Below are 127,513 nucleotides of genomic sequence, written 5' to 3'. Positions count from 1 at the left end.
CCATGCTCCTTAAGATGTTTATAAGCTGTATGTGTTGTACTCTGTCGAAGGCCTTCTCGTAATCAACAAAACACACAAAAACGTCCTTGCGTTGGTCACGGCATTTTTGTAGTAGTATATTCAGAGCAAACAGTGCCTCTCTAGTTCCTAAAGCGTTTCTAAATCCAAATTGGGTTTCATCCAAATCTGCCTCACATTTGGCTCTTATCCTCGCGTGGATAATTTTGAGAAAGACCTTCAAGGTGTGGCTCATAAGGCTTATTAGGTTATACTCACTGCATCGTTTTGCCCGTTGTTTTTTCGGAATTGGAATGAATACGGATTTCAGCCAATCCTCCGGTATGTCTCCAGTCGCGTACACCGCATTAAACAGTTTGACCAAGATTCCAATGTTTTCCTCTTTGATCATTTGTAACAGCTCGGTTGGGATGTCATCAGGTCCGGTGGCTTTTTTGGTTTTTGCGGATTTTATTGCAAATAGAACCTCACTTTTGAGGATTTCTGGCCCTCCGTCTATATTTGCGTGGTCATCGAAGTTGGGTTCATTCGGTCTATTATCATCAAACAGCTCATTTATGTATTTGAGCCATGTTCCAAGGATTTCTTTTTCATCTAAGATATTTTTACCTTCAGTGTCTACTAGCATGTTAGTGGTATTTTTATTGTATAAACCTGCTACTTCTCTGACCTTTTTATACATGTTGAAAGTGTCATGTCTATTCTCCAGGTCTTCCATTTCCATACATTTTTCCTTCATCCAGTTTTCTTTGGCGATCCGAATTTTTTGTTTTATTTCTTTTTGTCTCCTTTTATATTCTTCTGGGTTTGTTTTATACTGCCGCCTTTGCTCCATGAGGTGCAATATTTCGGATGTCATCCATTTCTGTTTCTTCGGTGTATCCTGTCTTACCGTATGCTCCGTCATTAGCTTATTTGTTAGTTCCTTGAATGATTTCCAAATTTCATCCACGTTGTCGACGGTTCTGAATTCCTTTATGCAGTTGTTCAGGTCTTTCGCGAATATTTCCTTATTGTTTTCCGCCAGTCTAAATTTAATGTGTTGGGTGCTGTTCTTTAGTCTCTTAAGTTTGACTCTAGTGTCGGCAACCAGCGGGTTATGGTCAGATCCCACGCCCGCTCCAGGATAGGTTGCAACTCTGTTTACGCAGTTCCTAAATCTTTTGTTGATCAATATATAATCAATCTGGTTTCTTATAATGTGTGTTGGGTTATCGCCTGGACCCCTCCAAGTATACAGTCTTCGTTTATGCAGTTTGAACCATGTATTTGTTACCACCATGTTGTGATCCTGGCAAAATTAGAAAAGTCTGTCACCCCGCGCATTACTTTCGCCCAAGCCATGCTCCCCTACCAAGTCCGATCTGCTACCCTGGCCTATCTTCCAGGACATATGTAATTTCATTGTTCTTAAGTGTTTTCATTATTATGTCTAATTGGCTATACAGAGATTCGACTTCGTCGTCGTACCTTTTCTCTGCCGTCGGAGCATATATTTGGAGTACATTAATGTTAAATGGGGTGTAAGGGGTAGGCAGAACAATGTAAAAGCCTAACCAACTGACAACCTCACCTGCACGTGGTGCACCCTGCTAGACAACTAACGAGGCCCTGTCGACCGAGTGATTACCGGTATAAGTAATCCCCTCTTGTCAGCCAACAGCTTCGGGTGGATGAGCCGACAAGAGTAAGGGCACCCTATTGTCCTGGGGTTGAGAAATCGGCCCCAAAGGCGGATGAATTACAATCAAGTAATCAACGACATAAGGATGAGGAAGAATTTTGGACAAACCACCTCATTAAAGATCCAGAATGGATAAGTCCTAGTAAAAATCATCATGGCAAGGCTCACAACAAAACAAGTCCGGAATAGTTCCTCGATCGGATCTCCGGGAGGAAATGTTTTGAGCAGTGTAATGAAAGTGAACAGGGAGATAAGGATTGGTACTTGGAATGTTAAAACGATGGCACAGGCTGGAAATATCAACAACGCAACAAAAGAAATGAGAAGAATGAAAGTAAACATCATGGGAATTAGCGAGATGAGGTGGCCGGGAGTGGGTTCGGTGGATGTGGACGAACACAGAGTGTACTATGCAGGAACACAGGATGGTAAGTTTCTGAATGGGGTGGGCATTGTTGTCACTAAGGAGATAGCGCAGAGTGTCATGAACTTTGTCCCATTCTCAGAAAGAGTCCTTCTAATACAGATTAACGCCCGACCAGTAAATCTAAACATCATCCAGATTTATGCCCCCACTGCAGATAAAGATGAAGGGGAAATTGAAGAATTATACAGGAATGTCGACCAAATACTCGAGAGGCTACCCAAAAAAGAAGTTAACATCATCATGGGGGACTTTAACGCAAAGTTGGGAGCTGGAGAAAAAACCGAGCTCATCGGGTCTTTCGGTTTGGGAGAGAGGAATGAGAGAGGAGATATGCTCGAAAAATTTACAGACGAACACGGCCTTGTAGTCCTCAACACACAGTTCAAACAACCACCGAGGCGTTTATACACATGGAGATCGCCCCTTGATAAACCTGGGAGAATAGTCAGGAATCAAATAGACTACGTACTAGTCAACAAGCGGTACAGAAACAGCTGCTTAAGTATGAGAACCTTCCCGGGAGCAGATTTGCGAACCGACCACGTGCCAGTTATCGGAAGATTCAAAGTGGTTATGAAGAAGATAAAGAAAGCTGCTCCATTAAAAGTTAACCTAAGACAGCTGAAAAACGGGAAGATCAAAGAATGTGTAGAGAAAGAGCTGAATGCAGCAATGGCAGAAACAACAGAAGATAGCTCAGTAGAAGAACACTTGAATCACCTGAAAAGTAAAGTGGAACACATTAAGAACACTATTCTAAGGGAAAACGGACAAAGAGTAAGGAAGAAAACCTGGATGACAGATTACATATTGAACCTAATGGAAGAGAGAAGATTGAACAAGAATAACACCATAAAATACAAAAGGATAAACAACATCATAAGGAACGAAATACGAATGGCTAAAGAAAAGGAACAGAAAGAGAACTGTGAGGAGATAGACACACTGCAGTTGAAATATGACTACTTTAACGTCCACCGGAAGGTGAAAGAAGTCACTGGACAAAGAAGGAATACAAACTTAGGGAAACTAGTTGACGCTAATGGAAACATCATTGTAGACATGGAAGAGAAGAAGAAGATGTGGACTAATTACGTAGAGCACCTCTTTGAGGATAATAGAGAGAGCCCCCCAGATCCCCGGAGTAACGCACAGAGTGGGCCAGAAATAATGGAATCAGAAGTGAGGGCAGCTATAGAGCAGAGCAAGGAGGGAAAAGCAGCAGGACCTGACAACATCCAGACAGAGTTCCTGAAACTTCTAGACGAAAATGGATTAAAGAAGATCACCAAACTTTTCAACAACATCTACAAATCAGGTAAAATACCACAAGAATGGCTAGTCTCAGAGTTCATTGCACTGCCAAAGAAACAAGGCGCAAAACGATGTGAAGAATATCGAACGATAAGTCTGATGAGCCACCTGCTGAAAACCTTTCTCAAAGTCATCCATAAAAGAATATACAATCGATGCGAGAACCTAATCTCTCGAAACCAGTTCGGGTTCGTCAATGCGATGGGAACCAGAGAAGCACTCTTTGCTGTCCAAGTCCTTGTCCAGAGATGCAGAGACGTTAACCTTGACGTTTACTGTTGTTTAATTGACTACGCCAAAGCATTTGACCGGGTTCAACATGGCAAAATGATGAAAATATTAAAGAAGACAGGGATCGATACCAATGACCTGAATATCATAAGTAGCTTGTACTGGGGCCAGTCGGCAACAATAAGAGTCGACGGAGAAACAACTGAGGCCGTCAAAATAATGCGAGGAGTGAGGCAGGGCTGTGTACTCTCACCCCTGCTATTCAACATCTACTCCGAGCAGATTTTTAAAGAGGCGCTCGACGACGAAGAAGAGGAGGGCATCTCAATAAATGGGAAGAAATTGAGTAATATAAGATACGCGGACGACACCATCGTGTTCGCAGATAGCCCACAAGCACTACAACAACTTATCAACAAAATAGCAAGAGTTAGTAAGGAATATGGTTTGGACATAAACATACAAAAGACCAAAATTATGGTCATTAGCAAGAACAAGATTGACAACATCCAGTTATCCATCAACAACCAACCAATAGAGAGAGTACCACACATCACGTACCTGGGAACACGTATAAACGAGAACTGGGACGCAACTCAAGAAATCAAATCACGAATCGCCAAAGCCACAGCCGCCTACAACAAAATGAGCAAACTCTTCAGAAGCCATGATCTTACACTGGAAACAAAAATGAGACTTCTCAGATGTTACATCTTTTCTATCCTCTTATACGGGACGGAATCTTGGACACTCAATGAAAGCACATCCAAGAAAATAGAAGCCTTCGAAATGCGACTCTATCGAAGAATGATGAGGATATCATGGACCGAACATATCACTAATGAAGAGGTACTAAGAAGGATGAATAAACAAAAAGAAATTATGAACACCATCAAGATCCGAAAACTGCAATATCTGGGCCACATCATGAGAAACGACTCCAGGTACTCCTTACTCCAGACAATCATCCAGGGAAAAATCAATGGAAGAAGAGGTCCAGGAAGGAGAAGAATATCTTGGCTGCATAACCTCAGGAAGTGGACCGGAAAAACATCAACCGAACTCTTCCGCATTGCCGTAAACAAGGTTAGGCTCGCCATGCTGATTGCCAACATCCGTAACGGATAGGAACCACAAGAAGAAGAATGTTAAAAGGGCTTGCCCCCAATTGTAGTAGTATTATTCTGTCGTTTATTGGGACAAAGTTTATCACGTATTTCGCTAGTTCTGCAGTCACAAAAATTCCTACTCCATTCCTGTGACCCGGTTCGCCTTCATCTCCCCCAGAGTAATATAAGGTGCCATTTTCGTGTTTGCATGCTCCTGAGCCAGGCCATCTCAATTAGCTTACACCCGTTATTTGCAGTTTCATCCGATTAATCTCTTGAACGAGGTTTTCAAACTTCCCAGCTGCGTACAATGAACGGACATTCCATGTTCCGATTCTTAGTTTGGACCTTGCGATCTTGAGCCGGGAGATCTTCGCACCCCTTGCCCATCTAAGGGCTGCCCGGGACTGGGGGCCGTTGTGTCTGGTTTTCTCGCCATAGCAATTTCCTGGGAAAATTTTAAGCAATGTGGTTTCCCGTTGCCTTCATTGCTTTTACTTCAGCCGCTCCTAACATGGAGTTCAGACGCTGTGTGCAGCCGCCCACTCTGGGTCAGACGCTGCTATGTGCTTTTATACTGATCCTAAAAGCATAGGTTGCCACTTGCGCCAGGTCCGCCGTACCGAAGTCCATCTTCTCCGCCTTTCCTGCCGGTGTGGTCTTCACCCGTATCCCTGGGCAAGGGGATTGCGTTATACCCCGCAATACTGGGTCCCCAGCAGAACTTAGCCACCGGCTCCGAGGAGTCGGGCCCACCCCCGCGACATGGACGCGCCTGCTAAGAATTGCCCTATTCAGAGAAGGGGTCTCTGGTTTCCCATAGGCCAGGTTAATGCTCGTGTATGAGACCACGACCAAAGGCTACGACCAAATACTATACTGAGTGTTATTAATTAAGTGTCGGGTAAGACGGGTTTTAATTTTTTCTTGACTCAAAAGTCGCTATTAATAAATGATTTCCAGTTGATTTAATCTAAAATAATCGGCGTATATATTTTCCAAAAGCTATAAACTGTTTTGTAAGCAGTTTTTTAATTAACGAAAGAAATTCAACACTCTCATATGAAATACTCGACAGTCGTCCAGAAATGTGATAAAGTTCGATATTAAAAATAACTTACAAAAAACAGGAACTAGAAATATTTTTATCATCCTGTAGTTTGATAAATATGGCATTGTAAACCCATGTATATATTGAAAATACCTGAGAAATCGCACTGTGAAATATCCTCGAAAAAAAATCATATTCTTTGATTTGTTTGTGTGGCGTATTTCAAATATATTCAAAGTTCAAACACACACAACAGTTCAAATATTCAGAACAAATTTTACAAAAACATTTTTTCTTCTAAAATTGTGAAACAAAAAAAGAGGTAGAGCGTTTATAATAAGATATTTCTTGTGGATATTCTGCATCTAAAATCACTTCGAATTAAATTGTGTAAGTGCAGCAATCTAAATATTGTAGCTCAACTTCATCTATGAGTAATGCAGCGATACTTTGTCTGGAAGAAGAAGCAAAGAGGAAATTATGACTTCAGCCGAAGGGGAAGCATTATTGGGACAAGAAAATATCTCTTTAATTTATAGTACTGTGGAAAGCAGTCCTGTTAGAAAACGTTAGAAAAAAGTTTATCCTAATAATTGTAATTTTACAAATCCAAAGAAAAACAAGTTTTGTTTTATCTTCCTACTTTACTAAATCGATTTTTATGACGTTAATGTTTATTTTCACCAATCTTAAGTGTTTGTGTTTAGTAAGGCATTTTATTTAAATTTTTGGTTTATTTAATACAGAATAAAAGTTTTAAGACCAACATTTTTTGAGTGTTTATGTTTCTCAATATTCCAATGACATTTCAGATTGAAACTAGAAGAACCATTTTTTGAAATCGCTGGTCCGTCAGGGTAGAGTTATTTTATTTGTAAATAAAACATTGATTCTGTATCCTAAGAATATTAAAATTTTATTAGTCATGGTAAAGACTTTGACAAAGCCTCAGATCTTCATTTAGAACCAATTGCAAGTAGCTCATATGTAACATTAACAGCTTCTGAAAATGAGGAACAAGCCAAAGCGCCACAAAGTACCACCAATAATCCAATTATTAAACAGAAAAGAAAAAAGTATGTGTTTATAATTCCTTTCCTCAGTAAACAATTTAAGTTATAAACATCTTTTTTTAGACTAATTAGATATGCGGGTGATCTCTCAAGTGATGATTTCTCCACACCCCGAAAGGCAAAGACAAATTTTAATTTAATGAGAAAGACTTTAAAAAATCAGCGATTGAAGATAAAATCTCTTCAGACGACAGTGGCGTATTTTAGAAAACGAATAGGGTCAATAAACACCTTGATTGAAAGAACTTTATTAAAGAGTCCAATGAACAAATGGTACAAGTAAGTTGTCGTTAAAAATTAAGGCGTATTTTGAAAGTAATATGATTTTAATTTTTTTTAGGCATCATTATCTGACTCGGCATCAGGATTACTAGACCGCATAGTAAAAGGATCTTCTACCTAAAAGTACGACCCTGCTTTAAGGTCATTTGATCTTACGTTGGCCTTTTACTCAACTAGAGGTTACAACTTTGTAAGGCAGACTTTTAATCGCACGCAACTGCCGCACATTAATACGCTTAGCAAGTGGTACTCTTCCGTTAATGGATCACCTGGATTTATCCAAGAGGCATTAGAGGCTTTGAAAATTAAGCATCAAGAAGCTTTGTCCCGAAATAAGAACTTGATTTGCAACTTGGTACTTGACGAAATGTCCATCCGTCAACAAGTTGAATGGGATGGAAAGAAGTTTTGCGGTTTTGTGGACATTGGCACACAGATCGATTCTGACCAAGTGCCAGAAGCAAAAAAAGTCCTAGTTTTTATGCTTGTAGCTGTAAATAAGTATTGAAAAATTCCTGTTGGGTATTTCCTGCTAGATGGGCTAACGGGAAGTGAAAAAGCTCGGTTGGTAAACAAATGTTTAGAGTTCCTCCAAGAATCAAGAGTTACTATTATTTCCTTAACTTTTGACGGAGCCCCAGTGAACTTTAATATGGCAACAAATTTGGGAGGCGATTTGAAAAATGTTGATATGCTAGTTACTCACTTTCCTTCCACATCCAGATACAATGGAAAAAGAATATATTCTGCCCGATCCGAGCCACATGATTAAGTTAGTAAGAAATGCTTTTGGATCTTTAACAGTAATTAATCATACAAATGGACAAGAAATTAATTGGAATTATTTAATAAAATTAGTTAACAAACAGCAAGTAGAAGGTCTCCATTTAGGTAACATGCTTCGGCTTAGGCGCATAAATAGGGACAAAGAAAAGATGAAGGTAAAGTTGGCTAACCAAACATTTAGTAAAAGCGTAGCTGACACCCTCTTATATTTGGGTGAAGATCTAAAAGACAAGGAGTTTGAAAATGAGCAGGCCACAGCTTATTTTATTCAAATATTTAACGATTTATTTGACATTTTCAATTCTAGGAACCGTTTTGCCAAATATTGTTTTAAAAGACCTTTCTCTCCGGCAACAGCTAAAAAATTTTTTGAAGTTCTAAATAAAACATCTGAGTACCTACATTTTAAATTTAAGAACAAAAAATATTCCTGTCATTCGTTGATCTAGAAAAACAGGTTTTCTCGGTTTTTTAATAGAGATTACAACTTTAAAACAAATATACAGGGTGTCCCTCGAGGTAAGGGTCAAAATTTCACTATGTGTTCTTTAGGTAAATTTGTGTCAAAAATGTCCTATAAACATGGGTCCGCAAATGCTTCCTTACCAAGATATGATTTTTTTTAAATTTAATAGTGTTTGTACCAAAAAGTCCAATGCTGTAATAATAATTATCTCTAGTATATTAACAAGTATATTAAGCACATATAAAGAGTTTAGGGTATGTAGAGAAATTACATACCATGGCTGAACTGCTTCGTGATGTTAATAATATCGCTGACGACCTAAAATAACCACCGTGTTGGGGACGGTATCAGCCACATCATTAAAAAGGCTAAACTATGCTTATAATGTGAAGGTGCACTTTGAACTATTATTGTAAACAGTGTTTTTCACAGTAGTAGTAATTTTTTGTGTTAAATAAAATTATAAATTCGAAATTATTGTAGTTTCTAGCAAAATAACACTATTAAATTTTAAAAAATTATATCTTGGCAAGGAAGCATTTGCGGACCCATGACATTTTCGACTCGAATTCACCTAAAGAACATGTGGTGAATTTTGTCCCTTTCCTCGCGGGATACCCTGTATAATACATATGTAGTAGACAAAAAAAATTTTAAATAGATTTTAACAAATAAATTGTCACAAGATCACCTGGAATTATTTTTTGGTAGTATTCGGTCGAAAGGGGGCTACAATAATAACCCCACTGCTAGACAGTATGAAGCTTCATATAAAAGATTACTTGTTCACACTGAAATAACAGGCCCTAACACCGGCGATGTAGTGAATCGGGAAAACTTAACCATCCTTTCATGCGGTAGTGGCCAAAAAGCCACTATAGATGATAATGGTTATGACATGTTGCAAGAAAATGGCAACGTAAAATTCGAAAATGATATTTTTAATAGCATCACAAATTTTGATGAATCTAGTGAGGCATGGGATTTAACTTTATGTACAGCTGATGTAGCCTATACCTATAGCTGGGTTTGTTATAAAAGTACTACGTAAATGCATCACTTGCCATCAGTGTATATTATTTTTAGAAGGGGAAATTATAATTTCACATTTACAGCAACGGAAACAATACGGTCGGTTAGTAAGTGCCTCCTATCAAACAGTGGAAATATGCAAAACAGCCGAAAAATACTTCAGGTTTTATTTAAATATATCTGTATTGGTACATAATAGCTTTAGATTGTTAGCGTCTGACTTATGCCATAGTTTCGAAGATCACCTGTACGATGATGATCCTATAGAGGGTCATGTCTACATTTTAATAAAACTCATATTAAAAAAATATTTTGTTTTAAGAAAGCACCAACGTAATTAAACTCGACGTCTTACTCGACGAGAAACTCTTTTTAAAAAGAATAATTTTATTAAGAGTACAATTAGAGCGACTTAACTATACGAAGTTACAGTAGAGAGTAATCTAGGAATATAATAAAATACATTTAAGCAACCTAAAATGTAGAATAAGCATAATAGCAATAGCATCTTCCTGGGAACCGTTGTGTCAGCATAGTCCCATGGGATTTACGGAAATATGCATATATAACTCCTCCCTCCTTAAGCTTCGAAAAGCACGGACTGTGTTTTCGAAGGATCGATTGATTGATCGTTTGATTGCTTCTTCGATTTCCTAAGGATCCTGAGTATCTTCTCCTTCTGAGTGATGATCAAAACCATAGCAACTAGAATGCAGAGGACTATCGGTACCCAAAATGTAGGCTGGTCAAAACTGGATGGCTCACTGGCGTGGTCTATTGATTTGAGTTGATTGGCCATTCGTTTTAGATCATTGATTTCATCAAATTGGATTTTTGATAAATGTGGTGTCTCAAAAATCTGTGATGTTCCATCGGAGAAAGTGGGTAACTGCATTGCTGGTAAAATCAACGGTTTACCCTTTTGTACTCTCGCGTCATTGACGAACAATTTGTTATTGATGAGTGCCTCACAGGTTTCTGGTATTGACAACTACGTTGATTGATAGACTTTAAGGTGTTGATCGGTCTGGCATTTCGTTTTAATTCCAACAGGTTTGGTTGGCAGAATAAGAATCAATCCTCGGCTGATTTCCTCGATTATTGGTTCGTCAACGTGTATTTTAGCAATTACGCAGCTATCGATCGGCAGGTTGTCAAGAATGTTCTCCAGGCAGTAGAATGTATCTTCGATTGCTGGACATGGTTTGGCCACGAATTGACGGACGGTGCCTTCTTGTACCATATAAGGGTAATTTGGGAGCAAAATTGATTGATTTTGGACTGTTGGGAACAACTGATAAAAGGGCAAGGTGTTTGGGTATAAAATTGGTGCATGAATTGCAAAAATTATTTTATCCCTATTAGGTGACTTGTATTCCCAAATATTGATAGTAAGATAGAATGTTCTTGAAATTTGGAAGCTTTTCCTTACCATAAAGGCTTGTTAAGTAGCTTAGCATTGATTTGAGTTCCGAATTCGAAACGACACTATTATGTAGGGCATTAACCTTACTAAAAGTGATTGCATCCTCTAAGTTATAAAGAAACATTATCATATTTTGGCAGTCCAAATTTAATTGCAACAAAATGGCTTGAAAGTTAAGGTAGTCATGCATATTATTGATATTTTCACTAATTGCTAATTGTAGTGCTCTTAAACTCTTTTGAAGCGTTTGTTGATTAGCACTTGAAACTGCACGAAATTGTTTTATTGTAATTATCGATTAAGCGTTGGGAAAGAGATATTTGTAATTTCAACTCTGTATCGATATTTTTCCGATTTACCCGTACTTCATTTATTGCTTTGTCATAGCGCTCGCCATCTTCGGCATCTAAAGTTCCAAATAACCACTTGCTGACTTTGCTAACGACGTTAATTAGTCCTCTTTCTTTACGTACATGTAGGTACATGTTTTATAACTTCTGTCTGTTGTTATTTGAATCAAATATTCAGTTCTAGACATAAAGTTATCTTGTAATTCCCGGTATGTAGTAATACCAATACCAGAAGAATTTGTAAAATAATTAACGTGTTTTTTTATAAAGCTAAAATGACGCTCAATAATTTCTAATTGCTTTAGTAAGTATTCTAAATCTATGTAATGTAAAAATGTATGTTTACTGTAAATTAAACGCGATTTTCCTAATTCTAAGGGTAAAATAGGGTTTTCTAATCTATTTATTTTTATGTCTCATTGCTAGAAAGGTGGGAAAGGCCAGGATTTGCCATATCAGCACTAGTTTCGCCGTCATGGTTTGCCTGAAAAGATGATGTTTTATTAGGTTTTCTAGCATGACTTTTATGATACGATGTTTTCTTGGTTTTCAACTTAATATCAGTTTGACCAACTAAACTTACTTTCTTGAACTTTGGTTTGTCTTTTGCACGAACTTTTGTTTTAATAAAGGCAAATTTTTGATTGTCGAAATCGGGCGGATCAGAAGTTGTTTCATTTCGTTTATTAATGACTTTTTCCTTTATTTCTTGATCTTCTCCCTAATCTGATCATACAGTTTATTTGATGTTTCGTTATGTTGTTGCACATATGTAGATAATTGTATTGTCGTTTAAATCAAACGGATTTACTGCCTTTATATGACCACTAACAACTTCAAAAGGCGTATATTTAGTTACACTATGAACCGAATTATTATATCCTAAAACACCTCTTTTCGTTAACTGTTCAGTGGACAGTCCGTTGTTTTCATCCTTCAGACACCTGTAAGCTTCAATAATTGAAGAATGAAATCTTTCAACTGGTGAATTTGAATTACTGTTTTTCGCTGTTGTGTAGTGTAATTCAATTTTGTAAAGTTTACAGAAATCTTCAAGATCTTTATTCTTAAATTCAGTTCCTTGATCAGCCGTAATTTTTAGGGGTAGTCCATGATGAGTAATAAATGTCAGCAAATTTTCCACAACCTCTGTTCCAGTTATACTCTTAAGAGGGTATGCTTGTCCGTAACGAGAGAATGAATCAATTATCGTTACAAATGCATCGTAATTCATCCGAAACGTGTCTACGTGAATGTGCTCAAACGGTCTTGATGCAGTGGGTGTTAGATTAAATTTCACTACCGGTGGATCTCGGTCGTACTTATTTCGTTGGCAGTTTTCGCAAATTATTAACGTAATTTTCCACGTCTTCTATTAGTTTTGGCCAATAAAACCGTTTTAATAATGCTGTTCGCATTTCATTAATTCCTCGATGACAAGTCTTCGTTGTGTGGTACAATGTAAGCCTTTCTCTTTGATCATTTTCGCTTTCAATATCCTCTAAGAATGTAGAGCATTGAACAAACTTATAAGATGAATTTTTAAAATACTTCTGTACGGTTATGGTAAACAATCTTGCGATTTCAGCACTTTTAAAATGAATGGCATATAAAGTGCGCGGGTTTAAATACTCCTTAAGAATTTTAATCACGTGTTGTTCGTAATTTCTGATTGATATTGTTATGTAAAATCGCATATTGTTAAACACATTAGTTTTTTATTTTTGGTACTTCAATGTCTCCGTTTGTCATTATTACTTGATTTTTATACTAGGTTATTGGTCTTTCCGTAAGAGGTATTCCAAAGAGTGGATCTTCGGCTGCTGAGTGAACTGTTTCGAGGTCACTAGGAGGTATTGATTCCACCCTTGGAGGTTTAACTTGCACATTGGAAATTATATTAACTCTAGGATCTTGGTGATTGGAAGTTTCCAACATAATTTCATCAATATCTAAGTTAGGTAAATTGTCGAGTCCTGGAATTATGAAATTATCGATTACCAATATCACCTGGGTTATTACATATGGATTCAGTTTCTAAGGCGTTAAGATCTACTGGATTCCTAGAAAGTGCATCCGCTGCTTGATTTCGTTTGCCGCGTTTGTACTGAATTTGGTAATCAAACTCTTCCAACTTCAGGCGCCACCGAACAAGATGAGAAGTAGGTTCTTTTAAGGAACATAACCACTGTAATGGTTGATGATCTGTCAGGATAGTAAACTTATGACCAAACAAGTAAGGTCGAAATTACTGACAACTCCACACAATAGCTAGAAGTTCCTTTTCTATCGTAGAATAGTGAATTTCCGCTGGATTGAGTGTCCTTGATGCGTAACAAATGGGGTGGTTATCTTGTGAAAGTATTGCTCCTGTTGCATACATGGAAGCATCCGTAGTGAGTTCAAAAGGTTTATTAAAGTCTGGGTAGGTTAAGACAGGTTCTGAACTTAATAGATTCTTACATGTATTAAAACAATCGACAAACTCTTTAGTGTGTTCTACTTTGCAATTTTTCTTGAGACATTCTGTCATGGGCTTTGTAATTTTGGCGAAGTTCTTAATAAATTTACGATAATACCCAAGTAATTCTAGAAAAGATTTAATATCTCTTGGAGTTTTTGGTATCGGGTATTTCTGGATTGCCTCAATCTTTTTCTTATTGGGTTTTATGCCTTCTCTTGTTACGATATGTCCTAAAAATTCTACTTCATGACGTAAAAATTCGCATTTATCAACCTGTATCTTTAAATTTGCGTCACGTAGTTTTTGGAAAATCAATTTTAAATTTTTAATGTGCTCTTCCAAGCCTGAGCTAAAAACAATGATATCATCCATAAACACCATACAAATTTTATTTTGTACATCTTTAAGGACTTCGTCCTTCACTCGTTGGAACGTTGAGGGTGCGTTTTTAAGACCGAAGAGCATTCTAAGGTATTCGTAGTGCACATTTTCTACGTTAAAAGCAGTTTTGCCAATTGATGTTTCCTCCATTTCTATCTGGTGGAATCCGCTAGCTAGATCTAACGTAGAAAAATACTGTGCCCTGCCTAGTTTGTCCAAAATATCATTGATGTTAGGGATATCTGTCAGAAATGGTCTTTTCGTTTATTTTCCGATAATCTACAACAATTCTCCACTTTTGTTTTCCCGAAGCGTCCATTTTCTTAGGGACAATCCATATGGGGGATGACCATGGGCTAGATGATGGTCTAATAATGTTTTTCTCTAGCATTTCATTTATTTGCGAAATTTTTTTTTTTAAAGTGAACTCTGTGTCTCGTCCGGATGCGTACCCCTTGCCGTTCATCAACGCATTACTAGACAAGCTGCGTAGAGCCAGATACATTTCTAGTGTAGACGTGAAACAGGGTTATTGGCAGGTACCGTTGACGGAAGAAAGTAAACCGATTATCGCGTTTACCGTACCGGGTAGAGGCCTGTTCCAGTTCCGAGTAATGCCGTTTGGTCTTCATTCCGCCCCCGCCACGTTTCAGCGCCTAATGGACCGTGTAATCAGGCCGGAGTGAGAGCCGTACTGTTTCGCCTCTTTTGATGACATAATAGTACTGGGCCTGACATTTAACGAACATACCAGGTGTCCAAGAGCACCCTGGACATAGGAGATTAACATGGGAAAATGGTTTTGATTTTTTTGCACCTGTACGGTTCTTTTAATGGAAAAACGCTTTAGATAAAGGTTGTAGAGCACATTTTTGGCTATCAACTCGTAATTTTTTCAATACCGTAGGTTTGACCATTAAGACGAAAAACGGATCTAAAATTCGGAAATTTTAAATCTTGCGCCAAGCGGTCGTTAAGGAAAGTTTATATCCGGCCGTGCTACCAACCTTTCAAAATCATAACAAATCGCTGTCAGTCATTCTGTAATCAAAACATTCAAAACAAGTTTATTTAGTAATAATTTTGAGTTACTATTCACATAATGCGAAGAAAATACAAATAAATCGTGATAAAAATACTTTATCAGTAGCCACAGCCCAAAAATCTGGTAAGTTGAGTTTATAACCTCATTCAATGTCTCTACTCAACTTATTTACTTTGTAGCAAGATTCTTTAAGAAAACACTGGTTTTGATTGCAAATATTGAATTAGAATGACCAAATCACCTATCTCAAACCTCTTCATAACACTACCAAACGATTTAAAGTGATAAAAACAATGGATTAGGAAGGCCTGCACATGTTTGAAGATAAGTTGCTTTACTATACAGGGACCACAAAAGAGAGCAAATACTTCTCTCAAAAGTGATGCAATTTAGTCCTATGTGACTGCTAGTTTTATTGTATCCTTCTGTTTTGTAGTGTTATCAACCCACAATAGTGTTTAAGTGGTTTTATATTGCATCATGTTAATAAAAAAGTATTTTTTATAACTGATTGTCAATGTTTTTTCCCCAGTTCTACAGGGTAAGATAAGTACTGTATTTAATTAGCTCTATTAGTTAACTTGAACATCATTCACCTACAAGGATACTTCTGTCTACTAACCAAAAATAGTTTATTTGCAAGTAATGTGTAACTCGAGTTCACATATGATTAGTAAAGGTATGTCAGTGAAATGGTGTATTGAATTAGAAGCAAGTTGTTTCTCTTTAGAGACTTCCAATCACTACATTTCACCTACCTTTGCTAATTTGGAATTCCACTATTATCCAAACAAACATTAGGTTAGTAAGACAAAGTTGTTTTTAGCATAGCTTGTATGGTGAAAGGTTCACCCACTCACACAATCTGTGGAACAATCACTGTTTATGTGGTAAGACCAGTTTTCTTTGCCACCTATTGTACCTAATCTTTTCACTTGAAGAAAATGTATACTGTACCTTGAACTGTGAATAAATAATTAATACAAACGTTCAGTGTACAAAGTTTTATTTGGAACAATTGAGTGTGTGGAAAAAAGAACACAATTATAATGTTAATACCTAAACCTAGAATAGAACAGCTCATGTAGATAAAGCAATTGAAAAGTTGGTTTTTTGACAATACCTACCCATATACAAAAACTTTTGTCACCTGACTGACAATTTGACTGTGTAAGTCCATATTATGTTCCTAGTAGGGGTTTTTCAGGGGTTTTATAGCCAGTTTAAGATTATTCACATTTCACAGTCCCATCAAATTGTGAGATTTAAGGCAGTTATCAACAATGAATCATTTAAGTTTTAGTTGCAACACTGATGAAGACCCTCGCTGATGATAGTCCATGAAGTTAAGCACATTGAAGCTAAATCACACCACTTTTGAAGGAAGTATTTGGCCCCTTTGTTGTTGTCCCTGTACAGCAGGAAACTTATCTTCAAAGATCTGGCTTCATTGTTCACTGTTTTCATCACTTTAAATCGTTTGGTAGTGTTATGAAGAGGCTTGAGATAGGTGATTCGGTCATCCTCATTAAATATTTGCAAGCAAAACCAATGTTTTCTTAAAGAATTTTGCTACAAAGTAAATAAGTTGAGTAGAGACATTGAATGAGGTTATAAACGACCAGATATATATACCAGATTTTTGGGCTGTGGCTACTGATAAAGTATTTTTATCACGATTTATTTGTATTTTCTTCGCATTATGTGGATAGTAACTCAAAATTATTACTAAATAAACTTGTTTTGAATGTTTTGATAACAGAATGACTGACAGCGATTTGTTATGATTTTGAAAGGTTGGTAGCACGGCCGGATATAAACTTTCCTTAACGACCGCTTGGCGGGAGATTTAAAATTTCCGAATTTTAGATCCGTTATTCGTCTTAATGGTCAAATCTACGGTATTGAAAAAATTACGAGTTGATAGCCGAAAATGTGCTCTACAACTTTTATCTAAAGCGTTTTTCCATTAAATAAACCGTACAGGCGCAGAAAATCAAAACCCTTTTCCCATGTTAATCTCCTATGTCTAGGGTGCTCTTGGACACCTGGTATACATTATTTAAAACAGGTATTTGACCGTCTACGAGCCGCCAACCTGAAATTGAATCCAGAGAAGTGTCAATTCGGGCGCCGATCACTCCGTTATTTGGGTCACCTTGTCACATCCGAGGGAATCCGCAGCAATACTCAGTTTACCGCCGCCGACAAACGTACGAAGATTTCTGGGAGTTAGTATTGTACTGCCGTTTTGTGAAAAATTGTTCAGAGTTAGCCGCCCCGTTGAACCGCCTTTTAAAGAAAAACGTACGCTGGCAATGGCAGGAAGAACAGCAGGCTGCATTTGAGCAGTTAAAAATCCGGCTTACTGAGGCACCCGTGTTATCCGGTCCTGACTTTACCAAGCCGGTTATTTTACAGACTGACGCCTCCGACGCTGGGTTAGGGGCAGCTCTAAAACAGCATGACACCGATGGAGACCACGTCATAGCGTACGCCAGCCGTAGTCTGTCCGCCGCCGAAAAGAAGTACTCTGTGACTGAAAAAGAGTGCTTGGCCATAGTTTGGGGCACCGAAAGGTTTACCGTAGTGACCGATTACCAGTCGCTCCGCTGGTTACACTCCTTAAAGAGCCCGTCCGGCCGTTTAGCTCGATGGAGTGTGTACCTGCAACAGTTCGACTTTGAAATTAAATATCGTAAGGGAATACTTAATAAGGTAGCCGATGCTTTGTCTAGGAGTCCGGTAGGCAAGTCTGAAGACGAGGTGGACCCCGTTTCCGCCCTCGAAGACTTCGTACCTTGTCCTTGGTACAGTTCAAAGAAAACCGCCGTGGAAAAGAACCCCAAGCTTTTCCGGATTTTTGTGTGCGCAATGGCCGTCTCTATCGCCATTTCTGGGACATCACCGACTTGACTGAGAAATAAATGGCCGATCCATGGAAAGTTTGCGTTCCTAAGGATGCTCGAAAGGCTGTATTGGAAGAAAACCACTCTCAACCGACCGCCGGCCATCAGGGCATAGCCAAGACAATAGTCCGAATTGCTCGCCGCTATTATTGACCAGGGATGTTCCGAGATACCGTTCGGTTCGTCCGGAATTACTCTGTATGTCAGCCATTTAAGGGTGATTTACAGAAACCTCCTGGAAAGATGCAACCATCCCGTAACTGTCAACGGTGGGAAACCGATAGCACTGACCTAGTCGGGCCGTTGCCGAGGTCCTCTAAGGGTAACTCTTATATGGTTGTATTTCAGGATAAGTTTACAAAGTGGGTCCAGTGCAAAGCCATCCGCAAAGCTACCACCAAGGCCGTCAGTCAAGCTTTACACGAAACAGACTTAATGCGCTTTGGGGGTCCGAAAACCGTAATTTCCAACAATGGGACCCAGTTTACTGGTAAACTTTTCCGTGGCTTACTGAACGAAATGGGAATAAACCACTGTCTGACTCCGCCGTACACACCGCAAGCAAACCCGGTAGAGCGTACGAATAAGACTTTGAAAACTATGGTGGCCGTCGTGGCGTCGATGTTGTCGGGGCCGTTCGGAGCCGTTCGAAATGGTTCGGTGTGCGCTGGGAGTGGGTACCGCCACTAACAGCCCCCACCGTTGGTTTTGTGTATAAAAGACGGTCGCGCACTGGAAAACGGGGATTCTTCGATCGCTAAAAGGTCGAAACCAACTGCCTAGCCGTTCCGTTGATATCTCTTATCTCCGCGTATCTGTAAGTAAAAAATAGGCACATACCAACCGTCCGGTATTTGTTCTGTTTGCTGTTTTAAAACCGTACCGTTAACTGTAGTTATTTTCTTCTTCTTCTTGTCATGCTATCCGTTAACGGATGTTTGCGACTACATTCTTCATTTCGTCCCTGTTCCCAGCGGTGTGAATCAGTGTCTGTATGTTGTGCATTCCCGTCCAATGTCTAATATTCCGTAGCCAAGACATCTTTTTCCTTCCTACTCCTCTCCGACCCTCTATCTTACCCTCAATTATCAATTGCAAGTATTTATATTTTTCGTTCCTCATGACGTGCCCTAGGTATGCAGTTTTCTTCTTTTTGATGGTGGTGAACAACTCTCGCTCTTTGTTTACAGATGCTAGCACATCTTCATTTGTTATTCTTGCTGTCCAGGGTATTTTGAGGATTCTGCGGTACAACCACATCTCGAACGCTTCTAATTTGTTGATGGTGTTTACTTTGAGGGTCCAACCTTCCATCCCATAAAGAAGCACCGACCAGACGTAGCACTTCAGGAATCTTAGTCTCAAATCAAGATCGAAGTCCGAGCAAGTGAACACTTTTTTAGTTTAAAGAATGCTTCCCGCGCTTGTTCAATGCGGCATTTAATTTCCAAGTCAGATGTCCAGTCCTCAGACAACCACACTCCCAAATACTTAAATTTATTAACCCTTTCTATGCGCATCGTGTTGAACGTTATCTCGGAGTCTTCAAAGGCATTCATATCTTTTGTGATCACTAGAAACTTTGTTTTCTTGGTGTTTATGTTGAGACCCACCGATCTACTGTGTTCCCCTACGATGTTGACTAGTCGTTGTAAGTCCTGCATATTATCAGTGATCAGCACTGTGTCGTCGGCATAGCGGATGTTGTTGATCCACATCCCGTTAACCTTAATACCGATCTCTTTCTCTTCCAAAGCTTCACGAAAAACCGCCTCGGAGTACAGGTTAAACAGTAGCGGGAACAGAACACATCCCTGTCGCACTCCTTTCTGAATCTTGTTATGATGAAACCTCACGTTAATGAGATTTCAACGTTTTGAAATTAGATTACTCAAGGTCGTGGATTAATTGCATGAGTTCCTAATTAGCTAGAGATGAACACACTTGGATATTCCGCAGGAAATCAAACGAACCGTTAGTTGTATATGTACACGTGTATATTACCAATAAAAACAAACAAACTATAATATTTACAATTTACAGAATTCACAAAATTTACAAGAGTTGCCACAAAAAAGGTTGAAAACAAAAAGAGAGTTGAATTTAAAACAAATGAAAAAAAAAAAAAAAAAGTTAAATTTGAAATTTAAAAAACAGGAAAAGTTTTCCCAGTGCCAAACTGTCTCTAACTGCCCTTACCAGTTCTTAAGACGATGTTTGGGTCCTGGAACCTCCAGTATCCTCTTCCCAGTAGTCAGTAGTGGCCACCGCTGATTTCCAGGTAGGAAATGGGGTCCAGAGACTGGTGACAGGTACCTAAGGCAGAAAACAGCAGAACACCAGGGAAAACGAACAAACAGCTTCAACACTTGTTCCGGCAACCAAAAAGGTGACCAGAGGTGATGACAAGTGTTGAAGTTGTTTAGAGCAAACTAATATAACTAAAAAATAAAAATAAAATAAAATTGAATAAAACTAAATCAAGTGAGGAATTGTGGTGGTTCGTTCTCTGACCTTTTGAAATTCTGTGGCCGGTGATCGGCTTTTCCAACACGTGGGTTGGTCCGGAAAACTCTGGACAAAGCAGTCCCGGTCAGACTGATTCAATCCCCGATTGAAATGTTCTTTGCTCGGGAAAACCCTTAGATCTCTGGTCAGGAAACCCTTGGATCTCTGGTCGGAAAGCCCTTGAAATTCCGGTCGGAAAGGTCTTTGAATCTCCCGTTAGAAAAGTCTCTGAATCTCCGGTTGGAAAAGTCCCTGAATCTCCGGTTGGGCCGAACACAATACTGTGTTGGAAAATTGGGCCGATACAAAATAATTCAAAAGAACTAACAACAAAACCAATTTACCTGTAATTCGGCCAGATGATCACGGATCAAAAATTCAAAGTCACACACGCGCCACACCGCTCAGAAAAAAGATCAGATGTCGGCAGTTCGGGTGCTGTAGTGGTTAAGAGACCGATATCACAAAGTGGGGTGATTAAATAGGCCACATGGCACCTGACACAAAGAAACACGACCACAAACCGATGCTTTCCCGACAAAAATCGAAACTAATCACGTGACTACGGCACCTGATAACTTATCAGGTCACGCACCCACATTTACAACAAAATGTGCACAAAGTGCAATTGGAGGATTTAAGCGATCGGAATCGGTCTACTAGTGTAACTAGGCCCACGGACATTAAAAACACAAACCAAACGAGGTACGGACGAAAACTCTATTTCGAACGTAACAATCTGTACGTTGTTAGATAAGTCGCCATCCAATTTAATCTGTGCAGTCTGGTTCCAATATAAATTTTCGATGCATCTGATATCCTTTTGATCTATATCAAGGTTTCTCAGGAGTTGCATTAGTCTATGATGTTCGACTCGATCAAATGCTTTTTCGTAGTCCACAAAGCACAGGCAGATGTCTTTTTTGACGTCACAACAGTTCTGGATAAGCACTTGTGTAGCCACCATCGCCTCTCTTGTGCCCATTCCCTCTCTGAACCCAAACTGTGAATCACTAATATCTCTTTCGCACTTTTTATAAATTCTTTGGTGGATTATTTTTAGAAATATTTTTAGGGCATGGCTCATCAAGCTGATGAGTCGGTGGTCTTCGCATTTTCTTGCGTTGGTTTTTTTGCGCAAGGGTATGAAGGTGGAATTCAGCCATTGTTGTGGGTATTGTCCTGTTTCATAGATGATGTTAAATATCTTGTGTAGAGCTTCAATGCTTGTTTCATCCAAAATTTTCAAAATCTCTGACGGAATCTCATCGGGCCCGGTGGCCTTGTTGTTCTTCGAGCTACGAATTGCTTTCTCTATTTCCGCTTTTAAAATCGGTGGTCCCGTCAACTGCCTATTATTTTCACTCCCAACCGAGGGTCTGTCTTGGTGAAAAAGTTGTTCTACAGGGTGTCCCGCGAGGTAAGGGACAAAATTTCACTACGTGTTCTTTAGGTAAATTCGAGTCGAAAATGTTCTATGAACATGGGTCCGCAAATGCTTCCTTACCAAGATATGATTTTTTTAAGTTTAATAGTTTTATTGTGTTGAAAAGTACAATATCCTCACAAAAATATTTTTTTACAAAAAAAATTAATGCCTCTTGGAAAATACCTGTTTTTAATAATTGTTCAAAGTGCCCATTTTCCCATTGTAAGCATAGTCTAGCCCTTTTAATAATGTGGATGATATCCATTGTAGTTTTTGGTACAAAATCACTATTAAATTTAAAAAATCATATCTCGGTAAGGAAGCATTTGCGGACCCATGTTCATAGAACATTTTTGACTCGAATTCACCTAAAGAACACGTAGTGAAATTTTGTCCCTTACCTCGCGGGTCACCCTGTATATATTTTTCCCAAATTTTGACTTTCTCTTTGATGTCGGTAACTATTTGATTGGTTTCATCGACCAGTATACTAGATTTCTTCCCTCGGTGCATTCCAGCAGTCGCCTTGAGCTTTTTGTGGAGGTTAAACCCATCGTTTTTCTTTTGCAGTTCTTCTATTTCAGTACATTCCTGCTTCAGCCATTCGTTCTTTGCCATTCTTATTTTTGATCTAATTATTTTCTGTATATTCTTGTATTTGATGTCATCCTTGTTTTTATATTTTCGAGGTTCGTCCATCAGTACCAATATTTCGTCATTCATCCATTTTCGTCTTCCAACTGTATTCCTATATCCCAACTTAGTTCTGGTTACATCTGCCACAATGTCCGATATTTTTCCCCAAGACATTGTCAAATCATCTCCGATTTTTGTACTGATGTCATGTATCTGTGTGTTGATTTCGTTGCTAACCTCGTCTCTTGTTATAGGATCCCGCAATTTTTCTAATGCTACCTTTCTATTGGTGTTCAATTTTTTGATCTTCTTTGCTAAGGTGGTTTTTACAACTGCCACCAACAGTACGTGGTCAAAGGGTACATCCGCTCCGGGATATGTGCAGGCTTTTTTGACGGATGACTGGAATCTATCGTTGATGAGGATATAGTCGATCTGATTGCGTACCAGTTTCTGTGGATTATCGACTGGAGATTTCCAGGTATAGAGACGACGTGGGGGAAGCTGAAACCAAGTGTTTGTTATTGTTAAGTGTTCTTCCTGACAGAATTCTAATAGACGGTCGCCTCTCTCATTTCTTGTTCCAAGTCCATATGGTCCGACTAAGTTCTCGAATCTACCTTTTCCTATTTTGGCATTGAAATCGCCCATGATCACATTGACATCATGCTTTCGGGTAAGTTTGAGTAGTTCTTTTATTTCGTCGTAGAACTGTTCCACGTCTTGGTCGGTTGCGTCCATTGTTGGTCCGTACACCTGGACAACATTAAGGTCGGTCGGCTTCGCTCTCAATTTTAACAGTGCAGCTCGGTCGGAGTAGGGAACGAATTCTACAATGGATTTTAATAGTGGTTTCGCTATTACGAATCCTACACCTTTCCTGTGATTTTGATCTTCATTTCCAGAGTAAAGGAATGCTGCATCTTCAATGTCGCATCTCCCTGCACCCGGCCACCATGTCTCAGCAACGCCTAGAATATCTAAACCTAATTGTTTCATCTCGTGTACAGTGTTTGCTAGTTTGCCAGCTTCAAACAAGCTTCGAGTGTTCCAAGTTCCGATCTTAATAGGTTTTCTTAGGTTTGTTCTATCATTTCAAACCGTTCCCTCCGATCGGGGAACTATTTAAGCCTCCGGAAAATTTTGTATTGAATGAAATCATTCCTGTAGTTCTCTTGGGAAATCGATAATGAAGGTGGTATCCCGTTGCCTTCCTTCATGCCAATTCCTCGGCTTTGATTTCGGCCGCCCATTGTGGATCAGACGCCGTTTGCTACCGCCCAATCTGGGTACCGACGTTGCTGTCATGCTAGTTTTGGTCCGCCCCGGGTATTTGATTTCCCCGGTACCACCCATATCTGGGAGGCTTTCCCCTATCCGCCACCTGGGGAGGCGCCCGATGGGGGACTAGCAACCCCTCACGAGGTAGTTATTTTAAAACCTGTAAATTGGGCCATTTTCTTTCCGTGGTTTTCCGTTTGGGGCTATTTCTGGTAAGACGGCGCCGGCTACAATAACTTTCTTTTGAAAACAGTTAGGAAATCTTTCTGGTCCTGTTCCTGTTTGTTTGACACCGGAGAAACGGTGTAGCAAGCAGGAGCGGTGAATCCTGTAGCTCGTTTACTTGGCTCCGGGAAAACAGAGTATTGAACGGGTTTGGGGTACTGGAGGTATTAGCGGCTGTATGACTGGCAACGTCACGAGACTTGAAACCTCTGTTGCATGATTCTGGGGAAACAGTGTGCAACGGAGGCTCTGTATGTCGAACCCCGGGGAATCGGGGCGACATATAGAGATTAGGTTGAGTGACGGGAACACCGCTGGTTACGTAATTGGGCCTCTTTGGGTTTTTGGAGCAAACTCCGGTGCCAAGTAGCCAGTTCTACATAACCGTACAGCACCGCCGTACTTACACCGTGTCTTAGACAGTCTTAACTTTCACTAGTTAGGCTAAACAGTAGTGAAGGGTTCGTAGCTAGCTTTCTTTACCGTTACACGCTTTCCCCGAACCACCGAACAGTGAAGCTTTCATTACATTAGGTAACCGTTACCGTAAGTATATGCTGTAAGTTCAGAGAGCCGCAATACAGTACATTTAGTGAAAACAGTTGTTTTAATTTTGTTTATTTCCCGAACCCTCTGGAACTTTCTCCAGCTAGCTCCAGCAGGCACCGTAAAGTGGACCTTCAGCCACTATAAATAACGAAGGTGGCGCTTATTTTATCTTACTTTAAGGATGATAGAATCCTCAGGTATAGAGTGATCTGTCTAAGATGGCTTCTTGAATCGAGCTCGAGTTAATTGTTCAGATTGCTTAAGTAGAAAATTTAGCTTGTTGTTCTCCTGTACTCCTAAAGTAAACCTTTGTAACCTTTATTCTTGGGTGAAGGTGGTTGATCTTCTCAAGCCGAAACTCGGCTCCCTTCACATCTGTGTCCAGAATTATATAACAGTCGTCTACGTATCGACACCTAAACTGATTCTGCTTGTCAGTATTAGGTTGTCCTCTAAATAATTCATGAATACGTCAGCCAGGAAAGGCGACAGGCAACTTCCCATAGCCAGTCCGTCCTCCTGTTCGTAGTATTTGCAGTTGAATTGAAAGAAATTTTGCTTTAGGCAAACCCGCAGCAACGACAGCACATCTTTCACCCGACCACGATCACCGATCCTGGATTTAAGCAAGCTGCTCGCAAGCAGCACACATTTGTCCACAGGATCGAGGTGAAAGGGACCATGATATTTCCAGACTTAAAACTGTGACTTTGCAGCCTGGAGACCAGATCCAGGAAACTTTTCAGGCTGTATTTAAGTTTGAACTTTGTGAGACCCTTCAGTATGATTAAGAAGATCTGAAAAATGGTTGAAGCAGGGGTGTTGATAAAAGTCACAAGAGTCTATAAACTGGAGGGTTGCCAGAAAGAAACCCGGGTGGCCAGCGGTCTGGATGAACGGGGTTAGAGTTTTTTATGACCCCGTCAAGCTGTTTTTTGTGTTGATTAAGGGGATTCTTAGTTAGTTTTTTAAAGGAATGTTCCTCTAAGAACGTTTCTACTTTGAGAATGTAGTCAGTTTTATTTAAAACGACCAATTGCCTTTATCGGCATTTGTAAATGTTAAATTTTGATCCTTGATTTTCGTTTTAATCAATTTTAACATGTTTTGTGCCTCACCGGTCCGCGGTTTCCTTCTCCCTTGCTCCAGTCCTCGACTAAGCCCATGAAGCTCATTACCAATGTCGTTTCTGATGTTGCTCTTTATCTTCAGGTAACTCGAGACGCTCTCGATAGCCACGTTAATCTCCACCGCAAGCAGTAGAACGTCAGTCCCGGTAAGTTTCGGTTTCAAGCAGTATTTTATGCCCTTGATCAATAGACTCAGTTCTTCCCTCGAGAAAATTACATCTGACAAAGTTTTTTATCCTACCATGCAAGCTAGAGTTTGAATATTTAGTTGAATTGCTATTTTTTTGGTTCTATGAATTGATTCTGGACCTCACAAGGCCCTCCAACTTGTTATAAAGCTTGTTAAATTTTGACGCATTGAAGGAGTCAACTCTATCATGTAAGTCGTTAAGAAAATCAGTAGTTACAAAATGTCCTAACTGGCTATTAATACTGTTACGGTTTTCCCGTGGCTTGTACGCAATTTGCTTCGCAATTTGCATCGAACATCGAAGATGCTTCCCGGTGTATCGCTTTCTAACGGCGGCCTACTATAACACGCGCCAGGTCAGATATTGCGGCGCATCGGATCCATCCCGAATCGAGTGCTCGTTCAGTAAGTATCGAGCATAGTAGGCCAAACTGTAACAATACTTTCACTATAATTAATTATTAAATTACAGTCTAGATTTCTAGATGGTGAAGTTGTTCATAATATTTTCTGATTTGAACAGTTTTAAGCCTGGAAATATCATGGTTTCTTTCATCTCTATCCTGTGGACAAATGTGTGCTGATGGTGAGGAGCTTGCTTAAATCCAGGATCGGTGATCGTGGTCGGGTTGTCAATGTGCTGTCGTTGCTGCGGGTTTGCCTAAAGCAAAATTTCTTTCAATTCAACGGCAAATACTACGAACAGGAGGACGCACTGGCTATGGGAAGTTGCCTGTCGCCTTTCCTGTCTGACGTATTCATGAATTAGATTAGATTATAGAAAACTACCTAATACTGACAAGCACGTAGACTCAGTTTTGGTAATAGTAATTTTGGACACAAATGTGAAGGGAGTTGAGTTTCTGCTTGGGAAGATTAACTACCTACAGCCTAGAATAAAGTTTACCTTAGAAGTACAGGAGAACAACAAGCTAAATGTGCTAGACTTGACTATAAGCAATCTGAGCAATAAACTCGAGTTTGGAATATTCAGGAAGCCATCTCAGACAGATCACACTATACCCGAAGTTCTAATAATCATCCTCAACATAAGATGGCCGCTGATTCGATGTTTATAGACTCTTTGAAGTGCCAGTGTCAGATAAGAATTACAAGCGGGAACTGAACACAATAAAACAAATTAAACTTAACAATGGTTACGATCAAGAGAAAATTGACAAAATGATATTAAAACATCACAGAAATAGTTTAATAAACAGGACTTACGCGCGACCCGTCACGTCGTCTTGAGACCCCATTTTTGTCGTCCCCTTTGTTTCTGTCAGCTAATTCGCAGCATAGGCAGGATGGTGCGGCAGCACATTCCTGAAGCCAGAATAGTAGATAAAAACAATTTCTCATTGAAATCCTTGCTGGTTAATTCCAGAGATAAACTAACTCACCTGAACAAAAGTGGCATTTACAGGCTGACCTGCCATGACTGTCCAGCTTCGTACGTGGGCCGCACGATTAAATTTCTTCAGACAGGAACTCAAGAACATTTATGTAGGGCCTCGACATCGGTTTTCGGGAGGCACCTTCTGGAGGAGGGACATAGTTTTGACGTTAGCGTCGACTTCAAAATACTACATAACCAGAAACTACAACAGATTGGATTTCATGGAGGACCTGGAGATCTCGAAGGAAATGGCGTCCAACAGGCATTGTTTGAACATATAAGTGAACCTCAACAGATGTTATGTCCCTCTTCACCACAGATTTATGAACTAGAAATTTAATTTTTTTTTTATTTTTGGTAGACGGTACCATGTTGGTGGCGGATCGATTGCAACTACCACTCTCGGTCAACTGCGCCTTCTCCTAAACAGATGACGCGGTTATCGCAGTCTATTGATTATTCTCCTTCCCATTCCCTTAATTTTGATATGGTTCTGGATTTTTCAATATACCCTTTAATTGACCCAGACGGTCTTAGGTTGGGTTTAGAACCGGCCAAGGTTGAATGAATGAATGAATGTAGTTTGATGGGCTCCCTACGGAGAAGACACTTAGGCCGCTAGCCGGGCCCATTGTGACCCATCACAAGCTAGTACCCCTCCAATTCGGTGGCCCTGACAAAGCTGCAGAGCCTCCTTGGCCGGGTACCTTGAATATCTAAGGGGTTGATCACACTCTTACCCCAAAGCTCTTTTCTGATCGTCGCAAGTGCCGGGCACTGTGTGAGAACATGTGTCGGAGTTTCCTCGTCTTCCTGACACAAGCGACATATCGGATCCTGTGACAGACCCAGAATGTGCATGTGTCTTCTCATCTGACAGTGACCCGTGAGAAGTCCTGTCACACATCTGAGGTCCTTTCTGGATAATTCCATCAGTGACTTCGACTTGTTCTTTGAAAAGAAGCCCATGAGACATCGCGACTGCCGCATGCCTCCGGCCTCCTCCCAAGCAATATCGGATCTTTGCCAGAAGATACGGTCCACAATGGCGGATCCGACCACACCGGCAAGTCCTACAATAGGTTCGGGCCCTACGGGGCTCTCTTTGGAGCCACATAGGGCCAACCTGTCCGCCTCCTCGTTTCCCCTAACACCGGAGTGCCCCGGGACCCAAGTTAGGCGTACCTTGGCCATCCGCGCGAGCGACAAGAGTGTTTTCTTACAATCCAGCACCAGCGCAGACGTCGTTGAATCAGCTTTTAAGGCAGCCATTGCTGCCTTGCTGTCCGTACAGATAAATATATCCTTCCGGTATAGCGGTGAGTTTAAAATAAACTCCCCGCATCGGATGATCGCAAAGATCTCGGCCTGGAAGATGGTACAGTGGCAGCCTAGAGGGAAGCTAAGCCTCGTCCCCGAAGTTGCACCATACACACCTGCCCCTGCCCCCGTCACGGTTTTGGATCCATCTGTAAACCAGACGTCTCCATGCGACGGGAGGATAGAGTTTTGAGAGAAATTCCAGTCCTCCCTCTCGGGTACTACAAACTTTAGAGGTCCGCTTGACAGAAGCGTCGGAGGCACCCGATCCTGCTTCATCAACAGTTCCGGGCACTCCCTCAACGCCTCCCCCCAGCCCCCGAGATGACCCCACGGTTCAGCTGAGTCTGTAATCAGCATATTGAGACCTGCCAGTCTGTGGGCTGCCCTGGCGGCTTCTTTTTGTATAAACAGGTGCAGCGGCAACGGCCCGAGTTTTCGTCGTCTCGTAAAGATGACGACTTCCACTTTTTCCGGGTTCACAGAAAGCCCCTCCCCCTCACACCAAACCTGTGTTGATTGAAGGGCAGCCTGGATATTCCTCGCCAGGCCCCCGACGGCACGACCACTCGAAAGAATGGCCACATCGTCCGCGTAGGCCTGGGCGTAGACATCTGCGGAGTTGAGTCTCCACAGCAGAGTATCAACAACTAGGCACCAAAGAGTGGGCGAGAGAACGCCCCCTTGGGGGCATCCCCTGGCGACCCACGCCTCCGACGTGACTGCGTTGAGCTCCGCAAAAACCAAACGGTTGGACAACATGGTTTTCACCCACCCGGCAACCACCGGATGGGCCCCACGCCGCTCAAGGGCTTGGCATATCGATGCAAAGGAGGTGTTGTCAAACGCCCCCTCTATATCCACAAACGCCGCCAGGGTGGCGTATCCGGGCGCTCTGCCCTTCTCCAGCCTCTGTACGAGGTGATGAAGGGCGGCCTCCGTAGACCTACCCGCCCTGTAAGCGTATTGCTTCTCGTGTAGAGGGGCCACAGTGAGCAGCTCCTCCTTAATATGACGGTCGACAATGCGCTCAAGAGTCTTCAACATGAAGCTAGCAGCATAGAGTAATCCGCCTTTCCCGGCTTAGGAATGAACACGACTCTCACTCTTCTCCAGGCCTCAGGGATGTACCCCAGAGTGAGTGATCGCCTAAATATCCCCAGCAGGACCAGGGTCATCTCCTCCGGGCTCCTCTGGAGAAGTGCCGGAAAGATACCGTCAGTCCCCGGGGACTTAAACGGGGCAAACGAGCATATAGCCCATTTCACCGTTTCAAAAGTAACGATACGGTCTGCAAACGCACGGTCTGCCCGTACGTCACAATTCCCGCTTTCCGTGAGTATTGGCCCCACCTGACTCGACCCCGGGAAGTGAGTCCCAAGCATGATGCCTAGGGTCTCCTCCGGTGTCTCGGTAAAGCCCCCCTCCGACCGGGCCACAGAGCCCAGGCGCAAGCACGACTCCCTCCTGAGGATCCGCGTTAATCTGGACGCCTCAGTGGTGTCCTCAATGTCCGAGCAGTACCTCCTCCACGTATCTCTACGGGAGTCTCGTATCGCTTTCTTGTAGAGCTTCTGAGCCAACTTGTGGTTGTCCCAGTGTTCCACAGTATTGATCCTTTTTGCTTTGTTAAAAAGCTTACGGACCTTCTTACGGTGTCTCTCTAAGAGAGAGTTCCACCATGGCGTTCCTCCAACTACCCGTTCCTTAGCCGGGCAGTTGTGCTCGTATGACGCTAGTACGGCGGCGTTGAGTTCCTCGACCGAGGCCTCAACGTCCTCTGCCGTGCGCGTCCTTTTATACATGACCCTTATCCTACTGGCCAGCTCCTCGCTGTAGAGGCTCCAGTCAGTAGTCCGGGGGTTCCTGTAAGTGGAAGAGGGGATTGTGCTTATTCCCTCGACATCGAAAAGGATGTGTCGGTGATCGGAGAGGGAATCCTCCTCCGACACGCACCATCGCTTTACTTGTTGTTTTAAGGGCCCACCGCAGATCGTAAGGTCGATGACAGACTGCCGCCCCGGCATGAAGAAGGTCGGCACGGTACCTCTATTGAGGACCCCCAGACCCTCCCTGCAGAGAAATTCCAGCAAGTCCGCCCCTCTCCCGCTGGTCCCGCCGGAGCCCCAGAGCTCGTGATGAGCATTGGAGTCACATCCAATTAATACTGGAGTGTCCTCCTCTGCGCACCTCCTCACGAGAGACTCAAGTTCGACCGGTGGACACACCGAGTCTCCCGGGAAATATGCCGAACAGACGACACAGTCCCTAATTGTGCCATTGATGGACAATGGTACCCTCACTGCGACCAAGTCCCTGGTGCAAGCACCAGTCATTGGCAGCGCCTGTATGCTGCGGGTGACAATGCAGGCACGAGGATTCGGTGATGAGGAACAGTAGTGAACCGTCCCCCCCATCGCCCCGAGCCCTCTGATCTGGCCCCGAAACAGGTAAGGTTCCTGGATCAGTGCCACCTCACAGCTCAGTTCTTTTACTCTTCTACAGAGGAGCGCCGTTGAGGCTCTCCCGTGCTGAAGGTTTATCTGAATAAAGCGTGTTTTATCCATTAGTAAAATATTATTTATCATTGAGAGTAGGCCGCCTGCGCGCCCTACTCTCGTTCGACCACAGTCTTGTTCTGGCCGTCTTCCGAATCAGAAGACTCCTCGTCCGACGAGGCGGTATGTCCCCTGGCTTCCGGTATCGGGGCGCTATCCAGCGCCCCGCCCATGGCCTCGGTTTCTCCCGCCTCCCCTGAACCAGGGGGAAATCCCGCTCCCACGGGCTCTCCCACCGACTCCGGGGTTGTCCCCGAGGTAGCCTCCGAGACGGTGACAGCCGCGACCTGCCCCTGTCCTTCGACAGGAGCGAGGGGCCGATCACTTACCTCCGAGGCACCACCCTCGTTTTCATTTCTCGAGGGCGAGAGAATTAACAGCCTCGCCCTCGTCAGTCCGTAGAAAGGACGGTACCCGACCCCCGCCAGCGCGGCGACCGAGTTTTCCCCGATCCCCACTACCAGCGAGAGGCCTGTGGGCTCCTCCTTCCTACTCCACACCCGCCATCCTGAGCACCCCAGGCTCGGATTCTGGCTAGCCAGCCGAGCCATCGCGATCTCATTCGACGGGTGCTTTTTTCCGGGGATCCAGAGCGTGGCCCTCCGCAGCCGAAACCTTTCGGGATCAGCGGCGACGAGCGACACATCCGGTCCCCATGGTCTAATGAGAGGAAGTGTCTCTAGGAGCCACCTCCTCGATATTTGATTGGCCGCCGTCACCAGAATTTGCCCCCTCCACAATCTTGTGGAGAGGAACTGGACAGCCATGCCTCCTTCTGAGGGGACGGCTTCCCCTGCTGCGTCCAGGAACTCTGCCAGTTGGTCGCCGTTGAAGCCCAAGTCTGGATTTACCTCCCTGGTCACGACGACCTGCAGGTCCCTGTCCTCAGCAACAATTAGGGAATAGCTGGCGCCTTGGGACGTATCCGCCCCTCGACGCCGCTTGCCCAATTTCCCCTCAGGAGGCGTCATGCCAGGCTGCATTTGCCTCTTGAGGGATCCTTTAGAACCCCTCTCTGAGTTCGCAGGTTTTGTCCCGGACCTCTTTGGGGGGTTTATAATTCCACTAGAGGGTCGTGAGGCCCCGGAACCCGTGCCGGACCCCTCAGAGTCCACCCCGGTGTTCCTGGCACTACTCGTCCCTCCAGTGACAGATTGTTTGCTCTTCTTTCGAAGGGCTACTTTGCCTCCCTGGCTCGTTCCAGCACCGCTGTGAGCCACGGGTGCGCCCACGGGGGGCCCCCCAGTGCTCCCAGCCGCCGTCGACGGCCCCGGAATCGCGGCAGTGGATCCCGCAGTTAAAGCGGCAGCCGCCTGTCGGCGTCGTCTCTTCTTCCGCTGAGATCCACTCTCGCGCTTGACAATGACCTTGATTTTGCCAATGTCCTTCGATATACCTTCGATGTCCGAGTTTCCCTTAACGGGCTTCTCCGGCATCGAGGTACTTGTACAGGCCGGACCCCCCGTAGTCCCAATAAGAGGGCCTACGTTGGAGGCGGCCGAATGTGTCGAGGCCGAGGAATTCAAAGACCCCTCGTCCTCCGAAGGAATTTCGTTTATGGTTTCCATATATTGGTCCCACGAGTAATGGGGAAATGTGGTCCGACGCCGTGGAGCCCCACACGGCGCTAAGGCATTTATACAAGGGGGTGCGCCAGGTGCCCCCAGGTTCGTCGCTAGATGTCAGACCGCCTGGCTGACCATCCATCCCGTCAGCGCGCACGATACCTTGGGATTCAGAAGGTTTTTTATAGTGGTGCCTAACATCCACTCGGCCCAGGCAGTAAAGCCAAGGTCCCCGTTCCCCGGGTTGCCCCGGGGGTTACGGTATGTAGCTGGTCCACGTCTGGATTTTACCGGACTCATCCGGGTTTTTATTCCCTTCGGACCCGGCTATGTATCCAGATAACCTTGAGTTCCCCAAAGGTTGCCCTTGGGATAAATAGCCCTATTCCACAGGGTACACTTTGTACACGGGGTGGATTGTGTCAAAAAAAAATTAAAATTGTATATTTTTACTCCATTTAGATCTACCCTATCACACAACTTTTAAATCAATAAGTTTAAAATGTCGCAGCACCGAAGTACGGTGGTGCTCGAGAGTTTGTTGTGCTGCTCATCTGGTGTACGGCCGGAGATTTGACGAGTGAATGCCTGAGAATTATAAAACTGTTCAACCCATTTTTACTTAAAAAACTGAGTCTCTCTCGTCAGATTTTCAGGTAATGAAGTCCACCAAAAGGATTAATACAAGACTTTCACGAAGAATACACCCTCTTTCTGTGAACAACCTATTTTTCACCATGCACACAGCGAAGCAACCCCTTTTTGCTCAACAATAGTTTTTCTAAAATTTAAATTTTTTTAGCAAAATATTACTTTTTAATATTGTCACAGATTCCAACATTTGCATTTACCATATGGTTGTACTTTACACCGAATAATCGTCTATGTAAGCAAGTCTGATGAAAATCTGGGTCAATCGACGAATATTTAATCAGCTTCGCTGGCTATCTAAAATCACTGGTCTTCGGGTCGGTCGGCGAGCAACAGTCTCTAACTTGAAGTGGCGGGACGGCTCGCTACCCTCTTAGGATCCCAGGCTGAAAAGAGAAGGGTTCTCTCGCAACTTGAAGTGACAGTTAGAACCCTTAACCCTATCAGTTGACTACTTGGTCCTTTGGTCACACCGTACAAGAACACCTTGCGTGCCCCCCTTTACGGTGTAGCTGAAGGGCTGAACTAGACTCACCCTTCCCGTACTTTCATGAAGACGTCCGTGATTACGGCATTAGTGGCCCTTCTAATTTGGTGGTAAGATTGACCCCGCTTTATTCTTTATTTACATTATTTTTTATAATAAACGAGACTTACCTGTGACCTGAGTTGTTTCTCTTCCATCCCTCACTACGCACCCTTAAACGTGACAATATGATGGAAAACTGTCTGTATTGCCACTGTCTCTTGATAGTGTAACGGAGTTACCAATTTTTGTTAATTTTATTTTGAGTACGCGTGACCTTCACTGCTGGGTGCTTGGCCGCGGCCGTAGATGCCAGAAATGATAGTTGTTGTGCAACATCTGGTGACATCTGTACTCAACTCTATGAGTTAGAATCAGTTAGTCATCCAGTTGACTATACTGGAATGAACGTTTTGTTCTTTGGTTATCAAGCCCTATAGCCTCTCTGATGAGCTGTAATACTACGAAACCGGATAGAGGATTGGGATTGATAAACAAAAATCAAAACCTCATTATTTTTAGGTTATTATGGTAATTAAAAAAAAAATAAAAACCAAAAAAACACACAAAATTTGATGTTTTTAAAAATATTGGAAAATTTTAGATAGATCTCGAAAAAATAAGATAGTAACATATAAACCGTTTTGCTCTATTTTCAACCGTTTTCCTGCTATAGCCTTCCAAATATTGAAAATTCCAATGTTTTATAGTCAATATCTCAAAAACGGCTACATCTAGAGAAAAATTGATTACAACAAAAACTCTCTAGATTAAGCGACAGAATCAAGAAATCATCAGTTAAAAAAGAAAAGCATCAGTTACTAGAGTTGTCAAACAAAAATCGGTTGTTGCCACTGATTTTATGTAGATGGGGCAACGCTGGAATTATGAAAATATTTTAGATGTATTCTTTATGGCCATACTACTTTTATTTTTGGTTTCCTAGACACAGTACGTAGTAGTTGGCCACCCTGTATGTATGTATGTACATGCTATTAAATAATATTAATAATTAGGTTTATTTTAAGTGGAATGAATATAAATAAATAACGACCTTTTAATTAATAAAGAAACTGTGTTTTTAACATCACGCACGTTACTAATATCAGTGTTCTAATTAAATAGTTTATTACGTTGTGTATTGCTAACATTTAATGATAATCTGCACTTAAATAAATTAATTCAGATCAGAATCTAGAAGTTATAATAAACTAAATTTTACCGGTTTATTCGAAAATTAGTGTAGATGTTTTCTAATCGAAAAAGCACAATGTGGACTGCAAATCTGACAAAAGTGGCACAAAATAATAAAATCAAAATGTTTATCAAAGTGTTCGTAATTGTTATGAATGTAGTTGGGTATGCCTTTGGAGGATATAGAAAGTTTACGTATATGTATCTGAAAATGCAGGCAAATGAAGGCATTTTTCAGTTTTTGGATATGTTAGCTGAGGGAGTTTTGAATTTGTCCAATAGTATTAACGAAATTACTGGAGTAAACAGTTTGAATTTTTTCGTGCGGATGATAAAATACGACCAGCAGTTTGGAAAAAAATCTTTAAACTACAATTCGAAAGTTGCCATTTTCTCCGTTCACTTTTTAGCCGCTATAACTGGAGTATTTAACGTATACTGCATGGTTAATATTGACATAAAAATGGGAACGTATATTTTGTACAGATTAGTAGAATTTTTCTGCTTCAACATTGCAGTGTCAGTATACTTTTGGTGCGCACAAAAAACCAAAAATTACTTGGAAATTTTTAATTCAAACATCGAAAAAGAAGGAAAGCATCCGGAAATTACGATAATCGAGTTCTATCAAGCTAAAACACATCAGAAACTGTACAAAAGTCATGATGTAGCCACCACTTGGAAACTCATGACAAAGAAACATCACAAAATTTGCCAAATTCTTGATGAAATCAATTTAAGGTTTAAAACGGCCGTTACAATGTCCGTGGTGTGTATAACAGTGACTGTGCTGTGGAGCGTCACGATGGTGATCAAATATGGCTTTCAAGATGCTATTGGCGACATTTTTGGTATTAGCAAATGGATGATTATTGTGTCCTTTTCGTTCGTCGGTGTTTCAGTGTTTGTAAGTATATTACATTAATTTATAATGTATGGAGATAATAGTCGGTCGAGGGCAATCAAAAGAAGTCAAATCTTTGGCGAACGCAACGTTTTGCTCGATTTGTTAAACGTTGGCCACAGATTAGACTTTTTTTGATTGCCCTCGACCGACTATTATCTCCAAACACTATTTCTTGAGGGGCAAGATTCATATTTAATTTATCATTTACTCTTTTGCTATGCGTAAATTATATTTCACTAATAATTCGGAAAGATACAAAGTTGTTACGGTCTCAACTTAATCAGCGTAACGTCAGTTCAATTAAACAACTTTATAGGCAGCAATAAACTAATTATATTGATAAATTAGTACAAACAAACATTGTTCAACCTGCTTACTACCTAAGTACCTAACCAAAGACAAAAACTTAACCAACTTATTTTGTAGCGCTTTTGACAGTTAGAGAGTGTGTTCTTCAATTGCACTACACTATAAATTCCTCTAGTCAAATACTGTCGGGAGCCTAATTTTGGGGTGACCGGGGTTTGGTTCAAACGCTCTAAATTGTCGATTCAACACAATGTATTACTGATTTTAAAAGATTAAAAACATAATCAACTTAATGCCAGACTCATAATCAAAACACATGTCGCGCGAAATTTAAAATAGTAAACAGTAAATCCCACTTATCACCTGTTACAAAAAAAAATTGCTTTTATCTTCAAAAAGCTAAAAAATAGTTTATTTCTAAGTTGGCTTTGAGTTTGGCTACCATTTGCAGTAAATAGCAAAACATTGCTCAGTCCAAGAATTCAAAGAAAAAAAATTTGATAATCTTTTTCATTTGGTTAGTTTTTTTTCAGTCCTTATTATATTATAATGTATCATATCTGTTTTTCATAATAACAATAACTTCGTATTTTAGAAAATAAAACATACATCTATTATTTATAGATTTTTTGACAATTGTTTTGAAATTGTTTTTAAGAAATTGGCATTTGTTGACCACTATTTTGCTTTTACAGCAAATGGCCGCCAAAGTCAAAGCCAACTTAGAAAAAAATAAACAAATTTTTGTAACCTGTGATATATAATTTTTTAACTAGATCAAAAACAATATGGTCCATAAGAAAAATAGAAGGATGATGGTATCTAAAAACTGAAACGCCTGAATTGAAAACGAACTACACAGGACAATAGTTCTAAAAAGTTGCTCTATTATCGTTCAAGCCAAATTCGAAAATGTTTAAAATTAGATATAGATTAGATATAATACATCACTTTTCTGAAAATACTCGTGTTTGGTGTTTCGAAAATAACTCAAGAACAAAGCAAAAATGTAATGTTTTTAAAACGGAGTTGGATTGCCCATTAAATTCACTAAAACATTACTCATTTAAGCTTTGCAGTAGCTCTTACAGGAAGCGAGAAGTTGCAAAGCGCCAAAGCACTTCCCCATTTTTGACGGCATCTGCTGGGAAATAAAAAACAAATAGAATATTTTACAGAAGTAGATAGAAAAGGCAGTATCTCAGAATTTCGGGGATCTTATGAAACTTCTTAGTCGCTGTATATCACGCGTTGTCTCGTTCAAGTGTTTAAATGCGCTGCACTTCAGGCAGTACTTAATCTTCATTGCTCATACGCACCTTTTTTTAATACACTCAAATACAGGGGGTAACAGTAACACTCAGTCGTCTCCACAATAAATTTATTAGGTCTTAAAAAATTGCCCAACATGTTTCGAGCGCAGAAGCATCAGCGGCTAGAAGAACATGTTAAATATATATAAGAGATAGATAACAGATAGATAATCTGCAAAAATCAATTTTAGTAAAGATATTCAAAAACAGCGATCGATCAAGGTTACCTTATAATGGATAAAAAAAAAGATTAAAATTAATTGGTTACATAAGTTATTATGACGGTGCAGTACATTGAAGAGAATTTTTTATGGGGCCCCTGAGAAGCAACCCTAAGTGTAGGGGAAAGTCGGCATGCTTTTAATTGCTTTCGAAACTTCCAACTTTCAACTTTTTTTGTGTCTTTTAAACAGCTGTTTAACAGGTACTATGGTACCTTGACTTTGACCTAGTTTTAAGTTCGTTTACCTTGCATTCGCCAATAAACAGGTGACTTGGGTTAAGATTAACATTTTCTGTCCGCTGTCGATCGGGGCTTACTTTTTGACATTCTGTCGTCTCCTTTGTCATTTTATTTCAGTAGGTGATCGGGGGGAACCCCGGTTTCTGTCGTTCTTTCCCATCGTGACCACCAAACAGTGAACAAGTAAACCATCTCGATACGTAAAAAGTTTAAAGTTTCGAAAGCAATTAAAAGCATGCCGACCTTTCCCTACACTTAGGGTTGTTCCTCAGAGGTCCCCTAAAAAAACTCTAATGTAACTAATTAATTTTAATCTCCATTATAAGGTAACCTTGATCGACCGCTGTTTTTGAATATTTTTACTAAAATTGATTTTTGCAGATTATTACATCTGTAGACCTAAAAACGCTTATGGGTTTGTAAAAAGTTTCCCTTCAAACTTTAAACACTTAACCCCAGGTCTGCTGTCCCCTTTTAAGCTTCCTTTTGTTTTATTTTTGTATAATTCTTTAACATTCAACATGTTCTTCTAGTCCCTGATGATGAGTTGCTTCTGCGCTCAAATCATGTTGGGCAATTTTTTAAAAAGGTTTTAAGACCTAATCAATTTATTGTGGAGACGACTGAGTGTTACTGTTACCCTCTGTATCTATACACCTCCACTGAGTGAGAATGGACTACTACTTATATACCTATATAAATGTTATGCATTAACACAATTATAAGATATAAATTATCGAAGAGTTGTTCCTGTAGAAGAAAAGCTTTTTTCATTTTTTGATCTCTAAACAAGTCAAACAATGTCTGCGCAGATGGGAAGCACGTTTTGACACGCACTACTAGCAGCTACGTATTTTATGGTCGACGCCACTCAATTTTGCTTCTTGGAATACTAAGAAATCGGATTTTCAGCATAAAATGCTATACATCTACTCACAGTTTTACGGGTTTGTTTATTTCCCCTCCCCCCAGTCGCAATCTAACATAGTCTCTAGCTCATGTGGTCCTTTTGAAAAATTAATTCCATGTGTAGTTGTAGCATTATAACTATTTACGTACCAAGGTCGTTAGAGAGAACATAATGTCCTGAGGCCGAAACAGCCAGAGGGCCTATGGCCCAAGGGATGGGTTTCGGCCTGACGGACACTATACTCTCCCTAACGCCTGTAGTGCATACAATGTTTTATGTTTCATCTAATTCAGCAAAAATTTACTGTTTTTGGCATTGAAAAGTAAGGTATACCTTTACCTTTACTTGAATGATGTGACTTTGATAGTCCTGTCAGTCAGTGGAAATGGCAAAAGCTGGATGAAATTTTAGAAAATATAAAAGAAAATTCAGCAAAAAGAGTTATTACCTAAAAGTCAAGAGCATCCTATGATAGGAAATACGTAGTTTTTATAGCATCGAAGAGAAAAAATGTCATTGCAAATATTAAAAATGGTTTGAAGGCGTTATAAGCGGGCGTTATGATAACGCCCGCCTAAAATGCCCTCAGGTTGTTATGAACACTATAATCTACACCATCTACACCGTTTCCAAGGTCTTATTTGTTCATAATGTATAAGTGAAACATAAAGATATGTGGCGACTCATTTCGCACACGTCCACACAGATGGCACCATGCATCAAAAACTCTGCTAACATGCAGCCCACATCGTCTGTCACGATTTAACTACATATAGCAGTTACAAGTCATCTTCAATCGTGTGTATAAGGCACGGAGCTGTCAAGCCTTACTGACAAGTCAAACGACAGCTCCCGGGACAAAACACACCTTATCGGTCAATAGGCAACACGCCCCAGGCAAGTCCACATGACATCAATGTCATGCGCCATCCCTGTCATTCTGTCTCACACTTCAACTCTATGGGAACTATACCCCATAGATATTTCAAAACACGTTTTGCTGTTGTTTATGAACCTGTCCAATTGCCTGGACAAACCAACCTGTAGCTCATATGTCTCAGCAGATGTCTGGTCTGCTTACAAGTGAAATGTACACAAAGCTACATATTAATCTTCTATAAAGTACATTTTGAAGTATATCTTCATTAATGAAGTCAAACTTTGCTTCCATCGGTGTTGACACCGTACGAGTTTTCGTCATTTTAAACTCTTTCAATATTCGTTTAATCATCTAGGTTTGGCTGACCTTGAGACTGTTGCCTTTTACTGTAATTTTCATCCCTAAAAATGTCTTCACCTCTCTAAGTTATTTTGGTATCTTTTGTACATCTTGATCTGTTTGTACAGATCTCTTCGACTTGCTGCTTGCTCTGTTCCTGTTATTAAAGTATCATGGAGAAAAAACACTAAAACCAATCTTCCTTAGAGTACAAACAATAATCGTTTTTTTTATACGTTTAAAATTGATGCTTTACATGATTTTATTAAATTTGATATTCCATTTAGGAGCATTTCTGAGTCCGTATAATGTTTTATTTTATTTAAAATGGGACAAATTCTCTTCTAGACTTCTGGTCTTTTAATAAAAGTAATTTTGCTTAGATATCCATTTAAGAACAGTGCAAAAATGAATTCAGCTCCTTCATGGAAAGTTTCCTGAAATCCTCTTACAACCAACCTTGCCTTGTAGGTGCCATCATCTTTAATTTTGAATACCCATTTGGAATCTATTGAAAGATATGATTTTGGTAACGTCGCTGGTGTTCAAGTCTGAAGTTGTTTGTGATCCAACACTCCAACCTCCGTGGCAATTTTCCATTCAGGAATTTTATACGCTTTTACAAATGTTGTTAGTTTTTTACCAGTTAAAGTCAATAAACAATATGCAGTATAAACGACATAATCTGAAGGTAGCTTGGAGTTCTAATTTGTCGTCCTGTTCTTGTCACATGTTATGTATTTTGTTCATCCGGTCCTGAGCTATTTGCAACATGATCTGGTATATCTTCTGTAATCTGAACTGTTACATTTTAAACATTGTTAATGGTCCGGATTCCATGATTACTCGGTTATCGACCCGCCAAATTTGTTCAAGTTCTACTTACAGGCCTGAAGATGATTTATTGGTGGTTTTTATCAACAACATTCATGTTAGAAACCACGCTTGGTTGAAAAACAGCTGGAAATTAAATTTGTATCAAAAAGGATACTGATTTGAGGTTATGGTGCGACGATAATTTTGCAGCTTTATCCCCACTAGCTTCTAATAAAGTATATCAGTTTTCCGTTTCATTTTCTTTGCTTTATGTGGGTAAATAGTTAGAAAAATGATAGTAGCTAGAAAAATGATTACTAAATTAACAAGTTTGGCAAAGAGATAAAATTACATTTCTTTGTTTATTATTCTAAAAGTTTGGCAGCGCACAAATTTATTTACGGGATACAGTTATCGTACGGCGGGACATTCAAATTCTCAAGTTATACTTAGAGGGCTGGTTTCATATGAATTAGTAGTATATATTACAATTGCCTCTTCTGCTGCTTTGGCTGAACCATTGTTCGGGTTTTTGATGTGGATTACCATTATCCCTGTTTCCAGAAGACCTCTTGTAAATCCTTTTTGATAATAGTGTAATCTACCTTCAGCCTTCAATAGACTTCAGCCGCTCTGGAAATGGTTAACTCTAAGTTACCTTGATTTTCATCCTTTGAAGTTTTAGGCCATTGAGCTTGAAACTGATTTAAGCTTCTACACTTATAGCATCTTCGACCAAAGTTGCATTAAACACTGACAATCACGACCACTTTTATTCAATATAGATCCTTTAGATCTCTTATAATGGTATCAAATTTTAGAAAATGATCATCCAGATTATAATGTGGATTTGATTGAAGATCTAGCAACTTTCGCCACAAGGACAACTTTGTAAATGAACTAGTTCTTACAAAAAGATTCTTTAATGCATTGAGCTGTTTCCTGGCTGATTGATAATCTTATTATTCTATTTAATTGTTTATCAGAAAGTCCTTGCACAATAATCGCCTGTGCATTGGCATCATCTTCTCTTTTAAATCTCTCCCTGGCTTCATTGGTAGCTCCAGAAATATCTTCACTTTGAACTTCAGCACACAATTTTCGCTTTAGCAATGTTATTATTCTGATCCTCCAATTATTGAAATTGGTTGCCTCTAATATGGATACATTTATTAACGCTGCCTTTTTTTAAAGGCGATTTTTTTTTTTGGAAAATTGGTCCACACTGTTGGTACTTAAACTATGAAGCAAAGTTAACTTTTTTAACTGTAGGTTTGAACTGGGCCAATAACCTGTTATGGTTTACATTTAATAAGCGTAACCTCAGTTCAATTAAACAATACTTTATAGGCAGCAATGAACTAATTATGTTAATAAAATAGTAAAAATAAACATTGATCCACGTGCTTACTACCTAACCAAAGACAAAAACTTAACTTATTTTGTAGCGCTTTTGACACCTAGATAGTCTGTTCCTCATTTGCACTAAACTATATATATATATATACAATCTTTATTTCGTTTACAACGAAACAGGCTATCGACCAGTTTGGTCTTTCTGCCTATGTGATAAGAAATGCATACTGTAATATGATTACAAAATAAAGTATAACTTAACTAGGTAAAGTATTTACAAAATAACATATTGTTACGGTCTGGGCCTACTATGCTCGATACTTCTTAACGAGCGCTCGCCTCGGGATGAAACCGATGCGCCGCAATATCTGGCCGGGCGCGTATTAAAGTAGGCCACAGTTAGGAAGCGCTACCTGGAAAATTCTTGAATGGTCAAGGCAACCCGCGAAGCGTTTCGCGGTCATTCTAGAACGCGGTTTGCGAATATAAAAGACGCGGTGTCAACCGCGTTTCCAAATTCACTACTACAAAAGTAGTAGTGAATTTGGGAACGCGGTAAAGTTTAAATAGCGAAGTAATCGTGGAATTGTAGTAGTGTTTTAGTAGCTGTGTTAATTATTGTACGGAGTGTTTTGAAGTGTTAATAAATTTATTAATTGTTGAGTTAAATTGACTTTGTGTGAACCCACGGGAGAATCATAACAATTGGTGTCAGAAGTGGGATCAGACTTTAGTGCGACGTGAATTGGAACTAAACTTCGGGTTAGAGACTTGTGTTCAGAACCGGACTAGAGATTTTCGGAACAGTGGTGTGTTAAATTTATTTTATGCCAATAACAAGACGTCAAAGTGCAAACATGGAGGCCCAATTTGCAGCTATTATGGCAATGCTTGAAAAACAAGAAGAGAAACAAGAAAGGATTCGACAACAAGAGAAGGAAGAACAAGAAAGGATTCGACAACAAGACAAGGAAGAACAAGAAAGGATTCGACAACAAGAGAAGGAAGAACAAGAAAGGATTCGACAACAACAAGAAAGAATGCTACAACAAGATATAGAAATGCGTCAAGAAGATAGAGAGCGGCAAGAAAAACGTAACGTAGAAATATTGAACGTTCTAGCACGGAACAAGACAGAAATCCAAGAGTATGTAACCCATAGTCTCAATGATGTTCGGGAGGACATTAATAAAATTCAGAACGATGTTCGGGAGGACATTAATGATGTTCGGGAGGACATTAATAAAATTCAGAACGGTGTTCGGGAGGACATTAATGATGTTCGGGAGGACATGAATAAAATTCAGAATGATGTCGAGATAAAGCTACGCGACTTAGAGCGGAAAATTGACAGCAGAGGAGCCAGCTCTACAGTGATCACCGAAAACAAGATCAAGCCTCCCACATACGATGGTCAAACTTCATGGGCAACGTACCAACTCCAATTTGAGGCCGCTGCAAATGCAAATCGATGGAGTAACGAGGAAATGGCTGTAGCACTGGTGGTGGCATTACGAGGACCTGCATTGGAGCTGTTACAGACTCTGCCTATCGCCCAACAAAGCAACTATGACGCATTAGTAGCTGCATTAGAACGACGTTATGGGGATCAGCATAGGAAAGGAGTGTACCAAACACAATTAAAGGCAAGACTGCAGAAAACTGGTGAAAATTTACAAGAGTTTGAGGCCGAAATTCGTCGCCTTGTGCATCTGGCTTACCCAGCCGTCCCGGATGAAATCCAAGAAGAACTTGTGGCACAGTATTTTGTAGATGGGATTCGAGATCTGGAAGTAAAGAAAATGCTGAAGATGTTCAAAGGAAGCAACAGCAGCGAATTACTAGTTCGAGCGCTGGAAGTTGAAGCTGCGTGCAATGACTTAAAGCCAAGGATCAGGGCCGTGACTATTCAAGAGGAGAGAGAACCGCCAGCCGATCATGCTGCTACACCAATGAATAAAATTGAATCAATGTTCGGCCAAATAGTGCAACAAGTGGCAGCATTAGGAAATGGTCTTTCCACACAGTTAGAACGATCACGCCCGATCACGAGAGTGGAGTGTTATCGATGCGGACGTACGGGACACATGAAACGAGATTGTCGAGTAAGGATACCGTCCCGCTGTCCAACGAGGGACGTACAACCATCCAGAAGGGACCAGGAAAACTCCCACTAGTCAACATTACGGGGCGAATGTTGACTAGCGAAGACAAAGCCCCCAGAATTATCTCCATCAGAAGCCTGGGTAGATCAATGGGAAGCCTGAACGTAGATGGAAAGGTGGATGCGATGAACGTTACTTTTACTTTGGATACCGGTGCGGCAGTATCTTTGATCCGGTCAAACCTTGTGGATAAAAGTCAAGTTAAGCCTTTACGAAGAAGTATTCTCCTGCGCACTGTGACTGGAGAATCGGCTAAAGTTTTAGGAGAAATAACAGTCAAGATTTGCCTTGGAAGGATTACGTTTTACCACACTGTGTTAGTAGCGGATATTGAAGATGAATTTATTCTGGGAATGGACCTGATTCGTCAACATGGATTTTCTTTTGATCCCGAACAAAATATCCTAAGGTTTGGAAGTGAAGAGTTCATCCTGTCAACCAGTCACCGCTGTGAGTCACCCATTAATGTTTTGGCATCTCAGACAGTAAAAATAAGCGGCAATTCCGAGCAAATAATTATTGGACAATTGGAGCAGAATTCTGGGAGCTGTGTTGGACTTGTACGAAACCCGGACCGACCAGGAAGATGCCTCATTGGGAAATCACTTGTAAATGGAGGAAGTGAAGTCCCAATAAGAGTTGCAAACATTTTTTCAGACGACGTAAAAATCAACAAAGGCGAAATTATTGCGGTATTCGAGCCTGTAGTCAAAATAACCAATTGCGATGGGTTACCAGAACAGGAGGAGCAGTTGGGGAAAAACAAGCTCTTAAATGAACTTGAAAAGACCTGGAAACATCTGTCAACACCACAACTGAAGAAGGCTCGGAAACTGATTTTGGACCATGGTAGCATATTTGGAACACCGAACAATATGGGAAAAACTACCATTGTAAAACACCGAATTAACACCGGCAATGCACAACCGATTCGACAACCACCAAGGAGACTACCAATAGCCAAACAACAGGAAGTGCAGGAATTAGTGGACAGGATGCTTGACGACGGAGTTATAGAAGAATCCTGCAGCCCTTGGTCATCACCTGTTGTTCTGGTCACTAAGAAAGATGGATCAAGCAGATTTTGTGTAGATTACCGAAAACTGAATGACGTGACCAAAAAGGACAGCTATCCACTTCCCCGTATCGACGACACACTGACGACTTTGGCAGGATCCTGTTGGTTTTCCACTTTAGATTTGAAGAGTGGGTACTGGCAAGTTGGCATTGAGGAGCAAGATAAGGAGAAGACTGCTTTTTCTGCTGGAAATGGGCTGTACCAATTCAATGTGATGCCCTTCGGACTTTGTAATGCTCCTGCTACGTTTGAAAGACTAATGGAAATTGTGCTTCGTGGCCTTAACTGGAAGACTTGCTTGGTTTATCTGGACGATATCATGGTGATGGGAAAAACTTTTGAAGAACACCTGAACAACTTGCAAGAAGTGTTTGCTAGAATAGGTGGTGCCCATCTTCGATTGAACGCCAAAAAGTGTTGGTTCTTCCAAAAGCAAGTCGAATTTCTTGGGCATGTGGTGTCGGTCGACGGAATCCAGACGGACGACAAGAAGATCCAAGCAATTAGAGAATGGCCAGTACCAAAGGATAAACACGAACTCAGAAGCTTTCTAGGACTTGCCACCTACTACAGACGGTTTGTGGAAGGATTTGCCAACATCGCAGCTCCGCTACATCAACTTACTGAGGACAAAACACCCTACTGTTGGAATACCCAATGTGATCAGGCGTTCAGAAGGTTAAAGGCATCACTTTGCTCCAGTCCCATCCTCAGTTATCCACAACCAAAAGGAAAGTTCATTTTAGACACAGATGCCAGTAATTCTGGTATTGGAGCTGTATTGTCTCAAATCCAAAACGGAGAAGAACATGTTATAGAATACTTCAGTAGGAAACTTACCAAAGCAGAACGGAACTACTGTGTAACGAGAAAAGAGCTACTGGCAATAGTAAAATCAGTCGATCACTTTCACAAGTACTTGTACGGACAGGAATTTTTGATAAGGACTGACCATGCGGCACTCAAGTGGCTCCTCGGAATGAAACAACCGGAAGGACAAGTAGCAAGATGGCTTGAAAAACTCCAGCAGTATAATTTCAACATCAAGCATCGACCCGGAAAGCTGCATAATAACGCAGATGCTCTATCAAGAAGACCTTGCGCCGAAGAATGCAAACATTGCCAGAAAGCGGAACAACGTGAAGGCGTTGTGTCCATCAGAATGGTTCAGCTGAAGACCGATGACGAATGGAGTCCCGATGAGATTAGGAAGGATCAACTAGAAGACAGCGACATAGGCCCATTGTTGTTGAGAAAGGAACAAAGCGAGCCAAGACCAACATGGCAAGAAATCTCTAGCAAAGGCCTGACGTTCAAAGCACTTTGGGCTCAGTGGGACTCGCTTGTGGTTGAAGGCGGCTTGCTAAGAGCTTGGGAGAGTGCCGATGGAAAAGAGATAAGGAAGCAGCTGGTAGTTCCCAGAGGAAGGGTCGACCACGTACTGGAGGAAATGCACAATGGAAAGACTGGTGCTCATTTGGGAGTAAATAAGACTTTGGACAAAATCCGGCAACGCTTTTACTGGGTGAACTACTGCCAAGACGTGAAATCATGGTGTCGACAATGTTCCATTTGTGCAGCTAGCCACGGACCACAGACGAGATCCCGGGGACCTATGAAGCAGTACAACGTCGGATTGCCGTTCGAACGTTTAGCCATAGACGTTGCTGGGCCTTTTCCTGAGACCAACAGAGGCAACAAGTACATTCTTGTTGCCATGGATTACTTTAGCAAATGGCCTGAGGTGTTTGCGATTCCAAATCAAGAAGCCAGCACAGTCGCTGATATTCTCGTCGAAAATGTCTTCAGTAGATTTGGTGTGCCGTTGGAGTTACACTCTGATCAGGGACGAAACTTTGAGTCCAAGCTCTTTCAGAGGCTCTGTGACCTGCTAGGCATTAGGAAGACCCGAACAACGCCGCTTCATCCTCAGTCGGATGGCATGGTCGAGAGATTTAATAAGACCATAGAGCAACATCTCTCAAAGGTTGTTGATCAGCATCAGAAAGATTGGGACCAGCATATTCCGCTCTTCTTGATGGCTTATAGAGCAGCAGTCCACAACTCAACGGGACAGTCACCATCTAAAGTTCTGTTTGGTCGAGAACTGCGACTTCCATGTGATGTGGTGTTCGGATCTCCAACAGGCCAAAGCACGAACATTGAGAACTACGTTGACGAGTTGCAAGACAGATTACTGAACATCCATGATCTGGTCAGGGAAAGTTTGAATCTAGCTAGCGACAAGATGAAAGCTCGTTATGATCTGAGGGCCAATTCGGGAGGGTTCCAGAAGGACGATAAAGTTTGGTTGTTTAACCCTCAGAGGAAGAAAGGCAAATCACCGAAATTAACACCTGTTTGGGAGGGACCTTACAATGTGGTAAAAAGGTTAAACGACGTCGTGTACAGAGTCCAACGCAGCCCCAAAGGCAAGATGAAAATTGTCCATCTGGACAGACTCAAGAAATACCAGGGATTGGATGAAGCGGATCGGGACGATCAGCTTTAAGAGGGGGGCAGTGTTACGGTCTGGGCCTACTATGCTCGATACTTCTTAACGAGCGCTCGCCTCGGGATGAAACCGATGCGCCGCAATATCTGGCCGGGCGCGTATTAAAGTAGGCCACAGTTAGGAAGCGCTACCTGGAAAATTCTTGAATGGTCAAGGCAACCCGCGAAGCGTTTCGCGGTCATTCTAGAACGCGGTTTGCGAATATAAAAGACGCGGTGTCAACCGTAGTAGTAGTGAATTTGGGAACGCGGTAAAGTTTAAATAGCGAAGTAATTGTGGAATTGTAGTAGTGTTTTAGTAGCTGTGTTAATTATTGTACGGAGTGTTTTGAAGTGTTAATAAATTTATTAATTGTTGAGTTAAATTGACTTTGTGTGAACCCACGGGAGAATCATAACAATATTTAAAAAAAAAAAAGTTAGTCTAACGTAGTTTTGAGGATTATGCTATGTGTAAGTGTTCTAGTAGGGTAGTTGTAGGAAATAGGAAGCGAGATTGTCTTGTCTGTCTTGTGAGACACAGAGGATTTAGTATGGTCCAGTTATGTGGGTTGTTTTTCCATTTTGTTTGAATTTGTTGAAGTCTTTCTGTTATTTTTGGTAAGTTTGTGCGTTGGTATAGTAACTCATTTGAGGGGTTATGAAGTGGGTTTTGGGGATGTCTTATTCGTGTTATTATTCTTAGTGCGATTTGTTCTGTTGTTTGTAAGTGCCGTTTATTTCGTTCAGTTGTGTTTGTCATAGTTATATGTCCGTAGTCTAACAAAGGTCTGCAGATGGCTTGGTATATTTTTGTGGCGGTTCTTATGCTTATTCCTTTATCTTTGTATGTTAGTGAGCGGAAATGTTTTGCTCTTTTAGATATTTCTGTCCGGATGTTTTGTACGTGTTTTGTATATTTAAGTTTTTGGTCTATTGTGAGTCCTAGATATTTAACGTAATTTTTTGGTTCAGTTATGTGACCGTCTGTTGCCTAAACTATATTTAACAAAAACTAGATTTTTTACAATGTATAGATTAGCACGTCGTTTGTGTATGTGTTGGGTTATTTTAATATACAATCATGCTATTCCAAAATTAGTTTTCAGCAATTTAAAAGCTTACTTTCCTTCAGAAATATAACAATTAGATTATATTCTATAAAGTTTATCATTGATTAATTATTTAATAAGACGACTGTATTTTTTGGGAGGACTTTTTGTTCACATTATATTTTACCCTCTTATAGATATATTTTTCCAATCATTGTAAACAAAGCTTTATTCTAGTAAGCCCTTGAGCTAATGTTTAGTAATGTTTCTATGTTTCATTATTTTCTACTTTAGAATAGAGTAATAAGCTTCATATAATTTTTAATTTTTTAGGGTCAATGTGTTTTAGTAGCCTGGGTTGGAGAACAAATATCTGAAGAAGGAGAACGTACCACAAAAATCTGCTATCAACTGCTAAACAGTTTACCCACATTGCCAACTGAACATTCTCAACTAGTAGAGAAGCAACTGAATATTCTTTTGGATCAAAGCAGATACGGCAGGGTTAGATTGCATGCTGGAAACTTTTTCAAAATGGATTTTGGAATTTTAGGCTCTATAGCAGCAACCGTGGCCACCTACTCTATTGTTATTATACAGATTTTGCTCAAAGGGCAAATTTAATATTGAAACTAAATTTTCACATAACTTTCCGGTAAAATAGTTCTTGTAATATTGAAGTATAATAAGGAATAAAATTAAAAAGCCAAAGCAGCATACCAATTGAGAAGTCAGTCGCATATGCATTCAAGCGGATGGTCGGCATTTTGACCCTCTTTCAAAGAAATTAAGTTTTTAAATAAATACGTGTTTTTATGGCGTTTAATAAAACATTTATTTTTATCTTGTCACACTTGAAGTACGGAAATAAGGGGCGCCGAATAAGGCGCCTATGGGTTTATGCAAAAACGTTTGTGCGAGATTTACTAACCCTCCAATTTTGGCACAATAGTTTCGGAGCACCCTGTATAGTAGGAAATAAGGATTCTGTTCGAGTTATATACGATCATATACGAAATTTTTTCTACGTCTATTATAGAAAATCGAAACTAAAAACGGAAAAAATGGTATTTGACAATCAATCAAAATTAGTCGAATGTGCCAAAATTGTGTTCTCCTGTTTTGTTGCAATGGATATTGACTCGAAATGAAAGGTGATCGTACTTAACGCACCTTTTCCATATGGAGATCCTTCTCATCATAGCAAATAATCATTTCCTAGGGGTTAGACTTGTAGAAAAGGGAAAAAATCAAGAAATAAAAATTAAGAAACACTGTTAGAAAATAGTCTATCTTGCTTGATCGATTTTGTTCAAATAATGATGACGTTACGGGTCAGACGTAGAAAAAATACTTGATTATTACGCGAAAGCCAAATCCTAATGTACTACTCTTCGTTTCCCCTAACACCGGAGTGCCCCGGGACCCAAGTTAGGCGTACCTTGGCCATCCGCGCGAGCGACAAGAGTGTTTTCTTACAATCCAGCACCAGCGCAGACGTCGTTGAATCAGCTTTTAAGGCAGCCATTGCTGCCTTGCTGTCCGTACAGATAAATATATCCTTCCGGTATAGCGGTGAGTTTAAAATAAACTCCCCGCATCGGATGATCGCAAAGATCTCGGCCTGGAAGATGGTACAGTGGCAGCCTAGAGGGAAGCTAAGCCTCGTCCCCGAAGTTGCACCATACACACCTGCCCCTGCCCCCGTCACGGTTTTGGATCCATCTGTAAACCAGACGTCTCCATGCGACGGGAGGATAGAGTTTTGAGAGAAATTCCAGTCCTCCCTCTCGGGTACTACAAACTTTAGAGGTCCGCTTGACAGAAGCGTCGGAGGCACCCGATCCTGCTTCATCAACAGTTCCGGGCACTCCCTCAACGCCTCCCCCCAGCCCCCGAGATGACCCCACGGTTCAGCTGAGTCTGTAATCAGCATATTGAGACCTGCCAGTCTGTGGGCTGCCCTGGCGGCTTCTTTTTGTATAAACAGGTGCAGCGGCAACGGCCCGAGTTTTCGTCGTCTCGTAAAGATGACGACTTCCACTTTTTCCGGGTTCACAGAAAGCCCCTCCCCCTCACACCAAACCTGTGTTGATTGAAGGGCAGCCTGGATATTCCTCGCCAGGCCCCCGACGGCACGACCACTCGAAAGAATGGCCACATCGTCCGCGTAGGCCTGGGCGTAGACATCTGCGGAGTTGAGTCTCCACAGCAGAGTATCAACAACTAGGCACCAAAGAGTGGGCGAGAGAACGCCCCCTTGGGGGCATCCCCTGGCGACCCACGCCTCCGACGTGACTGCGTTGAGCTCCGCAAAAACCAAACGGTTGGACAACATGGTTTTCACCCACCCGGCAACCACCGGATGGGCCCCACGCCGCTCAAGGGCTTGGCATATCGATGCAAAGGAGGTGTTGTCAAACGCCCCCTCTATATCCACAAACGCCGCCAGGGTGGCGTATCCGGGCGCTCTGCCCTTCTCCAGCCTCTGTACGAGGTGATGAAGGGCGGCCTCCGTAGACCTACCCGCCCTGTAAGCGTATTGCTTCTCGTGTAGAGGGGCCACAGTGAGCAGCTCCTCCTTAATATGACGGTCGACAATGCGCTCAAGAGTCTTCAACATGAAGCTAGCAGCATAGAGTAATCCGCCTTTCCCGGCTTAGGAATGAACACGACTCTCACTCTTCTCCAGGCCTCAGGGATGTACCCCAGAGTGAGTGATCGCCTAAATATCCCCAGCAGGACCAGGGTCATCTCCTCCGGGCTCCTCTGGAGAAGTGCCGGAAAGATACCGTCAGTCCCCGGGGACTTAAACGGGGCAAACGAGCATATAGCCCATTTCACCCTTTCAAAAGTAACGATACGGTCTGCAAACGCACGGTCTGCCCGTACGTCACAATTCCCGCTTTCCGTGAGTATTGGCCCCACCTGACTCGACCCCGGGAAGTGAGTCCCAAGCATGATGCCTAGGGTCTCCTCCGGTGTCTCGGTAAAGCCCCCCTCCGACCGGGCCACAGAGCCCAGGCGCAAGCACGACTCCCTCCTGAGGATCCGCGTTAATCTGGACGCCTCAGTGGTGTCCTCAATGTCCGAGCAGTACCTCCTCCACGTATCTCTACGGGAGTCTCGTATCGCTTTCTTGTAGAGCTTCTGAGCCAACTTGTGGTTGTCCCAGTGTTCCACAGTATTGATCCTTTTTGCTTTGTTAAAAAGCTTACGGACCTTCTTACGGTGTCTCTCTAAGAGAGAGTTCCACCATGGCGTTCCTCCAACTACCCGTTCCTTAGCCGGGCAGTTGTGCTCGTATGACGCTAGTACGGCGGCGTTGAGTTCCTCGACCGAGGCCTCAACGTCCTCTGCCGTGCGCGTCCTTTTATACATGACCCTTATCCTACTGGCCAGCTCCTCGCTGTAGAGGCTCCAGTCAGTAGTCCGGGGGTTCCTGTAAGTGGAAGAGGGGATTGTGCTTATTCCCTCGACATCGAAAAGGATGTGTCGGTGATCGGAGAGGGAATCCTCCTCCGACACGCACCATCGCTTTACTTGTTGTTTTAAGGGCCCACCGCAGATCGTAAGGTCGATGACAGACTGCCGCCCCGGCATGAAGAAGGTCGGCACGGTACCTCTATTGAGGACCCCCAGACCCTCCCTGCAGAGAAATTCCAGCAAGTCCGCCCCTCTCCCGCTGGTCCCGCCGGAGCCCCAGAGCTCGTGATACGGGACAAAACCAATCCCTAACAACACAAATGTAGAAATTGCAATTTTGGGCTATTTTGTTGCAAATCCAACTTCGTCAATAAGACAAGTTTCCGTAGAATCAGGCATATCCAAAAGTTCAATTCAGAGGATCCTGAAGAAACATAAATTTCACCATTTTTCATTTAAATTAGTGCAACACTTAAAAGAGGTTGAGCGGCAAATACCTCACATGTTCTACTCACAACTTTATCACATTCTCCGTAAATAATAAACAGATTTAAGTAATCTTGGTTGGAATAACGTAACCGCAACGGCATATTGGCAGTTGTCAAAACACTCAAAACTAGTGTTATTAACATGCTCTGCAGGTCTCCAATATCACCGTGTGTCAAAAGCATGGCCAACTAGAGTACCAGCTAATCCCAACCATGCAGCCTAATAAAAAAATGTTTATTCTCAAATAAAACGAAATGGGTTGGATTTAGGTATAGGCAAGTGAATTAAAACGTAAGTAATTTTTAATGCTCACAATGATTCCGTCATAAAAAATGTGGGTTTCTATTTAAAAAACTTGAGATTTTTAATCTTTTTTAGTGGCAAGTTTATGATTTTTTTTTTGACGACCCTGTATACAAATGAGTCATTACGCACCCTCAGTTTCATAAAACGATCCTTTATTTACAATAACCCAAAGTTTCATTGCAAAATGAAATACGGTTTTGACAAAGTACAAAAATATGTTGTGCGTTGCAACTGTCACTTTTTTGGAAAAACATCAAATATTTCGAAAACGGCGGGAGATATAGGCATAGGGCATTGTACACATAAGTTGGTCAGAATTTTGTGAGGATTCCAAATATGTAATAATATATAGGGTGTTCTATTTAAAATAAGAAAGTTGTGATCGACCGGTATAAACGGAAGTGCAACCATCTTGAAAATATTTTAGTTAGATTGGGCATGCCCACATCAGTATCCTGCCAAATTTTCAAAACTCTCCTATTTATACTTTTTCCAATATCAATCGATGTCTTTCGTCATGGGACACCCTGTATATACGTTCAGTGTACAAAGTTTTATTTGGAACAATTGAGTGTGTGGAAAAAATAACACAATTATAATGTTGTTAATAAACCTAGAATAGAACAGCTCATGTTGAAATGTCCATATTCTGTACGTAGAAGAAGTTTCTCAGAGGTTTTATAGCCAGTTTAAGATCAAATTTGAGATTTAATTCAGATATCAACACTGACTCATTTTAAGATTTAGTTACAACACTGATGAAGACCCTCACTGATGATAGTCCATGAAGTTGAATCTAAATCACATCACTTTTGAAGGAAGTAATTATTTCTCCCCTTTGTTGTTGTCCCTGTACAGTAGGAAACTTATCTTCAAAGATAATAAAGAAGTATCTTTATCACGATTTATTTTAATTTTCTTTGCATTATGTGGGTATTAGCTCAAAATTATTACTAAATAAACTTGTTTTGAATGTTTTGATTGCAGAATAACGGACGGCGATTTGTAATGATTTTGAAAGGTTAGTAGCACGGCCGGATATGAATTTTTTAACTTAACGACCGCTTGGCGCGGGATGATTTAAAATTTCCGAATTTTAGAGCCATTTTGCCTCTTAATGGTCAAACTTACGGTATTGAAAAAAATATAGGTTGATAGCCTAAAATGTGCTCTACAACTTTTATCTAAAGCGTTTTTCCACTAAAGAAACACTCGGTTTGTTCCAAACCTCGTTTGTTATTTACCCGTTATCGGCCGTGTGCCGATCAACGGTTTTCATCACACTGCAGGGGTTTCTTTTAAAAAAAGTTAAATACCCGCCATTTTATTGAGAGCGTAACAAAAGTGGCTATAAAAATGAGAATGTGGTTGCCTAGAGTAAGTGTGTTTGTTAAATATTTGAAAATTGCGTGTTGTCATTGTCACGTCTAATCGAAAAACCGGCGGGCGCCCGTTAAGCATTCTTAACGTACGCCTGCCGTAAGTACTCTTTATCGTGTCTAATTTGAGGTGTTTTAAATTGCAAATAACAGTACAGTGTGCTGACAAAGGATTTAATTGGCCATCGTCATTAATCCAAAAGAGGGGATATATTTCTAGCGGGGATATAGTCATACTGTCGCCACAAATTCTCACCTTTTGACCCCAAGCAAAAATGATTAATTGTCTGCAGCTGTAGTAAAAATTTCTTTGAGTTTGCCGGTACATGGTCCGCAAAAATTATTATGATTTATTGCGTCCGGCTACATGTTTTCGAAATTCCACCTTTAAACCTGACGCATTTCTGCTCCCAGAATGACGTGAATTTCGTAGTATAAATATTTCCCCCATTCTGCCAAACAGTCAGTCAGAACTGAAACGTCGTCAAGTCGAAGACAAGTGTAAAAATTCGGTTAAAGTCCACAAAGACCCAAAAGCCTGTCACTTCAACTTAACTCAACATGTCCAAAAGGTACGTTAAAGCCAGAATTGCTAATTAGACCTAAGACTTTGAAACCGAACAGTACCTAGCTGAGTCTTTATCTATGTTAATGCAGCCTGAATAAACGTTTGATCCGAGATTGGTGGTTGTGTCATTTAGGCTATATCGCTTGCCCCTCGAACACCAAAAATAAGCTTGTAAGACCCAAAAATTGGAATAAGGCATTTTTAGGCCATTACATGCACCGCTGCTGCATAAATTGTGCAATATTTACTAATTACTCCCAGTAATGTTCTTCTTTGAACATACAGTAGCATTTTTTATTTGCCCAAAGCGAGTATTATCCCAAACAGGATCTGATACAGGAGAATCGACTGCACAACCCCATACAGCATATTTTGTCCGTCGATGTCTGGCATCAGCCTTTGAAGAGCTCCAAGTCTGTTTAAGCACTTTTCTGAAATGTATTTTGCCTGCTCTGTAAAACGCATATTTTCGCCAATTAAAACTCCTAGATGTTTTACTAATTTTTTTGGCGTTATTTGTGTATTTTCCACGTGTAACTGGATGTTCTTTCTGTCTCTGGGTCACAGTATTGGCTCGAAGTAAGTGTGACGAAGGCCAGAGAAGGCGGGACAGTCCCCAAGTATATAACCCGGTGTTTCCTCGTCCTCCAAGCAGCCTTTGCAGGCCACGTCTTCGTAAATTCCCAGCATGTGCACATGCCGCGCCAGATGACAGTGATCAGTCATTTGACCAGTCACCATTCGTAATTTACCTCTGTTTAAGTTTAGCAGAAATTTTTTTCGTTTGGGGCACGGACCAGATATTAGGTCCTTTGTTTCTTTCTTTCTGTCTGGACATCAGTCTGTGTCCCAGCCCCCTATCCTGCCGTGACCATATGAGCAGGCCTGTATTGGCCACCCACCCAGCTTACAGGCTGCGCGCGTAGCCTCTATTCTTACGAACAGTTCGAGGGGCATGAGGTTTAACATCACCTCCAGGGCTTTAGAGAAAGTAGTTCCCATTGCCTCTGTCACCGCCAGGCACGCCGTTCTTTGGACTTTGTCCGAGCGGTTGCTGAGCTTTCCCCCGAAGCTATAGCACCGAAAGTAGGCCTAACTGCGGTGCAGTAGAGCCAGTAGAGTATCCTGGGATTTAGACACCAGATACCACCAACAGCCCTCTTACAGGCCCATAGTAGTTTTTTTATCTAGGTGTCACGAATGGAAAATCCATTAATTTAATAGATGGACTCATTATTTAAAAACATAAATTCATTAAATTAACACAGATATTCGGAGATGGCAAAATAATAAAATGCACTATTTTGCTGTCTCAGCAAAGAACCTAGGTCAGATATAGCGTCACTGGTTTAGAAAATTGAGACAATGTTATTACTAAACTGCAACTATGCAAACTATATACTTATTTTTACGATACCCAATTACTCAGTTAAATTTTACCTTTACCAAATTAATACAAATATACATATTATTGTGCTCATCTGCACTGCATAGACTGTTGCTTTAGGGCGTCCTCCAGGTCGCTCTTGACTTTACCCTACTCGATTCAGGCAAATGCGAGCCAGTAAACTGGTCCTTCAAAATCTTCAACATTTTAATTTTTCGGAGGGTCGTAGCGTCAGGGGCAGAGCTGGGGTGTGATTACTGATATGAAGATCAGTAGTCCGGGATCAAACGGGGAGCCTCCACCATGTCACGTTAAGGGGTAGCCCAGAGGGAGAAAAACTCAGGTTTCCACAATTAACCCACTTTATTTCAGTAGTTAAAACAATGGATACAATAATCTTACCCCCAGATGTGGGATGTGGTGATTTGTACATGCTTTTGGTGCTGTATTTATACATACCCACATCATGACCTCAATTCGCCGATCTTGCTTACACAGACATTGTACTGGGGGATACCGAGGCAATATTTGGTAACGGAACATAGTGTAATTTCTATGTTACAATATTTAACCGATTTACTAAACTGATAAACCGATCATTTTGTCAATTAATTTTAACTGTTATTTAGTCATTAAATTATATTTATTATTAAATTATATTGTTCTAACAAGTGGTTTGATTTTACTTCTGAAACAAGATCTCGGTAAAGGCGTTTATTAAAGTAATAAACGCACGTATCGTTTAACTTGTTAGGCCAAAAGGGCTCTACAATTTAAACGTGACTGTATGCCTAGGTATTTCACCGTAAGGTGGTTTTCGAGATTCGTCCCTGACAGGACAATCATGGGTTTTGTGTCAAAGTTCCGCTTCTTGCTCAATAGCATTCTTTGGATTAATACTCAGTCCTGCCAAACGGCACCATTCATCAACCATCTGCACTGCCCTCGCTATGGGGCCCTGCAGACTGTTTCTGGCGCCCCTACACAGGATGACCAGATCGTGGGCGTAGGCCTGCGTCGTAAGAGGTTGCATTTGTAGCAGCCTCTCCTTTATGTAGCGATCAATCAGTCTTTCCAAGGTATAAAGCAAAAAGCTTGTAAGACTGATAGATCTAAATGATTTTGGGTCAGAGTAATCTGACCTTCCAAGTCTTGGGATAATCACCGCTCTAACCTGTCTCCAGAGTAACTCATAGACAGACACGTCCTGAATGTCCTGATCAGGAGCGGAGCGAGCGTGTCCATCCCGTGTTGCAGCAGAGCAGGGTAGATGCCATCCTTGTCCGGTGACTTAAATGAAGGAAAGGTAAAGACCAAGATCCATAAAGATGTATCGTAGTCCATGTGCCCTGGCCTACGACATGCCTCCCAGTGGTCAACATTTGTTTTAAAGTTCGGAAAGTGTGTTTGGAGCAGGACCTCCAACGTCTCTCCAGCATATGACGTAAACCTACCATTGGGACGAGCAAGTGACCCGATCCCTGCATGTGGGTTTTTTGACAGTATCTTGGAAGGACGGCATGAAGCCGGCAACTCATTGATGTCACTGCAGAACCGTCTTCAGCTGTTTCTTTTTGCGGTGCAAAGAGAGCGCTTATATACTCTTTGGGAAGCATGAAAATCCTCCCACTCATCTGGGCGCATAGACTTCTCGGCTTTCCTGAAAAGTCCGCGGACCTATTTGCCCTGTTTTTCCAAGATGTTGTTTCACCAAGGGTTATTTGCATCCCGAGGTTTGCCCCATATGGGGCGGCTAATGTGGAATGCTTCAATGGCGGCTTCTGTCATGTTGTTGACAGCTAAGTCAACCTCGTTAGAGCCGCTAAGGCTGTTCGGTATGTCTGGACAGCGGACGGCTAGTTCCTCTCTATAGAGGTCCCAGTTAGTAGCCCCCTGGTTTCTGTAGACCTGTACTGTCCTGACATGTGCCGTCTCAATATCGAAAAGAGCTTATGCCTGTGGTCAAACATGGCCGTCTCTTCGCAGACCGCCCACCCATGGATCGTGTTCAACACGCTTGGTTTGCATACAGTGAGGTCAATCACAGAACTAACCTCTGCTGCAGAGAAGCGCAACCTTTGTTGGCGATGATTAAGCCTTTTGGGCACAGAAATTCCACAAGACTGTTGCCTCTTGAATTGTTTTGCATACACCCCACAGGGTGTGGTGACAGTTGGAGTCACATCCCAACACCAGGGGAATGTCTCTGTCCTTTCAGTATTTGATGAGGGCTCCAGTGGGGCGTCAGTGTCAATAGGAAAGTAGGACGAGCAGATCACAGTATAGTGATCGTTCAGTCCGTCTTTCGCATTGATCAAGATTGCCACCAAATCTCGTGTGGTGTGCTCGTAGATGTGTTAGCTCAAAAGCATCAATGCCGATGGTTATGATGCATGCGCGTAAAGCTTCCGCCGAGGAGCGGTAGTGAAATTTTTCCCCAGGGACGGAAAGACCTTATATCGTTCCCAGTATCTGCTATGGTTCTTGAATTAAGGTAACATGGCACTTGCGGTGTAGCACCTGCTGGCATAAGACCGCCGAGGCAGCCTTGCAATGCCTGAATGACAATAAAGGAGCCGTCCGCAGCCATGATGTCACTCAGCTGGGGCCGTCTTCGTCGGACGTCCCCAGCAGCTGCTCGGAGTTGAGTCATACTCCCTATCCACTAGCGTTAGCCTTGCCCCTTGCGGGGAAGTTTCCAGGATTCACCACGTGGAGATGAAAAGAATCTCCTAGTCAAGTGAATCCCTTTGGTGAGATGTATACTCCGACTATATCCAGGTCTTTCGTTTTTAAGACGACAACACTATTTTGTTTCATAATACCTTTAATTTCTAGCCTTCGATTCAAGAGAAGTATGACGACGTCCGACTGCTGGTCTCCTATCCATCCTCCTTCCTTTATTAGCTTTTTATTTGGTTCGCTAGCTATTATGACATCTGCTCCCTTTTTTAAAGCAACCGCATATGCTACATCGTAGGCAGCTCTTGATCGATCAGCGTTTATTTGCAAAATTGTCAATGCGTTCGCCTGCTTGTTTTTGTCCACCTCTGTGTTTGTCTTTTTACTGGGCATTTTGAGTATTCTTAACCCTCATCTGTTTCACCAATTCTGTGTGATTCGGACTAGCCATCGAGTCGTCACTATGGCCTTCACTTTTGCATATCAGACAGTGAAGTCTATTTGTGCATTTTTTGCTGACCTGTCGCGTTTCGGTGCAACGTAAACATCGTGGTTCAGTGTGCTCCTTTTCTGTGCACTAGCTAGTGTACTGCCTTTTTTAAAGCATTTGAAGCATCGTCTTGGTTTAAACATCTCCTGGACTCTGCCTCTGTCCTATTTCACCTTTATCCTCTTATTTTGAAGTAGAATTTTAGCTTCATCAACAGTCGTGGTTAGGATTGCGTATTTCATGCTTTTACTGTTCTCCTTATGTCTTTTAACAATACTTGTTTTTTCTATATTCTTTGCTCTACCCTTGCAATGCCGTTTAAATTTTTGTCTATTTACTCTCTGAATAAACTGTAATTGCTTTCGTTTTTGCTAGCAATTTTCAGTTTGACTGTCTCTTTTTTCCTAGATCTAAATTGGTCTTCATCTTTTTCAAACCGTCGGCATATGCGGTATGATCTTCTGCCATGGATTTGATTATAACTGTTTCCGTCTTACATCTATCGGACTGTACAAACTGAAAGTTTTGGGACCTCATGCAATATCATCATTTGCTGTGCGTGCATGTGATCGTGCTCCAGGTAAGTCTAACACAACATTTTCGTGTGTCGTGATGTGTTGCTAGGCAGATCGCATTTTTGCTCCTGCTTTAAATTTTGTTATAGTAGTGGTATAAAGTTCGAATTAATTCTTTTAACTGTTATTAATACTGTACTTTTCATCTTGGTGCGTCGGAAAATCTGACAGAAAACTAGAAATAACTGATCATAATTTACTGCAAAAATATAATAATCCGACCGCCGCGAAAAAGACGCTGTCATGACATCTGGTACCATGCGAATTGCGATTAGCACCAATGCTAATAGCAATTCTAGTATATAACGGAGTTACTAAATTTTGTTAATTTTATTTTAAGTACGCGTGACCTTCACTGCTGGGTGCTGGGCCGCGGCCGTCGTTAGCGTCTATTTTGTCGGGGCCGTTCGAAATGGTTCGGTGGGCGCTGGGAGTGGGTGCCTCTGCTAACTGCCCCCACCGTTGGTTTTAGTATAAAAAGAGGCCGCGCACCGGAAAACGGGGATTTTTGATCGCTTAAAGGTCGAAGCAACTTGGGAAACCGTTCCGTACAGCTTTCAGTTATTATCTCCGCGTATGTGTAAGTGAATGAAACTGGGGCACTATCAGTATTTTTCCGTTTGGGGTAGTTCTGGAAAACCGACGCCGGTTACAATAAACTTTTTTGGAAACAGTCAGGTAATCTTCTCTCTGGACCTGTTCCTGTTTGTTTGACTCCAGGTAAGTGGTGGAGCATGCAGGAATGGCGAATCCCGTAACTCGTTTACTTGGCTCCGGGCAATCGGTGTGGTAAGAGAGTCTAGGAACTGGAGGGATTAGCGGTTGTGTGACTGGCAACGTCACGAGACATAACCTTCTGTTGCATTTTGTTTGTCGGACTCCGGGGAAACTGGTGCGACATACAGAGGTTAGATCGAGTGACGGAAACACTCCGGCGTCGAGTAGCCAGTTTTACGTAACAGTACCGTACCGCTTACAAGCACCGTATTTTAAACAGACATAACCAACAGTAGTCAGGTTAAACAGTAGTGAAGGGTCCGTAGCTAGTTTTCTTTACCGTTACACGCTTTCCCCGAACCACCGAACAATATAGGTTGCGTTTCTTAAATTGACCGTCGCCTTAAGTATTTGCTGTTACAGTGTGCTGCATTTTCGATGATTTTACTGGGTACAGAGAAAACGGTAATAGATAGAAAAAAAGTAGCATACGTTTTCTGATTTCTTTTTCTGAGCTGAGATGACTGGCGAAAAGTGGGCGGCGCAAACTTCTTTTGTTTCAAAGAAAGGGGGGGTTTTCGAAAATTGGTAATTTTTGAACCTCTTCTGTATTTCAGTTGCTCTTAAAGTTATCAAAAAAGTAACGGTTCTACGGTTCCCGGTAGAAGTTTTTTATGTAGAATCCAATGACGTAGTCAGCTTTTTTTCTATTCTGTTTAGTTTCTGATATATGACAGTAAGTTATATTTTTAGGAACATCCTATATATTTTTACGTCATTTAATTCTGTTGATTTTTACCTTTTCAACGGTGTATTACAACATATAAGTTTGTAGAGGTTAATCCTGTTAAATTAAAAAAAGACCTATGCTAAGCTAAAAAAAAGCCAATATCTAAAATACCAAACAAAATCGGAAATCATATAAACTAACACATCAGAAAATGAAATATTTTTAATAAATCTTATTAAAAATCTAAGTTACAAACTACTATTTTTAAGGTGGAAGTTGAAAAAACTGTTTATAAACGACATGTAACATATTAATATGAACATAGCCAAATTTTGTTTCGACTGAGGGGTATTTTTATACATATTGTTACGGTTTGGGCCTACTATGCTCGATACTTCTGAACGAGCACTCGATTCGGGATGGAATCGATGTGCCGCAATATCTGGCCGGGCGCGTGTTAAAGTAGGCCACAGTTAAGAAAGGGACACCTGGAAGCATCTTTAATGTTCGACGCGAAAGCGATTTGCGGTCATTCTAGAACCTAGTTTGCGAATATAAACGAAGCGGTGTCGACGGCGGGAGTAGTGAATTTGGGAACGCGGTAAAGTTTAAATAGTGGAATAATTGTGGAATTGTAGTAGTGTTTTTTAGTAGCTGAATTAATTATTGTAAGGAGTGTTTTGAAGTGTAAAAAAATTTATTAATTGTTAAGTTAAATTGACTTTTTGTAAACCCACGGGAAAATCGTAACAATTGGTGTCAGAAGTGCGATCAGACTTTAGTGCGACATGAATTTGAACTAAACTTCGGGTTAGAGACTTGTGTTCAGAACCGGACTAGAGATATTCAGAACAGTGGTGTGTTAAATTTATTTTATACCAATAACAAGACGTCAAAGTGCAATTATGGAGGCTCAACTTGCAGCTATTATGGCAATGCTTGAAAAACAAGAAGAGATTCGACAACGAGACAAAGAAGAACAAGAAAGGATTCGACAACAAGACAAGGAAGAACAAGAACGAATTCGACAACAAGAAGAAAGAATGAGACAACAAGATATAGAAATGCGTCAAGAAGACAGAGAGCGGCAAGAAAAGCGTAACGTAGAAATATTGGACGTTCTAGCGGGGACCGGGGAGTATGATGTTCAGGTAATATTTAATGATGTTCGGGAGGACATTAATAAAATTCAGAATGATGTCGAGATAAAGCTACGCGACTTAGAGCGGAAAATTGACAGCAGAGTAGTCAGCTCTACAGTGATCACCGGAAACGGGCTCAACAAGATCAAGCCTCCCGCATACGACGGTGAAACTTCATGGGCAACGTACCAACTCCAATTTGAGGCCGCTGCAAATGCAAATGGATGGAGTAACGAGGAAATGGCTGTAGCACTGGTGGTGGCATTACGAGGACCTGCATTGGAGCTGTTACAGACTCTGCCTATCGCCCAATGAAGCAACTATGAAGCATTAGTAGCTGCATTAGAACGTCGTTATGGGGATCAACATAGGAAAGGAGTGTATCAAACGCAATTAAAGGCAAGGCAGCAGAAAGCTGGTGAAAATCTACAAGAGTTTGAGACCAAAATTTCCCGGAGGGAATCCAAGAAGAATTTGTGGCACAGTATTTTGTAGATGGGATTCGAGATCCGGATGTAAAGAAAATGCTGAAGAGCTGGAATTGCAGACAGCAGTCTCGTTTACCGACCCCGCAGAACTGGCGTAACCAGGAGCAGAAAATGAAGAACCCGCGATATGTAGAGTATCGTCAAGCTTTTGATAGTGACAAATTCATAATGGATGGAGGATTGGTCAAATCGCAAAGGTGACAGATGAAGAGGCTACAAAAAGAATGAAGAGCAGCGTTTCTAAGGAAGACATAATAAAAGGGCAGCGCTCAGACTCTGATTTGAAAGTAATCAGAAGATGGTTGGAGAAGGATTTAAAACCGGATTGGCAACAGATTTCCAGATATGGACCAACACTAAGGGGTTACTGGTTGCAGTGGAATTCGCTTCGACTGCGAGATGACGTAATTACTCGCAAATGGGAAGTCCAGACGGAAAACGCTTTGTTTACCAAACAATAGTGCCCAATTCCTGCAAAGAGAATGTGCTGCGAGAACTACATGACAGTCGCAGAGGAGGACACTTTGGAGTAAACCAGACCTTGGCTAGAATAAGAGATCGATTTTACTGAATTAACTTCAGAAAGGACGTTGAGGAATGGTGTAAACGGTGTGACCTGTGTTCGTTACAGAAAGGATCCAGCACAATTCAGGAACTTGAGAGAGAGAAGATGAAACCAAACAACGACGGAATGAAGATGACACTGGACCACAGACCAGCTGGTAGCAATTATAAGGAAGGTGATGCTGTGTGGATGTTTCAACCCAGGAGGAGCAAAGGATTAAGTCAATGATGGCAACGACACTGCGAGGACCCTTACAATGTGGTAAAAAGGTTAAACGACGTCGTGTACAGAGTCCAACGCAGCCCCAAAGGCAAGATGAAAATTGTCCATCTAGACAGACTCAAGAAATACCAGGGACTAGATGAAGCGGATCGGGACGATCAGCTTTAAAAGGGGGGCAGTGTTACGGTTTGGGCCTACTATGCTCGATACTTTTAAACCAAAACTCAATTCGGGATGGAATCGATGTGCCGCAATATCTGGCCGGGCGCGTGTTAAAGTAGGCCTTTCCGCATGCTGCATGTTGGCGATTGTTGCAAATTACGTGCGTCTCCTTTCGACAAAGTTGAGGGTGTGGAATTATGTTGTCATTTTCCGACAGTCAGCGGATCGGTGCAGGTTGCGTCTGGCGACATGGAATGAAATATTGAAAAGACCATCTCATTTATAGAAGATCATCATAACGCACCGGAGTTGTGGAACAACAAAATTAGTTACTATAAAGATAACCGCTGAACAAGGATGAGCTGAAACAGCTAGCGTATAAATATGGATACAGTATGATCGAGGTGAAAAAATAATTAAAAATTTACGTTCAGCATTTTATCACGAAAGAAAAGAGCTTGCTAATTCAAAGAAGAGGTGGTTCATCTCTGATAAAATGTCGGAATAGGGCTTGCTCTCCTCAACCAAACTAATGTTTATTGGTAATTTTGATCAATTTTACTTAATTTATTTTGTTTCCTACAACGCAAAGTTATCACCAAATAGGCTGCCGCAATTCTTTTTAACGAACTGGCCTAATAAAGTGAAGGTGCTTCTGTGGAATTGGTTTGGACGCATACTACAAGTGCAAACGACAAAGAGCTTGCGATACTGAAATGTCCAGTGTTGCATGCGCCTTTTGGATACTTGTGTGGCATTGCCGCAAAGTGCAGAAAGCAACGATAAACTACATGTGGCATGCGGTATGTTGTTCAGTGTTGCCTCAGTCGAATTGCGCTTTCAGGAATCTTTTATGTCGTTGGTCTGATACCGACGACCATTTTATCTTAGACAATAAGTCAGATGCTTAAAACTCTTTGAAGTAATGTCACCTGTCGTGATATTGTCACGTTAAGGGGTTGCTCAGACGAAGAAAACCACAGGTATACAGGTAAGCCGTTTTTATTTAAGATGAATCAACAAAAGGTCTTACCCCCAGATTGCCAAGAAGGCGAGGATCATGACGTGAGGAGCGTCTGAAGGGTTTCGCGGAGGGCGCACGCTTACCGGGGGTGAATAGAACCCTAGACTAGTGTCCCAGGGCATTCACCACGCCGAATAAGACGCGTTGGTACTGTCAAAGAGAGATAAGTCGGTACGGCAACTAATGCTGCTCGCCCGTGCTATTTCCTTTGACAGGCTGATTACCGGGTGCTTGCACTTGGTTACCAACTGTTCCACTAAAAGCTACACAGATGGTAATCCCAGACTATCCCAGAGATCAGTAATCCGTACGTGCTTTTGGTACCGTATTTATACTCACATCATGACCCCAATTCTCCAATCTTGCTGACACACACATGGTACTGGGGGAGACCGGGGCAACTTAAGGTAACGGCACTTAGTGTAATGTCTATGTTACATGCCCCTCCCCTACAAAGTGTTCGCCCCGGACACTAAGATACCCTAACTGTACAATTCTAACATCGCCTATATACTAATAGGTGGGTTTATGTGGTGGGACGAATCCTTTATTTATCAAAAATCTTATAATCTAAGCCATTAATCATATTGTGCGCCCGAGGATTTGCCTGAACGTTCCAGCATCCTTGGCCGCTACTCAGTTCACGGATACCAAGGCTACTAGCTCACGGGTCGTACTGGTGCTGTCATCTATTGGCGCCTGCTGTGAAACCGTTTACTGGCCGGTGGTTCGTCTCGGTCCGGTGTCTGGGTTGTGTGCTAGGTGGCGTTGTTTTCGTGTGGCCCGGTCGATGTGCTCCGTGAAAGATGGCGGTACTTGTTGATTGTGCTGACTGGTTTGACCTGGGCGGCGTGAAAAAATTCAAAAAAAAATGTTTATGATATTGTTACCTATTATTTATGTTATGTTTTTGTTTAATAAACTCAATCTAGTACCCTACTAATTTTTTGCTTACTATGCATCGATACTTATTATTACGACTTATACTGTTCAACATTTGGTCCCCGAAGCCCCAAAAGAGTGTGTCAGAATGGAATTTAAAGGTGAGTGGTCGGGTTCCCTCTTTTTCCTTTTCTCTAGGTATCTGGTCGTCTATTCCAGATTCGCGTGGTTTCCCCCTAAGTTTGCGACGCGCCCGGCGGAGAGTGATCTCGTGCCTGCGTCGTTGGGCACCCGATCTTCCCCAGGTAGGTCCCTGTACTTTCAGCTTGATGTTTACTTGGTTGCCTATTCCCATTGCTGCTTTAGGATTTTCGAGCGGAGGTGTACTTCTTCAAAGTACGTGGGGAAGACTGGCCGCCGGAGATCCCTCCGGGGCATGTTGTCATCCAGCATGGTTCGTGCTGTGGGCGACTATGCCTTGTAACCTTTGTGTCACGGCTTCGGAGACCAGTAGTTCATTGTTACTACTAAAATAAAAAATAAAAGTTTTTTAGACTAAGTTATATGGCTTATCTATTAATTCTCTAATCCTCCTTATCCCTACTGAGGTGGCTTCTTGCCTGTTTGGAGTTGGCGGGTGTCCGTCATTTGTCGCTGAAGTTGACAGACCACGCCTTTTTCTAGTTCGCTTGCGAGATCGGATGATTCGTCAATTTTTATGACGAAGGTGTTCTGTCCGCGCATGACCTCACCATCTTCATTTTCTTGTGCTGCCGTGTGGGTATTGCTTTTTAGGTGTTTTCTCTCGTCCCGATCTTCCCTTTCTTGAGGGTGCTTCTGTGACTTGTGGGTAAGAAAATGCCTTATAAGACTGTAAATGAGGACCGCAATAATTAGCGCCCCTGTTGACCAGGTACATATGAGTAACCAGGAGTTGCCATTGTCCAAGTTTTGGTCCAAGCTTGGTGTCGACGTGGATGACGCCTCCGTTTGTACCGCGTGGGCGACCGCCATTATGGCCGGTCTTTTCAGAAGTAGGTAAATTACAGCTAGGGACAATGTGATGTTCCAAAGAAACATGAATGAATGATTCCCGCTGTGGATTCCCGAAATGTTGGCTGTGGGTATTTTTTGCCATTTTTCGTCTAGTGATTGCCTGATGGTTTTTTCCGAGGATATATTAAAATGCGGTAGGCTGGTGGTCCAATTGACGTTTAAGCATTCCGTGAGGTTGTGGAAGGTAGGTAGAAATGCTTGGTTATTTGTAGGTTTTAGTACGAACGTCTTTAGGTTGGTCCATGCGGCCGGCAAAATATGTCGAACCGAGGCAGTTGCCTCTTCTATTTTACATGGGAAGCGTTTTTGAATAATGGTTTCCCCGTTTACGTCCAGCTGGCATTGGCAAGGTAGGTTCATTTTCAGAGCTCCTGGTAGATTTAATAACTCTGTTCCTAGGTTAGAAGTTTCCCCTGGGCATGTTATAGATGTGTTGGGCTTAGGGTGGGTTACCAGGAATTCTTCTGACCCGGTTTCTGAGATAATCATAAGGTTTGACTGGTGGCAGTGCATTGGGCAGTGTTCCGCTATGTCCTCTACTGTTGCCCCATGGAACAGTTTTCGTGCACAAGAAGGGCCCTGTGTTTGATCCCCCGAGAACCTGGGTAAGTAGCATAACCTATCTTGGTATGGTTTACATTCGTGTAGTGAAATTCCTGTTATTTCCTTTAGTATGGTTCTTGTTCTTGTGGTGGCTACTGCCATCATTAATGGTGCATGTTTTATTGTGCATGTCTGTCCCTCCCACGCGAAGGGATTTGTTACCAGCTGGAACAGTCGCCATTTCCTGTTTAGAGAGATCAAAGGGATCTTCACGTGTACCACTAGTAGCCCATCGGAGAAGGTACATTCGCTGATGGGGAGACGAAAATACGATGACACCTGTGCTGTGGATATGGCAAGTTCAAATTCATTTTTCCTTATTTCCCCTTGTATTTTCTTTAAGTCGGACAGAAGCGTTTCTGGTTTTATAAGTGCTAGTGGAATTTGTTTCTGTTTGCATTCTTGCAGAGCTGCCTGACTGCGCATTTTCCTTACAAGGAGAATGATTCTATTTGCCATTCCCAGATTTGCCTCCATATTTGCTTGAACCATCTCTGTCGCCCATTCCTTTTCCAGCTGTTCTTTGTTAACGAACTCCTCCAAGTTATGTATCTTTGATTCCGTCATTCTTATGGCCTGATTCGTTTCTTCCTGACAGCGTTTTTGGTCCTCCGAGCGTGTGCTTAACATTTTTAAGGTGTCCTCCATGGTATCGTGGAGTGCCGTGATGTGTGCCTCTAATTTCCCTTCTTCCATATACATTGAATCCATTTTTTCTTGCGTGGCTACGCCGCAACAGTAGTTCAAGCCATCCGCTATGAATCCCAAGGAGAGCGTTATTTTTTCCCTTCTTAATTTTTTAGTTGTTTCCCAGTCTGGATACTCGTTTGCCCTGTATAAACTTATTTCTTTGTCTATTGCCTCCTCCAATTCTCTCAAGTGTTTCCTTCCTTGACAGATATAGCTTTGGTTGGCCCTTTCGCAATTTCCCGGTGGATTTCCCCTTGGGGCTGGGTTTACCTTTGGTTCGGACCAGGGTATTACATAGGTTAGGGGGATTGTGCTTTCGTACATAATAGTGCTGGGGAGTTCCTTCCATGTGGCCCCGGCCGTCACTTCTACGTGTTGGGGCGTTACTATGGCGACCCTGCAATACGAGTGGAATCGATTAGTATTTTTTGTGGCGCCTGGGCTTCCCTGCATTCTTCTTCGTCTGTTTCTTCAGCTATTTCCCCTAACGTCCATTCGTCATGGAATGGCAGTATTCTGCCTATATGCACCACGTCTGTTTTCCTTCCACCCTCTTGTTTTACTTCGTAATTCACCTCGCTTATTTTTTTTGTAATCCTGTACGGCCCAAACCACCTCAACAACAGTTTCTCGCTCTTGCCCACTTTTCTTATTGGTATAAATATTTTTACTCTATCTCCGACTTCATATTCCCCTTCTCTATGCCTAGAGTCGTAGAGCTCCTTGTCTTTCCCTTGTTTTTTCTGTATGTTGTCTACGGCCAATGCCCTTATCATCAATGCTTTTTCTCTTAGCTCCTTGGCATTCGTGCTCATTTCTTTATCTAAGAGAGCTGCATCCAATGGCAGAGTCGGGCTTCGTGCAAATATTAATTCAAAGGGCGTGAATTGCGTCGTCTCCTGTTTCGCTGTGTTGTACGCGAAGGTGACGAAGGGCAGGTATGAACACCAGTCCGTTTGTTCTGTGTTACAATACAGCGACAGCATGTCGGCTAACGTTTTGTTCAACCTTTCTGTTTGCCCATTGCACGAAGGGTGATATGCTGTGGTGAAGGTGCTTTGGACGCCCATTATTTGTTGAAGCTCTTGCACTATCTCAGACTGGAAAACTTTTCCCCTGTCGCTTAGAATAGTACGGGGTACGCCGTGTATCAAGAGCACCTTTTCTAGCAGAAATCTTGCTACTGGCCCTGCCTTGCCGTTAGGTAGGGCCGCTGTTATCGCGTACCTTGTTGCATAGTCGGTTACCACCACAATGGTTGTCTTTCCCAGACTGCTTTTTCGGAAAGGACCCAACAGGTCTATCCCCAGCTGATCGAACACTTGTCCCACTTGAATAGGCTGGAGTAGCCCTAGGGGTTTTCTGTTTGAGGGTCCTTTTCTTGCTTGACAATCCCTGCATCCCCGTATGTACTTGTGCACGTCCTTCACCATGTTGTCCCAGTAGTATTTTGGGCTTAGTCTGCTCAGAGTTTTGGTCATACCCATGTGTCCACTGGTGGGTGCGTTGTGGGCTTCCCATAGCACTTCCTCCCTTAGTACCCGTGGTATTACGAGCGCATATTCTAAGCCGTCTTTATCTGCGGTGGCTTTGTATAATATGTTGTCCCTTATTCTGAAATTCTTTGCCTTTCGTCGTGTTATTGCGTCGCTGGTACTATTTTCGGGGTCCATGATTGCTTCTCTCAATTCCCTTAAATCCTTGTCTCTGTTTTGCAGTTCGTCTATCTTTACTGTCGAGATGGTGAAGGTGGGCACGTCATCTAACTCCTCGATTTCCATATTATCTATATGTAGAGCGGGGTTGCGAGATAGACAGTCTGCGTCCTGATGCTTGCTGCCTTTCTTGTATACCACCGAGTAGTCGAACTCAGCTAGTTTTAGTGCCCACCGTGCTAACCGCCTAGAGTGGTCTTTTATGTTGTGTATCCAACAGAGTGCATGGTGGTCGGTGACTATTACCACCGGTCTTCCGTAAATGAGATGTCTTAAGTACGTCATCCCCCATACAGCGGCCAGCAGTTCCAATTCACTTATAGAGTAGTTTCTCTCAGCTTTTGATAGTGACCTGCTTATGTATGCTATGGGGTGGTTTTGCTTGTCATCTCCTTCTTGCAATAGTATTGCCCCAATGCCCTCTGTGCATGCGTCTGTGTGGAGGGTGCACCCGATGTTAGGGTTGTAGTGTTTCAACACTGGGGCTGTCGTCAGCCGTTCCTTCAGTTCTTGAAATGCCTTTTCCTGTTCTGTCCCCCAATGAAATTTGTTTTTCTTTGTGGCCTCATGTAAGGGCCGTGCCAATACTGAATAATTTTTTATAAATTTCCTGTAGAAGTTGCATAGGCCCAGGAAACTTTGGAGCTCTTTAGTTTTCCTTGGTGTCGGGAATTCTTTAATCCCTGTTAGCTTCCCTTCTTCGGGGTATATGCCTTCCCCGCTTACTGTATAACCTAGTATTCTTACTTGCTCTTGCAGGTACTCGCATTTGCTAGGTTTTAGCGTTAGGTTAGCTTCTCTCATCCGTGTGAATACTTTTTCCAACTTCTCGATGTGATCTTCTAGGTTTTCGGAGAATATTATTATATCGTCTAGATATATCAGAATTTCCCTCCACTTAAGATCTCCAAAAACTTTGTCCGCTAGCTGCTGGAAGGTGGCTGGGGCATTGCAGAGTCCGAAGCTTAACACGTTGAACTCGTAGGAGCCATGCCCTTGTGCCGTGAAGGCCGTATATTGCTTAGAGGTTTCCTCGATCGGAATCTGCCAATACCCTGAGAACATGTCCAGTGTCGTGAAATATCTGGCTCTCCCCAGATAGGTCAATATATCATCTATCTGCGGTAGGGGGTAGCAGGATTTTTTCGTCACTGGGTTGATGGTTCTCTTGTAATCTACACAGAATCTGGTGGACCCGTCCTTTTTCTTAACTAGGACTACAGGGCTTGCCCAGGGAGAATGGCAGGGTCTTATTACCCCACAGTCTAGCATTTCCTGTATCTGGGTATCTATTATCTCCCTTTCGTTCTGTGAGACCTTGTACGGGCGGCATTTTACCGGCTTGTCCTCAGTTACCTCTATCTTGTGTTCGATAAGGTCTGTTTTTCCCATGAATTTGGGTGATTTGCAGAACACATCCTCGTAACTCGACAATAGTTTTTTTAATTTTTCTTTAAAACGTCCTTCTGGTATGTGCTCTAGCTTATGATCTTCTAGGTTCACCCTTTCATCGTTTGATTGGCGGACCGAGAATACTTGACTTGATGCTGCTTCTTTTTCAATTTTTGCTATTGTGGTGCCTTTATACACTATTCTTGGCGTTGGGCCGACGTTTTTGAGTTCTATCATGGGGCTCTCTCTGTTTTGCCCGTAGTTGCCCAGTAGGTGGTTCCTGATCAACCAGTTTTCATTAGGCACCACGTGTGTTCCCTCTGTTGGAGTATTCTGCGGTCGTGTTTTTATTGTTCTTGTCTCGCCAGGCATGATTACCACGTCTTCTGTAGCCCTTAATTTAGTTTGTTCTGGCGGGATTTCCTCAAAGTAGTTCGGTAGGATTTCCCATCCTGTTTTCGCTTTACTGGCGCGTGTTTTCCTCTTTCCTTTTCCTTTTGATATCCAGATTTCTATGTTGGTGCCTCTAAACGCGTCTGTTAGTATTTTCTTGTTGGTTGGCCAGCTTGTGGGATCGCCTCGTTGGCTTAACCTTGGTAAGGCGATGCTCCTAATTTCATGTTGATTCGCCCATTGTCTCAGTGCCGTGCAGCATCTTCTGAAAGGTTCGATGGCGACTGAATGGGCGTTTTCCTCTTTGGCCGTCATCTGAACTATCTGTCGGCCGTTTTTTGAGAAGAAATCCAGTTCTCCCATGTGGGAGTTATTGGCGTGGCTTCTGATGACCTTAGCAATACCCCCGTCGTTGCAGGGTGTCGTGGATACTGTAAATGCCCAAGCCGTGTTTTTCGGGAAGGAGAAAATCGATCTGGGCACCTCGTGTATGCTAGGCTCCGGTGCCCGTGAATTTGCTTGTTTTTCCCTGTTTTTTCCCGCTTTTGCTTGCTGGGTTGCTCTGCTTGGGTCACTTTTCTCGTTTTGCGGGTGTAAATGTGGGTTTTGTTTGCTTGCGCTTTTTGCTTGATGGCTAAACCTTATGGTTAACCCTTCTTCAAGGGTTAACGTCTTATTTGCCATGTCTATTATCGCTTTTGTATCCACCAAAAATTCCATTCCCAAGATGAGGGGTTGGGGAGGGTTTCTTAGTATAGTCGCTCGTATGTCCCATTTCCCTATGTAGTTCCCTACTATCTCTAGTGATGTTTTCGTTTCCCCCAGGCTGGGGATCTTCTGGCCCCCTGCCGTGAGCAGGAGGGTGGAGTGTCTTGTGCTTCTTTGCTTGTCTTCTATTAGGTGGTCGCTTACTATGTTCAGCTCCGCCCCTGTGTCTATTATCGCTGGTATAAAAAATCCATTTAAAATTACGTTGATTGTTAATACCTTGTTGCACGCGGGCCCCCAAGTGGAGAGGGTGACGGGACTCAGTTTTGCCACCCATTGTCGTTTGGGTGCTGCGGCCTGCTTCTGCAGGTTGCGGCGAAGTGCCCGATTTTACCACACCGGTAGCACGTGGGCCTGTTATCTCGTGCCCTTGTGGCCGAGTAACGTCTCTGAGGCGGGGGGGTGCGCCTTGTGTCATATTCCCTTCTGGGTGGTGGCGGGGTTCTTTCCCTTGTGAAAGGGCGGCGGTTTTCGTATCGTACTGGCCTTGTCAAGCTGGAATTATCGTATGCTTGACGCTGTGGGCGAAATGTGGGCGTGTCTCTGTAGCCCGGGCGGCGGGTTTCGTACCGTGCCGGTTCCCCAAAGTTTGTGTTATCATATACCCGCCGTTGTGGCTGAAATGTGGGCGTCGGGGGTCGTGGGGGTGGCTCTGTGGGGGCGTTATCCATCGTGATGCACAATAACTTGATTTCTTCTAGCGATCTAGGTGGCTGGTTGGGGAAGTGTGTGAGCCAGTAGTACCTAGCTTTGGCTTCGGTTGTTAAACCCTCTTGAAAGATCTCCTGGAATTCCCCAAAATCGATATTCCGCTTGTATTCCTCGTAGCGGACCCTTAGGTCGTAAAAATAGTTTCTTGTGGGTTCTAGCGGGTCCTGTGTTCTCTCTCGGACTCTTGCCAGCAGACGTAGGCTGCTGTTGCTGTCGTCGAACTCGTTTTTAAATGCCTGACATATGAGGGGCCAGTCACTGTCCGGGTGGCCTACTTTATATTCTGTGTACCATAAACTTGCAGCCCCCTGCAGAAAAGATTGAAAGTACAGAATCTTCAGGGCATCATTCCAATTGTTGGCCACTGCCATTCGGTCATATGTTGCTATGAAAGATTGTGCTGAATCTTTGCAGGGGTTGAAAGTTGGGGGGCTGATAAACTGTGGCAAAGCGGGCGTTTTTTCCCCCGTTTCTACCGTGGAGATCGTAATGTTTGCCATTGCGCCGGTAAGTGTCTTCGATTCCCTGTTTATCCCCTGGGAATGTGCTTGATTAATTATTGTTACGTTCTCTATGTCTGCGTCACTTTTTCCTGCTTCTGTGGCGTCTTTTTGCCGTACCAGGGTCAGGGTGATATAACTCGGCGATCCCTCTGTATTTTGGTTCTGAATGTTCCCAACACTCGAACTTCTGTGCCTTGGTGCAAATGGGCTGTCGGGTTTTGCGGATTTCAAATTATACCCTTTATTCATTCCCTTTTTCCTGCGCCGTTAACTGCGTCTGCGAGGGTGTGTCCACCAATTTGGAGATTAGCAGACGGGGATGAAACGAGGCGCCTCCACCATGTCACGTTAAGGGGTTGCTCAGACGAAGAAAACCACAGGTATACAGGTAAGCCGTTTTTATTTAAGATGAATCAACAAAAGGTCTTACCCCCAGATTGCCAAGAAGGCGAGGATCATGACGTGAGGAGCGTCTGAAGGGTTTCGCGGAGGGCGCACGCTTACCGGGGGTGAATAGAACCCTAGACTAGTGTCCCAGGGCATTCACCACGCCGAATAAGACGCGTTGGTACTGTCAAAGGGAGATAAGTCGGTACGGCAACTAATGCTGCTCGCCCGTGCTATTTCCTTTGACAGGCTGATTACCGGGTGCTTGCACTTGGTTACCAACTGTTCCACTAAAAGCTACACAGATGGTAATCCCAGACTATCCCAGAGATCAGTAATCCGTACGTGCTTTTGGTACCGTATTTATACTCACATCATGACCCCAATTCTCCAATCTTGCTGACACACACATGGTACTGGGGGAGACCGGGGCAACTTAAGGTAACGGCACTTAGTGTAATGTCTATGTTACAATATGTATTAATAAATATGCCCAATGCAATATGCAAAACGCATATTTATAAGGTTTTGCTTTAAAAGTTATTGTAAATAAACGGTCAATGTTGTCGTTTCAGTTTAGGACGACGGTTAATGAACTTATAGATTAGATAAGATTAGACTGAATCTGTTTTGTTTTAGTAGTGTTTACCTACTTAAGCAAATGTGCATTTAAACTTGTACAAAAAATTGTCTTGGCATAATTTAAAAGAGTATGGTTCCCACTTTTTTTAAAAATTATATTATTGTTTTTGGTTAATTTCCACTTCAAAAATTAGAACGCGTTTGTTTACCAAATGTATTTTAATTAATTTGTGAAGTAGTTATTTTTAGTAGTATATCACATCTTCTTCTTCTTATGGCGCCGTCTCCCTTGGAAGGTTAGCGATCCAACTGCTTATAATGGTGTGCGAAACTTCACCCCTAAATATCTCAATAGACGTTCGACCAAACGATCTTCTCAGAGCCTTGAGCAACGAATTCTCCCGTAATATTACATACTCAGGTAGAAAGTGTTTAACATCTGTAGAGAAATTACAAAGTTTATATTTATTGTTTTAACTTTACCTAGAGATAGAAATTAAACTTTTCATCGAGGTTCCCATCTATTTTATTTTTAACCATTAATCAGAGTCTTCTCCAGTGGAAATATTGATCGCTAATATGTTTCTAACAATAAGGTAATATAGGTACTAGTAGTTATGACTTCAACTATAATAAACGACTGGTGATTTGTTTACAATTTTAACAAAATCATTATTGTGTCTTTAATAGTTTGGACTGAAATATTTCTTATAGTACTTTTAACATAGAGATTTCTGAAGACGCAGATATTACTTGTACCCCATCTGAACTGAAAGCTGTTGCGGAAGAAAGTCTCATATCTGTAAAAAGTAATCCCAGATACGAAAAGTTAAGAAAATAATGTTAACTAAATCAAAAAAGTACTCACTTTCCAATTTTATCCTTATTTTATTATTTTATTTTATCTTTCCACCTGGTTTACATACCAGGTTCAAAAACGGTTTAAGAATAAAACATTTGCTTTTCATTTTGCCAAACCACAATTAATTATCTAGGTAAACTGATTATGCTGAGATGGATGCTGAGACTTTTGCTTAAATATTGGAATTTTCAGATTAACTTGTGACTGCTTGTTGAGGACCTGATTATATACTCCACATGGAGAATTGGAGGACATTATTTTGAAATAATATCTCTAGTATGTACTATACAATATACCATTTTTTTTTTTTTTTTTGGTATATACAATATATTATTATTAATTTCTTGAACAACTACTATAGCTATGTTTACAAATAACTATTAATAGAAATGTCTAGTTTCAAAACATTAATATGGTGGGTATTATAAAACTTAACTCACCAAGGCGTTTGATAGCTGAAAAGTCAGCCCCATTTTCTGATAGAAGCTGAAGAGCGTCGAAAACAATGACCAGTATAACGATGCACTTGGTCTAATTTCAAAAAAGTCGCTATTGTAGATGGTAGTTTTAAAAATGTATTGATGCCCACAGGATGTGTAGAACATTTATTATTTTTATAAAAAACAAAAAAGCGCTGATGTGGTGTATGTAGGGGTCTTAATGAAATATATTGTCGGATTAAATTAAGGAAGGTGTGTTCTCTTCTCTTCATTGTCTGCGACAGTAAATATTCGATTTGTTTGAGTTTTACTGACTTTAACGAAAATCAAAAACTTTGAGTCAATATCCTGAACATTACTTTTTTCTAGTTTTAGCATTTCATCCTTTCTTAAGGCACCAGCGACGCCGAAAAATGCAACCTACAAAGTATCAAGCACAAAACCTAATTATTTTTTTTTGATTACTTAAATATTAATTTAACTTGATTCAACAAGAACAAGATTTTTTTGGCACGTAGTCGACTTGTTGCCTTTTTATAAACATTGTTATTTTATTAAACTTACTTAGGTCGACGTTGTCTTTAACAGCCAGAGTAGATTTAAGCATTGAGTATTTGGGCCACAAACTGGGCCAATATTTGGTTGCCTATGATAAAATCGTGCATTAAAGTAAAACAATTGAAAAATCATGCATTAATGGGACTCATTAATGAACGATTTTGTATCCGTTATCGTCCATTAAAAAAGCTGTTAATACGTGGTCGACGGAAAATAGGTATTTCAGTAGCTTGTTAAAAGTTGGATTTTTAATGTGTGTGTAGAAACAATGCTCTTATTAGGAATGCTTTTAGAAAGTTACGTTAAACAACACCAAATTTTCTTAAAAAGCACCACGTGGATGAATTTTTTTATCGGAAACTAAAAGGTTACATTGTAAATTGCATACATTGTGTTTGAATCATTTGCTTTCTCATATAATAAAGTAGATGTATTTATTTTTTAATTGAACACTAACTAAAACTTGAACGACTTTTTCCTTGCCTCAAAACATAAGCCAAAATGTAATGTTTTGATGTCAATTGTCAGTGAGGATGACAATCAAAAGAATTATTTTGTTTACGTTCAAGATTGGTCTATTTCATATCGCACAGTTGCGGAAAGTCTAGGATTCTATATTCGTTCAACCGGTGGCAATTGCCTACGTATCCGTTCTCTAAACTGTTAAGGATTTAATCAATATCCATGTAGGAGTAGAAAAAATAATTTGTTTGATTGTCATCCTCACTGACAATTCGAATCAAAACATTGGATTTTGGTTTATGTTTTGAGGCAATGAAAAATCCGTACAAGTTTCAGTATCAATTAAAGAATAAAAACATCTAATTTATTATATGTGAAAGCAAATGATATAAACCGACAATTTTTATTGAGTCAAATCCATTCAACACCTCAACCTAGAAGACGAAGTAAATCAGCTGTCAAACAGTGACAATCCGGGACACCGGTCGAACTTTGGCTGCGTCAAAAGTGGTAATGTAAACACGGAAACGTTTCAAACAAATATTGAGTGTTTGTTTATGTGAAATTTTGTAGGTAATTCCAATTAGTAGTAGAAAAAACAGCCTGTGAAATTCGGGCGAATTGTCCATATTGCCCTCGTCCGATTGAGCACTCCGCCTTAGGCGTCGGTTTATGCTAAATAATTTAACACCAGTAAACTTACTGCGTAGATACTTAAAAACAGGATCAAAACTATACACAATTGAATACTGACATCAACCTGGTGACACTGACATTTTTTTTTTAAACTAGTAAAATATTTACATCCTTCAAGTCTATCCAGATGTTCGTCAACTCTGGGCAATGGATATCTGTCTTTAACAGTTTTGGCGTTCAATGAACGATAGTAAACACACATTCTCCAGTCGTTGGTTTTCTTCTTCACTAAAAGTATAGGGCTTGCATACGGAGATTGAGATTCTCTAATGATGCCGTTACTTTCCAAATTTTCAACTATAGAACGTACTTTCATTCGTTCGTCATAAGATAGTCGGTAAGGTCTGTACGTAATGGGCCGTTCATCAGTGAGCTGAATATTCATTTCTGTTCCTTCATATTTTCCCAATTCAGCAGTTGTGGTTGCAAAACACTCTCGATATTCGTTTATCAAGTTCAGTAGACGTTCTACATCTACTTCGTTTAGACTACCAGATATTTGACGAGCTATATCGTCACGTGTGAACTTCGTTAATTCAACTTCGAATGCCGAGAAAGCCGTCAGATCAGATTGCCCGCAATCCGTATAACAAGTCATGCCCCTTGCAATCACTTGATTTTTCTCGTACTTAACAGAGTCTGGCGAGGTATTCAATATTGATATTGTAACGCCTTTTCGTACCGGTCCTTATACGGTTTTTGTCACACCTAGGGGTAGGTGCTTCGAAACTCGGGCGCCACCTTAGTTTTATTTGGCGAAGCGTAACTAAGGAACTCGCTTCGTATACCTGGAGAGCTTTTACACAGTCGAAGACAGAGTTCACGTTTATCTGTAAATGGATGAAGGGAGTGGGACAAAAATAAGGAAACACAGGGTTGTCAGCACAACTAAACAAGTCGTGTTAACCAGGAAAAATAACAGTTAACAATCATTCATATCCTAACTTACTTAAAAACTCTAGCACTTTAAACAAAAAAGTGTCACTTTAAACAATACCTTTTACATGCACAAAATATTACAATAATAAATCCATACTTACATTTGTTAAACAATGATGAGGGCAGCTTTCTGGAGTGCGGCACTCGCGATTTATTACAATTTAGAAAATGGTTTACTATTTAATTGCGGGTTGCAGAATTCGTGACGACTACATTTTGTGGTGCGAGCCGAGTCTTCTGGCTGGGCTCTACCGTCTGAGGCAGAGTCTTCGACTGTCTCTGCTCGTCCCCTTTACTAACAATAACCATACTAACGCATGTTGAGCTCAATTTATACCCGATTGACTGGCTGACGTAGTTTGTTATTCCTCTTCGCCTGCATCGCAACAGTAGCGGGGATTTGTCATCGCTAAAAATAGCGATGATGCACTATGTGCATTCTGACTGTAACTTTGCCTCAAGTATTTTATTATTTTGCCATCTCCGAATATCTGCTTCAATTTAATGAATTTATAATTTTAAATAATCCATCCAAGTCCATCTTTTAAATTAATGGATTTTCCATTCGTGACAATATTAAGCACATATGAAGAGTAAGTGTATGTAGAGAAATTACATACCAGGGCTGAACTGCTTCGTGAAATTAATAATACGAGTATCACTGACGACCTAAAATAACCACCGTGTTGGGAAAAAATAAGGAAGGTATCAGCCACATCATTAAAAAGGCTAAACTATGCTTACAATGTGAACGTGGACCCTTTGAACAATTATTGTAAACAGGTTTTTTCACAGTAGTAGTAATTTTTTTTTTAAATAAAATTATTATTTCAGAATTATTGTAGTTTTCCGGCAGAATAACACTATTAAGATTTAAAAAATCATATCTTGGCAAGGAAGCATTTGCGGACCCATGTTAATAGGTCATTTTCGACTCGAGTTCACCTAAAGAACAAGTAGTAAAATTTGGTCCCTTTCCTCGCGGGACACCCTCTGTATGATTATATATTTATTTGATAAAAATAAAATTTTATCGAATTCACGATAGTTTACGTCGAATGAACGTGTTTTGCTGCGATCCGGGTTTAGTACGTGTTTTGTTGAGAAAAAGTGGTCAGAAATTAGTGATTTTTTCACAAATTGTGCCTTATCACGTCTTTAATCGGTGTACAAATTTCTAATATTGTACGCGGGGTGTTGTGTAAAATCATAGCCTCTGAACGAATGACAATAGGCAGGCGCATTCTTTCCTTTGTGCTTCACCTAAACCAAGTTTGTTTACATTCCGATTCTGATACAAACCGTAAATATGGAGAGCAATGAAAACGATGTGAAAATCTGCAGATGTAAATTCTTGTTCTAATTGTAGAAAAAACCTGGATGATGTTAAACAAGTAATACAATGTGTGATCCAACATGACATGAAAGTTGTCGCTTACTTACGACTTGTTCAATGTTGTGGACTTCATGTTGGAGTCCACAACATTGAACAAGTAACAAAATACAAGTATCTGGGCCACGAGATCAGATTGGGCAGGGACAATCAAACAGCGGAGATTTGTAGAAGAGTAAGCCTAACGTGGGCAGCCTTTGGAAAACTTCGCGACGTATTTAAATCGGACATACCAGTATGCTTAAAGAGGAGGGTTTTTGACCAATGCGTGCTTCCTGTAATGACTTACGGAGCAGAGACGCTAACATTAACAAAGAAAACAATAAAAAGAATCAGAGTTACGCAACGCGCTTTGGAAAGATCAATGCTGGGAATAAGCCTTAGGGATAGGATCCCTAACAATGAAATAAGGAGAAGGACCGGTGTCGCTGATGCAGTGTAAAGAATAGCCACCTTAAAGTGGAACTGGGCAGGACACATTGCTAGAAGAACGGACGACCGATGGACTAGGAGGATCCTCGAGTGGCGACCAAGGCAGGAGGCGTACAGAAATAGAGGGCGTCCACCGACCCGATGGACGGATGACATACGGCGCGTCGAGTCAAATTGGATGCAAGCGGCACAGAATAGAGATACGTGGCAACTGTTACGAGAGGCCTATGTCCAGCAGTGGACGCAGCTAGGCTGACTGATGATGATGATCATGATGACAATGTGTGATATGTAAAAACCTTTTCCACGGAAAGTGTGAAAATGTTAATATGCGTGGTTTCCATACGAGGAAATTAAACTGAAAATGTAAAGTGTGTTCTGCAAAAGGGGGAGATAGGGCGAGGAAAAGAAGTAGAGTCGAAAAAAATTACATTGACCAAAGTACGATCGATGGAATTAATTTAACTTTAGAATTGCTGATGAATAATACCGCAGAAATGCACAAAAAAATTGATTTCTTGATAGATGAAAATTTGCAATTGAAAAAAGAAATTGCTGACTTAAAAAGTTTGAGAATAAGAGAGGATAGTACATCGACATCAAACTTTATACCAAAATCTTATGCCTCACCTGTCATGAGCACGAGTAAGGTTTTAGTTGTGAAACAAAAAGGTGAGGAAAATGATATTGAAAAATTTAAAGAGGACCTGAGGTCAAAAGTGAACCATGGGGGTTGGGGTGTCAATGAGTCGCGCGGCAAAGCATGGAGGTCTAATAATAAACTGTGGAAGTGAAAAGGAGATATTGCAAGTTCAAAAAGATATACAAACTAAACTTGGAGATAATTACCAAGTTGACAGACTGAAAATATTTGATCACAGGGTCAAAGTGGTGGGAAGAAATGAAAATTAGTACAACAATAGTGATGAAGATATCATCAAAAAAATTGTTCTGAAAATGATCTAAATTGTGAGGTAAAAGACTGGAAAATGAAGATACTAAGGAAAACGACTGTCATGAACAAAAGATTTAATCTAATATTTGAAATTGATGGAAACACATATGATTTCCTTATTGGCAAAGAGAAAGTAAACATTGGTTGGAACAGATTTAGGATTTTTGATGACTTCGGGGTAATACGATGCTTTAATTGTTACAAATATGGTCACCTTATAAAGGAATGTAAAGATAAAAAAGTGTGTGGTAAATGCAGTGGATAACATGCTACTAATGATTGCAACATTAATGTGACAAAATGTAAAAACTGTATAGAAACGAATCAGAAGTTTGGAATGAATCTTAATATAGATCATACTGCATGGGATGTTAGAAATTGTGAAGTTTATAAACGCAGAGAACAAATACAACGGCAAAAATTTGATTTGATTATGATATAGTATATCTTAATTGTCAAGGATTCCTTAATAACAAAGATGAAATAATGATTTTGGTAAATGAGTGGAAACCCAAACTCCTGTTATTGTCGGAAACGCATGTGACAGATGAAGTGAGTGACTGCGAATTGCGTATCGATCATTATCGTCTCGAAGAATGTGTGACTGACATCAACTACAAGGTGAGGATTAATGAATGTGTTCGGAGATTTGTGTGGTTGTTAACTGTTGAGGTATTGACTAACGCAAAACATTTTGTTACTGTATTGTACCACTCGCCTCAAAAGGACAATGCGCGATTTGTGGAATATTTTGGAGAACATCTGGGTAGGGTGAATGATTATGGGGGAACTAACCTAATATTTGGTGATTTCAATTTTGATTTATTAAAACCTTCATTTTATAGCGATAAACTTTTAAACAAAATATACTTAAAAGGTTTTTCTCAAATTGTCGCTCAACCTACCAGAATAATCAAAGTTCAACATTGATTGATTGATAGGAGTTAAAAAATGTCAGCGGTGGTGAGAATGGCATATCAACCAAGGTGTTCAAAGATGTCTTTGATTTTGCTGCAAATAGAATGTTAGACATAATTAACACATCGCTCACATATGGAGTGTTTCCTGAGAACTGGAAATGTTCCATGGTGGTACCAGTGCCAAAAGTATCAAATACCCACATCTGCTCTAAATTTAGACCGATAAATAATGTTCCTGTATATGAAAAAGTTTTAGAAATGGTAGTAAAGACACAAATCGAAAAACATTGTAACGCAAATGGAATAATAGTTGGTAATCAGTCAGGTTTTCGCCAGGGTCATTCATATGAAACGGTTATAGTAAATGTCTGTGATGCTTTTCGCAAAGCGCTTGATCGAGATTGTTACGTGCTGGTGGTGCTTCTTGATTTCAGTAGAGCATTCGAAACTATAAATAGAGACATTTTGATTAAAAAGTTGGCAAGTTTGGGGTTTGGTGGAGTAATATTAAGATGGTTTAAGTCATACCTAAGCAATCGCACACAAGTGTTGAAATTCGAAAACTGTAGTCTGATGCCCTTGTTGTTGAACATGGTGTTCCACAAGGCACGGCTTTGGGGCCGTTGTTATTTTTGTTCTATATAAATGAAATTGTCGAAACGGTATCATATTCTAATATTGAGTTGACACCATGATTTACATGAGTGGGACGAACATTAATGAACTTGAGAATTTTATTAATCATGATATTAGTAAATTATACGAATGGCTTTGTAAGAATAGTTTAAGTGTGAATGTAAAAAACTCAAATTATTGTATCTTTGGTAAAAAAAGCTTAACTTCTAAACTTGATGTAAATAATGTATCTATTAACATAGGAGGCGAAAAAGTGACTGTTGCTGTATAATAGTATAGCGGCTCCGCATTTGGAGTATTGTAGCACACTGTTCTACAATATGCCAAAATATATACTGCATGATGTTCAAACTGTACAGAATAGAGCTATGCGGATAATTCTCAGGTGTAATCGCTATACACTAATCCAAACAATGTTGAATGTCTTAAATATTTTATCTGTTAAACAAAAAGTCGTATATTATTCCTTTGTATTTATCTATAAAGTAAAAAATAAATTAGTACTATCTTATATATGTGATAAAATAAAAAATTTTGCTGATTTACATAGTTACAACACTAGAAATAATTTTGATTTTGTTACCTTTTATGTAGGGGTCTGTTCGAGTTTAACCGTTTACCAAAGGAATTAAAAATGTGTGAGTCTCTTAATAAGTTTAAAAAATGTATGCGAGACTATGTGATTCTAAAATATTAGTACAGAATTTTATATATAAGTTATTTTATTTGTTCTAATTTTTAAGTATACCTTTTAGTTACATATTTTGTTGTAAACTGATTATTGTTTATTGTATACAGGGTAATTCAAATTCGACCCTCACCATTGGGATCTCGGAAACTATAGGAGATACGAGAAAGTTTAAATTGGGGCAAAGTTGCGCAATGTAAAGCTCAACCAAATGCAGTATTAAAAATTTCGATTTTCCGAGTACTTCCGAAGATATCCGAAAAAAACTGAAAATTTGATTTTTTGTTTTTATTTATTTCTAATCTTATTTGAAGATATATTCCAAAACTAAAAGCACCTTTTCATTGCCACTTTTTCTCAGCTATTCGATGATGGATTCAAATTTGCCACACGACGTTTCGTTTTTTGGCAGCCATCATCAACTTTCTTTTTTCTTATGGGCGCCATATTGGATTTTTAGCCCACCAAATAGTACGTTTTATTCTGATTTTAGTGATGTATAATAACTTATGATTTGCTTCATAAATAACAAAATAATTCAATAAAAACTATTTTTACTTTAGTTATTGGCTTTGAGTTAATGGACCGTTTCATAAAATGTCATTATTTGACAGTACTTGTCAAACACGATAATTCGGACGTTCATTAGAGCTTTTAGAGATTTTACCTTAGTTAGCTTTGAGTTAATGAGACGTTTTATGAAGATTACTTGGTAGTACTTGTCACACGCAATTGGCCTGAACATACTTAGTCACAAAGGTGTACACGTGACTTAAACCGGTTTATTCACTCGAAGAGCTTAGGCCACTCGCTACGCTTGTGGACCTAGTTGTTCTTTTCGTGAATAAAAAATGGTTTAAGTCACTTGCTGCAAAGTAACTATTAAATCACTCTGAATGACATTCGCCTATTTACAGATGTAAACAAACAAACATCAATGTTACATCTACGGGGCGCTGTGCAAATTTAATAGAACTCTAATTTTAGTTTTTTTTTTAATATAAGAAGTCGAAATTTAATAAAATACTGTATAAGACACGTGACTTAAACCGGTTTATTCACTCGAATAAATATGAATGAATAAAAAATGGTTTGTCACTTCCAAAATAAATAACTATAAACTTGCACTTAACATTATAAAAAATTGAAATTTGGCAAAAAATGAAGTTCCTAAAATGATGATCTTTCTCTTGGAAACATAAATAAGCCTTTTAAGTTAGAGATAATGCTAACAAATCTCTTTTTCTGATTAACCTAAATAGTTCAGCAATGCTTGTATAATAATAACATTTTCTGCGGGGGTTTCTTTTCTAGATACATTTTTAACTATGATTGACGCTCTAATGATCGTCCGAATTATCGTGTTTGGCAAGTACTGTCAAACAATGACATTTTTTAAAACGGCCCATTAACTCAAAGCCAATAACTAAAGTAAAAATAGTTTTTATTAAATTATTTTGTTATTTATGAAGCAAATCATAAGTTATTATACATCACTAAAATCAGAATAAAACGTACTATTTGGTAGGCTAAATATCCAATATGGCGCCCATAAGAAAAAAGAAAGTTGATGATGACTGACAGAAAACGAAACGTCGTGTGGCAAATTTGAATCCATCATCGAATAGCTAGGAAAAAGTGGCAATGAAAAGATGCTTTTAGTTTTGGGATATCTCTTCAAATAAGGTTAGAAATAAATAAAAAGAAAAAATCAAATTTTCAGTTTTTTTCGGATATCTTCGGAAGTACTCGGAAAATCAAAATTTTTTAAACAGCATTTGGTTGAGCTTTATATTGCGCAACTTTGCCCCAATTTAAACTTTCTCGTATCTCTTATGGTTTCTGAGATCCCAATGGTGAGGGTCGAATTTGAATTACCCTGTATAGCTTTGGGCTAAATAAACTATATTATTATTATTATTATTATTGTCACGTTTAAATTGAAAAGCCCTTTTGGCCCAACAAGTTAAACGAGACGTGCGTTTATTACTTTAATAAACGCCTTTACCGAGATCTTGTTTCAGAGGTAGAATCAAACCACTTGGTAGAAAAATATAATTTAATAACTAAATAATAGTTAAAACTAATTGACAAAATGGTTGGTTTATCAACTTGGTGAATCGGAATAAAACCTTCAACATAATTCCCAAAGTAACACTTTAAACAATACCTTTTACATGCACAAAATATTACAATAACAAATCTGTACTTACATTTGTAAAACAATTATGAGGGCAGCTTCGTGGAGGGTTTGGCACTTACGATTTATTATAGTTTAAGAGATGGTTCACTATTTCATTAATTTGTAAACCCGGTGCGGGTTGCAGAATTCAGGACGACTACATTCTGTGGCGTGAGCGGAGTCTTCTGGCTAGGTACTGCTTTCTCCGACGTGGTGCACAGCAAAACTGGATTGATTGGAATGAACTGATTGAATTGAACTGAACTGAACTGAACTTTCTTTAGGGTACAACTTCCTTTTTATAGCATTCCAGACACTGGTTCCACCAATCAAAACTCCCAGACCTGGCCTCGTCTAGCCGACAACTCGTGACGACCTTCGACCATCGGTACTTGGAAAACATTCCACATTATTTCGCAAATTCAGCAAATGCATCTTAATTGCAGTTGCACTCCGACCGCATTCCATAATTTTAATGTTTCCGCTCAAGTAATATAAACATTCCACATTTTTAATGTTTCCTTTGAATTTGATTTATTATCCTTCGTGACATTTGCCCCTTCTCCATGAAACTGGCCCTCCAGTTTAAACCAAGAGAGGTAATTCCTATATTTGACAATTCTAATTACCAACCTAAGTTATCGCTAGCCTTATATAAAATTCATTTTATTATAATATTATTTGAAAAATGGAGTAAGCAAAAATTTTTAATTTTACTTTTTATCATATATTTTCTAAAATGCTTACTTTCTCCATTTTCCGTCATCGCTTCGTCGTACCTAAAAATTATAGTAATCCTAATCATTAAACTAACCCTTAAATTAACATAACACATTTGAAATCTTGGGGAGCGCTTAACTACGCACCATATACTTCAATATACGCAGTTTTGATTTTGCGATTTGTATTGCGCCATTGTTCGCACAAAAATGTTTGTCACAATCATAAATTGCCCTGTCCATGACTTTGTCCCTCATTGGTCACCAAATAGTACAGTAGTTGAAGTCTAGCAATGTCAATTTCATAGTCCTTCCTGCTTAAGTTCCATTAACATCACGTGGTTGACGTTGGTGATAAGGTTAAGTGTCATCTTTATTGGTCTTCCAATACTGGCTTTGCACAGCGTCACTTAGTACATTGGCTCCTTATGGCTCCCTCAAGTGCCTGGTTTGTTTACATATAATGAAAACAAGAACAAAGGTTAATATGTGTTCATTAAGGCCTAATATACTTATATTAAAATTCTAATTTGCATGCAATCTTGCGTATTACTTTATAAAGTTAATTGACATGTAAAAATAATCGGGAATCCGGTCCTGAAACTAAAAAGTTTGAACTCCGTAAATATAAACGACTCGCTCTAGACGCTCTAGTTTTCATGTTATGGAAAGTAGAACGTATTTGTCTGTTTCAAAAAATACAGAAACATTAACCGTTTCTAATTAACTTCAAATCCTTTTGGAGAAGATTTTTTTATCAAAAATTGGATGTAATGTCCTCAATCAAATGCTTTTCCCTCATTGATTTCTGTAAAAATAAAAATATGTTATTAGTATGCAAACGCAAGTATTAAATGATTAACTTAAATCATTTCTGGCTTGGTTTATTTTTAATAAAAAATAAACTCTGATTATTGCATTACCACAAATTTGCATTGTCCGTCTTAGTTTCACTTTGTCTTACTAAGCGGAATCAAGGCTAAAGTTTATCATCATTCGGATTATCAGCCGGACGATAAGCAGCGATGTTCGCTTTTGCTTTAGTCCAAGAGCTGATGTATTTTTGTGTGTAACTTTTTATTTCGTGTGGTATAATTCAAAATATACCATGTATCTGTCTTACTATTCTCCAAATAGTATAAAAACCAGCATAGGTAATAAGTAGTCTGTTGACATTTTGACCGTGCAATCCAGTCTTTATTTGTCAATGTTCAATAAGTATTTAGCCCAGCTTTGTTTCATAAAGTCTTCAATCAATCGATTTACTCATACAATGAAAAATCACGATATAAAATTCAAGTGTACACTTCTTCACTTTTATAATAACAATGGCAATTTTTCTTAATAATTATTCTCATATGCAAAAAATTTGCATGTCAAAATGAAATTACAATGATATTTATCCATACGCAGTTTTTGTGAACGTTCGTACCGCGATGACTTAAATAACAAAGTGATCACCATCTGCCTGCGGCATAAGAAAAGAATTATCTAATCAAAAAAAACAAAATATATCCTACTGTAGGATAATTCATTTAAGCAAATAAAAATTAAAAATTTTTATAACTTAATTATGAGCATTTTGACTTTATCGGGCTTGTAACTTGTAACTTTGAATTATTCAGCAGTTCAATATTTGTTTCAAAAAGTAGTCGTAGTCAGTCTGCTAGAAATTTGTACAACTTATTGTACATCGTAATGAGACGATCCTATAAACGGAATTAAGGTAAACGATTAAAGCAACTACTACGCAAACTTCCAGGATAACGTATAACCGGTTGCTGTCAGGAATAGGAATCTCCGTTGCCTGAAAATGTTGACAAATTTAGCTACTTTATATGGACCTTTTTATATCCGAGTTTAAAGAAGTCTAGTATCGATTTGCTTCAAAGACCCAATTTTCAAAACATATGTTAAGGTGTAGCATACACACAATCATTTCAGCTTGCTACTAATTTCGCATTCAACGAGTATCTTTGGTTTGTTCCTTAAGAAAAATTCATGCACCGCCCTAACCTCGCTAACAGCAAACAGTATTGCTGTGTGGCACTAAAACAAATATTTATCAACATGTACAGACCTTTCTGTATCAGAAACTTCTCAACTGAGAAGGGAAAAATCAGAAACAACTACTTTGAGAGCTAATACTCCTACCAACATTGAATTATACTGTTTTTCCTGTTGAATTCTTGAGTATTTAAATTACTCCTTTATAAAAGATACCAATATTTTTTCATTGGCAATTCAATAATTATTTCATTTAATTATGAATCCTGAGCTGGACATCTTCGTACAGATGCACCAAAATAGTTCAACTGCATGTAAGTTGAAACTTTATTACTCATAAAACTCATTACAATGGGTCGGTTAAAGAAACAAACTCTATGTGCCACTTACATAATAAGGTATTACGCTCAGCTAGCGTTTTTCACCTCAATTAAATAGCAGGTTAAAATTATTTAACAGGTTGAAATTCAGCAGAAATAAAGTAAAAATAAAATCACATTATTATGATGTGTGGGTCCTATCGTCTCATTCGAGTAGTATGTGTGTTGAATGTTTTAAATATCACCTCAGAAATACTTTATTACAAATGTATCATGGTACATTCGTATTCAAAAAAATAACTTGGGTCACTTTTTAAATCAGTTGTCATTTTTTTCCATAGTAAAATCAAGTTTAATTATTATTAGCCAATGCTACATTTCGACTTGTTATTCCATGTAGGTAAATTATCATGTGCATTTAGAAAAAAAAAAACATTAAAATTCATCAATCAGCAGTTTTCTTATCGACACCTTCGCGGCGATGCGACGAGACGAGTGCAATAAAGCAAGTCGGTCACACCGGCACGCGGCGTCAAATACAACTAATTAGTCTGCTTTACTTTATTTTCCACTAATGTCGCGATTTTTGTAAGCAACCAAATAATAACCTTCGATTTTTTATGTACTCTTAGTTTTGAACGGTGGAAACATATGGAAATCCTCTTTAAACTCTGCACTATGCTTTTATTTAAAACGGGTACCTACACATAATAAGTAAACCTTATATTAAAATTATTTGTCGACAAATAGAAGTTTCATTCCGGCACATTTTTTGTCGTTATCGGGAATGCTTGACCTCGACATCGAAATAACACAATCCGCGGTTTTACAGTGTGGATTTTATTTTTTACTTCTGATTTAGAAGTCATGTAAAAATTAATTTAATAGCATGCTGCAGTATGTAAAATTCATTTTTTTCGCTCAAAGTATTTGATTTTTTTTTTTTTTTTTTATTTTTTTTTTTTTAGCTTAAATTTTATACAAACTTTTACTAAATAGAAATGCTAAAAGCACCCATTTTGCTTTGAATATTGTAATCCACAAAATTCGTATACTGGGAATGTTACATTTTTTAATTCGACTTGGTCAGCTGTGTCTCTATTTTGGTGTGAAGTTTTATGAGTTGATTTAAACATCGCAACTTTTCTTCGATAATCTATATTATCGATTTCATTTATGTTACTTGTCTGTAAATTAGGATGTAACATTTTCGATTGAACAGGAAAATCGGACTGAAACTTATTAGCAGTTTTTGATTTGCGTTTTTCTGAAATGCATAACATTGAATCCTTTGTCGTATTTGTATTGATTGATTCATTAACGTCGAATTTACCTATAACAGAATGCTTTAAAATAGGAACTGTTCTAAATCCCTTATTGACAATTTTAATGTATAAATTGTGCCCATTTTGCAAAAATGGTGTGCCTACACCCAGATTTCTTGGACATAAATAACTGTCTCTTTTAATAAACATGCATTTTGTTAAATCAGGCTCATTATTCGCGGTTTTCAATCGTAACGTTATTTGCTTATTTGGTTTGACAATATACTTTCGAGCAACTTTCAATTTTATTACAGGTTTTACTGTTTTTTCGACGTCAGAAATTTCTACACCCATTAGATACTCTTTCTGAACTTGGTTTTTAGATGTAACATCTAAATCAGGCCGATTGAGATTAACTCTTACTTTATCGTTGTTGTTTGTTGAAAAACTCAAAATATTTTTATTGTAATCAATCATTGCGTTAAAATTTGATAAAAAATTATGTCCCAAAATTAGAGGTTTAGAAAGATTTTTCACTACTAATGCTTCAATATCCAACTTTATGTTGTTAATTTTTAGAGTTACTTTCGAAGTACCAACTGGGTTAAAAGTATAACCTCCTACCGAAGTTAATTGGATTTTCTCTGATGATAAAGACATGTTAGTTATAAGATTTAAATCAATTAAGTTTGGTTCACATCCTGTGTCTAAAATTACATCAAACAAATTGTCTTCGTTATTTATTGAAGCTTTGATTGACAATAAATTGCTATCTTTACTGTTTGTCGAGTTTAGAGCAACTTCATCGACACTTAACATTGAGTTTTCACATTTACTAGGATTCTGATGTGTAGAAACATTCTTATTTTGTCCAAAATTGTAAAACTTGTTGCTACCTCGATTAAAATTTTTACATTTTGATGAATAATTATTTCTGGTATTACTATTTCTTATACCTCGATTTTGATCAAGCCTAGAATAATTTTGCTTTTCTCGTGACACATTTTGATAGTAGAAATCATTTTTCTTTAACTTGGTCCCTTTGTAATTATTATTTTCACAATAATTGTTGGACTGAAATTCACAATTTTGAGAATACTTATTTGGCCAAGTACGATTAGTACTGTATTTGTCAAATTTGTTTTTCAACCGATCATTACGAGACCGAAAATTCATTCCGTCCGAAATGTAAAATTTACTTTGCCGATTCATTTGATTAAAGAATACACGCTCTTTAATATCACTTATTTTCAAGACTAGTTGGTTTAAATCACTCAAATTTTTATTATTAGAGCTTAGCAAATAATACATTTTAAAACACGACGGATTTAAACCGTTTTCAAAATAATCTCTAAAAGTTTCAAAAGACATGTCTGGGTTAATTTCATTTGCCAAAGAACGTAAGTCATAATAATAAGTTTTAATGTCTTCATTGTCCCGATGTTTACGCGTGTTTAATCTAAATTTCAGTTTACGAAATGGCTGGTCACCTGCGAATTCTTTTAGAAAATCTGTTCGAATTATTGCCCAAGTATTCAAAACATTTTTTGGATCATTTACATATTTTTGATACCAAACTTGTGCTGGTCCGTCCAAATAATTATTAAAATATGAAATCTTTAAAGAATAAGTCCAGTTGTTTAATCTTGCGGACTTTTCATATTTATTTAAAAATGTAATGGGGCAATCACTTGATGGATTAAACGTAGGTGGACACGTAAATTTAGGGATGGCCGGGGCTTTTTGTTCGGCCAGTGCTGTACGTAAAGTTATATTAGCCATTAATTTCTTGACTTTTTAACATAAGACACAATCGTTTCAGTAATACTGACTTGCTTTTAACAATTTAGCAAACAAATATTCAAAATGACAATGTAGGACAAAATTAATTATGCAAAAAGAAAAATATATTTTTGTTTTAAAGAGGTAATTTTCATTCACGATAAGAAAAATCAAAAATATTTTTTCTGGTTTAAAAATTCACTTTTTTTTTTTAGCAGTGTTTTTCATCTACTTGAAACAATTCTACCAAATGTCATTCTGACACAAAATCGGCGCCTCCACCAAATGTCATTCTGACACAAGGCCGGCGCCTCCACCAAATGTCACGTTTAAATTGAAAAGCCCTTTTGGCCCAACAAGTTAAACGAGACGTGCGTTTATTACTTTAATAAACGCCTTTACCGAGATCTTGTTTCAGAGGTAGAATCAAACCACTTGGTAGAAAAATATAATTTAATAACTAAATAATAGTTAAAACTAATTGACAAAATGGTTGGTTTATCAACTTGGTGAATCGGAATAAAACCTTCAACATAATTCCCAAAGTAACACTTTAAACAATACCTTTTACATGCACAAAATATTACAATAACAAATCTGTACTTACATTTGTAAAACAATTATGAGGGCAGCTTCGTGGAGGGTTTGGCACTTACGATTTATTATAGTTTAAGAGATGGTTCACTATTTCATTAATTTGTAAACCCGGTGCGGGTTGCAGAATTCAGGACGACTACATTCTGTGGCGTGAGCGGAGTCTTCTGGCTAGGTACTGCTTTCTCCGACGTGGTGCACAGCAAAACTGGATTGATTGGAATGAACTGATTGAATTGAACTGAACTGAACTGAACTTTCTTTAGGGTACAACTTCCTTTTTATAGCATTCCAGACACTGGTTCCACCAATCAAAACTCCCAGACCTGGCCTCGTCTAGCCGACAACTCGTGACGACCTTCGACCATCGGTACTTGGAAAACATTCCACATTATTTCGCAAATTCAGCAAATGCATCTTAATTGCAGTTGCACTCCGACCGCATTCCATAATTTTAATGTTTCCGCTCAAGTAATATAAACATTCCACATTTTTAATGTTTCCTTTGAATTTGATTTATTATCCTTCGTGACATTATAAATGTAAAAAATGCAAGGTAAATTAATAGTATTAGCCGGGACTACCCAGTTTAGTCTTAGTCATAGTAGTAATAACACATAGTAAACTAAAAAGTTGAGGTTACTTGTTTACTATGTGTTGTTATGGACAAAAATTAAGTTTTATGATTACAAGGACCACTTAGAACTTTAGTAAACCCTGCTTTAATCAGTATGTTTCTTTAAAATACTATTGACTTAAGCCTTACTCTAAAGACTTTTAGGATGAGCAGTTTTGTAGCTGATAAGTTTTAAGAAGAATAGTGAATTCAACCAACAAAAAAGTATTGTATGTGTATAATAATTATTTACCACTATTTTTTTGTGATTTTGCTTTTAGATACAGCCCCTCTAATACCAAACTTCAAAGAAAATACAATATTTGACGGATTTTTTTTAATTTCTTGGAAATACTACAACTTTTAAGATGCCAACTAAACAAATATCTAGGAAAGTAGAACACCTGCGTTTTTATATAATTAAATTTACTTATACAGTAGGTCAAGATGTTCATTATAAGCAAAATAATATATCAGTAGTCAAATGAATAGTTATTTGCGCAACTAGGGAGGAGTGCAATTTTTGCTTTTTCAAACAATTTTCAAAAGTTTCAAATTTCATGGGTGCAAAAGCTGTTTACTTGCAGAGTTGCGCATCTAATTTTTTCTATGACCAATATCTAGCTGAAAAAGGTGTTGTTACTAAAGATATTGTCACGAAGGAAATAAATCAAATTTATTTCACTTGAACGGAAACATTAAAAAATATGGAATTTATATTACTTGAGCCGAAACATTAAAATTGTGGAATGCGGTTAAAGTGCAACTGCACTTATGATGCAATAGCTAAACTATGCAGCGGAGTGTGACCGGACGCTGGGCTGCGAAATATTTCCAAGTACCTAGGGTCGAAAGGTCGTCACGAGTTGTCGGCTAGAGGAGACCAGGTCTGGGAGTTTTTTGATTGGTGGAACCAGTGTTTGGACTACTATAAGAAGGAATTTATACCCTAGAGAGGAGTTCATTCCAGTCAGTCCAGTTTTGCGGTGCACCACGTCGGAAACCGAACAGCAAATGTCTATTAGACATGTCTGTAACTCTCAAGTAAAGTTATTTGTGAACGCGCTCCAAGGGACAAGCTTCTCTCCAAGATCCTGTCTTCATTAGAGGTGTAAGTATGACAATTGTACTTTTATATTGTGTATTGATTTACGCCTGTTTGATTATGATCTTATTGAAAGTTAGCAATGTCGCGCGCATCTTACGCTAACTTTGGCATCGAACGAGCACGTTTGACGACGCCGCCGCCATTTATGTGCTCCTTGCACATTTCAGCCGACGCCACTGGAAGCCTCCGCGGCTCCAGCACTCTATTCGACACCGTTTTGAAAGCGCCGAAGGCCGGCGTGTTCCTGTAGTTTTGACAGAGTGGTTCGTTGATGTCTCCATCAAGTCCAGGAAGTGGATGTGGTTGTTCACGCTCATTGCGGGGGTTTTCATTTAAAGGAAGATCATTTAGGAAATTATTATAAAGGAATTCAAAAGACTTGAATCTTTGGTTTGTTGACCTTGACATCTTGATAAAATAAATATGTAATTATCTTCAAGAAAGAGTCCAGGTAAGTTTCTGTCAATTTTATCTTATTAATAGGAAAATAAATTATGTTTGAATTTATTTAACACTTTACTTTAAGGTTGAATCCACAAGATAAAAGCTGCAAAATTTTCAAAGTTCAAAAAAAATGGGCTTGGATCAGTGAAGCATCGGATCCTCCAATGTTATCCTATCTCGCAATCCCATCATAACCGAAAAGCTCATTACGTGTAAGTCTTTTATTGTAAATAGGAACAAAAAGAAATTTAATAAAATTTATGAATTACTTTATCAAGGTTTACCTTTTTCATTAAACTAAACGAAACCTTAAAACTTATTCTTATACTTTTATTACGAACAAGAATTGTTAGAAATGTAAAACGCAAGCTTATTTTAAAACCAGAAAAAAAAACTAAATTGTTTTTTGAGAAAAGAGATACAGAAACCAGAAACTAACCTATTGGCCTTTTTATGTTTCAAATTTAATGCATCTAATTTCTATTAAAATGAACACTTAGAATTAAATCAGCTTGGATTAGAGTCAGATATGCCAGACTGCTTTTAAAGATGCAGACAAAAGGAATGAACTGGTGAAGATACAAAACCACTCTCTTAACGGTAATGCCTCCTTCCAGTAACTAACACACCCCTTAAGCCACTAACTAAACTTTCTCCTACCAAACAAAAAGACACAGGATCAAACACAGGAATTATCTGGTAACAACTCGGAGATGAAACTACTCAAATGAGGTTTCTTAGCCTAGAAACGACAAGTCATACATGCATTGCCTTTGTTTAACTGGGTTTTACAGTAATTCCCTTAATAAGAAAAACTGAAATATAAATAAATACAGTTCGTGAATCGTACTCGTAGGATTCAACCACTAAGACTCAAAATAATTAATCTAAACTGCTGTAAACTCAAATATCTCGACGATTACGTTTCTCAAACGACTAATCTAAATAATACATCACCCAAGCCAAACCCTTTAGCTTGTTGCAGATGCTACCGATCAACCGATCACACACGAACCGAAAAGAAACACACGATTTTCGATTATTCCGGAGGAGAATCAATTTTAAACACGTCGAAACTCGAATAATGCAGCAGGTTCCAACGTCGCGTCGCGCTAATTTCACGTCTCGAAACTCACTCTGCAAATCCCCTACACCAACTATCGCCCTCTCTTTCTGCAGCGTTCGCCGCTGCATCGCAACCATATATGGTAATACACGGGTTTCCAGGCCAGCGCGGTGTTCTCGGAACTTCCGTCTGAAGGTCGACAGACTAGAGATTTGTGGGTTGCCTATTATTTTTAGTTAATTACACGACAGCAACGTTTTTGTTGGACTAGGAAACCGGTTATTTTATTAGTTAAGGGGCGTTTTTAAATTCAACATAGTTTTATGCTATGGTGAATCAGATGGAAGTTCGGTGCTTCTCTGATGATCTGTCAATTGATTGTTAATAGATGTGATGGCATCAAAATACCGTTGAAATAACAAACACCCTTGCCATCCTCCATAACCTCAAAAATTTGTATTTTTAACCTAAATTACCTAAACCGGTGTCTAAACCTCATAAACCTAAACATTGTTTGGTTTGAGAAAGTTTTGAAGCGAAAAAGATTAACATAAAAAATGGAACACGTTGCTGCAGTTGTTGCAGCAATGGCAACACTAAAAAAAGAAACGATTCAGATTCTTCAAGTTCTTCTTCAGATGAGTTGTTATTGATTGCATCTAGAGAGAAGCACCATAAAATAGATGAATACATAGAGCAGGTTGTTTCTAGGTACTCATTAGATGATTTTAAATCGCATTTTCGACTGACAAAGTCAGCAATTGAGGTAAGCTTAGTACAGGAGTTAAGAAAATGTTATCTACTTTTAAACTTTTACTTCAAGAATCTGTGTTCTGAATTACAATATAATGAAGACATTGTGACGCTCTTTTGTTGGGGATGCAAATTAAATACCCCTTTTGACACTAGTCTGATTTTAATTGCCTCGGGCGCCACCTGGTTTCAAATAACCGCGGAGCGTAAACCAGGAAAACGCTCCGTCTACCGGGGTAACTTTTAAGACAGTCGAAGAAGGAAAGCGGGCGCTAAGGTTTTGCAAGGCTGACAGGCCCAATGAAAGACAAAAGTAAATTTACAAGCTCACCGGGTCGTGTTTCCAAATAAACTAAACAGAAATTAACACTCTGACACACTTAACCAAAAAAATATGACTACGGACCTACGGTGGTTAACAAACAGAACCAATCGGAAAAACAAAAGTCGGTACCCTAACGGTATCTTAAGTCTTAACAGAAACAAAAGCAAGTATAAATATGAGAGAGAGCGTGTAACTTTGTTTAAGTGGTCAATTTCAACCTAAAGCGTGTAAGTCGGGACGCGGGTGACAAAGCAGTTAAACGTACCAATAAAAGCGGTCAAATAAAAGGTGTACACGTTAACGGTGTCTACGGCAGCTGTCCTGGCGATTAAGAACAGGAGAAATCCGGGTGCTAGCTACGGTGTACTAATTACTGGGGAAAAATCCGCCGGGTCATTACGAGTCCACGACGGCTAACTACGGTGTGCTAATTACTGGGGAAAAATCCGCCGGGTCATTACGAGTCCACGACGGCTAGCTACGGTGTACTAATTACTGGGGAAAAATCCGCCGGGTCATTACGAGTCCACGACGGCTAGCTACGGTGTACTAATTCCTGGGGAAAAATCCGCCGGGACATTACGAGTCCACGACGGCTAACTACGGTGTACTAAATACTGGGGAAAATCAAAAGGAACGGACAGGTATTGCGGTATAGGCCCAGAACAGATGCCGTACCGGTACACGTGGTTGAATGGTACTTACTGCTAGTCGGATCTCGAGTCGGAGCAGGTTGTCTGGTTCCGACGCTGACCGCAGGTGGAAGAGGCCGTTTGCCACGTGCAGGCCAGTTTTATTTCCTGCAATCTCCCACTCACCTACGTACCATGTATGGGGGATCGGAACCGCGCGCACTGCCACACACTGTGTGCCGGCAGGACGCCCTTGCAGGTTAACTGCGGTACTATAGCCGCCGAACATTCGGCCGCGTAAAACTTATTAACCACGCACTTATCAATTAGCGGCTTTCCGCGACACATCGCTATGACCCTAACGAAAAGTAACCGACGTCCCGAACCCAAACTGACAAGAACGGAGAAAATCCGACTGTTGGAACTTAAGTTATTAAAATGATGATTCCGGTTGATCGATTTAATTAAGAAAACGGTAAAAACTTAGTAACTTCGTTACAACATTGGCCCTGGAAGACCGCCAATTAAAAGACTGCATGCTTTGTTAATAACAGTATGGACTTTGGGTAAGTTATATGAGAAGTATTTTTAATTAGCCTTCAAGGTATTAGAAATATTTATATTCCAGTAATTGTTTATTTTTATTTTAGCAACTCCAGATTCATACAGAAGCATTGGAGATCGTTTTGGATTAAACAGAGGAAATGCTTGTGCAGTTGTTTTGACAATGTTGAAAGCCATTTGTGTATTAATGCCTGTCTATGTCACATGGCCAGTAGGAAACAAATTTCATCAAACCTGTCTGGAATTTAATAATTTGCGAGGAAATGGATCATTTCCAAATGTAATTGGTTGTGTGGATGGAACACACATTCCAATTAAGGCTCCTAAAAAAAATGACAACTCATTTTACAATAGGAAAGGATTCCATTCAGCTCTTCTGCAAGTAATCTGTAATGCGCGTATGGAGTTTATTGACATACTTTGGTTGGCCTGGGTCTACACATGACGCAAGAGTTTGGAAAAACTCACCAATTTATTACAAATTAAAAAATCAAGCTTTATTGCCAGAAGATTTTCATTTATTAGGTGACAGTGCATATCCTTTGGATGTTTTTATAATGACCCCTTATAGAGATAACGGTCATTTAACTGCTAGACACAAGAAATTTAATAAAACATTATCTAGCTCTAGAGTGCAAGTAGAGAATGCCATTGGAATGCTAAAACAAGTATTTTGAAGGCTTAAATACCTGGATGCAGATGTAGAAAATTTAAAATATTATGTAGTGGCTGCATGTATACTACACAATTTAAGAATAAAAAACGGAATGAACTTAGACATAGAAGAGAATGAAAATGATGAAAATAATGTGGAAGGTGAAGAGAGAGGTGAAAGAGAAGATGGCCTGGGAAGACAAAAAAGGGAAAGACTGTTATTATCCATAACATGATTTTTTTTATCTTCTTACAACGTAGGCTAAGTGTTTAAATTGTATTCTATATTATGATATGCATGTTTTTTTTCTCTGAAGTGAGTTTACTTAAAATAAAGTTATTAGATATGTTTTTTTTCAAATAAACTTGTAAATAGAAGATTATAATGTTTTATTGTCCAAACGATTTAACATTTTCTGATAACATTTATATACATCAAATCAAAATAAAATCATTAAGAAAACTTAAATAATAAATATTCTATCAACCTAAATACAAAAATGAGGAACAACATTTACAGGAAGTGGTTTTCCTTTTTAAGTTATTTATAAGTTATATTGTTAAGTTATGTCAGAAACATTTTTCAATTTAGGCTACCAGTAAATTAAAAGTAAAATGTCATACTACAACATAAATAAATACCAGGTGTCCAATAGCACCCTGGACATAGGAGATTAACATGGGAAAACGGTTTTTATTTTTTTGCGCCTGTACAGTTGATTTGATTGAAAAATCGTATTAATGAAAGTTGTAGTACCTATCACGGACTAGTTTTCTGTATTTTTTTCAATATCTAACTTGAACCCTTTCGTCGTAAAACACGAACAAAAATGCGAAGAGGTTGTCGAGCAACGGATAAACAGGTCATTGTTGCTGATACGGTTGCTCGACAACCGCTTGTACAGTGCAGGTAAAAAGTTTAAATTTTCTCATTCATTTTTCATATTTTATTTGCGATGTGTGTTGTAAAGCTACAAACGCTTATAATTTAAATTTTTCTTGTTATTGGGGCAACAATATACATAAACGTTTAGAAATGATAAAATTATGGGGAGCACGAGATAGATATAACATTTGGAACTGCATTTAATAAAGCTGTGGGTAAATGGACTTTAGGAAAGTCAGATCTCAGTTTTAACGATAATGGTGATATAATAGTAAACGGTACACTTTACAATTTGTTGTTTTACAAAGATCCAAGTGATTTTTTAACCAGCGACCATGAGAATTATAAAAAAATTGTAAATCTGACTAATTTATACAGAACAGACTTTCTACCTGGCGGGAAAATAAAGGGGAGTTCATCTGCTAAATATAAGAATCTTGTTCGTAATTATCTATTACCTGCTCCCACACCTAAGAAAAAAGGTGGTGAAGTGAAAATGATTTATAATACAAATCCAGTTGACTATGTATGGTGGAATGATGTCAATGAACTAGTTGACCGATACGACTGTTATATGCATCGAAAGGGGCCGGCAATACTTCCCATGATAATGAAATCGCATCAATAATTGAGGAACTTAAAGAAGCAAATATTATTTATTAAAGTAGGTAACGTCTCATTATGAAAATGAGTCTTGATAAGTTCGGACGTCACTCCAGAAAACAAGCTGCAACAAGCTACACCAAATCAGTGTTACCCCATTCACCTGAAGGAGATATTGATGCAGAAAATTTGAGAATTTGTAATTTAAAACCACCCGTGTTAGTAGTTACGTTGCACACCCAGTAACCAGCACAGTCAGCAAGGTTAGCATAATGAGGTCGCTGACGAATATAAAAGATGCACCGTAGCTCGACTAAATTACCGAACTCTGGGGTCTCCCCAGAGGGAGGTCACTTACTGATCTCTGGGTTAGTCTGGGTATGCCTATTGTGTAACGTAACGTGGAGCAGTAGGTGACCAAGTGCCACACCCTAGATCAGCCCTAGCAAAGGAAATAGTGTTGGCGAGCAGCATAAGTTGCCGTTCCTACTTACCTCCCTTTGTTAGGTTTTTCACGTCTTTACCGGCTCGGTGAATGCCCTCGGACCTCAGTCTATGGTTCATTCATCCCCGTTAAAGCGTCGCCCCCCGTGTTCCTTCTGCCTAAAGCCGGATCACATCATGCTCCCCGCCATCTTGGCAATCTGGGGGTAAGAGTACTGACTAGTCACTAAGTCAGTACATTTTAATAAAAGTGGGTTACCTGTGGAAACCTGAGTATTCTCCCCCTCAACTACCTCTTAACGTGACAATATGTAAATAATTTATTGTTAACTCGAATGGAAGAGATAAATAATGAAGCTGTTAAAATGCATGATCTACTTAAGCAACATGAAACTAAGTTAAAAGATCTTCAAAAACAGTACAAGCTCTGGTGCTATAAAGAGGACACCTGCACCCCTAATAATGTCTAAAGAAAAAATTCAGCTTATTAACGAGTTACATAAACCCATTCGAAAAAAGTTTACTAGTCGACGTACTATTATTAAGGGTTTGAATGATCTGTGGCAAGCTGACCTTGCTCAAATGGATATGCATGTTAGAGAAAATAAACAATTCAAATATTTCCTTGTTGTCATTGATTGTTTCTCAAAGTACGTTTGAACTGAACCTTTGAAGACAAAATCGGGTGAAGAAGTAACTGCTGCATTTGGTAAGATACTACAACGAGCTAAGACTGGACCAATAAATCTTCATACGGATCATGGAAAAGAATTCTATAACTATAGGTTTCAAAATCTCATGCAGAAATGGAATATTAATCATTATAGTATCTTCAGTCACACCAAGGCCGCTATAGCGGAACGCTGTATCAGAACGCTTATGGAAACTCTTTAAGTCACAAATGGATGGTATATTAGCAGACATTGTTAAAAACTACAATGAAACTATACACTCAACTACAAAAATGAAACACGTTGATGTTAATAAGAAAAATGAAAAAAAATTGTTGTCTACAGCATATAATAATATTAAAATGGTCTTGTTTTTTCAGATTTTTTTTGACAAAAATCCATATTAAGTGCTTAACTATGTATTTATCACAAACATGTACCTATTGGTAGTCCAATGTACAGTAATATTTACCTATTGTTACGATTTTCCCGTGGGTTGACACAAAGTCAGTTTAACGCTTCGCGATTTGCATCGAACATTAAAGATTCTTCCAGGTGTGGCGCTTCCTAACTGGGGCCTACTTTAACACGCGCCCGGCCAGATATTGCGGCGCATCGGTTTCATCCCGAATCGAGTGCTCATTCAGAAGTATCGAGCATAGTAGGCCCAAACCGTAATACTATTTATCTAAAAAAACATGAAAATACACCATTTTATTATTAACTAGAAATGCTACTATTACATTGTACGACACAAACTTTGAAAATTCCTTACCTCTATCTTTTTGAAACAGAAGTTTATAGGGACCCTCTAACATATAATTTGTGTTTGCCACAAAACACTCACAATAGCATTCGTCACAATAGATGATTTTTGCCATTGGTCTCACAACAAAACCTGCTATGTATCCTACCACATTTTCAGTAACTTCATGTAAACTGATAAAGTATGGCAACAAGTTGAAGTCGCCCTCTGTTGTTACATCACCAAGATCGATATTATATTTTTTACAAAGTGTAACATCTAGAGTAGTTAATTCTTTTGTTCCAATTTTAGATGTGCTCGAAATATGTAAAACTGTAGTGTCATCTATAAGCATACAATTCCCACCAGCTCCTGATACTCTGCTATGCAATAGTAACCTCTTAAAGGTTCTACCAAATTGCAAAGCAGAGGGATTGTTATTCCATCCATTACGACTTCTGTAATATTTTGAAACAGTAACTTAAAATCAAAATACAAACCAACAAAATGACCTACCTGACTGAACAAAAAAATGTTTCTAAATGATCCCGGCTCACTTTAAAAGTTAAAAGGTAAATTATTATTATTAAAACTTAATTTATTACTTCAAACATAGTCATCAAAATGTTCCGCAAACAGAATAAGAAGTAATTGCCAAACCAAGTATTGTCGTTTTTTTATGTGTAGCCCATAAAGATCTGTCAAAAACATCTGTGCATCTCAATAAATATTGAATGTGTCCTAAAAGAGTTCTCCAGGTATCCTCATTATTTGTTCTTAATGGCCCTTTCAAGTCTTTTTGTTTTGGAGAGTGACAGTTTAAGATGTCAAAAAGTTCATCTACTTTTCTTGAAAATGAAACTGTTGCCTCACTAACATGAAATTGAAAAAGTTCCACAGAAAATTCTCTACTTAGAAGTTCTATAGCATCAGCCACACTTCTACTGAGTGTTTGTACAGCCAACGACACCTAAAAATATGTAGGAATATTAAATGAATTAGCAAAATATATAAAAACGGTTTTATAATTTAGAGAGGGAATATTATACAAAACATTACCTTAATTTTTTGCTTGGACACTGCCTAAACATTGCCAAATTGGCAGATGGTCCATCACTGGTTATTGATGTAACTAGCACATTTATATTGTACAATCTAATTAAAGCTTCTGTCACAGTGTTTGCTTTCTCTTTGCCAGTCAAAGACTTAATAAAAAAATAAGCAATTTGCAGTTTCCAGGATGCGGTGTGACATACTGCCATAATAACCAGAACCTCAGATGCTGGATCTTATAAGTCATTGTCTGTCTAAATTCACATTTAGTCATAAAAAATATTATCAGTTTATATATTTCATAAACAACACAAAAGTAACTAACTAGGTTATTGCCGCTAATGCACCGCCAGTAGGTCACCGGGCAACCAGGTACCAGACGCAGCGTCAGCAGGAAAATCACCAAACCTTCCAATGTGGAGCACAGAACAATATTGGTCAGCACTTATTATTTTAATTCAATTTGTTTATAACGTTTGTTAATTGGTATAAATAGTTGTTAACTGTTAAATAAAATCATCAGTATTAATCCAACAGCGGTTCTTACTCAACCTTCCAACCTAAACAACAATAAACTACCAAGTATCCTGAGCAATCTTCCTGAATTCCATTACAGGAATTTACCATGTCAGTTGCCAATGTCAACATATCCCCAAACTTTTTTGCCATCAAACTCGATTTGTTTTCTTATTGCCATTTCATCTAGCATCACAGAGCAAATCAAACTCTTACCATCATTTTCATATTTTTTTGGAAATTTCATGAATGGTTTTAAATGCTGGATCATTAAACCCAGGAGCACAGTCAACATTGCTCATCCATTTTCTTATTGTAGCCTGATGAGGCAAAGCAAGAGAGAAATGCTCTCTCACTAATTCATAGACGAAAACTGCAGTGTTTTTGCAAATGGTTTTAAGAGAATTGGATATTGCTTATGGGTGGTATTACTGTTTATCAGGTTTTTTAAATGTCGAGCCATTAAAAAGTTAGGAACAGTATTATAACTGCTCTGAATGTGAGTTAGTGCAGAGTCAGAAAGTTCTCCTTTTTCCTTCAAGAATGCAAGTGTAAGTTAGTCCCCGCGATTTTAACTTTTTAATTTCTCCACGTGCAAAATTGAGTTGTTTTCTACAAACTCCATACTTCTTTGATAGTGCAGAACGTTTTCTTTTTAATGAAGATGGAGATTGGCTAAAAATATAAAATAAATACGTTTTCAAACAAAAGATTTTTACCTGTAGGAATGAAACCTTTTTATCAACACTGCCTGCTTTCTTTTACTACTGCTGTATGTACTTACACTTGTGGAACTTGTTTGCTGTTGTTGACGGACCTTTCTACAACATTTATTTTCTTTTAAAAAAGTTTAACATACATTACCATATGATGTTAATAATAGGACAGGAAACTTACATTACTTTACGTTTCTTGGCTTTAATTTTCTGTTTTGAGGTGCTTGAAGAGCTACTTGAAGTGGTTTTAGAACCAATAGAACGTTCTGAATAAATTAAACTTTTTGTTGCAGGCTTGATGAGCTTGGCATCACAGTTTCTGGGATAGCCTCCACTTGACTCTCTGAGAACACTTGAGATGTCTGTTTTTGGTCATGCTGCTTATGTAACAAAAGACTTGGAATTGCATTATGTCTTAGGATTCTCTTTCTATTAACTGTTTGAATGTCTTTTGTTGAAAAATGTTTTCAACAAACATATTTGTAGGGACCCAATGTCTACCCTTCAAAATTGTGTCCAATAGCTTGAAGCCATTCGAATGCCCTATTGTCTTTTGGAAAACTAAAATAATTTGATCAAAGGTAATTAAAAAACCAATAAAAAAAATTGTTTAGTAATCAACGGAAAAAGCTAACTTCATTTCCAGAAAGTCTGCGAACTGTTTTACAGGTGGGAATGGAGCAAGCCATAGATCAGGTGTTTGAAAAGCTCTAATAAAAGACATGTTTTTATTAAATTACTTGTGCCACAGTTGTTAGTGTAAGACCAGAAAAGAAGGGTCTTGACAGTAATAGCTCAGAATACAGAGATTTTTGATTATGTACTAACAGCTCAGACAATCTTCTGAAATCAGCACAATAATCGGCTCTTTCTACTTCTGATAACATAATATTACATTTTAGGTAGAATCAGAGAAAGGAGAGCTATAAGTACTTGATGTTTACAAAGAGTACCTACCCTGGCAGCTAAAGGTCGTTAAACGGAATAGTAGTAGTGAAGAGTACCCTCGGGAGTACCTATATACTTACCTAATTAAATATAACAAAAATACACAGAAGATCAGTTTAATTGCATTTAAAAAATCACAAGTAATAAAACTCAATAAACTATCACACACCACTACACAAAATTAATAAGCAAAAACTAAAAACGTAAAAAACATCAAAATACTGGGATGATACTCGGAAACGTAAATACTAGCAACTTCAACAATAAACGGTCGAAACACTCGAATAGGCTCGAAACCCAAGGTTCACAATTATATATGTAGCGCTATCTTTCTTAGAAGCATTACGTATTATCGACTCACTTTCTTGTTCACATGTAAATAACTTGATCTTAATATAATCGAGTAGGCTAGCAATCTGACAGTTTAAAAAAGAGACAAATGACAAAAATGACATTTATACGTAAAAATATCCGCCTCCATGCTGTACATTAAAAAGTGGATGCGCAGTGATTAAAGCGCATTCTAATATTATGTCTTTTTTTAGGAATATGATCGACTGCAATCGGTTAACAATCGCGCAAACGCGCGATCTCCGACTTGATGGTGACGTAAAAATCGTCGCCGGCCCGAGCCGATACGGGCAACATTCCGCTTATGGGATTAAGCAATCCTTTACTGTTTACGGTCCTTGGGAAAAGGGTAACTTTTCATTGAGATTTGGAGGCGCAAAATACATCATTATTGAATGTTTGTAGAAAAAGGTACATTTTCTCGACAATGAACTAGTCGGGAAATAGAAAGTTTTCAGAGTCGTATAATGAAAACATCTTTTAAAATAACAAAGCATATGGAAAAAATTAAAGTAACATGTAACAAAAAGAAGCATGTTTATTATTACACGTATAGTTATTAACGATACAAGGCCGATAACGGGTAAATAACAAGCGAGGTTTGGAACAAACCGAGTGTGTTATTCAACTTTGTGTCGTTCAACCGAGTGTGTTATTCAACATTGTGCCGTTCAACGGTTATTATCACACTTCAGGGGTTTCTTTTAAAAAAAGTTAAATACCCGCCATTTTATTGAGAGTTAGCGTAACAAAAGTGGCTATAAAAATGAGAATGTGGTTGCTTAGAGTAAGTGTGTTTGTTAAATATTTGAAAATTGCGTGTTGTCAATGTCACGTCTAATCGAAAAATTTAAAATTATTAGGTCAACACAATCATGCACGACTTATTAATCCAAAATTATTGAGGTGATTCCCAGTTTCCAACAAGTTGCAGGCTTACGCGTTTTAAAAAGTGCACTTTGTGATAATCATAATATGGATTTTCCCGAAAAGTAGTTGCGTTAATTGAAAACGGTCAAACTTGTTTTTCTAGATCTTTTCAGACAATCGATACCCCGAAGTGGAAACTGACGCAAACTGTGAGTCACCTTGCCTACCTGCAATGAACAGTAATAGTAATTCTTTATGAGAATATTTTATTACCTACGTTTATCACAAAGTTTAAAAACTATTTTGTGTAAACGTCCTTCAAGGTAGGTACTTTATTTTGCCGCCTTATTATCTGCAGAAAACATTTATAATAGTGTTACGGTTTGGGCCTACTATGCTCGATACTTCTGAACGAGCACTCGAAACCGATGCGCCGCAATATCTGGCCGGGCGCGTGTTAAAGTAGGCCACAGTTAGGAAGCGCCACACCTGGAAGAATCTTTGATATTCGAGGCAAATCGCGAAGCGTTTCGCGGTCATTCTAGAACGTGGTTTGCGAATATAAAAGACGCGGTGTTGACCGCGGGAGTAGTGAATTTAGGAACGCGGTAAAGTTTAAATAGCGGAATAATTATGGAATTGTAGTAGTGTTTTACTAGCTGAATTAATTATTGTACGGAGTGATTTGAAGTATAAATAAATTTATTAATCGTTGAGTTAAATTGACTTTGTGTAAACCCACGGGAAAATCGTAACAATAGTTTGGAATCATATCCGGTACCTAAAATAGTTTTAGGGCCGGTATTTCCATCTGCTAATAAAATTCCTTGTAAATATATACGAAAAATAAAACTTAGTTGTGTATATCTATCGCCAAACATACTTTATTTGACCAATAACCCAGGTTATTTGAAGGGTTTTTATTTTGTCACATGAAGAACCTGTATTTTGATCTGCTAATAAACTTCCCTATAAATATATTAGACAAATAAAACTCAGTTGTGAATATCAAACGTGGAAGAAGATTTATTGGAGGAATAAAGCAGTTTATTAAGTAGCTAATATACGGAAAATAGGAAGGCGCCCAGAAAATGAAAAGCGGTTTATGCGTCTTGCTCATTCTGTTTGGGTCTTTAAATCAAAAATGAGTTATTAAAACTGAAATCAGGTACAGGAAAACCCAGTAAAAGTAAAATTACAAAACCAATTAGTTCCCTTTACAAGCAGTATCTATGTATATTTGTTTACTCACAACAGAAAGTTAAATTGTATACAGACATATATTTATTGTATAGGTCCATAACCGTTTTATAAAGTTTAAAAGTTTTCTAAATTGATGGGTTTCTTTTTTTTTGCATTGAATTTGCATACATATTTGGACAATAATAAAGTAATTCAAAGAAAATTTTTGAGTATAAAATTCTAAACTGATTTTTGCTCAGGCAGACACCTGATAATATTGTTACAAAGGCCGCATAACCAGATTAAGATTTCCTGAAATTTAGGGAAAAACGAGGGGTCACTATATAGAATTTCCCTAAATTTACGGAAAAAGTGCACAACTTGGCAACACTGCATCCCAGGGGTGTCCCAAACGTACAATGAAATAGGGATGTAACTTATTCGACAATTAATCTTTGACATACACTTTAGTGGCCAAATAGGTATTAGTTACTTTATTAGCGGATGGAAATACCGGCCCTTAGACTACCTCTTAATTATTTATGTTTCACCTAAACGTTATGAACACATAATACTTTGAAAACGGTAACGGTGTAACACCCTGAAGGCATTATGGGCGGGAGTTATCGTAACGCCCGCTTATAACGCCCTGAAAACTTTTTTAATATTAGCAATGGCATTTTTATTCTTTCATGCCATAAAACTACCTATTCCCTACCTTAGGACGCTCTTGACTTATTAGGTAATAATCTTCTGTAAGCTTTTGTTGCATTTTCTTTTGTATTTTCTAAAATTTCGTCCAGCTTTTGGCATTTTCACTGACTGACAGGACTGCCAAAGACACAGCATTCAAGTTAAATAAACAGTAAACAACATACCGGTAAAGGTCTACCTTACTTTTCAATGCCAGAAACAGTAAATAATTGCTGAATTAGGTGAAACATAAAACATTGTATCCACCAGAGGCGCTAGGCAGAGAAAATAATATCCATCAGGCCGAAACCTGTCCCTCAGGCCATAGCCCCTCGGGCTGTTGCGGCTTTCAGGACATTATGTTCCCTCTAACGCCCTTAGTATGGTTAATTTTTTTCCGTGGCGGTTACGTCATCAGGTGCTCCGCCATATTGAACGTTACGTCGTTTATTACAAACTAGGCTATCTATCTTTTTAATCACTTGTTTGGACGTTGCCATGACAAATTGCTAATTTAAACCTCACAATATGTATCTCATTAAGCAATTATAAATGAAAATGAGAAAACATTATTGGTTTGAAAAAAAAACATTCTAAGAATCTCACATGTTTTGCATGCAATAATTTTTTTTTTCGTTTATTACTACAACAAACAATACAACAAGTTCACATCTGCTCATGGAAAATGTGGCAACATAGGGCACAGTCTCAACTGACAGTGGGCTAAACAACATTTTGAGGTTAGGAATATTAAAAAGTTTAAAAACAGCAAAAAACTACAAACAGAAAAAAATAAAAACTTAATTTCGGATTGTTTAAGTTTATAATTAGTGTTGTTATTCCGAGACCTTTCTTTTGAAGACTTTTCTTCACCAATCAAACTTTGGCTTGGGAATAACAACCACATTCAATTTTAATTGTCTGGAAAGAACATTACAGATAGGTGCATTAGAGAAATTATTAACAGCTCAATACCAACGTTTCAATAATTATTCCATAAACTGTGCAAGAAACAAATGACAATGTGTGTATCCTGGAAACTATTAAATCCTTGCTGCTTTGTGATGATTGTAAAGCAGTGTTTTAACTGATAACAGAATTGTTGCTGTTTTAGGAACCTGCTTCTTGGTTTTGTGATTTAGATTGCTTATTTATTTTCTTTCGTAAATTTACCTAGCATTAAATACCTACATATCATTTTGGTTTTGTTGTGTGATTTATTTAACATGTTTTTTCAATTTCAGTACAATTTATTGTAAGGGCAGGTACCTCAGTTAAAGAAATTATCTAATTTTATGATTATTTATGAAGAAAACTAGACTTCTGATGCAAAAGAAACTCGAGTGTACTTCTTACAGACTTTATTTGTATATTTCATAATATGTAAATAATACAATTCAAATAGTAATTTAAAGTACTATCTGATGTGAAAGTATTGTACCGTCGTACTCCTTAATGTCGTCTAAATAAACAAGACAGGTTTTCCAAGTCAATCCTCGTAGAACAGTTTCCATTAATCTTTCGAAGGTTGCCGGAGCATTGCAAAGTCCAAAAGGCATGACGTTAAAATGCCACAAGCCATTTCCAGGTGAGAAGGCAGTTTTCTCTTTGTCCCGTTGATCCATCTCCACTTGCCAGTATCCACTTTTTAAGATCCAAGGTGGAAAACCACTTTGCGTTAGCCAGAGTGTCTATGGTGTCATCTATTCTGGGCAAGGGATAACTGTCTTTCTTAGTAACTTCGTTTAGTCTTCTATAGTCCACGCAGAATCTTGTCGACCCATCTTTCTTAGTAACAAGTACCACAGGAGAACTCCAAGCTGGTGGATGGCTCAATGACGCTGCGATCCGCCATGTCCTGTATAAGATTTTCCACTTCTGCCTGCTTAGCCAATGGGAGTCGTCTGGGTCTTTGCTTAATGGGCAAATAATCCCCTGTTTCAATTTTATGCCTCACTAAATGAGTTCTCCCCAAATCCGTTTCATTTAAGGCGAACACGTCCTTGTAGTCGTGAAGCAAACGGCCAAAAGTCTGTTTTTCTTGATCAGTCAAAATTGAGCTCGTCTTTTTCATTAAGTGTACCAAACACTCAGGAAGGTCACTGTCGGGGTTTGGTTTTGTTTCGTGCGACTCCTTAGTCACCATAAGTACTGGTTCGGATTTGGCTATTATATCGCCTTTTTTTAATCTTTGACCACATTCTTTCAAATTGGCGACTTTTACGTATGCTTGGCCGTTTTTCTGCTGGACTAGGGTGCGGGCTACAAGAACTCCCTTCTTCACAGCATCATTTTCCTCTTCATAACTCGGTTCTATCAGCTGAATCTTGATGTGTGTGAATGAATTTTCCTATCCAAATTAACTTTAACGATGGTCTCTGATCTTGCAGGTAAGTTGACATCTTCTTCCAACGTGACTTTCCTCACACGCATATCTTGTTCGGGTGTCATCATAACAATCTCGTCTTGTCCAGTCTTGATCAGTCTATTCTCCAAATCCAGCTGGAACTTGTGTTGCTCCATAAGATCTAAGCCCATTAAGACGTCATCAGTTATGTTGGCCACAAAAACGGTATGGTTGAAGACATGCCTCCCAAGCTTCACTTCAGCTTCATGGATTCCCAGAACAGGCATTGACTCACCAGCGGCAGTTTCCAATATAAACTTTGTACCAGAGTCGCTAATACTGCAGTGTTTCACTATGTCCGGCCTTACGATAGTATGACAAGAACCGGTATCAACAACCATTTGGCAATCCCGGCCGCAAATCTTACCGGTCACTATTAAGCTGGTGTTTTCGTGCTGAAGACGGGCTACTTTAATTATGGTTGGTGGGGCTTGACAGTGTTGCGTAGCCAGCTTTTGCCCCGGAAAACTGGCTACTCTTCGTTTTCCTGGTTCTGCATTCTTCTAGGTTTGCGGCACTGCGATTGAATGTGCCCCTTTTCTCCACAGTTCCAGCATTCCAATGACCGAGTAAACGTGGTGGTTTGAGCGTTTCGGTTGTTCTGACTTCTTCTATTTAACGCTCCCATTAGTTCCTTTCGAAATGTCTCCAGCTGACGATTCAAGTCTGACTGACTGATTGTGTGATCTGAATTGGAATATCGGTTTCTCGGTTCCGGTGTAAGGCTTCTGACTTGACGCACTCGAGTATGTCCTCGTGATACTTGCTTGACCGCCTCAAACTTCAAAGCGTAGGCAAGAGCATCATGCAATGTTTGGCATCTCGCTAATCGTATTGCTTGCTCTGTGTCACAATCTTTAAGACCTCGTACAAATGCCCGTACTGCCATTCGCCCTCTAATGTCTTGAGAGACCGTTGGATAGGCCAGACAAACTAATCGAGCAATGTCAGCTTCATACTGTTGAAGTGTTTCCGTGCTTCTTTGGGTCCTACTAGACAACTGAGCTTCGTATACTTGTTCTAGGTGCTTATTTCCAAATCTCATCTCTAAATGTTGGATTAAGTCCTCGTAGTTTTTGTACTGGCTCTCGTCCAAAGTCTGCAAAACCTCCAGTGCTTCTTCTCGAAGTGACAAAACCAAGGCAGTGGCTTTGTCACTTGATGTCCAATTGTTGGCCTCTGCGGCAGCCTCAAACTGTTTTTTGTAAACCTGCCATGAGGTCTTACCGTCGAAAACTGGTGGCTTAATATTTGAGCAGACACTAGAACTGGCGACTACGGTTGGCTTTGAAGACTTTTCCTGTAGTTTGTCAAATTCCTCTCGCAAGGTCTGAACGGTCTCCTCCATACCGCTTATCCTCTCATTTACCTTTTCTTCCAAAATTTCCATCCTGTTGTCCATTTCTCCTTTTATTTCATTTATTACTCGGTCTAATTTTTCATCTTGTCGTTGAAACTGGTCTTTAATTTGGTCTTGGCTTGCTTTTAACTCCTCGAACTGCTCTTGACTTATTTGGCTTCCTTTCATTTCTTCGAACTTTTGGTCCTGACTTGCTTTTAACTCCTCGAACTGCTCTTGACTTATTTGGCTTGCTTTCATTTCTTCGAACTTCTGGTCTTGGCTTGCTTTCATTGCTTGAATCATCTCCATAAGTTGTTTCATTCCTTCATCCATTTTGGCGCTTTGTTGTCGTGTACTCACAGGCATTCAACACACCTTCTGCTTTTGTCGGTTTATTCTGTCTTCCTCTGGAACTCTTCTTCGATTCTCCAATCCCACTTCTGACACCAAATGTACCGTCGTACTCCTTAATGACACACTTCTTGTACAACACTGTATATTGTTTACAAACAATAAACTGACACTGACACTTAACCTCGTTATCTGACAACTTCGACCTCACTACAACCATCAACTCAACAACTAACTAACCAGGCCTGGTTCAGCTGCTTATATAGGCTTCCATGGTTTCTAGAAAGTTCCCAAATATTCATGAAATTGACTTTCTCTCTCACACTCATTAAGCTATAACATAAATCTCTCTCTATATAAGCAACGGAGCCAGGATTTTCTAGAACACAGACATAAGAATGTAGAACGTAAACAAAGCAACGTAACATACAGGGGTATCAACAAATAACTAAAGAAATCCTAACCAATAATCAAAAGTTCGCTTCGCAACAGTATTTAACAGTAGCCCCATCTGTTTCTAGCCATAGTCAGAGAGGATATGGCAAAATTTGTAAGGGTTAATTCTGCAAATTAATGGCATTCTATGGAATTTACATATTAAGTAACTCTTTGTAATATTACCTGAAACTTACTAGAAATTATATATAACTATAGTTTCAAACACCTTTTGTTCAGTCATTTAGAGCAATTGATAATGGGACTTTTTAAAATAGGACCCTTAGGCAAATAAAAATACCTGAAACAAGCTATTTGGTATTAGCAGCTTATTAATACCTCTACTAGATTTTTTCCTATTTATAATATTAGGTAAATCACCTTGTCAGCTTCTGCTAAATACACCTTTACTCTATATCCACGTTTCTTCGAGAACCACTGGCTTGAATAAACTTGGTTTTTGTAGTGCTTGTAAAAACTCTTCTTGGGAGTACCTAAATAGATATATGGGCTGTTTCATTGTGACAGTGTTTTCTACTAGAAAGGCATCCTTTTCTATTCCACAAACTCTAGTTCCTTCAGAATGTTTCACTGGGCCCGTTGATAGTTGTAAAGTGTATTAAGAAGTTGACTTTTTTCAAAACTGATCTAACGAAACACACACACATTATCTCAATTACACACGTAGTATCATGGTTAAATCGAAATACTTAATGAAATATTGTAAAATTTACATTAAAAATAAAAAAAATGTCCTTTGTTTACTTTTTGCCATCAATGGCGGACGATTTTCCGAGCCTTGTCTTCCTGATTCATTGCCGACGTGACTAGATGACGTCAAAAGTCTATCGCGCTTGGAACGCATCTAATAGACAAGAAAGGCAAATGATGACGTAACCGCCACGGAAAAAAAATGGACCATACATAAATAGCTATTATATTTCGGGGTTATTAGGAATACATCTACTTCACTAGGTATATTTTACAGGGTACACAAAGTTGTAGCAACCTAACCTAACAAGTGCGGAAAGTGGTACTCTCCCACGCAAGACTGCAGAAGCAGTTAAATTGCGGGAAAGATGCTTTTCGCATGTGTTAGGGACCAAATTTTTCTTACCGAGTATCAATTTTCATTAAATTGAACGAAAATGTATAGTAAAATTACTTAAATAAAAGCCTCTGTTTGCATAGATGATTAAAAGACTTTATCTACAACAGTTACATAATATCGTAATTTCGCACTATTTTCAGTGTCATAATGACCTTTATTACCGCACTTGTTAATATTAATATTAAAAGTAACTTTTAGTTAGATTTTTTTAAATTAAAAAACGACATACAATTACATGAAAACTCAATTATTATTAGGATAAATATTAATGGTAAACTCTTTGCAATTGGATAAATTAATGTCAGTTGTTGACGTGCCTAACAAGTTGCTGGAAATATTTTAATTTTTTTTATATTTTTTTTATTGTTTTTATTTTTTTTCAATTAATCATTAAAATAATAATCGTTGTAGATAAAATGTTGTACGTAACACGTAGGATATGTTATTAACGCACTGTGTGATTACACGACTTGGCCGTAAATAACTATTACGCACCCGAATAGGAATAGTTATTTACATTACAAACGTAGTATGAGCATTTTTATAGTCACGAGGGGGAAGTAGTATTGCCACGACGAGGTCGTAGACCAAGTTGTGGCGATCACACGAGTCGAATAATTTGCCATACCACACGAGTAATTGTACATTACTACTACGTATGGCAAATTAGCAGGCAAAAAGTATTTTATCTACGATCCACACTGAAATTAGTCATTTTTTTAACTCCAACATGGCGTTACGTAATGATAGTTTTTACAGCCACTAGTGCGATAATGATTGTTTATCACACTAGTGCGGTAAAATCAATTCTTATCGCACTAGTGTATTAAAATCGCTTATAACGTAAATCAAAATCAGCTATGTAATGAGTGACTACCATGCTAGGGGTAGATAAAACGCATTTTTAAAGCATTTACACCTACTGTTTAGAAAACATCACTTCCATTTTAGAAAGCGTGTGTTGTATTTTAGAATAGTTATTTTAGTTTTGGTTTAGTTTATTTTTAAAAACCCGCTTTTTTAAAATATAGATTCAATTATAGAAGGTTGAGAGGTTAGTGGTGAAAAGGTTGTGGTGACTGCCAGAAATTAAATTTTCTACTTATTTTAAACTAACCTTGTAAACGTCCAATAATTTTAAAATTTTGAGATTTTGCTATTATATGTCAGATGTCAGATTTGACGGCAATCACTTCTGAATTTAGAAAAAGAATATTTAGATTAAGAATTTTCAACTGTGGATAACTGCTGTAGATAGTCATAGTAAAGGGGTGGCCAACTAAGAATACGAGATAATGCATGTAGGAAACCAAAGATGATACACGTTGGAAGGTAAAAATATTTGAAGTAATATGGCTATAAGGAATACATCTAATATTTTCGTGATTCCACCGTTGCCGCATCTACATAAAATCAGTGATAACTACGGATTTTCGTTCGACAACTGATGTTATTTCCTGATTCTGTTGCTTAATCTAGACAGTTTTTGTTCTAAATGTTGTCGTTTTTGAGATATTGACTATTAAACATTGAAATTTTCAATATTTGGCAGGCTATAGCAGGCGAACGGTTAAAGGTCCCTATGTTGCTTTTTTGAAATCTAGATTAATATGGTAAATTAAAAAATAAAAAAAAAAATAAAGATTTACTCAACATTCAAAGTTTTTTGAAAATGCCATAGTTAGATAGATCTCAAAAAAGGAAGATAGGGACATTTAAACCGTTTTGCTGGCCACGTGACGCATAGTCAAATTACGTCCCATCCGCTTTATAAACCCTTTTTATAGTGTTCTTGAATTCAGCTTCTAAAAATCTGTAAAATAACTTTACAGCGTTACCAGTTCTAGCCTTGACTGAGTTCTAACAATAAATGTGTACCCTTAACAAAACCAAAATATTCCTTATACAAAAATATGCACATATAATTAAAAGTAAGTGTTAATAAGTAAACATTGTTAGTTTTAAACAAGGAAACCAAAATTAATATCCTTTAATCCATGTTATATTCACGTGAATTGTTCGCTTTAACGTAAAACTTTCACATCTTGGCAATACTGCAAACTTTTAGTGCATGCGCTTGTATTGCCCTGGTGGCCTAGCTTTATAATGGCGCTTGTCGTTCAAGTTGCCATTTCTCTTCTGGGTACGGGCCTAAGAACATCATTTTCATGTTTCTTTAGTTAACTGTGGCTTCTACAAGAATTCTACTGGTAAGTTTAACCGTTTTTCCAAATAATTGTTGTTAGGTTTTCTGTTTTTACTGGGTTAAAAACTGCTTCCTTCACACAACATTTCCAAATTTATTAGCTTATTAACAATTGACGCTGATTGTTTTGCCTCAAAATACGAACTATTTTGGATAGAGGCCGGTTAAGAACTAAACGTCTGCTCCACGTGTTTTGAACCAATTCTGAAGTAAATATTTTTTTCTCAAATCTTAATCAAATTTACTTAGTTGAATGACAAGTTAATAAATTTGTGCATACATAAGCAGTATACAAAATATTTGAAGCACAAATAGCTCTGTAATGCTTGTTTACGTCTTAGTTTTCCTGGAGGAAACAATAACTTTGCGCCTTAGGACCTTCGATCATTTTTACAGTCAAGTCTCTCAGGTAAAGTTACAAAAAAGTTCGCCGTCATTGAAAACGTGCGTTAAAGTAAAAATGATCCTCACGAATAGTTCAAACTTTTATTACATTCAAACATCATTTGTGCGTAAAATAGTGTACAGGGTGTCCCATTTTCGACACTTTTGTAAGGTATTTTGCTTATTTTTAAAAATGCAGAGTTGCAGTTTTCTGTTACTTTTTTGTGACCATAGCGTCAGCAGAATTTTCCTAACTTCTTTGTTTTTTAAGACACAGGAGAATGAGTAAAAGATCGAAAAATATCACTTTTTATGTATACGTATCTCAGATAAATTGAAATTTTTGGAAGAAGTTAAAACGGAATCTTAAAGACATTTTTCCATAGATCCAGTGGAGTAGTTAGTTTTTCCCTAACGTCGTCGGTTTTTTAATTTTGATACAAATATATGAAAATGAACAAGAAAAAGAATTTGTTGATCAAGCCTTCAAGTCAATTTTCTACGTTGAAACAAGAAAATGTGAAACTTGACTATTTGGTCAAATTATCAAGTCAATTTTCATATCTAAAGTTTAAGTTTCATCAAATTATCAACTTTTCAAGTCATTCTTCAAGATCCAAATATCAAAACATTAAAAATGTCTTGTCGATCAAGTTTTCAAGTCAATTATCAAGCTTGAAAGTAGAAAATGTAAAAATTCTCTATTTGGTTAATTTATCAAGTCAATTTTCATATCTAAAATGTAAATTAAGATAATAAATTACGTTTTATCGTCGGCACTTTTCCTCCTCTACAATGTGGCAGTATCATAAGAAAGATACATCATTTCAGTCTGAGGCAACTATATCAGTTTTTTGTTTTTGTTTTTGTTTTGACAACCCCCAGATCAGATTTCTTCTCCTTTAAAATATTTTTTCTTTTTACTGAGTACTTATAATACATTAAACGCTACGGTTCAGTGTTACAGTTTAACTAAAATATCAAAAATGGTATTTTCAGGGTCTTAGAAATGATATTAATCAACAAATTGATTAAGCTAGATCGGGTTTAGTGTCATTAACTGTCAGTTTCTCACATGATTTTTTTTACAAATGGAAATAATACCATGTGAACTAATGGCACACACAAAACCAACCAAATTTTTTTGTTATTTTTACGAAATTGCAAGACCATAACATCGTAATTATAAACCAAAGGCTGAATTTAAATATGTAAAAATTCAATAGGTTATTCCTAAGAAAAATGAATGATGGCAAAAACCGACATCCAGTCGTAGCGAAATTATAGTCTTCTTTCATATAATGAGAATTATTCACTCAGATGATTTCCAAACTCGCCTAGCGGGTTGTTTGCCATTTTATATATAATCACCATCATTTCGAGTTTTATATTGCTTATTTAATATAGCTAAAAGATCTTTCAAAGTGAATTTCTACAAGTATCGAAAGTAAGGCGTCAAACAAAGATCAACAGCTGATTGGGTCCCTGGTCCTCAGTTAGTACATTAATAAAAATTTTCCCTAAACTGTGGTCATTAATTATGGCTCTCAATAACATAAAAGATAATGGTTGGGGCTTCTTGTTTTCTCTCTCTGATGATTTAGATAGTAAATTGCTGACACAAAGAATTAAGGTAGATAGGAATAAAACCATGGTAAACGTTGTTAAAACTTATGGTTACTACGCTTGATGCGTTGCGTCGTTTCTTGGACCCTTTGTTAGAATACTGTAGGTAGGTGCTTGGCATGTAGTCCAGATAAAATAAATCAAATTTCGAGGCTGGCCTCTTCATCAGTGAGGCAGCACAAAACGGAGAAGGAGATTACTCACTAATGAAGATGCTAGTCGGCCCGAAACGTTGGAATTACAAGCAGTCAAGCCTGGAAACCTCGTTTTCTTTTAACTGGACCACATCCCAAGAACCTACCTATCGTATTGTCAAAACTCTTGATGAACATCTGTCAAGGAATAAGTATTAAGGTAAGCTAGGGGATTTTTAAAAGGTTTAGTGGAGATTCCAAATTTTGAGACTTTTGCTGAAAGCTTAATGTTTGGTATCTTACTGAAATTAAAAATTCATGTTTTCTGTAATTACCTTGCCAAGACGTCGTTGTCAATAATGTTGGCGTATGTCTAACGAACTTTTTTGAATCAGTTTTCTCACAATGTTTTGATTGATGACTATCTTACTGTAGAAATAACAGAGACAAATTTTAGATCAGATGATTATTAGGTTTAGTGAAGCAGATTTACCTGAAATAGCATTTTGAATTACTTACAAGTTATTTTTGTTTTAAATCTATAAAGTGGACTTTCTCAAGACTATGAGTTTCAAGTTATCTAGTAGGGCAATATAGCCTATTACGTATTGTTTTTTAGTTATTTGCTGGATTTATAATAGTATTTTAATTATGTATTTTATTTTGTTTTCAGAAATGTCGAAAGCTATGAAACAAAAGCATGTTTTTCGGAAAAATCTTAAAGATGATTATTCAGTTCCCACCGCCAACCAACACATAGTTAAAGTCCTGGAAAACAGAGGCAACAATTTACACACCGTGCAATCGCCGGACGGTTCCACATTCCTGGTTTCGATGCCGACTAAATTCCGCAGAACTTTTTACGTTAGGTACGGAAATTTTGTTCTTATGGAACCCATCAAGGAAGGTGTCAAAGTGAAGGGCGAAATAGTAAAAATCCTAATTAGTGAACATGTGAAGTATTTCAAACAAGAAAATGTCTGGCCCAAGGAGTTTTCATCAAATGATCAGCAAAATTCCGACGATTGTGAGGAAGATGATATTTGTGTCAATACAAACAGGCCGCATATCGTTAATAGCGATAGTGAGGATGTGGAAAGTGATGAAAACTCGTGTGAAGTGAAGTATTCAGATATACCCATTTTCAGAGGTTCCAGAAAATCAGGAGCATAGTTTAGATGAAAATGATACATGCGTCTTTCACTTCGCAGCATTAAAACCATATAGTGCTTATAAGTTGTGTAATTCTTGTTCTAATATATGTGATTTTATATACATAGGCGTGGGTTTGAATTAAAGCTCTTCTAAGAGTCGATTGCAACGACATATTTAAAGGCATCCTAAGCTAATTTGACGGACATTTTGCACATGACCTGTCACAGTCAAATCACAACTTAGCTTCGGTAGAGTCCGGGTGCCTTTAGATACGTCTATATTATAATGAATATCATACAGTGAGGACAAAAAGTGTAAAAAAGTACTCCATTCTAAATCATTCCACTTGAGTGAAACTATAACGAAACATCCAGAATAAAAATTCGAAACAATAAATTATTTAAAAAGTCTCACTCAAGAAAGGGCGGAAATAAAACTTAAGGAAATAATTTCGCATCCCCGTGGCTTAATAAACGGTATAGGATCAATTTTCAAAAAGTGGTGAAAAAACACGCAACCTTCTCCAGAATATATTTATTAGACCCTCAAACTTGTTAAAGTCTGTAGTTTTTGTTTTTGGGGGTCACCCTAACCCATGGCAAATGTAGCCCGTGAATTTTAATTCAATGTAGTGTGTAATTTTTTGTTTCTTTTTTCCCCTTAATAGATTTATTAACTCTATAATAATGTTTCAAAAAAAATGTTTTATGTAAGTTTAACCTGTCTCTCCCCGTCTAGAAAGACAGTCAGCGGTATTTACCAAACTTAAGCCTCTGAAGATGAGCATCTATATGCTCGAAACAGGCCAGGCGTTTTGACTTTCACCTCAGTTTGAGGGTCTAATAAATACAGGGTGTCCCGCGAGGTAAGAGACAAAATTTTACTACGAGTTCTTTACGTAAATTTGAGTTGAAAATGTCCTATGAACATCCGTCCGCAAATGCTTCCTTACCAAGATATGATTTTTTTAAATTTAATAGTGTTATTGGGAAAGCTATCAGCCACATTATTAAAAGGGTTAGGTGCTTACTATGCTTACAATGTGAAGGTGGACATTTTGAGCAATTATTGTAAACAGTTATTTTCACAGTAGTATTAATTTTTTTTGTTAAATAAAATTATTTTTTGGCATTATTGTAGTTTTCGGCACAATAACACTATTAAATTTAAAAAAATCATATCTTGGTAAGGAAGCATTTGCGGACCCATGTTCATAGGACATTTTCGATCGAATTTACCTAAGGAACTTGTAGTTAAATTTTATCCCTTACCTCACGGGACACCCCGTATATTGTGGAGAAGGTTGCGTGTTTTTCACCACTTTTGCGATTTCGCCTCCACTGCGAGTAACATGGGCTACTGCTTCACTCTCAATTTTCAAAGCAATCACTGGAAATCTGGATGCCTCAGATGGTGAGCGTTACGAAAACTTAATTAGAGGGCTACAACTAAATCAAAATAATTTAGCCTCAGTTAGAAAAGAGAATTCTTTATCTCTCAACCTTTTAGAGAGTTAACAACACAATGGGCCTGTCCCACAATTTTTTTTTATTTCATAACTACAAAGACGGATTGAAAATATTATACCCGTATTTTTTTGTTTTCAAAAATATTAAGTCTAAATAGAAAAAAAATGACGATAAAAACTACATTAATCTCATGTTTAAAACGCCCGCCGCCGGTGACGTACTACACTATCAACCAATCAGCGACAAGAAGTGAAACAGATGGCGTGCAACAGCCAATAAAATCGCCCAGAATTACGTACGTCACATGCGCGCCAAAACAATCTTTTAAAGTTAATGGACAAATTCAAACTAATGTAGGAACATTTACGACCATAATTTTTTCTTCAAGAATATGAAGAATTAGTTTTTTGATCCTATTCTTTCGATTCCAGTCATTAAAACAAAAATTTATGATATGTGGGATAGGCCCATTGAAACAGTCCAACACAATGAAATATTGCATCTTACGGAAAAACACAGCATTTACCAAAGCTGTTTTAAACCAAGTTATAAATCTGTATGAAATCATCGATGCAATATTAACAGATATAGAAAATGCAATTACATTTTTGAAATTGAAAATTTGAAAGACCTCTATTCTGAGCTATTAAACATAAAAAGGGTTATCGACACAAATCATGTATGCCACTGGAGGTAAAATTGGAAAATACAATATTGTATGAGAAAATTATTAAAGTAGAAAGTTCATTTTAAACAACAAAGTTACCTTTTTACTAAGAATACCAATAACTTATTCCGAAAAATTAAACTACTATCATTTTTATTCAGCTTCAATATACGCACAGAACCTCCTTAAGGTTATTTTCCCAAAACGTAAATATTTACTAAAAAACAAATTGCACTATTCATATCGTAACAGCGAATGCACCAAAATAAAGGACCAGTATTATGTGTGCGACAAAATTGAGTTGGAGAACTTGGACGTAAACAGCTAATGTAAGGTACAGCTATTGGAAGCCAACTCTCATCATCTGTCTACTTGTCGTTAATTTCAACTAGAACTATACCAAGTGATACTTAATCGACTGGACTATTCTAGTCAATGGCTAATAGTACTTCCACGAATGGAGTCATTACAATTGACTTGTTTTAACCAGAAAGACCATTTGAAATTAATCATAGGTTATATCCCGAGATGTTCAAGTTTTATCGGGTAAACTGTGCATAGGTGATTTTTTGCAAAATTTTGCTTGGAAAATGATTGAGACTAAATAATTCGACGATAAAATCCTGAGACCGCAGGTCGAAGGATTTTTTCCAAAGAATTATTTAGTCGAAACCATTTGCCTAAAAGAAAAATTTTGCAAAAAACCTACCAATGCACATTTTACGTGATAAAACGTGAACGCCGAGGGGTATATGTCAAGATTATTTCCTGAAAACTCACATTTTAGTTTATTAACAAGAAAACACCATAGTTAGAACACAAATACTAAACTAAACCTGATGAAATTAATGATAATATTGAACTCATCCCAGCAGATGACAGATTTTCGTTCAGCCATGTATATTCTTGTTTAGATTTCAAATTGACAATCATACGTCAAAATATTTTAATTTATGTAATTATTTAATGAAAACTACGTTACAGTGATTTATTAATTGTTAATATTGAAGAAGATAACTTAAATTTTATAAGTGTCTAAATCCCGTTTTGTTTAATATCAAATTTTCTTCAAAAAACGTATTCGAAAAAGGTAGGTGGTGTTTAATCACTGTTAAATTTTAGCAGCCAGGGATTTAATCAGTATAAAACGGTTTCCATTGGTGGAACTAGAAAGGTTCTCGGAATTTGATTGGCTGCTGGTACAATGAAGGAAATAATCATAGGTTATATCCCGAGACGTTCATGTTTTATCGGGTAAACTGTGCATAGGTGGTTTTTTGCAAAATTTTGCTTGGAAAATGATTGAGACTTGCGGTCTCAGGATTTTATCGTCGAATTATTTAGTCGAAACCATTTGCCTGAAAGAAAAATTTAGCCAAAAACGTACCAATGCACATTTTTCGTGAGAAAACGTGAACGCCGCGGGCTATAGTCAAGATTATTTCCTGAAAACCCACATTTTAGTTTATTAACAAGAAAACATCTTAGTTAGAACCCAAATACCAAACTAAACGTGATGAAATTAATGATTAAGTCATGCTACTTTGGTGTGAAAGCCCACTATACGGAACAGTTTGTTTTTCTCAATTAGTTTGTTTCTGCTTTAGGTAATTTTAAAAGGCTCATTTTTATGTAATTATGAATTAAGGGATAGTAATACGTAATACGGATAGTATAGTATATTATGAATTAAGGGATAGGTAATCAAAATTTTAAAACTAATGAGCTCTTGTATTTTATTTTTTTGGACGGTGTTTCGACAAGAATCCAGTAACAATATTTGGCACAGAAAATACCTTTGATATAAGAAATTATTTCCCAAAGTGCCCTTGAATCATAATACACTTGATTTTTAGCAGTACCCAAGCCAGTTTTGGTTATTCAAAATCGTACAGATATTGAGTAATTATTTATTTATTTTTTTATTTGTATCACATTTATCCATCCTTGTATATCTAACGGCTTTCAATATCCAAATATCCTTTTAAATTGGACACACTTTATAAATATATAAATAAAGAATCTTAATATGACACATTGAAAATGTGTGATATGACTGATATGTACAGGGTGATTGATTGAATTTTGACCACCCCCTTAACTTCCATAATTTTGATTTTGGCAAAAAACGTTAAATACAAAACTAGAAGATATTTAGGTCTACTTTATTTTTAGATAAACAGTTATTATACAGGGTGTCCCAAATTTGAGTAACGAACCAAACTTATGTTTTTTTAAATACAATGACCAACTTTTTAATCGATATTTTAATTCTACGTCAAATTCTAGGCCTAATTGATGTAAAGTGTCTGTATCGATATTAAAATGTTTCCGCAGCAGCGTCCTTGATTGATTGAATTTTAACCACCCCCTTAACTTCCGTATTTTTGATTTTAGTAAAAAAACTAGTTGTAGCAACAGTTATAGATATTTGGGTCTACTTTTACTCTTAGATAAACAGTTATTATACAGACTGCCCCAAATTTAAGTAACTAACTTAACCCTTAATCACATAGTCGAGGAAACATTGTTAAAGTAACAGATGCTGCGGAAAGTTGAATATCGATACAGACATTTTACATCAATTCCTAAAATTTGACGTAGAATGCAAATATCGGATAAAAAGTTGGTCATTGTGTTTAAAAAACATAACTTTGGTTTGTTACTAAACCTTGGGACACCCTGTATAATAACTGTTTATCTAAAAATAAAGTAGACCTAAATATCTTCTAGTTTTGTATTTAACGTTTTTTGCTAAAAGCAAAATTAAGAAAGTTAAGGGGGTGGTCAAAATTCAACCAATCCAGGACGTTGCTGCCGAAACAGTTGAATATCGATACAGACATTTTACATCAATTAGGCCTAGAATTTGACGTAGAATTCAAATATCGGATAAAAAGTTGGTCATCGTATTTAAAAAAACATAAGTTCGGTTTGTTACTCAAATTTGGGACACCCTGTATAATAACTGTTGATCTAAAAATAAAGTAGACCTAAATATCTTCTAGTTTTGTATTTAACGTTTTTTGCTAAAAGCAAAATTAAGAAAGTTAAGGGGGTGGTCAAAATTCAATCAATCACCCTGTACAATGAATAAAAAAAATGTAAACATAGCAGAAAGGAGCAATAGCAAACAAAGTGGGTGACAGAAACAAGGGGGAGGGGGGGGGAGTAATATGGCGGCCGTCAATACTTGTTAATCTTGTCCACTGTAGAACTTAATTTAAATTTGCAAAACTCAACTGTTAAAGAACCACAAACAAACAAAACAAACTAACACTATACTACAACAAATACAAACAACAAATTTTTGCGGGTTTGAAACTCCAAACTTTCAATGACTTTGCGTCAATTCAACTGCGCAGTAGGCGAATGCGCAATCAAAGATGGTGGACTTCCGTCCCCCTCGCTTAATGCACAAACGGGTTATAATTTGTATTATTGTTACCTCCTGATACTTGTTCTTTTTACTCATTGGATATGTATAGATTTGCATAAAATTCGATTGCACCAAAATTTCCATTTTTTTGTGTTTTAAAGTAGGTTATCAGTAACCACTCTTTAAATATGTATTTGTATATCAGAAACGGCGTTAAAATATTATCTTATTAATGTCAAGTTTTGCATTTTGAGCGTTTACAGACACTAACAAACCTTGGGCATGCTGTTGCTCGGTGCTCCAAAATTCTATATTACTCTTACATATTTTGCGTTGTTTAACACATATGTCATAGTAATTTGTTAATAAATAACTAATATTGTTACTTTTGAATGTCACCAATATTCAAACGTGTCAATTTTCTGGTTATTTCTTAATGATTATTTATTTAACATGGACAATCATACAAAACACAATATGGCACTGAAATTCACAACTTATAAATTAGTATGCATGTTTCAATGTTGATAATCTTAAAAAATGCTACTCGTGTTAATTTATATTCTTAGTAATTTTTTCTGTACTAGTAAACTTATACAGTGTGTCCATAAAGTGTGCAATATATTCTATTAAAATTCAGGGAGTTGTTTTTCAGAAAAATCTCGGCACGTATGTTATTATTTTTAAACGGGCATTTTTTGAGAAAAAATTAGATATACAGGATGTCCCAAAAATGAGATATAACCTTCGAGTTGACATTTTCAAATGAGAACTGAGGTGATATTCATGCAGCATATCCTATGTCGATATTCAGATGTTTTCAAGAAAATAACGTTTTAAAAAATAAACCATGTTTTATTGAAAATAGTGTTTAATAATAAAAAACAATAATTATTTAGTTAATTAAATATTCAAACTAAAACCCTTCTTGTGCCTGGCAGTAGCAGAAACGATCGATATATTCACGCTGGACCCTATTAATACTGGTTTCTTGACTAATGTTAGCACACTCTCTTCTAATTCTAGTTTTTAAGGGGATCGGTAAAGACTTTACGTTTTTCGATCGCGATGCTTGGCCTACGTGTAGAAAAATATATAAAAAACACTGTTCGTTCTTTGTTTCTGTCGATAAAACTACGGCAGTGTTAACGCAGACATTACTGTTTAAGCGACGATGCTCCTAGAGTAATATGGAACAAAGATGCAAGATTTCCGCTCCGAAATTCGAGCAACTTTTTAGTCCTATCTTTTAACCCAAATCACGACTTTAATTTTTAACTTATTTGCGTGATTTTTTTTTTATTAAATAGCTAAAGGTTTGGGGAATGTGCGAAAGTTATTTTTGTCACCAAAAAAGTTTTGCAGGTAGGAAAAATAGTGACTTGAAAATTATGGTAATTTTAGCATTTTGTTAAAATGCTTCTAAATATTTTAATTGACGTAATATTAAAATTATATTGACTTTGGCACATTCTAGGAAGTGTCTTCTTTCATATGACGTTTAAAAAACAGCAATATCTAGCCTAGTTTTTTTTTAATTTGGGTTAACAGATTGTCATAAAATGCATTGAATCTCCCATAAGACGTTTTGCTTTACCGATGCCCTTAAGTCATCGTTTTATAAACAACATTTTAGGATGGCCCCACAAAAAAATCAAAGATTGAGATCAGGAGATCTTGGAGGCCATTCAGTTGATCCACGCCTTCCAATCCATCGGTCATGATATGCTACTTCGTTAAGATACTGTCGAACTTATATTGCATATTGTGGTGGTGCACCATCTTGCTGTAACCATATATTTCACATCATGTGTCACTGGATTCATTAGTTTA

The 127,513-nt window shown here is 38.9% G+C and overlaps 3 protein-coding genes across 6 annotated transcripts; 2 read left to right on the top strand and 1 right to left on the bottom strand.

Moving 5' to 3' along the window:
• Positions 1–22,147: 22,147 nt before the first annotated feature.
• Positions 22,148–85,840, bottom strand: LOC145734626 (protein CFDP2-like). The gene is made up of 3 exons (XM_081988107.1): positions 84,414–85,840; positions 22,427–24,062; positions 22,148–22,168 (listed from the first exon to the last, which is right to left on the bottom strand). The coding sequence occupies exons 2-3, from the start codon at positions 23,618–23,620 to the stop codon at positions 22,148–22,150; spliced, it is 1,215 nt and encodes a 404-aa protein (XP_081844233.1). The 5' UTR covers positions 23,621–24,062; positions 84,414–85,840.
• LOC145734843 (uncharacterized) lies at positions 65,822–68,504 on the top strand. Of its 3 annotated transcripts, XR_014179521.1 has the most exons (5): positions 65,822–67,374; positions 67,438–67,764; positions 67,815–67,930; positions 67,980–68,185; positions 68,253–68,504. XR_014179521.1 is itself a non-coding variant. In XM_081988471.1 (3 exons), exons 1-3 carry the CDS (start codon positions 66,673–66,675, stop codon positions 67,053–67,055), a joined length of 264 nt encoding a protein of 87 aa, XP_081844597.1. In that variant the 5' UTR covers positions 65,822–66,672; the 3' UTR covers positions 67,056–67,083. The 3 variants fall into 3 exon arrangements, 2 of the variants coding, with proteins under 2 accessions (XP_081844597.1, XP_081844596.1); XM_081988471.1 differs by lacking the exons at positions 67,438–67,764; positions 67,815–67,930; positions 67,980–68,185; positions 68,253–68,504 and having other exon boundaries at positions 65,822–66,685; positions 66,744–66,829; positions 66,891–67,083; XM_081988470.1 differs by lacking the exons at positions 67,438–67,764; positions 67,815–67,930; positions 67,980–68,185; positions 68,253–68,504 and having other exon boundaries at positions 65,822–66,685; positions 66,744–67,083.
• A 30,009-nt stretch (positions 85,841–115,849) lies between the features above and the next one.
• Positions 115,850–120,287, top strand: LOC145734841 (putative RNA-binding protein EIF1AD). 2 transcript variants are annotated; one of them, XM_081988468.1, is made up of 2 exons: positions 115,850–115,992; positions 119,684–120,287. In XM_081988468.1, exon 2 carries the CDS (start codon positions 119,686–119,688, stop codon positions 120,181–120,183), a length of 498 nt encoding a protein of 165 aa, XP_081844594.1. In that variant the 5' UTR covers positions 115,850–115,992; positions 119,684–119,685; the 3' UTR covers positions 120,184–120,287. The 2 variants fall into 2 exon arrangements, with proteins under 2 accessions (XP_081844594.1, XP_081844593.1); XM_081988467.1 differs by lacking the exon at positions 115,850–115,992 and adding an exon at positions 116,782–116,870.
• Positions 120,288–127,513: the final 7,226 nt, after the last annotated feature.

Source organism: Ips typographus, linkage group LG10 (genome assembly GCF_016097725.1).
Source record: "Ips typographus isolate SLU linkage group LG10, UJ_Ityp_2.0, whole genome shotgun sequence".
Lineage (NCBI taxonomy): Eukaryota > Metazoa > Arthropoda > Insecta > Coleoptera > Curculionidae > Ips > Ips typographus.
The sequence above is the reverse complement of the archived record's forward strand: the minus strand, read 5'-3'. Positions and strand labels throughout refer to the sequence as shown.

Excerpts from the sequence above, each read along its gene's own strand:
- LOC145734626 (XM_081988107.1), bottom strand. The coding sequence starts at position 23,620 with ATGAAACAATTAGGTTTAGATATTCTAGGCGTTGCTGAGACATGGTGG. Across the intron at positions 22,169-22,426 it reads TTACCGACATCAAAGAGAAA|GTATTTTCCAAGAGGCATTA; the intron begins GTCAAAATTTGG and ends TATTAAAAACAG.
- LOC145734841 (XM_081988468.1), top strand. The coding sequence starts at position 119,686 with ATGTCGAAAGCTATGAAACAAAAGCATGTTTTTCGGAAAAATCTTAAA.